The sequence below is a fragment of the Squalius cephalus genome, assembly GCF_949319135.1.
Source record: "Squalius cephalus genome assembly, chromosome: 14".
Lineage (NCBI taxonomy): Eukaryota > Metazoa > Chordata > Actinopteri > Cypriniformes > Leuciscidae > Squalius > Squalius cephalus.
This window is the reverse complement of record NC_137135.1, coordinates 32,580,313-32,724,491: the sequence shown is the minus strand read 5'-3', so window position 1 is coordinate 32,724,491 and position 144,179 is coordinate 32,580,313. Positions and strand designations below refer to the sequence as shown.

The following is a 144,179-nucleotide window of genomic DNA, read 5'->3' as shown; positions in this document are numbered from 1 at the left end:
GAATTTTGACAGACCTTGGTGTAATACTACAACAAATATACCTCTCATCATGAATTATAATCAGATTCAGATTACATAAAACATCATCAGTGAGTGAACAACATCATAACATCAGTTTGAGCTGAAAGTTGACTCACATGAAGCAGTTTGCAGCAGCATCAGTCCAAAGATGAGCATCATTTCTCTCAAGTCCAGAAGAGCTCAATCCTAATAGAAGAGTGTGGATGAAGCTTCAGTCACACGATCACTTCTCATTCTGACAGAAAAGCTCTGCTGACACGCATCTGTGGTCACAATATACTTATAAGAATATTACCCAGTTTCCGTAATAGAAGAGGAAGTTCAGATCATTCAACAGTACTGGATCAGTTGAGGTCTTGCACAAGGTGCAAAAATAACTAGCACATACATTTTCTTTTCTATAATGGTAAGGATTTTCCATTGACTTATGCTTCTGCAATTTTACACTTTTTAAAAGACATTATTTAGTATGTTAATTAGCTTTTTTGTCACCCCTTGGTTGCTTTCACAACCACAGGGTCCAGAATTAACACTCAGCAAGCATCGACCATAAGTAAAAGTTTAAAAACCATCGCTGACTAACTAAAACATCTGTTTTGCACATTTTATATAGGATATCTGGTGGGTTTTTTTCCACGTGGAGACACAAATTAAGAATTTTCATTTTCCTGTCATTAAACCACTGAAACTAAAATATGAGGGACACTTGACACAATGACCTGTGCTGTGAGTCAAATATGGAAAGACAGACAGCTAAATATCAGTTACCAGTTACCATTGCTTCACATATAAATAATTTATATTACCAAATCTTGCCAAATAATTTAAGCAGTTTTATGTAGGCTAATTTACAGTTTTTTACATTCGCTATGACAATTTTTTCAATACTTTTAACAAATTTCCTAAACTCTTAACGCACCAACACACCTACAACACACAATTGGCAAAACAGTTAATTTCATGCTCAAAATCACACATTGTAAACTAAACTCCAACACTAATTTTCAAAATACAATAATACACTAGCAACAATACACTATGTCTACCAAAACACTGCAAACATGTCTCAAAATCAAATACTTTTTCAAAACACTAACATGTGTTCTTGTCCAACAGGAAGATTTAGTCAGTCATAGCACAATGTCATAAAAACACTAACATCAGATGGAATTACAGAAACTGCATTATTTTATATGTGTCAGGTCTGCCCTTATACAACAGACAGTATATTGTATTGATCATAGATTGTGTTTTGCACTGCAGTTTCTTTTGAAGCCTCTCTACATTTTTGTCTTGTTGGGTTTACTGTAGGTCTTTTGCTGCAGAAATTCAAACTAGGAACAGATGGGGAAGTGAAACTGGTGGACCTCAATACCATGAAAAATATTTCCTAAAAGTTTCTTAGAGTTCCACAAAAACTTGCATCACAAGTGTATTGTGATTGTCAAAACATTGGGTAACTAAAAATAATTGTATAGTTTAGTGACAACATGTTAAAATGTTTGCATGGTACAATGACTGGTATGCTACTGTTTGTATTACAGTTTTTTACAATCGCTATGACAGTTTTTTCAATACATTTAACAAGTTTCCTAAACTCTTAACGCACCAACACACCTAAAACACACAATTGGCAAAACGGTTAATTTCATGCTCAAAATCACACATTGTAAACTAAACTCCAAAACTAATTTTCAAAATACAATAATACACTAACACAATACACTATGTCTAACAAAACACTGCAAACATGTCTCAAAATCAAATAATTATTCAAAACACTAACACATGTTCTCTTCCAACAGGAACATTTAGTCAATCATAACACAATGACAAAAAAAAAAAAAAAAACACTAACATCAGATGGAATTACAGAAACTACATTATTTTATATGTGTCAGGTATGCCCTTATACAGACAGTATATTGTATTGATCATAGATTGTGTTTTGCACTGCAGTTTTTTTTTTGAAGTCTCTCTACATTTTTGTTTTGTTTGTAATGTAAATGCATGCATTTTTTTGTTGTTGTTGTTGTTTTTTTTTTTGCAGCAGCAGCAGAAATTAAATACAACAAAATAAATTACCCTTCTTAGCTTTATAGAATGTATGGTTTATGAAAAAAGAAGACAGAGACAGAATTGCTGCAGTAACGGCTTTATTTGCAACAGGACATTTCTGCAAGATAACAAAAATATGCATATAGCTGCCATTTACAGTATTACTGTATGTGAAAATACAAAATATACAAACAGAAAAAGCCATCTTCTAATCTGCACGGTCTTCTACATTTGTCCACGTTCTCATCCACATCACGCCTGATATCTTCCCTGGCAAGGCATCTTGGGAAGAATCTTCTGGCTTGCCTTACTGTATCCTGGCAGTGTTCAGCTGTGATGTCTTGGTATACAGCATCTTTTGCATACAGGAGGGACATTTGGTCCTGTGGACTATGGTCAAAAACCTTTCATCTCCAGGCTGAGAAAACTCCTCAATGGTGTTGAGGAAAGGGAAGTAAGGGGCAAGGAAAATGGACATCATCCTCTGATAGGTGTCAAACCAGGATGTGACTAGACGGGAATGGTGGAATGCCACATTGTCCCATATTTGCATAACTTCAATCAGCTGTTTCTCACTAGCAATGGAATAATGTGAAAATACAAAATATACGAACAGAAAAAGCACCAGAAGAATAAAAAAAGAAATAAAAAAAAAAGAGTCATCTTCTAATTATTTGCATAATTCAATCAGCTGTTTCTCAGTAAGAATAGAATAAAATACAGGGGATATATTTGTGTTTCAATTCACAATATAAACAGCTGTTTACCTTGACTTTAGCCTGTAAGGTTAGGTTTAGAACATGCTGTTATCTGTTCTGACATACAGTGTTAAAGCATTGGTAAATTTGGCAGTAAAAATCCATTGTTTTGGTCTTGTTTGAGCTTGTGTGTAAAAGAAGTTCAAGCATTTTAAATTTGTGTTAATTGTATGCATTTTGTGTTAAAGCAACAAGAAATGTGTTAATAGTATAGCTTACACAGACGGATGTAGTGCTAACTGTGTTAAGAGTTTTGGAAAATTGTTAAATGTATTGAAAAATCTGTCATATAGCAATCATAAAAAACTGTAATATGCTATATCTGAATACATCATCATGACCACTAAAAGATTTTGTGATATTTACTCCCAACTCGCCTGTAATTAAAACCCTTCCTGTACATTGTGGATACTCATGAATCAGTGTAAATATTGTGTGGCGATGAGTATGGTACTTTAAATGGCAACAGACACGTTCTCAAATACTGAGCTATAATGAATCACGACTACGCCACCCCAGCCTTAACCCAGCTGGGGAAATACCCCTAAGAAAAAGGGGCACACAAATTCGTTTCTCCCTCCCACAATCACAAAAACACTAAGACGTGAATATGTATGAAAATATATACAATTCTTTATTTAATGTCATAAATAATTTGAAACAGGGTGTTAGAATCAGTCAAACACCGGGGCTGGACAGCCAGGCCACTACTTTGTATATGAGCAGCACAGTTCAATCAATGAACAGACATGTCACTCTCCTGACGGAGCTGGGGTGCACCATTAGCTGGGCAGGCTGAGCAATAAGCCTCAATTCGGCCTGCAAGGAGTACACCGTGCCCAAACCTTCCACAGCACACGCACACTTGTGAAATCCACTACAAGAAAACCTCTACCGCACACTCAAAGGAGAATCTGTCTTTGATCTGTTCACCATGCACAGGATGGCTAGCCTGCCCGCTTTTGGGTCACCCCTGCTCCTGGAAAAGAAAGAAAAATAATTAACAAAAGAATATAAATAAAGCCTATAAGAAAACAGCATTAATGGTTATTGATGTTGCCAGCCTTAGGCAGTTAATGCCAAATAAACACACAGGATCAATGTACTATTGCTTACCGACAGGAAGGGCTGATAACACAACACAAAATAAATTATATCAAAATCAAACCATAAACCAAATATCACAATCAAAAAAAGAAAGAAAACAAACCAAAACCAAGCAGCCGTACACCGCCCAGCTGTATACTACACAGCTGCCCGCAAGAACAGTTGTAGTTGTCAAAAACAGCTATCACAAAACAAAATAGAAACAAACAAAAGAAAACTAAAATGAAAACGAAACAACTGTACACAAAACGACTAAAAGCAAAACAGCAGCGTCACGGCCAAACCACGTTGCGATCAAACGCCCACTTTAATGGCCTAAAATACACAAGAAACAAGATTAAAACCACGCTTTTACCTTAAAAAGGACATAGAGACATGAGTGGGTTTACATACCAATCAGCAGGACTTCTGTTCAAATATCCGGCAGACCACTCCCTCATCCCATTCACTATACAGAGGAATTCACGCGTCATTTACAAAATAACTACAATCCCGTACCCGCATCCACACAATACAATAGACCTACCGTGCAGGAGAGCAGCAGTCACTCACAGCACGCTGTGTTATACGTGCGATCGACTCTTTTATTAAACTGGAACTACAGCGGCGATGTAGAGAAAAAAACCCGAGCAGTACCTCCAAACAGACACCAGCTGCACAGAAAAGTCAGTAAACACACACACAATCTAGACGCCAAACCATAACTATGGCAGACAAACACATACCTCCCCCACAGAGCAATCGAGCACCGGCAACCAGGACACCGAGATGAATGCAAAGTTGACGCAATTTCCTACTACTCGGGGGATGCCCTTTATATAGTCCAAATAAAGCCGCTAACTAATAATGGGGCGGAGTGAGGCTTAAAGGAGTACTTCACCACAATTGTATAGTTATATATCTTAGATTTTTTTTTTTTATGTTGTTTTACGGGACTGTACACTTGTGTCTTCACTGAGTATGGGGTCTATGGGAACAAAAGTGGGTGTTTCCAAATGTGTGGGTGTTTTCAAACTGGTGTGTGTTTATAAATCATGCAATGAAAATGATGCCCTTCACCTGACCCGATGCCCTTCACTCGTCCTGTTTTCTTTCTAAAAGCATCACATTATCATCATCTCTTAATATTTGCATGTTAAATCCAGAATGATGATGATAAATGTCTCTCACCTGACGTGTGTCTCATGTAGATGTGAAACCCTCCTAACAGACCAAACAAAGCCATCATCTGAAAACACCAGACCAGCACAAACACCACAGACTCTGAACACAGTGAAAACAACAATTAGAAAGAAAATCAATCCATCATGTTTCCTGTAGCGTGTTCTTTTAAACTCGTACCATGTCCTGATGTCTGTGTGCTACTGGTCAGTGTAGAGGTCAAACGAGAGGTCACAGCTGCAGTAGTTGTTCCTGTAATAAAACATCACTGTAATCACTGAAACTGAAAACACTTCAACACAAATTACTGCTGAGATCGGGCTGAAATAAACTCATTTTCAGCCAGAAACGTTGCGAGAATGAACTGTGTCCATTGAAGAGAACTCACTGTTTTGCATCACTGGTGTTGCTGTGTCTGACTAAAATGTGACTGACATGTTCTTGACAGGTTTTGTGAGATTCACTCTTGTTGCTGTAGTTTAGTAAATACATGGAGATTTATGTATGAAAAGCTCACCAGGACATTATTCTACACTAAGGCTCTTCTGTCCGTCACTGACGTGGTTCTTCACACTACAGATGATGTCTCCATGAGTTGTGTCATTCAGCTCAATGCTGGTGTCTCCATCCATCAGTGGATCTCCATTCAGAGTCCAGCTGTAGATGAGCTGATCCCCGTCAGAAGAGCAGGACACTGACTTCACCCCACTGGAGGAGCAGATGATTGACACTTCCACTGAGCCAATAGGAGCTGGAGGGCGGGACACATGACAGTCACATGACAAACATACACATTCAAACAAACATGGCTTGTTTTTTAAATAGACTAAATTAATATCTATGTGACAAATCAAATATCTAAATAAATAGAAAACAAAGTGCTGTTGCTTTTGATGAAATTCTTCCAGATGTTCAAAAATGAAAAACCTTCACAGAGATTCCACTTCAGTTCTGTTACTATAAAGCTCACATTCGTTCTCAGTTTTAATGTCATTCTTCACTCTACAAACTAGATCATATTGGTTGTTGTTTATTCTCTTTATTATCTTCAGTTTATAATTTCTAGCATCCACCATCTGCAGATTGAGTTTGTGATCCAGAGCAGCGTAACAGGGATCTGACTGATTAAACCTGCAGTTAAACTCCATACCTGAAGAACAACACACACACACACACACACACACACACACACACACACACACACACACACACACACACACACACACACACACACACACACACACACAGAGAGAGACACACACACACACAACACACACACACACACACACAGAGAGAAAGAGAGAGAGAGAGAGAGAGAGAGAGAGAGAGAGAGAGAGAGGGATCAACATACATACAGAGAGAGCTACTGCTGATGTAAATATTTCTCTCATCATAATCAGACACAAATTACACAAACATTCACAGAATTAAAGAAGATGAAATGAATCAGACTCTTGATCTGATCTCACTGAGACATCTGAGCTCAGTTCATCTGAAGTGAAGTTCATCTTCATCATAAACACAAATGCTCAAATCTTTTCTTTAAGGAATTACTCTCATGAATTACTGAATATAAACTTATTACTGGAGATTTAACTTGGTTTAGTACGTAAAAAAAAAAAAGTTCAATCCAGTCAAACTATGACATTTCTTTTTAAATAATGTATTGATCTTTGTGACATCAGATGTAATGGAGAAACATGATTTGATGAATCCCCATTATATATATATATTTTTATAAATGAATGATTACATTTACAAAATATTAAACTTTTTTGTACAATGACACTAAGGGCCCTATCTTGCACCCAGCGCAATTGACTTTGTACACTGACTCATGTATCATTGCTATTTTGCACCCGCGCACAGCGGACTTTTCCCTCCACAGACGGACGTCGGTAAACTAGGAAATGCATTTGCGCTCCCGGGGGCGGTTCAGTGCAAAGAGGAGGCGTGTTCCGGCGCAAACGTTCCCTGGTGCTATTTTGCAGGTTTAGAAAACAATTTGCCACACATTTTTAGAAAACCACACATTACAAGGAAAAATATTAACACACGAGGGGAATCATTGTTGTGTCCATGAAGATGTGAAAAAATAGGCATAAATCTAGCTTACACATTTACCCAAATTTTTATACGCCTGTTTAACCGAAGCTAATTTGGGTGGGTTTCTCACATCCCCATACAATGTAACTTCTCTGTGTTTTACGGCCGTGACGAGAACGTCGGTCTCCTCGGCTGTGAACCGCTCCTGGCGTGCGCCTGGCAAATCCGCCGTTATAATAGCAATCCGGAACAAGCGCGCCTGCTCTTAAAGGAAATGTGAGATCACGCTCTGATTGGTTTATTTCACGTTACGCCCATCCACACCTATGAGTAATGAAGCTACTTCAGACCAACACATTTTAGATTTGCGTCGGGCGCAAGAGTCATTTATCCCGCCGGTATAATAGCAACAGCGCTTCGCTGTTATTTGCGTTTCGCGTTTGATACTTGCGTTTCAGATCGTTAAAATAGAGCCCTAAGAAACAAACACACTCACATTTTGTTAATCCTCCACAAATACACACTATGAATAAGACCAGTAACACTAAGTCTATAGATCACTGCAGACTGTTTTGGAAACACTGTTAATGTGATATTATATTACAGTGTTTTTATTTCAGAGATTGATGAGATTGAACAGCATTGTAAAGTTGACTCACATGCAGCAGTTTGCAGCAGCATCAGCATCAGTCCAAAGATGAGCATCATTTCTCTAAAGTCCAGTTTCCAGAAGAGCCCAACGGCAGCAGAAGAGTGTGGATGAAGCTTCAGATGGGGACATGAGTGTCTGGACTTCAGTCTGTCTGTGTTCTGGCTCTCATGAAGCTCCTCACAGAGAGACTCACTCTGGACTGACACATGAGGAAATATCTGACCGCTTCATGAGAAAAGAGGAAGTTTCCTCATATGGGGGAAGGCAGATGATGGGTGCACTGACATAGACCAAGTCTAACTAAAGACAGTGAAACTAGAAAGGTGTAAAAAGACGTAACATTTTCAGGCACACTTCCAAAAATAAGTATAAAAGTGCTAATCATATATTTAAAACAGCAAGTGGGAAGGAGGTGTATAAGAAAAGAAAAAATATATGCTTATGATTATGATTGTTCTTTTATGATTAATCCTAAACATATTATTCTCGTATTAATCCATTTATGAATGATATTTTGGTCTATTATATCTTTTGATATCATATACTCATAGTTCATATACTTATCTTCACATATTCTATTCAAACAGACCTTTGGTTAGCTGTGTCACTGCTAAAAGTTGAGACATGTCCCTGCAAAGTCTGGTATCCGGTGTAATAGCAAAGGTGTCACTTATAGAATTAAGGCACAGAGAGTATTAGCATAAAGTTCAGACATGAAGGCTTATTTGGCTCGTTTTGCTTCTATAGTGTTAAAACTGCAATGTTTAGCTACGCAGAATGTGAAACCAAGAAACCAGAGCTGATTCTTATAAATACATTTTTGACATGATTAACATATTCTATCCTGATCTGAACATAGGAATATTGGCAAGCTCATACATTGCTCTTGCATCTCTGACTGAGGGCTCTTATTCTCTTCCTTTACACATATTTTTGTCGATGTTTTCACTCCGCGACCCGTTGAGAAACACTGGTCTCTAAATAACCCCTGTGGAATAACCCACAGCGACAAATATAATACACAGATGATCACATGGCATCTTGATATAGGCTACACTTTTCTTAGTGTCAGCGGTCTTGATGCAACATGACAGATCCGCTCTGATACTGTGATCATTGTTAACCAGTACGATTCCTCAAACCAGCAGATTCATCAGAACAGAAGAAGCACAACTGACTCAAACTACTCCACACATCACATGCAATTTCATGTTTCACACACAGATGGTGGATGATAGTCTATAGCTCTTTAGTGTAATTTTTAACAAATAAACTTCACTAAAATGAACACTATAATAAAAGTCTATTTATGTTTAACAAATAAGTGTCAAAGACAGACACTTTCCTGGTTATTAGCGACATCTGCAGGAGGAAACTAGAGTTACAGCTGGACTCATTTACTAAAATAAATAGTTTTATATTTGGTATCTATTTAAAGGCACACTATGTAATATTTTTGGATCAAAATATCCAAAAATCACTAGAACAATGTTTTATATTTTGTTGATTTGTGTAGGCTACTTACGTTATCCTAAATTTTACACAGTTAGTCTATTTGTTTTAGGGCTGTAGTCAACCAAAGAAATGCTTAGTCGACCAAAGTCCTGTCCTGCGCAACGATTAGTCAAAAAAAAACAAAACAAACAAAAAAAAAACCCGATGTTTTGCATTTTGATTGAACATTTATTAAACAATTGTCATAGAGCATTTATAAAACAAGAACGAATAAACTTTTTTTTTTTTTTTTTTTTTTTGACACCTGGGATCCCCCACGAAACGGTTCTCATTCGCGCTTGAATAAGGCCGGCGACACACTGGCTGCGTGGCGTGAGCGTCTCAGCTGCGTGGCGTGTCTTTTTTTATTTCGGCTCCCATGTTAACAGGTTGGAGTTTGCACACTGCCTGCGTGAGACACGCGTCTCAGGCGCGGCTCGAGCCACGCGGAAAACGCGTGCATGCTAGAAATAGAACCAACTGAGTGTTCCAGCAACGGGAGTGTTCAGCACAGAACAGCGGAGTTTGTATGGACCGAAGTGCATGTCTGAGCTTGTATTGCTGCTGTTGCTTTGACATTGTGGAAAATAGAATAATAGAAACAAAATGTATTAGACTTTTTACCCGTTATTATAAATCTAAATTAATCTCGTTTTTAATTTAGGCTAACTTAATTTCGTTTTTCTTTATTTAAATTTCGTTTTTTCTTTATTTAAATTTCGTTTTTTTCTTTATTTAAATTTCGTTTTTCTTTATTTAAATTTCATTTTTCTCTATTTAAATCTACCCTTTACTGTGTCAGTAATTTGTTAGTCAGAAAAATATTAGACTACCTTAAAAGTATTGCTTAAGTTAACAGACTGCGTTTTATATCACTAGTGCAGTGTCCGTTCTCGGAGCATAAGCCCTGCTCGCGTGAGGTGCGCCGCTTCCCGCTCGCGCTGTTCTGTAGTTTAGGCTACTATTAATTCTGAACGTGTCGCGTCTCGCGTGTCTGTCTATATTGCACCAAATGCGACACTGCACTCCCTTGTGAAGTCGATTGGATGAACGGTTCTCGAAATAATCAAAATGCAAACGGACAGACAGACACATAGAGATTACTATATTCCTTACTGAGCGCGAAGCAGCAGTGCAGCCTACGAGTGTTCTACGTGGTGCGCTAAACTGTGGCGCTGTTACAAAAAAGCCTAAATTAAAGCATTTAAAGTTGGGGATAAAACATAGGCTAATTATATTTAGAATAAATATCAAGGAGTAAATCAATGAAAATTTCTTTATTGGTGAAAAAAAAAAAAAAAAAAAATATGCCACTGGTCGACCAATGAGAATGTCAGTCGACCAAGACGGCATCGACCGATTAGTCGACTAAACGACTAAAGTTGACAGCCCTAATTTGTTTAAATCTCGCTTTCTTGATTTATGCAAGTACCATATTTATTTACCATGCCTAATATCGATCTAGCTCACTGCAGTGTGCAACAAGTGTCTCATATAGTAGCCGCCAAGCGAACGCACAGACTAGCATTAACAACTTTCAACACACTCAAATCAAATATGATAAAACAGCGCTGCGTTTCCCCACATATACTCTTGACCAGAAGAAGTTGAAGTGTGTGTCATAATAAAAGCTCCTCTGCTCTCGAGACGCGTGTTGTTCTCGTCTCTCATTAGCAATCACTCCAGCGGCCTCGTTCCACTACAACGGCTTTCGTAACGTTAATAAATCTTTAATACATACCGGTCATCCATGAATATAATTTCTGCCCGAGTCCCGTCGTATTCTCCACCGGCTGTAAAGGTGAAGACAACAACTCCCATGATCCCGCAAAATCAAAGTGTCATCAAGCTACACCTCTGTTTAGAAAAAGCGACCTCTAGTGGCGAAAAATTACATAGTGTGCCTTTCATTTTTTATATAGCCTATATTGCAAACTTCTAAATGTTTAAATTTGAATAATGTGCACTTTCTGTTAATTAAAATGAAAATTATATCACCGATGGGAACACAGCAGTACATTCCCACATTCCCTTTTGTTATTCTCTCTGGACATATAACACATAGTCTATCACACATGCTTTATTGTAAAATCGTGAGTTATATGTTAGCCGGGTTGCTGCAGGAATGTGCCGTCAAACACAAGCTCATGTATTCTCTGTCATCATTAATATGCTATATCGGAATACATTGACATGACCACTAAATGATTTTGTGATTTGTGCTCTCAACTCGCCTGTAATTAAAACCCTTCTACTCATGAATCAGTGTAAATATTGTATAGGTATATATCTTTGATTTTACTTTTTTTATTTTTTACGTTGTTTTACGGGACTGTACACTTGTGTCTTCACTGAGTATGGGGTCTATGGGAACAAAAGTGGGTGTTTCTAAATATGTGGGTGTTTTCAAACTGGTGTGTGTTTATAAATCATGCAATGAAAATGACACCCTTCTGCAAATGCAAGCAGAAGTGTAAAAGCACGAATAGCAAAACCCCAGACACCACAAAACCAAGACATGATCAAGAGCAACAGTTTTTTATTTTTTCTAGCACTTTTATAATACAATACAATACATGTTTCAAGGCAGCTTTACAGGAAATGCTTGTTTTAATCTTACAATTTTGGAAATATTCTGTTTGAGTGTGAGTGTGTCACAGTAATATGGCAGTAATATACTGTAATATAGTACATGTTAGTTAGATAACTTAATGTTTTCAGTTAAGCTGACACAGCGTATATGTTAGGCAGCTATTACAACTTGTGCTTAACGTTTACAATATAATGATAATATTCAAATATTGAAGGATAATATCTGAAAGTTTGGCATGTCGATCCAAAGTTGCCATCATCTGAAATCTTCGCAATTGTTGGCGTCGCCTGAAAACATGGTAGAAACATGAAAGCAAAAGGAGGAGATTCTCATAGATGTGCTGAGATCTGCTGCTGGTCTCATGAATCTTCTGCTGTGTGTTCATGTTCTTCTCTAAATCTTCTCATTCTCAGTTTTTGATCGTCCTGTTTTCTTTCTAAAAGCATCACATTATCATCATCTCTTAATATTAGCATGTTAAATCCAGAATGATGATGATAAATGTCTCTCACCTGACGTGTGTCTCATGTAGATGTGAAACCCTCCTAACAGACCAAACAGAACCATCATCTGAAAACTCCAGACCAGCACAAACACCTCAGGCTCTGAACACACTGAAAACAACAATTAGAAAGAAAATCAATCCATCATGTTTCCTGTAGCGTGTTCTTTCAAACTTGTAACATGTTCTGATGTCTGTGTGCTATTGGTCAGTGTAGAGGTCAAACGAGAGGTCACAGCTGCAGTAGTTGTTCCTGTAATAAAACATCACTGTAATCACTGAAACTGAAAACACTTCAACACAAATTACTGCTGAGATCGGGCTGAAATAAACTCATTTTCAGCCAGAAACGTTGCGAGAATGAACTGTGTCCATTGAAGAGAACTCACTGTTTTGCATCACTGGTGTTGCTGTGTCTGACTAAAATGTGACTGACATGTTCTTGACAGGTTTTGTGAGATTCACTCTTGTTGCTTTAGTTTAGTAAATACATGTAGATTCATGTATGAAAAGCTCACCAGGACATTGTTCTACACTAATGTTCTTCTGTCCGTCACTGACGTGGTTCTTCACACTACAGATGATGTCTCCATGAGTTGTGTCATTCAGCTCAATGCTGGTGTCTCCATCCATCAGAGGATCTCCATTCAGAGTCCAGCTGTAGATGAGCTGATCCCCGTCAGAAGAGCAGGACACTGACTTCACCCCACTGGAGGAGCAGATGATTGACACGTTCACTGAGCCAATAGGAGCTGGAGGGCGGGTCACATGACAGTCACATGACAAACAGACACATTCAAACAAACATGGCTTGTTTTTTAAATAGACTAAATAAATATCTATGTGACAAATAAAATATCTAAATAAATAGAAAACAAAGTGAAGTTGCTTTTGATGAACTTCTTCAAGATGTTCAATAATCAAAAACCTTCACAGAGATTCCACTGATTCATTTGCATGAGAGTGAGATCATTGGAGATCATGAGATTGTAATGAGTCTGATGAGAGTTACTGTACCTTCAACTTTCACTTGAAGATGTTCATATGTTACTGTGCCGTCTGAGTGATCGAGTTGTAAAGTGTAATTCCCTGAATCTGCTCTGATCACACGGTTTATTATCAGATTCCCATTAATGACTGTCACTTCAGGTCTGTTACTATAAAGATCACATTCGGTCCCACTTTTACTGTCATTCTTTACTCTACAAAATGGATCATCTCTGTTGTTGTTTATTCTCTTTATTATCTTCAGTCTATAATTTCCAGCATCCACCATCTGCAGACTGAGTTTGTGATCCAGAGCAGCGTAACAGGGATCTTTCTGATCAAACCTGCAGTTAAACTCCATACCTGAAGAACAAACACACGCACGCACGCACGCACGCACACACACACACACACACACACACACACACATTCCCCATGTATTTACTGTAGTTTAGTAAATACATGGAGATTTATGTAAGAAAAGCTCACCAGGACAGTCTAGACTAATGCTCTTCTGTCCGTCACTGACGTGGTTCTTCACACTACAGATGATGTCTCCATGAGTTGTGTCATTCAGCTCAATGCTGGTGTCTCCATCCATCAGTGGATCTCCATTCAGAGTCCAGCTGTAGATGAGCTGATCCCCGTCAGAAGAGCAGGACACTGACTTCACCCCACTGGAGGAGCAGATGATTGACACTTCCACTGAGCCAATAGGAGCTGGAGGGCGGGACACATGACAGTCACATGACAAACAGACACATTCAAACAAACATGGCTTGTTTTTTAAATAGACTAAATAAATATCATTGTGACAAATAAAATATCTAAATACATAGAAAACAAAGTGAAGTTGCTTTTGATGAAATTCTTCCAGATGTTCAATAATGAAAAACCTTCACAGAGATTCCACTGATTCATTTGCATGAGAGTGAGATCATTGGAGATCATGAGATTGTAATGAGTCTGATGAGAGTTACTGTACCTTCAACTTTCACTTGAAGATGTTCATATGTTACTGTGCCGTCTGAGTGATCGAGTAATAAAGTGTAATTCCCTGAATCTTCTCTGATCACACGGTTTATTATCAGATTCCCATTAATGACTGTCACTTCAGGTCTGTTATTATAAAGATCACATTCATTCTCAGTTTTACTGTCATTCTTTACTTTACAAACTGGATCAACTGTGTTGTTGTTGAATATTCTCTTTATTATCTTCAGTCTATAATTTCTAGCATCCACCATCTGCAGATTGAGTTTGTGATCCAGAGCAGCGTAACAGGGATCTGACTGATCAAACCTGCAGTTAAACTCCATACCTGAAGAACAAACACACGCACAGACACACACGCACGCACGCACGCACGCACGCACACACAGACACACACACACATTCCCCATGTATTTACTGTAGTTTAGTAAATACATGGAGATTTATGTAAGAAAAGCTCACCAGGACATTGTTCTACACTAGTGCTCTTCTGTCCGTCACTGACGTGGTTCTTCACACTACAGATGATGTCTCCATGAGTTGTGTCATTCAGCTCAATGCTGGTGTCTCCATCCATCAGTGGATCTCCATTCAGAGTCCAGCTGTAGATGAGCTGATCCCCGTCAGAAGAGCAGGACACTGACTTCACCCCACTGGAGGAGCAGATGATTGACACTTCCACTGAGCCAATAGGAGCTGGAGGGTGGGACACATGACAGTCACATGACAAACAGACACATTCAAACAAACATGGCTTGTTTTTTAAATAGACTAAATTAATATCTGTGACAAATCAAATTTCTAAATACATAGAAAACAAAGTGAAGTTGCTTTTGATGAAATTCTTCCAGATGTTCAAAAATGCATGAGAGTGAGATCATTGTAGATCATGAGATTGTAATAAGTCTGATGAGAGTTACTGTACCTTCTACTTTCACTTGAAGATCTGCAGATGTTACTGAGCCGTCTGAGTGATCGAGTATTAAAGTGTAATTCCCTGAATCTGTTTTGATCACACGGTTTATTATCAGAGTCCCATTAATGACTGTCACTTCAGATCTGTTATTATAAAGACCACATTCTGTCCCACTTTTACTGTCATTCTTTACTTTACAAACTAGATCATATTGGTTGTTGTTTATTCTCTTTATTATCTTCAGTTTATATTTTCCAGCATCCACCATCTGCAGATTGAGTTTGTGATCCAGAGCAGCGTAACAGGGATCTTTCTGATCAAACCTGCAGTTAAACTCCATACCTGAAGAACAAACACACACACACACACACACACACACACACACACACACACACACACACACAGAGAGAGAAATATGAACATCTACAGACAGAGTGAGAGTGTTACAGTATGTAAGGGATACACACGAATAGCTGTGCATTAAACAGATGCACGATGTGGAGTCAAAGGATCGTCCAATGACAAGCGTGCATTAACATATTCTCCGATCTCTGTGTGCGAGTGATGAGGAGGCGTGTGCTTCAGTGACGAAAGCAGTGCATTACAGTTTTTCACAATCGCTAAGGCACTTCTCAATACTTAGGTCATTTTTTCAAAACTCTTCTTCACACTTCTACAAACCAACTTCGGCACGCCAGTTAATTTCACATTCAAAATGCACTCAAACTACCAACACACTTGAATGTCTCAAAAAAAAAAAAAGCCCCTCATTCTTACAGAACAGTAAAAAAGGCTGTGAACCAACAAACTAAATTTTTTTCAATCATAAACACAGACCAAAAAACCCCGCTAACATCAGGCGGCATTAGGCTATATTTTCTTTTGTAATATTTCTTTCCAAAACAATGACACTGTCTTCTGCTCACAATTCACTGCAGTATATGTTACGCCCATCGTCCATGTTTACATTACAGTACTAAATTATTCCTAAGTTTCCCTTTTTGAATGGATGGTAAGGAAACTGAAAGACTAACACATGTGTAGGTCTTCAGTTACATCTATTTTTAAGATTCAGAATATATTTCAATATGGTTTTACTGTAGAAATGGTGCATATTTCTGTCTTATTCATTTTTGTGTTGTGATGGTTTTGAACTTACAGTAAGTTTAACAGTTTTGAAAAGAGAATGTAAAAATGTGCAAATCGGCCTGTAGGACATAACATTTTGATAGTGTTTGTGTCTAATTGAGATAAGAATTAATAATGAAGAATGGTGATTAAACTCACTGCAACTACCTGTGCATTAAACAGTTTTAACACACCTTCTAGCCAATCAGAATCGAGAATTTTGACAGACCTTGGTATACAATAAATATACCTCTCATCATGAATTATAATCAGATTCAGATTACATAAAACATCATCAGTGAGTGAACAACATCATAACATCAGTTTGAGCTGAAAGTTGACTCACATGAAGCAGTTTGCAGCAGCATCAGTCCAAAGATGAGCATCATTTCTCTCAAGTCCAGAAGAGCTCAATCCTAACAGAAGAGTGTGGATGAAGCTTCAGTCACACGATCACTTCTCATTCTGACAGAAAAGCTCTGCTGGCACGCATCTGTGGTCACAATATGCTTATAAGAATATTACCCAGTTTCCGTGAAAGAAGAGGAAGTTCAGATCATTCAACAGTACTGGATCAGTTGAGGTCTTGCACAATAACTAGCACATACATTTTCTTTTTTATAATGGTAAGGATTTTCCATTGACTTATGCTTCTGCAATTTTACACTTTTTAAAAAGACATCATTTAGTATGTTAATTAGCTGATTTTGGTTTGGTTTGGTTAGCTGATTTCACCCCTTGGTTGCTTTCATAACCACAGGATCTAGAATTAACACTCAGCAAGTATCGACCGTAAGTACAATTGGCTGTGGTAAGTTTAAAAACCATCGCTGACTAACTAAAACATCTGTTTTGCACATTTTATATAGGATTTCTGGTGTTTTTTTTCTATGTGGTGACACAAAATAAGAATTTTCCTGTCATTAAACCACTGAAACTAAAATATGAGGGACACATGACACAATGACCTGTGCTGTGAGACAGACAGTTAAATACCAGTTACCAATTACCATTGCTTCACATATAAATAATTTATATTACCAAATCTTGCCAAATAATTTAAGCAGTTTTATGTAATTTAAGTTTGAATGACTTAAACATCCAAGTTTAAAATATTGAAAATTTAAGGCAGCAACTTTTTTACTGTGCATAAGGATATTTATAATGCCTGGATGTATTGCTTAAAAGTGTATAAAAGCTTTTTACAAAAACAGTTTTTTCTTTTTACTTTTTTAAAGAGCCCCAAGTTGTACTGAAAGTCACCTGTCATTACTGAAATGATGATACTGAGATCTCTGTCATTACTCAAGTTCACCACACGAGGTCTCCATCAACACACATCTATCAGTCTGTTGCTATAGTAACTCCAGTCTGTCTCAGGCTTTGGTTCATGTTGTACCTGAATCTCCTGGACCCAGTTGTTCAAAAGTAATCTGACTGGATTTTGGCTATCGGGTTAGATCAAATCTGGAAAATGGTTTGTTAAAAAAAAAAAAAAAAAAAAAAGGATTTTGAAATCTGAGTAAATCACTTGTTTTAGATCTTGATCTAGAAGTAGACATAACCTATTAAGCCTTTCAGTACAGGAAAGTAAAAAAAATACATTTTGGCACCATAAAATAATTCCCCAAACATCTGTCAATATCAAACAAAAATAATACATTTCAATTTAAGTTTTTTTTTATTTTTTTTATAATAGTATATTTTATATATATATAAAATAGTATATTATTAATAGTAACGCCAAGGTCATGGGTTTGATTTTAAGGGTTTGAATTTTTTTCAAGGCAACGGGTTTCCTCAATTTAAGTAGTCAGAACAAAACTTGTTAGTTTTAAGCTATAAGTAGATTGACATTTTTTTAAGAATTGCAATTTAATAAAATTAAGTTAGTCCAACTTAAAATAAAAAGTTATCACAACACACTTTCTTTTGTTTCAATAACTCTTACTTGTCAGAGTAACTTGGAATTGTCAAGTTCCCATACCTTAATTTTTTCAATTACTCATTAAGTTTACTTACTTAATAATTTTAAGGCAACATGTTTCCTCACTTTTTTCAAGTTAAGTCAACTGATCACTATTTACAGTGCAGTCTACCCTCCAAATGACAAAATGCTTAGCATGATTAATGTAGTAAGACAGTTGCTAAAAGACCAAATTCAGTACCTATAAAACTTATTTTCTAATAGCTGTTGATTGAATGTAGATCCTCTTGTTTCCCACAAGGTGTCACCCTAAACACAATTTATTAAGTAGCGGGAATAAGTGGGAAGAAAATCATTACCATGGCAACATAACAGCCCACTCATAGTGAGTAGGTCCCTCTGAATATTGCTTCAGTAAGAAATCAAATGAGAGACGCTTTCCTGGTTCTGATGGCTGACGGCCGCCGGTTGAGATTCATCATTGTCAGGCCTCTCTGTAGGCTTTGTGTTTGCACCTGTCAGTTTCACAACATCAATGCTGCGGATGAAAGTCTTATTTTATTTCATGATCTGATGCCTTTACATATGATATTTATAGAACACTACTCATGTTATGTTATGAAAAGTGTTTGCAGCTGTGAGAGTTATGTGAAATTGCAGTTTGAAGTGTTTAAGTACGTATGCATGTATGAATTAGCCTAATCATGAAGTGTTTAATGTATGTATATATGATTTTATAATTACGTGTTTATTGTGGATGACTGTGTAAGAGAAAGTCTGAGATGCTATAAATTAATCTGCATTTTAGATATACTCTAAAACACTGCTTGATAAAGACGTCTCGTCTTTGTTGAGTTAATAAAATGAGGCTTGCAACATTTCAGCACTGAATTTAAGCAGAGAAACGGTGAGGCCATTTATTTCCCTGATATCTGAGCACTGTATTCATCATGTGTGATTTATTTCTCTTCAGATGTAAAGGTACAAAAGAAAAAGCTGGAAGCAAACGGGATGTGATGGAACCGCATTATACAGGTTTAGTCACCATCATTAGCATGTTTCCTCTTCCCATTGACCTCTCACACTGCCTGATGGATGTTTGCTGTAGGCCTCAGCCCCATAATAATGATGTACGACTGTGTTCAACATCACTTTGATAGCCTGTGATAATCTGTCCCTTCTATAATGGCAGTTAGTAAAGTGTCGCTCATTAAATCCGTGCTCCTCTGCCGTGCTGATCAGATCCTGAAATAAGCCCTGGACCCACGCATTCTCCTTAGTATGATTGTGCCACCCACATCCAGCCCAGCGTTCGCTCCTTTCTCAGAGAAATCAGTGTGTTCTGCTGAGGTTGGTCCACTGAGAGCTAAGCATTTAAATATCACACAGCATTTGACTCAAACATCAAACAGCAGGGTCGCTTATGTCACATGACGGTCACCACGCACAAATTTCAGATGAAAACAATATGCCACGACTTCAAAGTGCACCATTAAAATCAATGCACGAAAACAAAGTTTCTGAGCTCTGAGATTTCTTTTTGAACACTTTAATCTAGATTTTGATCTGTGTCTGAGACACTGATTTAACAGAATAATAGTAAGTCTAAAAACATAGACATGCTTTGACAAGTATAATTAGGTTATAAGCCCAGGCTTCGCACAGTCAATGGCCCTAAAATTAGATGGGTGAATCACTGGCTGTACAACAATTTGCAAATTCTACTAAATACTAAAAGTATGGACCTCATTGGCGATAGTACACACTTGTGAGTTTGTATTAAGACATGCGAATATTAAGACACAGTCCCAGTGTTTGTTATTTTTAACTAAAATAAAAATAAATGTTTTCAGTAACTGAAATAAAGCTAAAATATATCTGATTTAGATGAAAGCCGTAAAGGGGTCCTATTGTGTTTTTTACACATTCAACTTTTAGTGTATTGCTGTTTCAGCATGAAAAAGGTCTGCAAAGTTATAAAGTCACTCTAGCGGGAGTTTTTCTCTAAATCAGTGTCACTGTTTCTGAACTCCCTGAAACGCCTCTATTGAGTTTTCTTCCACGAACGAACACGTCACAATATTCCTCATGCAAATAATTCTCACTCAAGGCATGTGCAAAATAAAGGGGCGGGGCCTGATTGAGTTAGTTAGCAGTGTGTTGAAAGTCATGGGGTGCTTCTCATTTCTTATTTGTGCATCCTCGTTTCCTTTCCTCGCTTCCTTTCCTGGCGTCTCAGCTCCACCCCTGTAGGATGCGAGGGAAGGCTGAAAGGAAAGAAAAGGAGGACGGAGGAGTCGAATGAAAGGTTTTTTTTATACATTGGAATACTTGATCACTCAAGCGTCACTTCACAGCGTCATCAGCAGCGCTCAAAGGATCTTCCCTTATGTTGTTTTAGTTTGGTTATTTAAGAAATTCATAATAAATAATAATAAAGCAAGATACCCTGTTGACATATGTGAGATGTGTGGTTTATCTACACTGTAAAGGTAAATTATAAATTAAAATGATTGTGACAGATGTGAAGGGGGAGGAGAATTTATACATGTGTCTCACGTTTAGTCGATAAAACTCTTCTGCAAAGGAGACACCCGTGTATCCTCGCTCATGACTCCTCGGGAAGCCTCCTAACTCCTCGATCCTCGACTCCTCGCGGTGCATTTAGAGAATCGAGATGTCCTTCAAGATGGCTGAGCTCGATCGTTTTCCGGGTCATAGGTAGGGTGACCTAACTTTGTGTTGTACCGCACAGCATTTTCACCCCTTGTCCCGCACGTCGCATATTGAGAAAATGTCCCGCATTTTCGTCAGTCTGTGATGGTCTTCGTTTAGCAGTCACACTGGGGGCCTTCCCGGTCATAAATGACCGGACACCTAAAAATGAAACTTCCTCCATCCCAGTAAAAACCAATGCAATTTATTTTTGTTCTATAATATTTATTCTTTTTAATTTAGAATTTTGAGACAATTTGATTGAACTTATTAATATTTATGCAATATTTATAGTCCATTTTTTGCCATTGAAAATAATGATTTTTTTTTTTTTTTTTTTTTTTTTTTGATTTAAAAAAAATATATTCTATGCAGTATTTTCGGGTAAAATAGAGACTAGGCTTTCAGAAAAAAAAAAAAAAAAAAAAATTCATCAATTTATTAATCATAAAATTAAATAAAACATGATATTGCATGGGTTTACCACTTGATGCCTGTATAGCTCTAAATGGAGATGTTTGTGAATTCTAGTTGTTTTTGGACCAAATTACTTACTTTTAAGATGTGGATTGAATGTATTTTTTTAGAAATTCTCAAATAATACTTTTTGCCAAGGTTTATAACATTTTATTAATTATTATTTTAATAATTTTAATAATTATTATATTAATTATATATACATATATTAATTATAATTATTAATTATGTTATGTTTTTCACTCTTGATGTTTTAGAGCTTCACCCCTTCATTGCTGAGCATTTTTTTTCTGCATCGTGGCTGATTTGTAGAGAATTTTTGTGTTTTTGTCAATTTCCCATTCATTTCCTATGGGGGTAATTTTGACCGAAGACCAAAATCATAACTGATTTTTTTACGACCACTTAGCATGCTCGGATCATGAACTCAATTTTTTTGTGTGTTCACATGCCAGAAAAGTCGCCAAGTTTCGTAACATTCTGATGAAGCTGTGATTTTTAAAAATTCAAAACAGATTTTTGTAATCTGAATTTATTGGTGTGTATGTGTATAAACGTGTGTTTGTATGTGTGTGTGTGTGGGTGGGTGTGAATTTTTTGCACTCTTGATGTTGTAGAGTGTCACCCCTTTACTGCGGTGTACTTTTTTTTAGAATCGTGTCCGATTTGTAGATTGTACAGACAAAAATTCAGAGAATTCAGAAAAATTCAGAGAAATTCAGAGAATTTTTGTGTTTTTGTAAATTTCCCATTCATTTCCTATGGGTCGGTCATTTTTGACCGAAGACCACGAGTGTGACTCTTTTTGTTTACGACCACTTAGCATGCTCGGATCATGACCTCAATTTTTTTTTGTATTCACATACCTAATGCCAGAAAAGTCACCAAGTTTCATAACCTTCCGATGAAGCTGTGATTTTTAAAATTTCAAAACAGAAAATTATTCGGTCAGAAATGACCGAGGACATTATAATATAAAGAAAACGTGCATGCGTTCCTTTTTGAGGAAAGCATTTTATTTATTCTTTTTGCGGCGTAGTTTTTCATCTTTAACAGCGATTTGTTGTACAAATACAACAGCCATTTTTTAAATCCTATCCAATGGTTGAAAAGAAAGAGTAAACACACTAGTAGGTTGTGATGGCTGTCAATCAAAATTTGAAGCGGTGATTCATTCCATGTGTTCCCTGTCAGAAAACAAATGGATAATTCGGTAAATTAAATTTTTACAAGGCGGCATAATGGCAACAAAAAAGAGAAAATGTTCAAAAATAGTTATCTGCATGATGCCTGCTGCCTTTGGGCTCAGTGATGTTGAATTTAAATGACATGTAAAATAAAGACATGTTATGTTACATTGTGACATAATGGTGTTTTCTGGAAGGGACTAAATAACAAAGTATTTTTATCAGCTGAAAGGCAGAATACTAATGTTTTTATCAAGTTAGACATTATATAACAGTTTCGGGTTATGTTTTAGTGTTGGTAACGTCCCACATTATCCCACACAAACTTAGTAATAGTCCCACATTTGGTTTGTTTGATGGTGGTCACCCTAGTCATAGGACGGAGGAGCGAGGAAACGAGTAGGGGTATTGAGAAGCACCCATGGTTATAGTAAGGGGCGGGACAATTCCCGGTTGACCAATCACAACACACTGGTCCAGTCAACAATCAGAGCACATTGCACTTTTCAGAAGGAGGGGCTTCATAGAGACAGGAACTAATCAGAGCGTTATTGACAGACTGGAAAGAGAGGAGCTGCAACAATGGAGAATATGTACAAAGTAATGCTTTTTTGCATATACAAACATGAAAACCAGGAGCCACTAAAAATGATGTAATTAATAATACTCATGCATAGGAAAATGGACCTGTACAGTGGACATCTGTACTCATCTGGAGAGGTGGTGATCAGGGAATCAGTGACTACGTTTACAAGCTGTCAATATTCGGGTTATGGTCGGGTTAAGGTCACTATTTGGGTTTCTGAAACATTCGTAATAACCCGTTTACATGCGTGAGCAGAGAGAGTTACTGACATGGAATTTGTAATCAATTGGCAATATCCCGATGTAAACGGCGACGCACGGTTAGCGTCTGGACGTACGGACAACCTTAAAACGCAATATGCGTCATTTCCGATTCTTCTTCCTGTATCCAAAGACAACAACAACAGCAGCAGCACGCGGATAATGAATAGTTCGGGGCAGATAGCGATCACCTTTGTTTGCGCTTTCCTCCTCGCTCCAAAAGTGTGGTGCTGTGCTGCGTCTCGCCATGTTTACCTCTACTTCTTGTTTACTTCCGGTATACAGTACCTCCAGAGGCCTTCTGTATGCGCCGTCAAAAGACCAAGATTCCTTGCGAATAGAACATGCGCAGAACACAAATCAATGTTCCTTTTGGTGGGGATATGCCGATACGCGTTTACATGACCAAAATATTCGGGTTAGAAAAGGGGTACCCCAGGGATCATATCCGGGTTTTTAAAAACCGGGATATGAGCATATTCGGGTTTTTGCCGGTGTTTACATGGCCGTGCGCGACCGGGTTATTGCTAATATCCCGGTTTTGAACGGGTTATTGGCTGCATGTAAACGTAGTCATTGAGAGAAATCATAATAATCATTGTGCTAATCTAAATAAGTATTGCACTTAGCAGTGTTTCAATATATCCATGCAGAAATATATACAGTAATAGCTGCAGTAGTTCACATATAATAAAAGAAAGTCTATGTCACAGTGGAGATTGTTTTGGGATCATAATGTCAGGCTATGAACCATAAGCTAAGAAAGAAACCTTTCTAGTCAATTTCACAGGAGAAAACAATTTGTCTTCCTCCGAGGGTCCAAAAAGCATGTATTTTATATTCGGTGCTATTGCAAGTCATTTCGTTGCAATTGTTTTTCTCAGGATGCCAAATGGCCTCATTTGAAATCAACTCCTTGTTTCAATATCACTTCATTTCTGCAGCTTCTGAATACAGACCAGCTTCAGTTTCCATCTGACCGTGCCACACAAAGGTTAAAGAGGAAAAGTGGGATTGTGGTGGTGGAGAGTCATTGTGAAGAAAAAGAGGTCCTGACAATCCTCTCCTTGGCACCGGCACGGAGCCTGGGGAACGACTGAAAGGAACGAGTGGGTGGACAGGAGGCAAAAGCTTTGAAATTACACCACATTTGGCTTCTGTAGAGACAAACATATACTGTAGCTGAACGCCCTGCACCCAATTATGTCATTGTTTTGTAGAGCCAAAATGAAATCATAACACATTTTGTTTGTGACGTGATCATTGGAGAACACTAAATGCATCAGCCAATGAGTGACTTTACATGCTAAGTATACACAGCCTCTTCTTTAAGCCTAAAAATTATTTCATTAAAATGATAAACAGATTATTAAACATTTAACGTTGGGATGAAATGGAAGTTGCAATAGTCTTTTCTTCCCTATTGTGATGTATATCTGAGTGAAGCTTCTTCTCTCAGAACAAATATAGGGCGGGAATTGATTGGATTGGTTGTGGTTTGCTATTGGTGGATCTCATGTGAGTGACAGGTTGCTCCGCCCTCACTCCAGTAAACACATCATCAGAGAAGAGAAGAGATGTCGCAGGAAGAGGGAGGGGAAGTTGTTTTGATTACGGATAAATAAATCATTTATGATAAGTATTGCAATTTTCCATAACGAACAAGAATTATCAATTTTGATTTAAACGGCATTAAAATATTATTTTATTAAACAAATTCATTATGAATCCTTGCACTAGAAGAAAATAGTTCCTCAAATGTAAGCTAAGTTAATTGTTGTCTTTCATGAGCCTTGTTGACAATAGCTGGTAAACAGATGTTTTTGTCGTTACTATTTCAGGAGTTTACATGCACATATAATCAGACAGGGTAAAGAGTAGGCATATTTGGCCCGGACCCGAGGTACTCTCCCTGGATTTCTCTGGCTGGGATAGGACCCAGCAGAGAGTGTGGAGTTGGGGAGGTGGAGGGGTACTGGAAAACTGTTCAGGAACGGAAGTGAGAGATGGCTATTTATAGGCTTCATATGCTGATTGGCTGTATTATCTGAACATGCTCCTCCCAAACTTGTTAAATAAACTTCATATTGTGCATTTTGGCACAGCTGGAATGCTGTATTAGTACGGCACACTAAACCAAACTGAAATCAAAATCTAGTCACACACTCAGTGGGCATGTAAATGGCCCTTTAAACCATTTGCAAAAACATTGCAAACACCAATTAAAGCAGAAATGTGCGATGAGCAACATCCTTGTGTATGAATCACTAACCACTAATCAGCAAACACATATTTTCTATTTATATGGAGACATCTAGATATCAGAAGCTGCAAAAACTTTATTTGCAGCAAAATTGCATTTTAATTTGTGGCAATGTTTGGCAAGAAGTTGCTGATACACTATCCTTGTGTAAGGGCTGCATTGGCACCATTCTTTCAAGAACTATTACTTTGTGGAAAACATGCCATTCATCTGTGACAGTGTTTGCCAAGAGTTTGCTGTAATACTGGATTCTTGTATACCATAGTGAATACCAAACTCCTGTGGCAAACTACTGGCTACACTCATAGAAGAAAAGGTTCCATGTAGAACCTTATAGGTTCTATATAGTTCTTTTGCAGTTCCGTTCCTTTTCAGCGCTGCACTTCTTGTGTTCTGTCTGCCAGTTTGTACTTCCACAGCATGAAGGTAAGATCTTACAGATTTATGAAGGAACCGCTCGTTTTAAAATCTTTTAAACATCTGTTAGTGACATCCGCTTTAAACATTACAATGCTCATGATAACTTTCGTAAACTCTACAATAAGTAAATCCACTTCACCAGATAATTACTCTTCGACAGCGCTGCCATATAAATATGAAAAGCTACCACAAAAAACGGAAGTTCAAACACAAAATTCTAAAGATTGCTGAGCGGGTGGTTGCAGGAAGGCAGACGAAGATGAAGAATAAAGTGCCAATACGAAGTTTAATAAGGATAATACTAGCAATACATAGACAGGAAGGGCAACACACTAAGGCCACATTTACACATAGCCGGGTATTTAGAGAAATGAATATTCCCCTCCCTCCGTTTTCAATAATAACATCGTGCACACAACATCGTTTTCAAAAAAGTTGTCATTTACATCAATCCGCATAAATACGCCGTTGAGTGCCATCAGAACTATGCCAAACCTATGGGCGGCAGTGTAGGGAGAAGGATAAAGCCATGCAAGCCAATCAGAATCCTCAGAATCGACAACAACGAATAACACGAGCGACTTCCTAGGACGCTCACATGACGTTAAGCATTTTCTGGCGCATAATGTGACGTTTGAGAACCTAAAACCCCATTTCTCCCAGTTGACAAGGCAACACATAACCGGTGTTATCAGAAATCTCCACTTTGGCCGGAATTTTCTGTGATAAAAACGGGGTTTCGTGTAAATGAGAGGCCAAACCGCAGGGAATTATCTGCGTCTTCCCTTCGTGTAAACGGGGCTTAAATGCAACGTAGCCCAAAAAAATAACTTAAGTAGTGAACACAAATGAGGATGATTAATTACACACAGCTGACACCGATGACCTAATAATGACAGAGGAGACGGATGAGTAAATCTGAACAAGGAAACACGTGACAATGAACAAACTGAAAGTCCATGATGAAGTCCATAAACATAATGGTGACAGGCGCATAATGTCTGAACTTTTTCTTCCTAAGAGTGTAGGAATGGGAATCATAAAGAATGATTTTGATTAGATTCATTTTAATTTTCGATTTTGGTTCCTTAGCAGTCACATTAACAACATTTTTTAGTACAGAAAAATTCAATCAATTGGCAAAGGATTTTTAATAATAAACACATTCTCAAAAAAGTGTTTACACAAACTTTTAATAACTTCTCAGTCTTTTTAGGCCTGTTTTTAAATAAATAAAACTATAATTGGCACTATCTGTTAAACAGTGCTACAAAGACAAAAGTGTAACATTTCATTAATTTATTTTTTATAAAGTCTACATACTGACAAAATGCATGATATCTTTAACTACATGTTGTCATGAAAAAGCAGTCTACTCAACTCCACTGATGCAAGTCTCATTAGTTGAAAGCTGTTGTTTGTGAGCCTTACATCACTGGTTGAGCTGTAGATTTTTGATTTATTTCAAAAAAATAAAAAGAACCTGAATAAGAACTGGCTCTCAGTTTCTAATCGACTGCCATTTCCACAGTTTTAGCAGCAAGGTTCGCCTGACTCTACACGGGAGAATGGATGGGTTTGTATAAACTGTTTTCTGCTTGATTTGAAACCTTATCCTCCTGCTTAGAGGATTTTAACGATCTAATCGATTTATCTTGTAATTGGTTCTGTAAATAAATGCATCTGCCAAGAGTTTAATTGGAAACGTACATTAATTTACCACGATAAAGTAACTCTCTTGCACAACGTTAGCCAACTAATTATCAAAAAGCGTTTGACAGTTCGTCTTTTTCTACTTTTCACAATGTGCTTCCTTACCGGCATGATGCGTTTCCTGCCAATATGCATCTTTTGCCTAGTTTATTTTGGAAAGTAAAGCTAAAGGTTGGTTATTTTCTGTTGCCTCTCGTCCCTCTTTCTGGAGCAGTTCCCTGGGGCAATTACAAAAGAAGCCAGCAGAGGGGCTTTGTCATATTGAATTTGCAATGAAATCAGTCAATTTAAAAAGGTGCCTGTTGTCTTAAAAAGGCTTTGCTCTTTTCTCTGCTTTTACTCCCAATTACCTGAGCAGCATTCCACAGCATGAGTAATGGGATGCAAAGTGGTCCGTCTGCCTCGGACACATCTCTGGAAAGCACACGCACACACACGCACACACGCACACACACACACACAAAACCATTCATGCCTGAAAAAACAAACAAATAAATACACAGTGCATCATGCTATTCCTCTCTTGCTTTTTTAAAAGTGAATTTCCATGTCTTGATGTAATCAGCCGATGTTGCACAAACACTGCCAAAGCTCTTTGATTACTGCAGTACATTTTGTTTTAGCTGACTGATTAAATGCCCGTATATCCTGACTTCGCTCCACAGCCTCGGGGAGTTTTTCTGGATTAACAGGGTCATTCCTTTTATGCGGCACCTTCAGAACTTTGTAAATAAAAATGCTTGTGTTGTTTTTTTAAGGATGTATAGTATCTGGTCAAGCTCAGACACTTGAACTTTATCAATTAGAACTTGATTTTTCATACATTAGCAATCATGTTTTCGAATGTTTATCTCATCTAATGACTATTCCCTATACTGCCAGATGGAAATACTGCCAGATGGAAACCTCAGGAAGTAGACACGGATACGGATACGGATGTGACCCCCTGGGTCGGTCTTATATCAGACGCACGGAGGTCATTCATCACACCTTGCTCCTCATCATAACGCTTATCATCCGATGCCACCCGCAATGCAATATCCTGCTCTGCTGATATTATCCAGCTCAGTGCTGCATACGTGTATTCATTTCAAGAGAGTTATGCTGTCTTTATGACGGGAACAAGCCATGTGGAGTTTTAATAACAGGCAAGTATGCACATATGCACTCATTACTACTTTTTTCTTTGAATAAAATTTCCATTTCTTCATCTTGGGGAAAAATTAAACTGTTTTCTTTTGTTCTTTTTTCAAAGATCACGTTGCCGTTGACTGTCTTTCCACACAGTGCTGGATATAAATAGACTCTGTAAATGAGGATTGTTTCATAAATTCTTCATGCTTTCCCAGATTCATGTTGGTTCTCCAGTCATTTGGTCCACCAGCTGATTGTCTCCATGTCTCAGATCTTACCTGCTATAATTAGAACAACGCCAGAATGCTCAAATCAACATCTGGCTACAGCTGTCACTGATCTCAGATCAGAGGAACTTCAGACTTTGTGAAATGCTAACTAAACGGAGTCCTGCTAAAGCCTGCAGTAATTTGGCGTCGTGCCTGTGCGTGAAGGATCTATAGCTGCTTTCTGCTGCTCTCTTCTGTCTGGACACAAAGCACAAATTATAAACGTATACTTTTTATTTTATTTTTTATTTATTTTTTTTTATACGGAATAGCACTTGGGAGCACTTCGACTCGGCGCAGTAATATCATCACTCCTGAAAAATCCTGTCCCACTCTCCCTCTCACTTCTGTCATTAGAACCAACGTGACTTTTTACTGCGCCGAGTCGAAGTGCTCCCAGTGCTATTCCGCCATACATTATAGTTATCCTTTTTACCCGCTTAGAAAAGCGCCACGTTTTATTTTGTGTCACCATACTTGGTCGTGTAACTACTCGTGTAACTGTATTTAAATAGGGAAAACGTGGAGGTGTTTGGTCGCTTCTAACTTCATCTCTGTTTGGATCCTAATGAATGAACTGGGTTAAGCTAAGTGCTATCAAAATGTCGCCGCGCGCCAGAGCGATTGAGTGCACGCACTGAGACGAGAGAGGTATGTATCAACTCGTCTTAGTTAAGGGAATAACATAGTTTAATATGAAAAAACGGTGGAGTGTTCCTTTAACACTGGGTGACTGAGGTTATTGCAAGTTACTTCGTTTTGCTCCGTTAACGAAAGTAGTCACAAACAAATCCACAGCAGAACCATGCAAGGAAATAATTACAAATTATATTTAGCATAAAGAAAACAATTTTAAGACCATTAAGAATTATGCATTGTGATATTATTTATGAAAGTTAAAGGTATAGCGGAGGATTTACTTTTTTCCGGGTGGATCATCAAGACTATTGGTCCTCCTAAGTGTCAATCATTCTGGTGATATGTTTACGTAAGGCCGTCGTACGTGCTCGTGCACACGATTCACACGATGGCGTGCGCTCAAAACACAGGTTGGGCTTCGCACTGATGCCTCAGTCGCGAAGTTTCTACTTGACAGGTAAAGTTTGGCATGCTATTTGGAGAAATCCATTTAAAATCACTGCTAGTAAAAGTTAATGTAAGCTATGATTAGCTCGTGCACATGTTTAATAGGCGTTCCCTCTTGGGAGCAGGTAGAGTGTTGCGCATGTGCATTTTTTCAAAAAGTGGAGAGGGTGGTTCTTTTCTAAAATTCAGGAAAATCCTCCTCTATACCTGTAATTGACATCATAATTTTATCCCAACTTGTTTATATACACATACAGTAAACAAAAATAATTTTCATTGCCACAACATGAAAAACCTAATTTTCATCCGTCCATCTGTTAGTTTGTCCAAATATTTTTCTCCCATTTAATGATGTATGACAGAAATGTTGCCATATTGCACTACATGAACCATGAAATACCCCATTAGGTCAGTGTTTTGTAAACTAAAACTGGATTTATTAAATTCTTCATGAATTGTTCTCTAATGACCACAGCAGTGTGATTATCTTCTGGTCTGAAAGGCCACAGGAAGACTAAACGTCCTACTCACCTGCTTGCCTCTCTAAAAGCTGCATGTGGGTTCGATTTGATTCCTGCCAACTGAACCGTGAACTAATCTAACCCTTCCTGACAGGTTCAGTATGGGCAAACACAATCTCATCGGTTAGTAAAGTGTGTGTGCGTGTATTTTTGTGCTTCCACACATTAATGCTTGCATGCATGAATATTTCCAGGGGTGTTCGTCTATGTTTGTCAATTATCTCTAGTTGAATTTTGTTGCCCTTTCATTGCTCCGTAGATGACTTTGTCTCGGATGATTCTACAATTTCTTAAGTGAAAAAGGCAACTGGTGACATAAAGTAAGATTATATGTAGAACTATAAAATGTACACTTATAAAAAATAAATGTTCTTTTTTAGCATTGATGGTTCCATAAAAAAAAGAAAAAAAAAAGTATATATATATATATATATATATATATATATATATATATATATATATATATATATATATTAAAGGGGTGGTTGATTATAATTTAACTTTTCTAACTTTAGTTAGAGTGTAATGTTGCTGTTTGAGCATAAACAACATCTGCAAAGTTACAATGCTCAAAGTTCAAAGCAAAGGGAGAAATTTTCTTTTAAAGACATTTTTAAGGACTTCAACAAACGGCTGGTAGAGATTACACGACATTCCTCCAGGGTTAGTGACATCACCAACCCCAAAATTTACATAAACCCCGCCCTCAGAACACGATTTATAGATGATCAAGATAGAATATGCTAATCAATGACTAGAAGATAACTACAGGTAAGCTACATAAATTCATCAACTAACCATTCAGAAATGTTGTCTACATGTTGTCACTTCTTCTTGAGTCTCTCCATCTTTCTGACTCCGGTTTGAACTAAAAGGCTAAATGTTTTTTTAATTTTCAGTGCATGTCTGTGTGAGTGCAAGCTGTTGAAGCTCCGCCCTCTGTGCCGGGAGCAGCAGCTCATTTGCATTTAAAGGGACAGACACAAAAACGGTGTGTTTTTGCTCACCCTAGAAAATTGACAATTTTAACATGCTATATACAACTATCTGTGGGGTATTTTGAGCTAAAACTTCACATACACACTCTGGGGACATCAGAGATTTATTTTACATCTTGTGAAAAGGGTATTATACCACCCCTGAAAGATTAAATGGAAAATGGTTCTGAGGCATCAATATGAAAACCCCCTTTTGGACCCTTTATTTTTACATTGTGGACTTTTTCTTTATTTTTTAAATGGGCTCACAATCGCAGACACAGAAACAGGGAAATATTTCTGTCAGGTACACGAGCTGTCTGCACGTCTGTGTATCGGTGGTTAATCAGTTTCGGCATGAGAGCAGCAAACAGCGGTTGGTCCCCACGTTTATTTTGACTCAATCAAAACTAATCAGCTTTCATGCTATCTCCTCCAGTTTCATATTCCTCTGCTTTGACAGTTAGGTGATAACTTCCAATAGTTTATGCTGGTGTGTGGGTGTGTTAATCTATTTTTGTTTATTTGGATTCCCCAATAGCTGTCAGAGCTGTGGACGCTTGACTTCTTGCTGTGTGTGTGTGTGTGTGTGTGTGTGTGTGTGTGTGTGTGTGTGTCCCTGTCTGTTTTCATTTTGTATTTTTGCTCATGGGATTCCTTCGGCCATCTTGTCTGGCTCTCGCTGACAGTTCTAAAGAGAGGGAGGCAGGATTCCCTCATCCATGATTTTAACATCTGTTCCTGATTCTGTGCCACCCTGCACAGGTTACACACAAATCTGCTTTCCAGGCTGCAAGGCTTCTCCAATTCCTTCTCAGTTTTACAGCTGACTGTCTCATTAAACATAAAATATTGTTTGGTTTGAGGATTTTGGTTATTAATTATTTTAATTTGGAATAGTAAACTAAAGCTGCAATCCACACGAGGCCACGAGTCTCGGTGACTTCACTATGGTTGAAATCCAAATTGGTTGCATTTACTTTCTTCAAGCATGTTCTTGTGCATGATTAATCAGTGCACATTATTCAGAATAATTAAAATGTGTGTTTGTAATCTTTCATCAAAATGTAGTAATTAGCTTTGCCTCTGAAATGATTTACCTTTTGGCTGTCATCACTAATGCCTTTTTTAATTCCACCCCTCGAGTATATGGAACACTCACTTTTCACAATACAATAATTACAATACAAATTATTATATTTATAAATGTATTATTATAATAATTTATGCAAGTACAGCTTGTTAAAACCCCCCTGTGGTGAAAATCAAGTTTTTAGTTTGTATTTGGTGTTTTTGTTTTTAAAAATATGCTTTAAGACAAAACATGTGCAACATGTACATTATGATAAATGCTTTGATTGTTACATATACGTGCAACATTTCAGACGTTAATTATAAATGTTAGCTAGATTATGTTCAGTAGGCCTACCTGTCTAACAATTTATGTTTATGCTGAAATATAATTAAATACGTTTTTTTTTTTTTTTTCAAAACATCTATCGCGTGTTATGATGTGTATTGAGCTGGCTCACATGATTTATGTTTCGTGCTTCAGAACTTCCGTTGAGGGAACATTGTGAGCATCATTGTTGCCTGGTTTTCACAGTGCAGTCTGGGACTTTTAGTTCACTTGAAGGCTGCGTGTACTTATGTACGTCCCTAAGGACTTCCCCTCAGGGGAACCATCACCGCCATTTTGAAGTGCATTCGACTTCATTAAGTGGGCAAGGGAAACTTTATTTGGACAGACCCTCGACCCCTTGATTCTGACAGAGGGAGCGAGTCTACTCATTATGTACACTTTGGCAGATCCATAGACCACAATGCAACATGATTGTGATGTCACAGCAGATCAAGCTCAATTTACCCCCACACACACAACTTTATATAATAAGAACAAATAATAAATCAGCTCCAATGTGTTCCATTTAAACAAATTGCAAGGGTTACGCCAGTAGTTGACACTCGTGCAGCGTAAGCAATGACGTACATCTGAGTGAACGAGACGGAGGGAAGTTAGCGAGGGTAGGGCATAAAAAATACTTAAACGCAGCCGAAGGATTTTGTGATTAAGACAGCCCAACCCAATCTCACGCCAATGTGTACGTGTTTTACGAGGTGGCTAATTCATATGAATTTGTATGACCTCACTCGATTGCTCGATTGAGCAAAAATCATATGTATTTTATGGGTTGCCCAATTTGAACAAATTGGTCGTGAGATAATGTTGGACAGTCCTTAAAACGTCTGATTCCCTTATCAGTGCCCTAAGTACTGAACTAGGGAGGTGATTGAGAAAATTTAACCAATCCCGTCAACATGGCTTTTCCACAGTGAGCACAAGAACACCTTTAAGAAGGGGCAGGGCAATTTGGGTACACGGGTGAATTGTGTATGTTATGATGAACCATATCTTTCTCCACTGACTTTCTATGATGTTCAAAGTGTTTGTAAGACTGCTGATTTTTAGAAGGCAGCTGTCTGACTCTGAAATGGTGAACAGGAACATGGTTAGCAACATTAGCAACACATTATTATTCGCTTTTTCTCTTCTTCTGAACCAGTTTCTGGTTCAAACATATATGGCCGAATATTTCCATTTCTGTGTAATGTTTACTAAAGTTGACCAAGTGGATCAGGTAGTGGTGTGAGTGTGTGTGAGTAGAGGTGGGAACTAATTTGCATATTCAGGGACTAATTTGCATTTTTCAGCATATATTAAATGAAACAAGAGAGTAACATTCAAGCTATTTTAAGGCATGAAATTATTTTCACAGGAAAAATACACTTAAATATATTATTTTTATTATAATAGATGCGTTTTAAGGGATACAATTATTGTCTGCAGCAGGACTCTAAGGTTATAGGATGGATTTGATTGTTGTAATTTTATTTCCAGTTTGAAATATGTAAATTGTGCTTTTTTAAACTAACTAACTAAAAAAAACAAAAAAACAAGTAACTCAATAAAACCAACCAACAAACAAATAAATAAATATCATGTCATTATACTTTGTATTATTGCATAAAGTTATAGGAATTTGAACAATGCTACGTATGAGCAGTAATAATAGGTATGCATGCCTTAACAAGTCGCCTCTAAACCACTCTTCTACCAAATAATACAGATCATTATTCCAACAATAGACTGTGTTTACATGCAGTTGCCAGGCAACATAGTCACATGTCTTTTCATGTTGGTTATCACATGGCTTGTGCATTCAGATGTTGTTTTATAAATATACTTTCTATGTTTAGAACAATAAATATAGTAATCATATGGCTGGATGAAATCACACTTCATTAATTATATTTACAGATTATATTGGTGAAAAGCCACTGCACTCACTGACCCCGTCACGTTCCTCTCAGATCTGCTGTCTTCCCGCATTGAGATGTGGGCACTTTAGCTCTGGTGTTGGCATGGCAACTGCTAAGCTTGTCAGAATGATAAGCTTTTTATAACCACAAGTTTACCAACTACTGCTCTTTTATCTCTCGAGACCATCGTGAAGAGAATACTTACACACTGGGAAAACAATTCAAGCTCATGTGCTTTTCATGCGAATAGGAACATCCTTGAAGTTTTAGAGCTGCTAAGAAATAAACAATAACTGAAGTGGCAAGTCTAACTTAAAAAAGTTTCATTTATTTATTTGTAAATTGTATATTACTGAGTTTGGTGGTGCATGCTGAGGCATATACATCTTTAATACCTTTTCTCATTCTGTACATACACTTTATGCAGCCTGCCAAGAAAAGGTTAAAAGTGCAGTAAGCGATCTCTGAGAAACACTGTTGATATTTGAAATCAACCCAAACAAACACGCCCCTCCCTTCATTGCTCCGCCCCCAAAGTACATGAACATGCAACGCAAGAGTAGATGTCTCTTTATCATAGCTGAAGCAAAGCAAAATAACACATCGCAAAAAAATAAAGTAGAGATAATGAGCAACTGACAATGAAAACCAAAAATGAACATACAGTACACAAGAGTATATACAAGCGAGAGTTGGCAGCACAGCATATTCCTCTGACCTTTTTTATTTTGTAATGTCTCTCAGCCATCCCTCTTTCTACAGTCTTCAAATCTCCCTATTGCTCACTCACTCTCTCTCCTCCCCCATCATGAGTGGACATGCCCCCTATTGCTGATTGGCACCTTTAAAGGTGCTGTATGTAAGAATGACACCCAGTGGTCGAAATAGGTACTGCAGTCCAAATTCAAAATATCAGAGACCGTTGTTTCCCCCGCCCCCTCCTCCTCAGACCCGACGTTCACACGGGTTGCCAGTATGAGGACACGCAACAGGATTGAGCGCAATTGACGACGAAAACTGAGGAGACTTACTGTACAGACTGTAAGTTAATAAGCTGATTTATCCGCGTTTTAATATGCTCTCGTTCATAGAGATTTTTAGATGCGTACCGATGCTTTTTAGGTTCTGTGGAATCTGCAATTTTTGACCAGTTTGTTTGCTCGTTTCCATGGCTGCGATACGCTGTGTTTCCTGCCAACTGGCATCCCGGGGTGTCAAAATACTATTGGGTGAACTGGCAGTGGGCGAGTTCACACAGACCAAAACAAAACCCGACTGACAACACGGAACGTGTAAAATAATAAGTAAAATAACTGGCTGTAGAAATGATTTTCAGAGAAACGAGTATGTGAACTTAGCATGTTTCCTAAATATCTGCAAACATTTTATGGTATTTTTATGCTTTAGTAGAGTAAAAAGTTACATACAGCACCTTTAAGTGATCAAAATGATCAAATTTTCTTTCTTCTGAAAATATTCATTATACTGAATATAAAATATTGGCATGACATTGAGACTCAAACACTTTTATACCTTGTTTTGCAGTGTGTACTTTGACCTTAACACCTTTAACCTTATTATTTTTTATTAGGTTCTAATCTTCTTGATTGACGTAAGAGTTGTAACTTTCCCAAGATCCTTCTGAAGGCCTTAGGTGCAAGCTGTACGCCAAGCTGCCCTTAAACTCCAGCAAACTCAACCATGACACACACACATTTATGTGTACTGGAAGTACAGTTTCGCTCCTTCTAATGGGTAGGGACACACACATACTATGACAATTAACTACTGTATATCTCTGCCCACACAGTATAAGGCATTTCTTAGAAACAAACAAGAATAAACAACAACATTGTAAGCAATGCATTATATTCAATACAGGGTAGTTGCTTTTTCTTGATATTATACAACAACATATAGCAGCATCCTTAAATGTTTCCAGCCTGAAGTGCTCTTCAAAGCTCACAAAAAGCCTTTATACATCATCTTTCAACAGTGGCATATTTTCTGTGTATGGAGAATGCTGTATGGACACAGGAGCTGGGGGCGTCTGTCCTGCCAGGCCCCGTGATACAGCTCCATATGCCACTGCGCCAGATGCCAAGAACAAAGTCATGGCAGCCCGAGCGCTCTCTAATGCCCTTGTCTGAGGCGGCCTGGTGCCAGAGAGAGGACGAGACAGCTAGAACTAATGAAAAACTAACAAGGACTGAGACTAAACCGTCTAACCGAGAAGCTGAGCTCTGCATGTGTCCAGGAGTCATGTTCCAAAACTGACAGCTCACCCCAGTTTCAGCAGAACGTCACAAACAAGACAATAATCTTTCCCTGCATGTGTAAAAAAGCGAAATAAATAAATAAATAAAAATGAAAACTTTGTTTACATTTGAAGTTGAGATGTAAATCAAACTAAATTCATGACTTCATAATTGTTAATTGCTGTTATTAATAATATCATTTCCCAGCACCTCCAAATCCGAGGCCATGGTTCTCAGTCGGAAAAGGGTGGCTTGCCCACTTCAGGTTGGTGGAGAGTTCCTGCCTCAAGTGAAGGAGTTCAAGTATCTCGAGGTCTTGTTCACGAGTGAGGGAAGGATGGAACGGGAGACTGACAGACGGATCGGTGCAGCTTCTGCAGTAATGCGGTTGATGTATCGGTCTGTCGTGGTGAAGAAGGAGCTGAGCTGTAAGGCGGAGCTCTCGATTTACCGGTAAATCTACGTTCCTAGTCTCACCTATGGTCATGAGCTGTGGGTCATGACCGAAAGGACAAGATCCCGGATACAGGCGGCCAAAATGAGCTTTCTCCGCAGGGTGGCTGGGCGATCCCTTAGAGATAGGGTGAGGAGCTCGGTCACTCAGGAGGAGCTCAGAGAAGAGCCGCTGCTCCTCCACATCGAGAGGGGTCAGCTGAGGTGGCTCAGACCTAGGACACGCTGGAGGGATTATGTGTCCCGGCTGGCCTGGGAATGCCTCGGTGTCCCTCCGGAAGAGCTAAAGGAGAGGGAGAGGGAAGTCTGGGCGTCTCTGCTTAGACTGCTGTCCCCGCGACCCGACCCCGGATAAGCGGAAGATGATGATGCTGATGATGATGTTATTAATAAGCAACAATAACAACAATTATTAAATAAACAATTAGTTATTATTATTAAAAACAACACATCAACAACATATTTTCTGTTATCTTTGAATTTATTTATTTGAACATAATTGTAATAATTTTAATTTTATTTGACTTACTATACTATAATGATATATGTGTGAGAGAAAATAATCTGAATAAACAGCCATGTTTGAATGGCTGGCAAAGGAGAAAGATGCTTTTTAGGATTATTTTCTTTTTATGATTTATAATCGGCTTAATAATAATAATAATAATAATAATTATTATTATTATTATTATTATTAAATGTATTTTGAATTGTCAAAATATATGGGTATTTTTGAAAGGTCGGTGAAAGAGAAATATGCAAAATATGCAAAAGGTGTAGTTACAACATCTGGTAGGATTGCCTATTTGAACAATGCAAGATGGGGACTGAATATAGTGCTGGAAACCTGTTTGGAAACAATCATTAATTGGGTCACACTTTAGATTAGGGGCTAATTATCACTAACTAACTAACTAACTAACTAACTAACTACAACTTTTGCCTCAATAAACTCCTAGTTACTGCTTATAATAGTTAGTAAGGTAGTTGTTAAGTTTAGGTATTGGGTGGATTAAGGGATGTAGAATGTGGCCATGCAGAATAAGCCATTAATATGTGCTTTTATAATTACTAATAAACAGCCAAAATCTTAGTAATATGCATGCTAATAAGCAACTAGTTAATAGTGAGAATTGGGCCCTAAACTAAAGTGTTACCATTAATTCTATTTATTGCCACCACCCACATCATCACTTAGTAAATCAAACATTGTCAGCATCTTCTCTGACTCTCCAGCATCGTACGTGCTTATTCAAGCATTGCTCCCATTGAAAGTGACGCCAATGCACAACCAAAAATAAGACATGACTGAGCCACTTGAACACACCAGGTTTCCTAGCAACAGCAATTAAAGTAGTGCCATTATGTCCGTGGCTAACTTGCTTTGAAAATACCAGCGTTTGCCAAGACTCCCACCGAAATATCAGCCTCACCGTGGTAGATGACGATATGACCCCTGAAGGATAAAAGCAGCATTTAGAGGCGGGTGGCCTTAAAAGCAATGCCCCACTCATGTTGTTGTCATTCTACACTTTGCCCCTGTCACGGGAAGCTTAGCTGCACAAACCAGAAAATCCCCTCTTTCTACCGTTACCAAGGAAACTATTTACTGAGACCCCCCCATCCCCCCATTCATTCTCAGTTTCCGAATCAAGAAAAGTACTTACGTTTCGGCTTCTACTCTGCACATAATAAGTCTATTACAAGCACAATGTGTTATCTTTCCTGAAATGCCAGAGGATCGCAGGGCTGTGAGGACTTACCACAAACTGACGCTTTCTTATTGTGTTCCCCGTCCAACTCTCAATTGATTGTAATTGCTGATGTCTAGGATGTGTATTAGCAAAGTCTGTCATGGTTTGAAAAGGTTTAAAGGATTATTGTGGAAAAGCAGCATGAGCTCTAAATGACTGCATTTATTATTTCACCAACAATGGAGCCGTATAATAGTAGTGAATCAACATTTATGATTAGGCTACACACGACTTGTGAATCTATCTGGGTCAGTGCTCAAATCAAGGAAAATGGGTCAAGAGACATCAGAGAGACACACATAGTATATTTATTTGTGCCATGTCCATCATCAGAATGGTGAGAACTAAAAACACACATACTAAACACAAACATAATTAAGTGTAAAAATGACATAATGATTTTCTGGGAAATCTATTCTCATCTCAATAGGAATGTCTGTAATTGTGGATACTGCATGTTTCATAATGCATCTCATTTATTTTTGTTAAATACCATAACTAAAGCTTCTGTACCGATTGTGCTGTGTTCATTCCAGATGTATGGGTATGTCTGGGTAAAATAACAATTAGTGCTGGAATTCATCTGATGTAAAAATAAATTAAAAACAACATCTCAGAAACCACTCAGAGTGACTTTTGATATTATATAATTATCAACAAATATTATATCACAGATGTGATGGAACCCATCGTGGAGGACAGAAAAAGAATCAAACATGCTGCATCCGAAATTGCATACTTCCCTACTAAAATCTTACAAACCTCAAACTTTAGAAGCACAGTGTGTGTGTGTGTGTAATATACAGTATATATGTATATAAAGATTTACTCTAAAGGGTAATTCATGACACATATCTTTTGAATAGGCATGAAGTGAGAGCTCTACACCAGAAGAATAAAGTGTGCCCACATTTGCCTATATGCTCTGCTCTGCTATCCATAAATAATGTTTTAAATGTGTGCATTCACTCAAGCACCCGCTCGCCTGTGTGTTTGTGTGCAATCTTGCATGATGAGCTGATGTGTATGTGTGACTGTAAGCATGCATGTGCTCACTGCTGCTGCTGTGTGTGTGTTTTATAAACGTATGTGAGGTCAGTGTTATGCACCGAAACTAGACATGGACACAGGAATCCCATGATCCCCTGCAGGGCCCTTGTCACGCTTGGCTAATGCCTGCAATCGACTGAGCAACCTCCAAACAGCATCTAAGCAACATCTGAACAATGTCCCAGCTGATCTCTCCTCAGGGGCTGAAGTCTGCGCTCACCTCTCATGCCACTCTGTTTCACTAAGACGATAAACACACCTCGCACAGTATGCTGAACACAACCAAAGGCAAGAGGAAAAGGTTCTGCCTCTGAGAAACAGGGGACACAATGAGACATCTGCCCGATGGAAGAAGCTGATGAACTTGAGAAAAACTTTATGAATTATGTATTTACATCTTGTACTGCACGTTGATGTGTTGTCATTTTTCTTCTGCATGTTGGAAGCTTGTTCCTCACCTTTAGGTAACTGATTTTATATCTCACTATTTCTTACTTTAAACATTCACAATTTATTTATTTTTTGCTCTGAGGTGGAAACACGCTGAGAAAAACTCCAAACAAAATCAGAAAAAGGTCTTCTTAAAGGTGTCATGAAGACAACACTTATTAAAGATCCTAAATAGAGGCTCAGAATAATGTAAGAAAATAAAACTCCAACTTAGACTACAAGCTTTTATAAGACCAACACACATGACCACTAAACAATTGAACTAAATGCAATACTACACTGATCAATGAATACAGATAATGTACAGCTATACCAGTGAGGCAGAACTGAATGTAGAAGTTCCAACTGTAAAAAGATTTTAATCCTAGAATAAATTCAACATATTGACATGACAGCGTCACACAGTTGTGAATCTCCCGTTCCACCACATCCTAAAGGTGCTCTATTGGATTGAGATCTGGAGACTGTGGAGGCCATTTGAGTGTAGTGAACTCACTGTCATGTTCAAGAAACCAGTTTGAGATGATTTGAGCTTTGTGAAATGGTGCATTATCCTGCTGGAAGAAACCATCATAAGATGGGTACACTGTGGTGGTCATAAAGGGATGGATATGGTCAGCAACAATACTCAGGTTGGCTGTGGCGTTTAAATGATGCTCAGTTGGTCCTAAGAGGCTCAAAGTGTGCCAAGAAAATATCAGCCTGAAATACCCGCTGATACATGGCAGGATCCATGCTTTAGTGTTTAGTGTTGTTTACGCCAAATTCTGCATCAAGCAGAAATCAAGACTCATCAGATCAGGCAACGCTTTTCCAATCTTCTATTGTCTAATGTCGGTGAGCCAGTGTGAATCGCAGCCAATGTTTGCTGTAGCTCTTCTGCTTCAAGCTTCAACATGTTGTGTGTTCAGAGATGCTCTTCTGCAGACTTCGGTTGTAGCAAGTGTTTTTTTGAGTCACTGTTGCCTTTCTATCAGCTGAACCAGTCTGATCATTCTCCTCTGACATTAACAAGTCATTTTCACACAGAACTGCCGCTCACTGGATATTTTCTGTTTTTCTGGCCATTTTCTGTAAACCCTAGAGATGATTGTGTGTGAAAATCCCTGTAGATCAGCAGTTTCTGAAACACTCAGACCAGCCCGTCTGGCACCAACAACCATGTCATGTTCAAAGTCACTTAAATCAACTTTCTTCCCCATTCTGATGCTCAGTTTGAACTTCAGCAGATCATCTTGATCATGTCTATATGCCTAAGTGCATTGAGTTGCTGCAATGTGATTGGCTAATTCGATTTTTGCGTTAATGAGCAGTTGAACAAGATGTACCTAATAAACTGGCCATATTACAAGATGCATATTTATGGACAAAATGGGAGAAAAAACTGTGTAAAATGTAAGTTACTTAATATTAGCTTCTTTATGCCACTCATGATCATGCTTCTGTTCTGAATATGAGTCAGGCTTGTGTGAGAGTCCTACTTTATAAAGCTGCTGAGAGCACAAATGCACTAACGTGGCTTTCAATGCATCCTTGAAAAAACGCCATCACTGCTTCACCTCCACAGTAATGGCAAACAGACGAGTTCTTTAATGTTACCTCTCATCAACTGAGGCTCATTTCTGACCGTCTGACCTCTGGTCTCCTCCTGCACTCCTCTCTGATGAAACCTGTTATGATGTGCAGAGAGATTACAGTTCTCAGTCTCCAGTCAATAAATGAGTCTCTGTTGCTTATAATGTGATGTGATGATTCATTATTGTTCCCTAAGCTCATCTGAAGAAGATGCATCTTCAGATATCAGTTCTAATGATATTGAGAGCAGCGCTTCTTGCTGCCATGATGGGTCACTAATAAAAGCAGCAATGCAAATGAACCAGACGTGGTCCTGACCATCAGCGTGATGGCGATAACACAAAATATTGAAACAAAGAATATGGCTGTTTTCTCGATGCGTGGATGTTTTCTCAGTACCGCAAATTTAGACAAACTAGCTCATTTAAGAGTTTTAGTATTTGAACAGAAATAATCATGTTTCTTAACCGAAAATATTGTTGGTTTAACTTAAAACAGTAAGTTACCTGGTTGCCTTAAAATTTTAAGTTACTTGAAATAAAAAAATTGTGTTAATACAATGAAGGAGATTGGTTTAATCAAAAGAAACTCAAAATATTATGTTACCTTAACCACATAAATTATCTAAGTTGACTTGACAAAAGAAACAATGTTGTGATAATTCATTAAAATGATTGTTTTTTTTACAGTGAGAAAGCAGAGAATCATACAAAAATGATATGTGTGGTTTTACTTTGACCCCAGTGATACTAGTGTTTCTCTTGCCAAATACAGGAGAGAATTGTAAGAGACAAATTGATGGTGTCTTACTATAAAATAGAAATACACTTCCTATAAACAGACCTTCTGAAGCAACTTGATTTCATAACACTGTAAATGTATCATTATTAATTAGTTTTTCATAACTCATTATTTTATATGAATACAACTTTGCTTGGTCATTCAACCACTTGAAGACCTCAATAAACTGAAGGCCATTTAAACTAGCACAGGACCTTCAGTAGGAAATACCGTGCATCAACACAATCAAAATCCTTGCTTAAAAATAATGCAATTGCAGGATCATCAACAATAAACCTTAGGTTTTAGGTCACATTAGATTAAACACAGACTGAGAAGTACATGAACCACAAGAAAAGAGTGTGTGTAAATGAGGAGATTTTGAACGCGATGTTACTCAATGTTAAAGAACATCCTTAGTTTTCCATTAGATCCTCTTCGCAGACCCCATAAAGTTTCCAGTCACGATACATCATACGATTATAAAGTTCACCACTGCTCTTCAGAGAATCAGGCAACTTCAAATCAAACAACTCCTCTAAAGTCAGTCAGGTCCTACAACCTACAATGACTAACGACTAAAGATCGCTCAATAAATCTACCTGTGACGTTAATGTCTTTTCTCCTCATGACTTCTCGCAGAAGATACTTCATCATTGCACTGTAACAGTCTCCCATATGCACTCTGAGCCGTTATAATTGTGAAATTAGCTCTGTGATTATGCCTCAGGTGCACCCGAGGCATGTCGTGGGTTCTGTCGGGAATGTATTACTCCCACAGTGCTCTCAGCTATATGGAAGTTTTATGGTGAAAATTTTATTCAGATTGCATTGTAGCCTATAATGACAAGTGGATTCTAGGGGGATATGAAGTTTAGGAGAACTTTTTTTAAAAAAAATGATGCTCTGAAAATTGTCTTCGCAGGCATTAATACGCTATTTTATTACTAAAAACCACTGGGCTTAGAGCCCAGATTTTTCATTGGACACCAAAGTTGCAATTAAATAGTACCAAAATTGTTTATCAAGATAAGTCTCACCAAGCCTGCATTTATTTAACCAAAAACACAGGAAAAACAGTACAAATTATTACAATTTAAAAGATTTGTTTTCTATTTGAATATATTTTAAATTTATTCCTGTGATCAAAGCTGAATTTTCAGCATCAGTCTTCAGTGTCACATGATCCTTCAGAAATCATTCTAATATGATGATTTGCTGCTCAAGAAACATTTCTGATTATTATCAATGTTGAAAACAGTTGTGCTGCTTATGATTTTGCTGAAACCGCAATACATTTGTTTCAGGATTTGAAATAGAAATCTTTAGTAAAAATTGTAATGTCTTTACTGTCCTTTTTGATCATTTGAATGTGCCCTTGCGAAATAAAAGCATTCATTTTTACTGACCATAAACTTCTGAATGGTATATGTTAATGGTATTGAATGGAATATTTCAAAAAATTCATTTTATATTTTAAAATTTGTTTGTGGGGGAACAAATATAATGTTTTAAGGACCCATATTGATGGTTATGGCTAAAATCAATTTCTGTCAGCCATCTTTTTGCAGAATATGTATCAGATATCAGAAGCTTTGCCAAGGTAAACTACAACAAAACAATGACCCGACCTCCAGAAAGTCAGTTTTCAGTTTCTGTGCAAGACACCCGATCTGTGCCGTCAACGAACATCACGGACTCTGTTTCCTCATAACAGTCAGGCCACTGCCCCAGCAGAAGAGCTCTCAGAAGCGTATTATTTTATGGCTGTCTTGAGGTATGTCAGAGGTTGTGGTATGAGTGAGGAGCTGGCATGTTTGCAGTTGAAGGATTAGTACTATCAAGACAAGTGCAGCACCTACACACACAAACGCATGGCACACACACGAGACCGCAGCTGTACATGTCACACCGCAGAATTATGTCACACCAGTGATGAGGTGGATGAGATGGATAGAATCATTTATCTGTCAAATGAGAAGAGGCAGACGGGGAGGAGAGAGAGGCCAGAGAAAAGACAGATGTCAGATGTGTGTGTGTGTAAAAGAGAAAATAAAATATAGAGTGCAGCAGCGGTTCGGTGACACTGAGGTGAATTTTCTGTCAGTTATGGAGAGCTGTGGAGTCTGGTGTCTCGTCTTCTTTGCATGATGTGTTTAGAGTCCATCAGATCCGATCTGAGCACTGACAGATTACAGCCGGTGAACACTGACTATACAAACTTTCTATTCATTCTGAAGAGGGCTGGATTATGGACTGGACCAGAGGTCTTGGTCTGTCAGGGGCCTCCAAAACCACATGTCCAGGGGTCTGATCCCATACAAATGATATATGTAACCGGGTGCTAACCTTAGTTACATTTGTACTAGCACTGTTTAGAATGTTAAAATACTAACTTTAATTTTAAAAGCTTGTTTTCTATCCAAATCAGTTTACTAATTTATTTCTTCATTTACTTGTATTATTTTGAGGGCTTTCTGTTGTGGCATTTCATCTTTCTGACATCATATTTAAGAAAAAGACATCATAAGACATATTTTTGACCATGTGGTTCACTGTATTATATATGGTCAATGTTTTATATTAAAACATAAATATTCATTTTCTGTTATAAATTTGAAAGTGGAAAATATTATTGTTTTATTATCATACTGATCATGTTTTTACAGAAAATATGAATTTTCTTTTTAAAATATGAAAATCCCCTAAAGGAACATGGTGATGGAAAAATGAATTTCAATGTATGTCAATTATATGTCAATTCTTTTGTGTTCTCTCGCAAAATGTTTGCTTTCTCCAGAATCTTTGCGTTCACTCTCAAACCTTGTGAGTTTTGCAAACAAACGCAAAGTTTCTCGGAGGAATGCAAAAGCATTGACATTTTTTCCACCATCACCATATGCCTTTAGGGGCTCTGTATGAAATTGGGAAAATATTATTGTTAAATTATCAGCAGTGATTCTTCAAATAAAAAATTAAGTAAAACATTTTTTTTAGCAAAAATTGCACCATTACCTGAAAATGACCCACTTACTTTACCCAGAATGCTGCACTCAGCTGTGTTTCTAATGGACAAGTGCAGTGATTTATGTTGCACATCATCTCCATTATCAAACTGCATTATAAACCACACACACATTGTGTTCTGGCCTTCAGTCAGCGCTGAAGGATTAGTTTCCTCTCCAAGCGCTGATTGATTTGTCGAAGCTCAAACAAAACTCTTTTTTTCTGCTATTATGGTAACAGAAACAATTTAGCAACCCAATTGCAGCCTCAATCTGTTGGGGCGTGTTTTATGAAGAGCGCGTTTCAATCATAGCAAAGCACACAACAATCTGGTTTTCTCTACAGAGTCACTGGGTTCTTGTTTTATATTCCTTACAAATGAACATTTTCCTACACCGGCCAACTGGCGAGTAACCTTGTTTTATTTACTTACTAAGGTCAGCTTTTACTCACTGTTTTTTGTTCCGTGGTGAAAGTAATTTTGGACTAGGCATTATCCAGAGAATCTTCGAGAAAGACATTCATGCAGTTGAGTTTAAAGGCCTCTCGTCCTCTGAGATGTGAAAGGTAAAGAATATGTGGAGGGTGTCCCTGTCTTGCATAGGTTTCTGGGCCGAGCAGAACAGAATTATATTGATTTAAAGGGGTGGTATAATGCCCTTTTCACAAGATGTAAAATAAGTCTTTGATGTCCCCAGAGTGTGTATGTGAAGTTTTATCTCAAAATACCCCACAGATATTTTTATATAGCATGTTAAAATTGTACATTTTTGAGGGTGAGCAAAAACGCACCGTCTGTGTCTTGTGTCTGTTCTTGTAAATGCAAATGAGCTGCTGCTCCCGTCACAGGGGGCGGAGCTTCAACAGCTTGCACTCACACAGACATGTGTGTTTTCACAATTCACAATTTCAAAAACTTTTAGCCTTTTATGTTCAAACCGGATTCAGACAATGATGGATACAAGACTCAAGAAGAAGTGACAACATGTAGAAGCAACAGGACGTTTCTGAATTAGTTGATGAATTTATGTAGCTTATGTGTAGTTATCTTCTAGTAAATGATTAGCATATTCTGTCTTGATAATCTATAAATCGTGTTGAGGGGGCGGGGTTTATGTAAATTCTAGGGTTAGTGATGTCACTAACCCGGGAGGAAGCTTGTGTAGTCCCTACCAGCCGTTTGTTGTAGTCCTTAAAAAAAAAATTCTTTAAAAGCAAATATCTCACTTTGCTTTGAACTTTGAGCATTGTAACTTTGCAGATGTTGTTTATGCTCAAACATCAACATTACACACATTATGAAATCATAATCGACCACCCCTTTAAATTTGGCAGCACATTCAAATCCATCATCCCCTGACAATTTAAATCCAATTTTAAGCCTCTACATGTCTGTCACTATTGCTGTCTGTGAAGTTGGACATACAGTATAAACACTGAGAGGTTCTCTACTCACCGGAGAGGTTGTTGTTTCAGCAACAGGGTAAAATAGTTACTGGACTGCTGGGCTGTAGATATAGATCTGGAAAAGATCTTTGAGTGATTGTAAAGACCCTTTTAAAGGGGTCATGAAATGGACTTGTACACGATGGAAAATGGACACATGGGTTACTCTACAACAGTGGTGTAAAGTACTTGAGTAAATGTATCTTTTTGGCTACTTTGTAGTTTTACTGAGTATCAAATATATCTAAGCAACTTTTACTCTTTACTTGGCTACAAAATAAAAGTGATGGCTCTCCTCACAAATCAACTGTTTCTGTTAAAATCAGATACTTTTACTCAAGTCGCATTGGAATTGGTGACTTGCAACTTGTAATGATGGAGTCGTTTTTGCTGAAAGATATCTGTATGGTTTTCAGGTACTCTTTAAACATATGAACACATATGAACAAACATATAGCAAGTTTCATACCTTAAAGCTAACTCCCTAGTTTAAAAAAATACTTTTTTGTTTTCTATCCATCATAAACGGCAGGATTTGAAATCAACCCTTTTGTGATATCACAATTTTCCTCTACATGCCTCTGAAAGAAAGTCACCATGAAATCAATTGTTTTAATGATATATTGCAGTACTTATTATATGTATCTGTGAACATTATTATTCTGTGCACATCATTCACCTCATAATCTTTAATCAAAACATCTTCCTCTCCCTCTTGCAGCTCAACTCTTCTCTAATGTTTACTGGTGTGAGGGTGGGGCAACCTGTCACTCACATGAGATCCACCAATAGCAAACCACAACCATCCAATCAATTTTGTATTGTTCAAAAAGCTGTTTCACTCGAATATACGTGACAATAGGGAAGAAAAGGCTATATGTGCGTTCGACATCCATCCATCCATCCATCCATCCATCCATCCATCCATCCATCCATCCATCCATCCATCCATCCATCCATCCATCCATCCATCCATCCATCCATCCATCCATCCATCCATCCGCAATAACTGGCAGTTATTGTGCAGTTAACAAATAACCTCATTAGATATTATCAGTTGTATATTCCATTAGTGAGATCTGCAGTGGTTTCCAAAACCATCAGAATCATTCAGAGCAAATATATCAGTAAAACTTGCTATTCTGCATCTATGAAAAGCAAAGTTTAACAACACTGGCGTTGTATCCGTCCACGTGCATTTCTCCAACAATGCAGATAAAAGAGTAATTCATGAGTCAGGCCTTCAAACGTCTGTTGGTTTGAAAGGAGATACGCAAACACACACTCTGAAGACGTGACCGTGGAGTGTGTGTGTACTCACTTCACAGATGCTGTTCTGTTCGCTTTCACTCTTCATGGCTGAGCAAATAATTAACGAGAAACAGGATGAGTTTTGCTTTTCGTGACGCGCACAAACACATTCAACTCCTCCCCTCCTAACACGACCTAGATTTGAAAAGCTCATCTGGACAATTTGCATGCAAATGACGCGTCATTTTTCTTTTGATATTTATCACTTACAGTGTCTCTGCATTTGTAAGTCTGTATTAAAAATCTCAGTGTGGAGCGAACAATTATGTGAGGCGAAGCAGGAATGATTATTCTGAGATGCTGTGAAACGGCGTTGTTATTATGTGTGTTCATAGACTTTTCTCTTTGCTGATGAGGATTCGCATAATGCCTGATTGGGAGAGTTGGGAAGCTAAGATGCTGGATAACTTGAGACTTCATAAATCACTACATGGTTTTGCTGGGCTGAACCATTCACTATGGAATCAGGCCTGTTTTCACAAAGTTGCCAAACCACAACTAACTAATAAATCCTCATTTAACTGCAACATGGTAATTTTGCCTTATAGCAGATAGCGCATTAATCCTAATTTACTTATAATTTATAACTAGATACAACCGCACTTACAACTGACCTTTACATTTCATTGTTAAAGATGTTGCTTGCTTATATTTGAATATTTAATCAGATCTCTCAGGTATAAAAATAGACCACCGGTCACATTGGCAATTAAACTGATACTTGAGCTAATCAGCCTAGCCGACGCTACTGGAAAAGCTCAGTTAATTGAGCTTGGGAAATTCTAATCATAGTTTCATTCTAGTGGCGTTAACGCCAAGTAAACTGCCACACATTAATTTGGCTTTATTTTCATTAGCTTGCTTGATAGCGCAGCGGAAACAGTAGCCTTTCCATTTCACTTAGCTTTCCATTAAATCAACAAATTAAAATGGCAGGATGATGATCAGTCAAGCTGTTGGTTTAGCTACAAAGCTGGTTAAATGGAACTTTAATGTGTTCTTTTAAACAAGCAAAACCATTGTAGCACTGATTTGCTCACTGCTAATTGACAAAAAAAAAAACATTCTGTTGATCGGTCATGGAGATCCATCTCACAGTCCCTCAATCCCCAAAAGCATTCGATAACAAATCTAGCCAAGCCAAAGGAAAAAAGACGAAAGAAAAGCAATCATTTATTTGAAGCACAGTGCATTCGCCAAAAAGGCCACAGAGCAGTAGATAGCGTCGACAGCAACACAAAAACATTTGAGCGCCTTTTTAAAGGCAGACGTGTGGATCTGTTATACTGCTGACATCTTAACCGTCAGGCATCCATCACATCCGTGGAAATGGCTCTCCTATTTGCAAGCACCAGCTGACGCACAAAGACAACAATCTGTTTAGTGCGGCTCTCGCGGGGTGTATGGCGGGTCGCTGCTTTGTCTTAGTGACAGTGGTGGATGAAGTACACAAATTGAGCACTTGAGTAAAAGTACAGACACTAGGGCTATGCGATTAATTGCATTCTGATTTCAATTTTTGGCTTCCACATTACGTCTAGCGCACTTTCCTTCCTTCACAGCGCTTTTGTTCCTCCCTAAGCCAAACTTAACATCCAATTCAGCTGAATAAGTGAGTGATGTAAAATACATTCTACTGTTGCTAAACTGCGGATCGTGCCTGATATTAAACAGTGTTATTGAAAGCGCATTAAGCCGCGAATGAGATACTGTTCCCTAGGCGGCATGCCGGGAGAAACGCACATACATTTCATAACACAGTCGGTTATGTCTTAAATGAATGTAAACATTTGAGAAAGTGTGTTTAAAATGCATGTCACAATATATTGAATCCGTGCAGCTGAAAAAAAGTGCATCACGGTTTCCACAAAAATATGAACAGCACAACTGTTTTCAACATTGATAATTGATCTTAAACAGCAAATCTATTTAAATGATTTCTGAAGGATCATGTGACACTGAAGACTGGAGTAATGATGCTGAAAATTCAGCTTTGCATCACTGGAATAAATTACATTTTAAAATGTACTCTAATAGAAAGCAGATATTTTAATTAATTATAATTTTTCACAATATTACTGTTTCAAATAAAACCCATTGTGCCTGAAAAAATGACAAAGAGCTTAACTTGGCATAACTTAAATGATGATTTATGAGCTTTAAGTCCGTAAATTTGGATTTGTGTAGTCTGAAATCTCATCTTTAACTCCCTCTTCGTGGTGACATTTTCAAAAATGTCACAAGTGAGAATCATATGAAGTCCCTAATGTGAGCAAACCAAAGCCACACTGCAATAACAACAGCAGCTTCTGTTCCATCTCAAGGGTGAAGAAAATCTCCACAAGCACAGTTACATAATTGCTTTTTTGGACCTATTTGACCCATTGAAATTCATGACAATCACGTTTCTGTAAAGAAGGACAGAAGATTCACTCTCTTTAAATTCTTAATGCCAGCAGCACTTTTGCTGGTAAGAGTTGTTTTTTATACAGTATGTAATCCATTCCTCACAGGCTTCTAACACATCAGTCTCAGTCAACAAGTTCAAATGCTAGTTTAGCTTTGGTAAGATATTAAGATTCAGTTTCTGGGATTTTTGTAGATGTTGGGACTTTTAAAGATTTAACCAGCCATTGGCAGATCTAGCAGCACTGTGCATGGCCTTTGGCATGATAATTCACAAGGTGTCCTGATGAACTTCATGCTGAAATGTATTTAGTTTAGGCTTAAATAACCTGTTAACATTTTAAAAGTGTGCAGCTAGACAAAGCCAAAACACAAATTCTCTCTATCCTGTCCCTTTCTTGAAATTTCATTCTGTAACGTCAGGCAATTTTGATTTATGCTGTTGAATGATTGATGCTCACGTTTGCTTACTTGTGTGTACAAAACTTCTATCCGCTCCTTTTATATCTGCATTAAGTTCACTTCAAACTTTAATACATTAACTCATCCATGAAAAGGATTGTTTTTTTGCCCGAGTCCAGTCGGATTGCTTTCCATCGGCTCTGGAGGTGAAGACGACAACTCCTATAATTCCACGCTCATTCACGATGTCATCAAGCTTTGTTATTGTTTTGAATAAGCGCCATCTAGCGGCGAAACTTACCTACTGTGCCTTTAAATAAAAATGTCTTAGTGTGAAGAACATTTAAAACAAATCTAAATATTCTTTGCAAATGTTACATGGATGTTAAAGGTTCTTCATAAAACCATACATGCCATTTTTTAAGAGTCTACCCTAAATGAAGTGCCATAATCCTTGGTATTGTTAGACAGGAGCCATCATTCACGGTCATCGGGTCCTTCCTCTACTGACTGATGAAGGATAACGACCTCTTCCTCTTCGCCCATTTTTAGAACTCCATTTAAGGGTTATTCTTTCATCAGTCAGAATGAACCGTCTGGTGCTGTGCGGGAAAACAGCAGCCCTGTCAGAAACTAGACCTCATCTGGATTCCCCTGCCCTCAATTTCATGTGTGACGCAAGGTCACGTATGAAAAAGCCAGGATGCCTTGTTCCACAATCTGGTTTGACAAACAATACAACAGGTTGGGCTTTGAAAATACTTGTTTTAAAATCCCATAAAAGGGATAAACAAAGGCAGAACAAAAGATGAATAACATTTCACCCCAAAATCAAAAGGAAAAAATGAAATAAATGGTGCATAAAGAAAATTAAGCCTTTTCTTCATAATTAAGCATATTTCAGATACACAGTTGCATTATATTAAAGTAAAAAGTACTTATTTAAGAAAAAATAACTAATACTAGGAAGTGGCAATCAAAGAATATTTAGGCCTAAATTTAAATGGTTATTTTATTTTTAAGATTTATTTATTTGAATTTCATATAACATTTCCAACCATTTGCATTGCAGTTTTAACATAAACTAATTTAATGTGATGCATATTTTTCAGTCATACATAATGTCAGCGGGGGTTGCAAACATACAAAAATAAAGAACTGGATCTAAACGCATACAGTGGAAGTTTAATGCTAACAAACTCAAAATACACTTCTCAGGATAACTGGTACAAAGAAACCGTGAACAGAACAACCAAACATCCATCGACGAGATCACACAAAGGACAGAAGAAACACAAGGCATAGACAGACAAAAAAATCAATGAAAACAATCCACAGGTGAAACCGATAATCAAACATGTTACTAACTGAAAACACAGGAAACAGAATTAAACACCCACCTTAAACAGAAACAAACCAATCCCAGTGGAAACAGATACGATTTTTGTAATAGTACTAATAAACTGACTTGTGTTAATAACAAGGTTTATATATTTATCACCAATAACTCCCATTTTTTTTCAATCTCGTATTGCTTGTTCCACACTACTTGCAATGCCAAAAAAAGAAAAAAGATGCATGGTCCTAAACATAGGTTTTACTATGTTATAAAACAAAATATAATTTCTTAAATCTTTCTTTTAATATGACCCAGGCAATGTTCTTGACAGGTTTGCTGTGCAGTTTGGACAAAGACTGTACACTTTATTAACTGAGGTCAAGGCAAAAGGATTAAATAAATAAATAAACTCAGACTCAAACCGTTCTTGACCTAACTGATGCACTGGCTTAGAAATCGTTGGTCATTAACTTCCTGCCCTCAGTGCTAATGGAATTGTCTCATGGATCTGACGGTGGATCTGAGAGCTTCGGAGTGCATGAGAGTTAAGCTGTGGTATGGAGAGATGCATCCTCCGCTAAAATCAATCTGAATGTGGAGTATCACATATCACACTCATTGTATTTAATTCCTCTGACCCCACTGAAAAGTTTTGGAGGGAAATCCCTGTATCTGATGATGTAATTCCATGAGCTCATTTCCTGAGGAGTATGCTCTTGTTTTACACCGTAATGCTGAATGCATATAGTAAGATTTTTCCTAGAACTTTTTTTTAAAACATTTTGAGACTGAAATTCACAGAACTTTTTTCTTAGATAGGGTTTTGTAGGGTTGAGAGTAAAAACATTTAGGGCGTAAAAAAAATCTATTCAACAAAACTATTCACAAAGCAATTCATTAAATAGAACTAACCATATAATAATGCATAGATAGGATAGCATCTTATCAGGTTTTAAAGGAAAGGATAAAACAGTACTTACTGTACATCGTTTGGTATTGATGTGTCAAATCAAACTCTACAGTATTTTAAAATATGTCACAGACTTTGACCAAGATATTATTCTGGTTATCATGCAACTTGGCATGAAATAATGGCAAATTACAGCAAAAGAAATATACAGCAGCATGTGTTTAACAGTACTGAACAATGGAAAACAATATAACGCCTTAATGTATGAATGAATCAGACTCAGAATGAATCATATTTTTGTTCTTGTTGTTTATTTAGCAACAAGCTGTTGAAAGAGTAAGTAGAGTGATGTTTGAAAGAGTGACCAATATTTCGAAAATGAGTCCCAGTTGTTGAAAGACTAAGCGGTTCAGTTGTTCTGGTCATGTGCCCAAATTCACATTTACATTATAGGAAACAACATACTCATTATATAGAAGGGAAACAGACATTAGTGAGAACTTAGCTGGTCTTGGTGATTAATTTGCAAAGATTTACAGCTTGTTGATTCTTCTTCACATTCTCAATTAAAAGGAAACGTTCATCCAAAATGAAAATACTGCTAATTAATTTTCATTTACATGACAACGATTTACTAAAAATGGAAAGTTTTTCCTTTGCGGTTTTGAAAAATTTCACATACAGAAGACAATGTTGTCAAAACGATCGCCATTCACACAGATCCATGAAAACGATTAAAAACGCTGTATTATGTTTCCAGGCCAGTAGTTGGCGATGTCACTTTGTAAAGAAACACTACACACTAGCCCCATTGACTCCCTGTGCCAATGCATTGATGAAGTCAACAGTTGGATGTGCCAAAACTTTCTTCAGTTAAACAAAGACAAAACTTAAGTCATTGCATTTGAAAACAAAGATGAAATTCTCCAGGTGAATACATACCTTGACGCTAGGGGTCCAAAACAAAAAATCAAGTAAGGAATCTTGGTGTGATTTTAGGAGTCTGACCTTAGTTTTAGTAGTCATGTAGATCAAGTCAGTTAGAAATACCAAGGGTTCACTCAAAGCAAGGAGAGTCTGCTTTTAGCTATTATGCGAGCCGCAGCTGGAACCAGCTTCCAGAAGAGATCAGATGTGCTCCAACAGTGGCCACATTCAAATCCAGACTCAAAACACATCTGTTTAGCTATGCATTTACTGAATGAGCACTGTGCCACTGTATGTCAGACTGACTGCACTTTATATCATCTATGCATCATCTTATTCTATTAATTCTTTTAGAACTGTTTTGATTATCCTTGGATTTAATCTGAACTGTTTTAATGTCTGGCGGGAAAGTTTGAAAGGAATTGTGAAAGAGTGATAATTTTGGCCGTGCACTGAGACGTGAGTGAAGAGATTCCAGGACTCTAACTCGTGGATGGTGTAAATACACACTTGTATAAAGCAGGTATATAAGTTTTCACACTCCATTAAGGGGTGAAGAGATACTGGAACTGGTCAAAGACAGACAGCGTAAAGTTTACACACTGCATTAGGGGTGAAGAGACACTGGAACCTGTCAAAGACAGACAGTGTAAAGTTTACACACTGCATTAGGGGTGAAGAGACGCTGGAACTGGTCATAGACAGACAGTGTAAAGTTTACACATTGCATTAGGGATGAAGAGACGCTGGAACTGGTCATAGACAGACAGTGTAAAGTTTACACACTGCATTAGGGGTGAAGAGACACTGGAACTGGTCAAAGACAGACAGTGTAAAGTTTACACATTGCATTAGGGATGAAGAGACGCTGGGACCTGTCAAATACAGACAGTGTAAATTTTACACACTGCATTAGGGGTGAAGAGACACTGGAACCTGTCAAAGACAGACAGTGTAAAGTTTACACACTGCATTAGGGGTGAAGAGACGCTGGAACTGGTCATAGACAGACAGTGTAAAGTTTACACACTGCATTAGGGGTGAAGAGACGCTGGAACTGGTCATAGACAGACAGTGTAAAGTTTACACACTGCATTAGGGGTGAAGAGACACTGGAACTGGTCAAAGACAGACAGCGTAAAGTTTACACACTGCATTAGGGGTGAAGAGACACTGGAACCTGTCAAAGACAGACAGTGTAAAGTTTACACACTGCATTAGGGGTGAAGAGACACTGGAACCTGTCAAAGACAGACAGTGTAAAGTTTACACACTGCATTAGGGGTGAAGAGACGCTGGAACTGGTCATAGACAGAGTGTAAAGTTTACACACTGCATTAGGGGTGAAGAGACACTGGAACTGGTCAAAGACAGACAGTGTAAAGTTTACACACTGCATTAGGGGTGAAGAGACGCTGGAACTGGTCATAGACAGACAGCGTAAAGTTTACACACTGCATTAGGGGTGCAGAGACGCTGGAACTGGTCATAGACAGACAGTGTAAAGTTTACACACTGCATTAGGGGTGAAGAGACACTGGAACTGGTCAAAGACAGAAAGTGTAAAGTTTACACACTGCATTAGGGGTGAAGAGACACTGGAACTGGTCATAGACAGACAGTGTAAAGTTTACACACTCCATTAGGGATGAAGAGACACTGGAACTGGTCAAAGACAGAAAGTGTAAAGTTTACACACTGCATTAGGGGTGAAGAGACACTGGAACTGGTCAAAGACAGACAGCGTAAAGTTTACACACTGCATTAGGGGTGAAGAGACGCTGGAACTGGTCATAGACAGACAGTGTAAAGTTTACACACTGCATTAGGGGTGCAGAGATGCTGGAACTGGTCATAGACAGACAGTGTAAAGTTTATACACTGCATTAGGGGTGAAGAGACGCTGGAACTGGTCAAAGACAGACAGTGTAAAGTTTACACACTGCATTAGGGGTGAAGAGACATTGGAACTGGTCAAAGACAGGCAGTGTAAAGTTTACACACTGCATTAGGGGTGAAGAGACGCTGGAACTGGTCAAAGACAGACAGTGTAAAGTTTACACACTGCATTAGGGGTGAAGAGACACTGGAACTGGTCATAGACAGACAGTGTAAAGTTTACACACTGCATTAGGGGTGAAGAGACACTGGAACTGGTCAAAGACAGACAGTGTAAAGTTTACACACTGCATTAGGGGTGAAGAGACGCTGGAACTGGTCATAGACAGACAGTGTAAAGTTTACACACTGCATTAGGGGTGCAGAGATGCTGGAACTGGTCATAGACAGACAGTGTAAAGTTTACACACTGCATTGAGGTGAAGAGACACTGGAACTGCAAGACAGACAGTGTAAAGTTTACACACTGCATTAGGGGTGCAGAGACGCTGGAACTGGTCATAGACAGACAGTGTAAAGTTTACACACTGCATTAGGGGTGAAGAGACGCTGGAACTGGTCATAGACAGACAGTGTAAAGTTTACACACTGCATTAGGGGTGAAGAGACGCTGGAACTGGTCATAGACAGACAGTGTAAAGTTTACACACTGCATTAGGGGTGCAGAGATGCTGGAACTGGTCATAGACAGACAGTGTAAAGTTTACACACTGCATTGAGGTGAAGAGACACTGGAACTGCAAGACAGACAGTGTAAAGTTTACACACTGCATTAGGGGTGCAGAGACGCTGGAACTGGTCATAGACAGACAGTGTAAAGTTTACACACTGCATTAGGGGTGAAGAGACGCTGGAACTGGTCATAGACAGACAGTGTAAAGTTTACACACTGCATTAGGGGTGAAGAGACGCTGGAACTGGTCATAGACAGACAGTGTAAAGTTTACACACTGCATTAGGGGTGAAGAGACACTGGAACTGGTCATAGACAAACAGTGTAAAGTTTACACACTCCATTAGGGATGAAGAGACACTGGAACTGGTCAAAGACAGACAGTGTAAAGTTTACACACTGCATTGGGGTGAAGAGACGATTTCCATTGTGTGAAGAGTGAATTTCCATTGTGTATGAAATGTTCTATTTAAATAAACTTGCCTTGCCACACCTATAGACTGAATATGACATGCACATGACGTCACCATTTTCACAAATGTATGTTTTTGAGCGTTGTTGTGTAAATAAATGGCCACAACGCATAAAAAGTTTTCCGTTTTAAGTTGAAAACAGTGTCGTGTAAACGCCAGCTTATACTCACCCTCATATTGTTCCAAATGCGTATGCTGGTATTTTTCTGAGAATTTCTGAAAAATCTTCATGCAGCTTCATAGTGACCATGTCTTTAAAGCTCCAAAAAAAAAAAAAAAAAAAAAAAAAACATAAAAATAACAGCATATGTGTTTAGAACATCATGTAAGTGGGTTCAATTAGACAGAATTTTCATTTTTGGATGTAACTTTCCTTTAAATAATAATAGTATCATTAAAAGCTGGTTGACAGACCAGTTGTAACACCTAACAAGAAAAGAAAAAAAAAAAAAAAAAAAAACATTTATAATATTCAAACATTCTGTTCAGAACATCCCATCTGAGAACATGAACCACTGGGGCATGTTTCATATGGGATGAGAGAGTGAGAGAGAATGAAAGAGAGCAAGAGCTATACATTCTGTGTGTGGAAAGCTCTTTTCCATGCCAGGAAGTTTACATTTCACCTCTTTTTTTATTGCTCAAACAGTTTATGCATAACGAAGATGCAACCATCATTCAATACAATCAAAGCAAAGTGAAAATTAAAGCAGAGCTCCAAACGATATTATACCACACAGAAAATAGATTTAATATGACAGCATGTCAAATAATACTCAGAAATAAATTAATATGTATATATTTCAATAAATATATAGTTAAATAAATATTTAGAAACATATTGACACTTTGATATGAACTCTTAAACTTTAGAAAAGTATACATTTTTTATAATGAATAAATTAACAATAATAAATAGTGCTAAATAATCATAACAACAATGAATACCATTCCCGAACAATTGTATCATTTTCTATAGAGCCAATGAGGCTGCAGCATGCTTAAATGAACATCATCTTTCCCTTAGAAATAACTGAAAACTGACTGAAAAAAACAATCAAATAAGAAACTCTGCAATGCTTATTTTTTGTGTGTGTATAAAACTGTACAAACAGTCAACATAAAACATTACACACAAGTGTACAACAACACCAATATGAACATATATTCCTTACATATATACAAAAAAAATAAAATAAATGTTGTCAACTCTGTGACAGGCATTTTGGATTTGCAGAATTCAGTCTGTGACATTTCTACGGTTTTACTGCATCATATTTAGTACGCAAACTTTTAGGAATATTCAGCTTCATTTTGGAGGGTAAACAATTGTAGTAAACATGCAATAGTTGAAGCACTTCGGTCTTTTGGTCCAAAAATAACTTTGTTAGTAAGAGTTCAATAAGAGGAATGCACAGTGGCAAAATGAGGATATTACTGAACATGAAATCATCATGTTTATATATATATGCGTTCACTAATTTCCTTAGATCCAGCACGAAAGATGAAGTGTGCCATTTCTACATCAGTGTCACCAATCAGATTGTTTCCAAACACTCCCCCAGCCTGCCATTGGTTGAAATAGAAATAGCCCCACCCACAGCAGGCTACTTAAAGGGGTCATTGGATGCAAAAATCACTTCTACATGGTGTTTTTCACATAAATGTGTCTTTGCAGTGTGTGGACACAACCACCATACAATGAAAAAAAAAAAATCCATTCACTTTTTTTTTAATCCTCAAAAAGCCTAAACACTCTCAATAATCAAGCCGTTTGGATTTTCTGAGCAATATGATGCCATATTGCTCTTGCTCCGCCCACGACCGCTGACGGACTGTCCCGTATTAGCATATTTCCGCCCTCAGCCATTTCTGCCAAGGCAGCACTTTACGTGTCTTGTGTTGACACGCCCCACGGAAGAGGGGTGGAGTGAGCAGTTGTTCATTATCTTTTAAAGAGACATGCACCGAAACGGGTCACTGTGAACAGAGCTGTTTTTGAGGAGGTAAAAAGGGTGTTGTTTTACACAACCATTGAGGAATTTTAACCAAAGTATGTTACAAACTTTACATGAAGACCCTAAAGAATCATACCAACTTGTGGAAAACGGGCATCCGATGACCCCTTTGAAGTTCTGAAAGTGTCACAAAGCCACAGTGTTCACACTCTTTAAGAAGGCAACCTATAATTATATAGGTTATAAAAAAAGTTTTATAATTGTGTCTGCACATTAAACCTGGACGAGGAGAAAGTACTTAAACTTGAGTGAAAAATATGACACACTTCACCTTTGAAGAAAGAGTGTGAGGAAAGCTCAACCTGCTGTTATTTATTACCATAGACTGTAAAAAAAAAAAAAAGATGGACGACTGGTCTCCAGTTCCTTCCATTGAAGAAAAATGAAGCCAAAATATCCCAGATAAGGTCATTGCCAATTATGTAATTCGAAGCCTGCGCAGAAGTGATCCTGAGGTGGAGCAGAGGCATCAAGGTCCCGCACATACTCCCGCTCCCAAAGACTCAATCACAAGCACAGCTGTCAATCATGACGTTACACCCCCATTTGTAGCATCAAATAACTAACTAAAACCAAACTTTTTTAAAAAACGAATACTTGAACATACATCAGCATGATAAGAACTACCAAAAAATGACAGAAACCATCTTTGAAAAAAACTAAAATTTGGGTTTTTTAGTTTGGCTCGAGTCCCATTCGATAACATGAAGAGGGACCTATACTGTAGTCAGCCACCAGGGGGCAATCGAAATACTCTAGATTCACTTTTCAGAACGTGTGCAGAACACTTGTTTTGCATTTCAAATAATAACTAACAAAACAAAAGTTAATTTTTTAACAATCATGAAGCACCAAATCTAGTTACATTGAAAGCCATTTGGACTGAAAATGGACCCCATTTACTTTCTTAAGACTTATTCCCAATCTTTCACTAAAATATAATGATTTGCTTGACTCTGAAACAAATCTCCTTGTTGGCTAAAACCTTGCTTTTAACAATGCAATAAATTCCTGATGGGTAAAATCAAATCCAAGCTTCCATTTTGTTGTTGTTGAGTAGTTTTACTCATAAATAGGGCATAATATGGTATGCAATTGCAGATTCTTGACTTCAAAGTTCAGGTTGCATGAGCTTCCCACACCACCCTGAATTATGCTGCTGAATTAGAGACCTTTATAAAGGGTTACAGAATCAAAAAATGACAGTAAACGGATTGGAAACCATGTTGACATCATCCAAAATACTGTTAATAGAACATTCCTGGTTTAACAGAAGAAAATAAAATCACATACGGTAAAGATACAGCAATGTGTGTAAACGTTTTTTTTTTGTGTGTATGGGCCCAGCACAAAATATCAGACCATAAGCACTAACGTGCACGGTCTTATAGATAAAAAAGGCTAGTCAAAAACAAGCACCATCACGAAAAATCATAACATTTACACCAAATAAATAAATAAATAAATAAATAAATAAATAAATGGCAGCACTTTATTTTGATGGTTCCCTTAAGACATTGTTAACTACAAGTAATGTTGCACCTACATGTCAAATGACTTACAGTTAGTAGAATGTCAACAGTGGACTATCAAAATAAAGTGAAACCAAATAAATAAATAAATCACTATAATTTGCTAATCTATATCACAGAGAGAGGTCCAAAGTCAGGTTCTCACAGAGCAAAACACGTCAAACCAAACGTAACATCATTTTCACTACGTACATATGTACAAAGGCAAATGTCATTTCAAAAGCACTGCTGAAAAAGCTGTAGAAAAGAGCGGCGAGATATAGAGAGAGATAGAAAGGCATCTTGCAACAATCCACGACACGTCTGTCTGGAGCAGATGGGAAAGAGCGTCGGAGCGTGATTATATTCAGAGTCCCTGGGTGGTATTGGCCTAGTCTTTGGTCCTGCTAAGTGGAACCTGTCGCAGCCCTGGACGCCGTCTAATAAGAGGGCACCATGTCTTTGATCACGGGTTCTCTGTTCAAATACGTCGCCCAGTAAACCAGGTTGAATGTCCCGAAGAGAACTGGGAACATGATACGGGATATGCGGTCGATTTTACTCACGCTGTTGAAGGTTTTCTTCGCCTCGGCTGGTTTTCCGTCGGCTTTGGTCTTTCCCGGTTCGGCTACGTTCCCCTTGGCGATGGTGGGGAGGACCGTGTCCTTGGTGATGTTGGGGGCGTAGTTCGCCACAGCGACGGCGTAGGCGTTGTTCTTCTTGATGACTGAAGCTTTCTCCTTTTTCTGTGGGAAATTGAGAGTTTGCCATTTTTAAGAAGTCATTACTTTGGAATATGCTTGTCAGTCCTGTTTGGAGAGCTAATTGTAATTCTGGTTGGATAGTTTGGTTATGAAAGCGAGTAAGAACAATATTTTATGACCGAAGCTAATGTATCTAAATTCTTATAATTTTTTGTGCTAAAAAATTACAAAAGCATCTAACAAAATTACTAAAACTTAAATAAAAAAATATCTAGTTCAGTCATGAAACTCTAGAGGTTGCAGACTGATATGTTATCTAAATGCAATCTGCAAACAATCACTTCATTACTGCATGGTAGAAGCTGATTGGCCTCTGCTGATCATGCAGCCAGTGAGATTGCTTACTCAACTTTTAAATAGTCTGGTTGATTGTTTGCTGTAAGCTAGTCCTGCAGAGCGCTATCAGAGTTTCTCTGAACCCCTCCACCTCCCCAGCTCCACCTGCCTAGATCTGCTACGGGATTTATACATTCATGAAGCAGCATATTCAATTACATGCTAAAACTATTCCAAGAGTTGTCATGATTGAACTGGAAAAAAATGAAATAAAGGCACAGCTGTGACTCAACTTCCAATGCCAAATCTATTTATACAATTTATACAGATAGTTAACATAAGATGATTGGCCAGTGTCCACGCTGACAGTATTCAATCTGCTCCAGTCTCCAGGACAATTTGAGCCTCAAATATGGATGTCAATCCCAAACATCGTGGGAATGCAGCCTTTGTGTGTTATACATCATCCACTTGCCGGATAAAACCGCACTAGTTGTAAAACATGAGTGGTATTATGATGAGGAGTTGATGGGACAGCTGGAGGTGTCAAGGATGAGCAGACTCATGATGAAGAACAGGGAGGAAGATTCATGATTCAATAAGTTCTTGTCATAACAACAGTGGAAAAATTCCGCTGTGCCGGCACCGCTTGAACACAGAAAAATAACAAGATCCCACACATGACAAACACTCATTAATAACAACTTTCTCTCTCCGTTGGCATGCCCACACACACCAACATCAAGAGATACATGCAATTCACACATATGGACCTGGATAATATAGTTAAAAATGATATGTGTGTTTGTGTGTATGTACATATTGTCGCTGTAAAATATCTCCATATTTTATCATTTCATTTTTTTTGTAAATCATTACTATTGGTCACCCTTTACGTATGTCTGTGAGTTTTGCAAATATTTAACCAATGAAAAGTATTAAAAAGAGCTTGTGACTAAACCTCGTAACTCCACCCGACGGCGATGACATACACAATACACACACACACACATATATATATATATATATATATATGTGTGTGTGTGTGTGTGTGTGTGTGTGTGTGTGTATTGTTGTGTATATCATCGCCGTATATATATATATATATATATATATACAGTATATGTTTTCTCACCAAGCATCCTGTTTCAAATGGAAACACATCACCATAAAAGTAAAATGGGTTGTAAATGCCATTTCATGTTGACTTTAAAGGGAAAGTCCAGCTCTGAGTGATACAAGATGACTCAGCAGTGAAACAGTACTGACTCGCGCAGGTGTTTTGATGGTGAATGCGCCGAGCGTTCAGTCTGTTTCTCCAGCTGGGTTCTCGGCACATGCCCGCAGGCCCTGCTCTCATTCCGGGTGTTTCAAAAGGCCACAGACCTCCACCTCCCCCTCACCCCGAGAGCTGATGAATGCGCCTCGGGAAGCAGCGCTGCGGTAATTAAAGAGAGTGACAGGAACTATAGTAATGCATCACTATAAACGCTGGATGGTTACTAAGAGAAGCCGTTTGCTACAGTGTAAGCTCAAACACCACTGAAATTCAGATGAAGATGAAGAGCAAACCAGGACCGAAACAATGTATGATCACTGGAAATTAGTTTAACTACTTGCTACTCCTTAGAAGTCACTTGGAAGTCTTGAATCAAACCAGTGAAGATCTCCTAAAGGTTCTGAGCATCAGGTCAGAGTGTAATACGAGGTTTGATAGCATCTAAAATCAGCCTGAATACATGCCATGTTTAGCTGTGCATGTTAAAATGAACACTGACAACGTGAGCATATGCTGTCAAACAGCCCTCAGTGAAACAAATGAAATGACAATTTAAAATCCCACAGAGCCTATTTCATGCTTAAATAATTTATTTATATGTTTTTTTTTTGAAAATTTATGTGGCAGACTCTAAATAAACAAATGAGACACAATGCGCATAATGTGTTTTCTGTGCCACTAGGAAATTAATCTCACACAGTCTATGAAGAAAATACAGAAAATTACATTCAAAATTAATTCATACAGAAAATTAAGCCTATTTTTTGTTCATTTAAAATATTTTTGCATGGCAATATTTTATTCACAATTATGCCATGAAATATTAAAAACAAGTCTGTTGGCACTGCAGTAATGAGAGCGAGATTGATTTGCATTATGGCAATGTGAATAAGACTTCACCTTTTTTAATGAAACAAATTAGTTTTTCTTCCTTTTGCTTTTCGGAGTGAAAACAAGACTTGGGCATTATCTTGACAGGTTATGTAAGATTCACTGTAGTTGCACCCTATCTGTTAGATTGATTAGATCTATTTCTGGTGCATCAGACTCCGGAAAACTTTAAACCAAGAAATGTAGGTCTACTTTCTGTGACTGTGACTGAGGAAGACAATGCTAAAATCTGCATAAACATACCAATTCTACAGGCTGTCATTTCTGATTGGCTGACTGACCTTTAGTGGGAAGAATGTGATTTGTGGAGAAGATTCGAAGGCTCATGAATAAGCAATGATCTTGAGTCTGACTAGAGAAGGAAGAGACCCTTATGAAACCGATATTAATCAATCTCAGATAATGAGAATAAGACTCCAGAATTGATGGTGTGGATGTCTGTCAGAGAGACAGGGTGGCGGTAAATTTCAGGGTTGACCTCACTGGATTACAATAATTCTTTGCAGAGTACTAAAATCTCAATAGTCATTAAAATCATTTGACTGGAAAATAGCATATAATGCAATTTTGCTTGGGCTTAATTTTGACCGTGCTGTCATAAGGCTTGTCTGCAAATAAATGTCTCTTGCTGTATATTCTGGTATATAAATCTTGGATCGTCTTTCCATCATTATTGGTTCATACTGTAAATGAGATTTTAAAAAAAATCTCTTAGCCCAAGTATTAAACTTTTGAAATCATATCTGCACCATGAATCATATCTAGACTTTCCTCTGTAATAAATCAGCCCATCTTGTTTGTATGAATAATCTCTAACTGATCTTTTTTTTTTCCTTTTAAATGCTATGCCAGCTTATATGGCTGTTCATGGTGGAAGCCAGGTAAGGTTATTCAAAAATAAAAATAAAGATGTTTAAGATTACACCACCACCACCACCACGCTACACTAGCAAACATTACCGCTTATTCTTATCTTATCTTCCTCTCTGCCGAGAACCGTCTCTTTGGTCTTTTCGCTGGAACATCTGAAGAATGATCCATCGTCGCTTGTTCTTATAGCTAGCCAGCGTGGCTAATCGGTATTGAGGGGGGCGTGTGTGTTAATGTCGAATTGCCGTAAAGCAATTTGTGTTTCTCGCTCGTTCTCACTTCTCACGAGACTTCCTATTTCCAACTTACCGAGATGTTAGTCCCCATTTTGCAAGGTTGGTTTTCCGCCTGGGAACGCTGGGGGAAGTGGGGAATGTCACCATTCTCAACAGAACAGGTTATTTAACCCTCCAAATGATTTCTAAATGGTTTTATTAAGTTGAAATAGTTGCCAAGTTCCCCTTTAAGCACTGATCTCATTCCGATTGCCAGTTATTTTTGGTGTATGCATTTAATGTTGGTCTCAGATCTGTGAAAGGTATTTTACTGGTTCTGTAGATAACGTCTGCTTGCTCATTACCCGAGACTCCTGTGTGGCCAGCACAGCAGAAAATAATTTTAAAATCCTTTGATTCAAGAGATGACAATTTGATTAAAATCTGCAATTTTTATTTGTGATCGTTTTTTTTATAGATTCCAACGCTTCAAGACATGATTTTGAACCAGTTATAAAAAAATCATGTCGATAAGATATCTCAGTGAACTTCATTGCCAATAATAGAGCATTTGTATCTGCAGTGAAAACTAAACTTTGGTCAGGGATGCGTATATCCTGATGCAGTTGATTCGTTGCAAAGGCTACTGCCACTTGATTTCCAGATTAAGATCCATCTGTGTATATTGGGGTATGTTGTGGGAACATTGCTCTCATGTCCAAAAATTGCAGGTGATAATAATTCGGATGAGTTGTAGATTTTTGGTTTCTTGTTAAATCCAGGCTTTTTGAGATGGAAGAATCCTGCAATGTGTCTGTTTCAAAATGTTTAAATCCACTTTCAGATTCTCCAGATGGGTTTAAATGCGTAGACCAGATGGACGGATCTAACTGCTGAATAGGCTGGATTTTCATTATTTGTTTTAAGTTTGATTGCATCCCACATGGAAAGAACCTATATGAGGATATATGCGCATATATGAAACCTACATGCAGATTATATGCACGCACATATATGCTGCATATATACAGCATATATGCACATATATGATAATTTATATGCTGCATATATACGTATATATGCCACATATAGGCAAAATTGAGGTGCATATATGTGCATATACAGGCCATATAGGTCTCCTGTATTGCTTCTTTATATCCACATATAAGCCCTATATGTACATACAAGATATGTCTCCTATATAGCTGGCAGGATGGTCATTTTGTAACTCATATCTCACTCTCACCTAGCTCAGATAGGCACATCTATCAATTCGATATGAATTCGAATTCATCTATCAAAGAAGATAAAAAAAAAATTATTTTTTTTCTGGTCAGTTTTTTGTCTTATATTTGTTCTTGTACTATTTGATTGTTGTTAAGTAAATAAATAATGTAAATTTCTACATTTTGGGCTTGTATTTATGTTGCTTATAGCTATGGATTTTAATAATTTTACTAATATATAGGTAAACAAATAGGTGCATATGTAGGTGAATATATAGGTGCATATATACGTGCATATATGCACACATATATGTACACATATATGTGCATATATGTACATATAATATAGGAAAACGGCCAATTTTATATATGTCACATATATTAAAAACCTATATCAAAACCTATATTAAAACATATATGTTTATATAGGTTCTTTCCATGTGGGATATTTTAAATCCAACTTTATTCGTCTGATTTTCCAAGGACTGTTCACTGGCTTCTACTTATGGACTTTGGATTGATATTCTATAATCTCCCAAAGCTAATCATATGCCTTGGTGGTGTAGAGTATCCAAAAGTCATATAAGTGATTTCCTATAAATTATACTTTCATAGTGAAGCTTTGAGCAAATCAAAGTTCTGTACAAATTCTTCTGAGTTTAACTGTCTGCTCCCCACATGGTTTAGGATTAAACCTTTAAAACGTTCATGGCTTTAAAACATTTCTTTTTAAGTAATTTAATGTGAGGAATAAAAGACAGATTCCTGTCAAAGGTGATACCAAGAAACCTGGTCAACATTAATGGGGACTCCATCCATAAACAACTGTTAAACAACATAATTGTCACTGGTTCATTGTACAATGAATGAACGAAGCTGACAGAAATGCATGAAGAGTTTTTGTTTGTGAGAACTTGAAACCATTCTGCGTTGACTAAGATTGTATTTTATTAATCTTCTTTCCTTGTGTATTGCAATGATTACTGCCCCACATAAAGCTATGGCTATTAAAATCTCCCATTAGAATAAAGGGAGATGGGAGCTGAGCGACAAGGTTATCCAAGTCCATGTGTGTCAAATTTAAATCAGGAGGAATGTAAATACAACAGACTATAATGGTTTTCTGCAGCATCAGTCACCTGTAGATTGCTGATAATATTTATATGACTATGAATCACCTCATTTCTAATTAAAATGGCTGTACCACCGGAAGCCCGATTGTAATTAGGGCAGAATAGTCACATTTTTAAAAGAGAAAGCCCAATCAAATGGTAATTGTATCTTCTGAAGACATACAAAAAGAAGATTAATAACTACAAAATAAAAATACCCCTCACACCACGACAGTTTTCATTGGATGATAACATTTTCCATTACCTATTAGGAAGAATAGGAACCATCCTAATTCTACCTTTAGGAGATGGGCTCCTTCTACTATGGTGTTCACCCTCTTTCATTTCCACATCTTTAATTTGTCTCGTCTTTCAAGTTTCATCTTTTGATTGTGAAGAGCTTGCATTTCTGTTATTTTTATTTGCCTTTCGGTTCTCAGTTGTCGAACTCTGACTGAGATGAATGCCATTTGAAAGAGTTTTGCTCTGAATTCCTGTATTATCCGTCCTTAAGATTAGATATAGTTCTAAACAGTTTGAGGTTTCTCTTTAAGCATCCAGGTGATACCTGTCTGGCAATCTATTGTTCACACAGCTTTATTTTGACAGCAGAAGCAAACGTTTAAACAGGTGCAGCGGCCACCATTTTCTTTGATTCAGGATAACCGATCCTCTTTGTACATCTGAACTTCTGTTTTTCCTATTCTTTGATTACATGGAACACTGTTTTGATGCAGCTTAATGATCACCTGTGCAATTACAAAAATAAGATGTTTTTTTTTCACAACTCTCCTTGCCATGGCCTTCCTCAACACAATTACAACAGATGTGTTTGTTGTTGCAGCCATTAGACCTGTGTTAGTACTTTTGACAATTGAATTAATGGAAGCCAGAGCAAACCACATTTCTCAGAGACCAAGATCTCTTCCTCCTCAGAAAAGGGTTGCAACTCACAGCAAACGAGTCGTCCCTTTTTTTTTGTTTTTTTTATAACAGTATTGGGATAACATGGATCTATGGCCATGTTTACACCTGGTATTAATATAAGTGGACGACACTAAATACAGGTGTAAACGGGGTCTAAAACGTTTGAGCTTATCCACTTTCAATCACATCCAGTGGTAGTTGAAAACACATTCACCCGGATTGATTTCGTACTGTAGACTCTCATGTGGTCGAATGTGTTTGAAAAGCCACAAAAGACGCCTCTCCGGAAGAGCTCTAGCCAGACGGGATTTAAACTGTCGGCTGGAGACCTGTTTGTTTGAAGACGAAAAATGTACCAAGCACAATGTTCTCTCATCATTCCTGATTTCTAACACACACTCACAGTGTTCGGCTGGTCTTGCGGCTGTCAGAGCAGAAAAAAAACTGCTTCTTGACGTGTGTTTTTCCGTCGTCTCCAGTCGCGTTGATATGTTCGGTCCTTGTCTTTTGTGTGTTTTTAAAAGAGCCAAAATTAGATTAAGGGCCGTAACAATATCTAAATTGCGTGAGCTTATTTTGTACATTAAATCGGAAGATCTGAAAAGCCCATACATTTACCCTCCCATAGACCCTCCCCTTGAAAAATCAGGACAGAAGTGTGTAAACAGGAATGTGTCTCCCTCGTCTACTTGTGACCCGATCCACAGAAACACATCTTAATACCAGGTGTAAACAGGGCCTATTATACTCTCACATGACTGAAATATGCAGCGGTCCATGATAAAATCATTATGGATTATTCTGTGGTTATCTCATTCTGACCTGCAGCAGAAATGCAGAGAGCCTCATGTATCATAGACTATCAGCATGGCTTTACAGTCAGGACATCAGTGAACATCAGTTCTGGTTCAGCATTTAAAATGAACGCCTATATATTTTACAGAGGTAAACCGTAATGAGACACATCGCTTTTTCTAAGGTGCACTAACCAGATGGAGAAACATTGGATGTATACAACAATATAAATACAGTATAAAATGTTAAAAGAAAATAATGGATGATTTCCTATAATCATTTAAGATGAATTAAACAAGAAATGTTTGAGTTCATATGTTGAGCACATGTGAGATCATTATGGCCTGTTTCTGAGGAGAAACATCTGAGAAACAGGAAATTTCAGATTTTTTTTTACATGAAACATGGATGTGGCCATTTATATTCAAAATTGTATTCATAGACCCAAACAAAGCAGAAATATGCAATTTTGTGCAGTTACTTCCAGGCTTGAATTTCCTGTCAGTCACTTAATTTGTCAACTGAGACGTCACATTACTCAAAAACTGAACGCACTGTCACCAAGTTAATCAATCCTATCCATACGCCGCCCCACCCGAACAACACAAAGCATGCTGGGAGATGATTAATGATCATTACCTTGTCATTGACCACGCTCTTGCCATCCCAAGCCCAGCCGCGCTTGGTGAAGTAGTTGACGGTAGCAAACTCTATCAGGGCGGAGAAGACAAAGGCGTAACACACGGCGATGAACCAGTCCATGGCTGTGGCGTAGGCGACTTTCGGCAGGGAGTTACGAGCGCTGATACTCAAAGTGGTCATAGTCAGTACAGTGGTCACACCTGAGAAGAATATAAACAATAACAATGCAATGCAAATTACTGTAATAAACCAATGCAGAGCTCAATTCAAACTTAGAACTTCTTGAAGTTAGACTTTCAACTTAAACTCATGCTGAAATACAACTCAAAAGTTTTCGCCAAGATGCAGTTGTATGGCATCTCACGAACGTGGCAGAAATCAATTCCAACATTAAATGAAAAATAACAACGGTTTAGCAACGGTATTGACAAACATAGACACACACAAAAAAATGTATGTATTGCATAGCATTATTTATGGAATAAAACATAATTTAAAACACTTAACAACTGTATTTCAAAATAAAAAGTTATAAATAAAAAGTTATAAATAAATATTTTTAAACAAACTTCAACTGGTCAAAATTGTTCCCAAAAACACATCTTCCATTGGTTGGGCAATATAGATAAATAAATAAAACAAATTAAAGAGTGACAAACAAACAAACAAACAAACAAATAATAAAAACTATACAAACAATACAATAATAAATAAATAAATAGATAAAACAAATTATCAAAACTGCTCCCAAAAACATCTTCCATTGGTTGGACAATACTGATAAATAAATAAAACATTAAGTAAATAAAACAATACATCCATATATAAAGTAATGAATAAAAACTGGTCAGAATTGTTACAAAAAAAATTAAATATACATCCTCCTTTGGTTGAACAATACTGATAAAAATAAATAAATACAATGATAAATAAATATATAAAATAATTAATAAAAACTGGTCAGAATTGTTCCAAAAAGCACTCTACATCTTTCCTTGGTTAGACAATACAGAGGCTGGATGGATGGATGGATGGATGGATAGATGGATGGATGTAATGAAACATAACCCAAGTTCGACCTGAAACAAGGTCTTCATGAGCGCAAGAGCTCTTTATACGTGTGGAGCAACACACCAACATTTGTGTCACAGGAGAAAGTATTTTAACATCACAAGAATGACATACTTCACCTCAATGACCAAACGTCTCTAAAGCTTGAGTCTGTAGGGATGTCCCTGTTGTTATATCTTTGGTATGCCACATTCTTTCCAGTCTTCGGGCTTCTAATCGACCAAAAACACGACAACACTTTCACCTCTAAATGCCTGAATCGCTCTCATTCTTTTGCATTTCTGTCCCTTTCTTAGAACTCTGCCGTGTTTACTCTAAAATGAAAGTATTTTTAGAAAGCGACCTGTGAGTTACAAGGAAGGGCTTGAATAATTCTGTTTTTGAGGGAATAATACAACAAGATGACAGCCTTCTTTGGTCGGGGACCGGAGAGACAATAACCTTAATGAGAATCCTCGGGCACTTTCACGACTTTTAGTGCGCGATGCTCTGAATGCTCCCAGCTGAGACTCAGTGACATCGTAAAGGGATTCTGGAGAGGAACCTGTTCCTGACTCCTGCTTGATCCGGGTCTGCAATGACAGATCCACCTGACAGACGGCAAGCTTGGGGACTCCGACTGCGACCATGCACGTAAACAAATGCCTCCAATTAATTTCCATCGCCGTCAAACTCTTCAGTATTCAATCCCGGGTGGGACGAGCATGACAGAAGCCAGCGGATGTTGGTTTGAAACGGTTTGACAACCAGAGAGCAGCAGATGAGGAGTTTTGGATGGATCACATTACCTGACTATCAGAAATCTTGAGGCAAAATGCAGATATCCATCCACTGATAAAGCAGTGACAACACATCAGTCATAAAAAAAGACACCACAGTGAAAGCGAAGAGTGAAAGAGGTCAGTGACCGCACACAAATGATACTTTTTTAAATGGCCATTTTAAATAATAATCCAAATCATAAGAAGTGTATTTGTTCAATATGCAAACAGCATATAGAACAAGTTTACTCAGGAACTGGAGATATTTACCCATTAATCTCATTAGGCCTTCTACTCAAAAGTATGGCTAAAATAAGTGGTTACTAGACAAGTGCCACAGTTAAATGAATATAATTTTAATAAATGATAAAATAATATTTATATCATACAAATTGACAGTAAAAAACATACCCTTTTTATATTAAACATCACAACAGTCATTAATTATTTAATTTAGGGATTAAATAAATACAAGTTTAAAGTGTGCAAGTTATGTGATTATAATTGTAATAAATAAAAAAAAATTGTCATTTGTTTTTATTAAACATCACAACAGTCATTAATCATTTAATTTAGGCTTTAAATAAATAAATAAATAAATAAATACATACAAGTTTAAAGTGCAATACTTATGTGATTATACTTTTAATAAATAAAACAATGTTTATATAATAGCATTTTACATTTTTGTAATTTGTTTATTAAACATCACAACAGTCATTGATCACTTAATGTATGGTTTCAATAAATAAATACATGTTTACTAGACAAGTGTACTAGTTAAAAGTACGGCAGTTATATGATTATAATTTTAATAAATAATACAATAATATTTATATACTAAAAATGGCAGTAAAAAGACATACCTTTTTATTTTAAACACCACAACAGTCAATAATCATTTAGTTTAGGGTTTAAATAAACAAATAAAAGTGTGCTAGTTACTTGATTTATGTCATTTTAATAAATTAAAAGATAAAAAAGATATTTTTTGTCATTTGTTTATATTAAACATCACAACAGTCATAGATCACTAAATGTAAGGTTTAAATGAATGAATGAATAAATAAATAAATGTGCACTCATTTAAAGTAGAATATAAATGAAGACATGGTAGATTAAAATTGATTTAATATTGACTGTATTATACAGCTGTATAGGGAGCAGTTAAGAAGCGTGGAGAGCCTGATCGCCTAGGTAGCAGGTGATTTGCTTTCTGAAGAGTTCAAATGTTTAATCATCTCATTCGTAGAGACGCTGTCAGACACTAGACTGCATGATGGAAAAGGATCAGTTATGGCATGGAGAGAAATGTAATCGAACACACTTGAACACTTCAGGCAGATGAAAGAAACTCCATACTGCCTGTCTGCCTCCAACGACTTCAAATGCTTCTGTTGTCACTTTTAAAAAAGCAAAACACCATCTGAAAAACCATCATCCTAAATTTAGGTTATAAAATGGAATGGTGACCACCAGAATTCTATGTAATTATTTTTCAGTTTCCATCAAGTATCATTATCGACTGAGCTGCAAACAAACATATAGCTGACCATTCATCACACATGGCGAGACCAGTCCCTTTCTTCTCCGCTGTCAAGTTAAGATGCTTTCATTTTCTGACAAAAATGAACATTTCATTCACTTACACTCTCACTCAAAGCCGTAATACTTTTTTTTTCTTTTGCGGAGCACAAAAGATGTTTTTTCCATTCAACAGAAGTAAATGTGTATGAACGTGCTGTCAATCTAAAAAATAAATAAGAACATACAATGTACCACTGAATTAATCCACATGACTCATGCACTATTCCAAGTCCCCTGAAGTCACATGATGGCTTTGAGTGAGGAGCAGACTAAAATTTAAGTAATTTATTCACAAATAAAATAAAATAAATAAATCGTGCCATTTTGACACCCATTTATTCAAAATTGCCAATCATTCACACCATGTGAAAAACCAAGGGATTTGGCATCACTGTCATCAAACCTGGTGCAATGCGTTTTTAACACACCATATTTGAGCTGAAGATTTGAGAGTTGTCGCCGATGGCAAGATTTTCCACAAACTTTGCCGTGTTCCTCACACAAAGCTATTGCATCACATCAGAAGACTAGAGAATATAATGCATGAGTCATACCGACTGCTTTAATGGTGCTTTTTTTGTTATTTTTGGAGCTCGAAAGCCCCAGTCCCCATTTCGAAAAGCACTCTGGGCGTTCGGCAGTGTAACTGCCTTTGTGTTTCACGGAAGAAAGAAACTCTTCTGGGTTTGCAACAACACGAGGGTGAGCAAATGATAGCATTTTCATTTTTCGGTTGGACTAATCCTTTATTACTTTAGTAATGCAACACATTGAAAAACACAGTATACAGCATACGTACAAGCGTCATAATAAAGTATACATTAGATAACACTCCGTAGCCATTTAGCCCAGAGCAAGTTTTCAATTATGCAGCTCTCGACCGCCGTCATGCACATCTGAGCTCCATTTTTATGCCATTCTCTCTATTTCAACTTTAATATCTCGACACATCATTTAACTCTAATAAGCTATACACAACATGCTAACGATTCATGTGATGCTCTACAATTAACGTGAGGCATTAATATACTGACGTTTTAGCGTTATTGTTTGGCAAAACAATATCTCTTTTGGGAACGCTAGCTCTGAACATGTGCCTTATGGAAGGTTGTTTAAAAGGCTGTATAATAGACGGACAGAGCGAGAAAGATAAGAGACAGAAAGAGGCCGGGACAGCTGAAGAACTGCCAGACAGACTCCAGGGACAGAGAGAGAAACCGACGGTAGAATAAAGACAAAGACATAAAGAGAGACAGACGGAAGGGGCAGAAAGACATCAGAACCTCTGCCAGGAGGGCTCATCTCCTCAACATTACCTGCTTAGCAACACAGAGCTCAGGGAATCTCCACAGTAACCGAATTATTCCGTACCTGAGCTCCATAAATCCTCACAGAAATGCCCAGAAAGGACCGGCTTCCCCGTTAAAGTCTCTAATCTGGGGCAGAAGACTCTGGAGCCAAAGGCTCCCAGGGCTCCTTGTGAATTTTATAGCTTGAAGGTCAATTCAGCTTCTTCAGCTACAGTAGTGTTTCTCACAGTCCTGATCCTGGAGTACACCGGCAATGCACATTTTGGATGATTTCAGTACTTAAGGTTAGAGTAAACCGGTTTTGCTGATTAATCTGCACAGATTACCGATTACTGGAACATTCGGTTATCGGTAAAAATCCATACCGACTGTTTTACAGGGTTTGCGTTTGTGGGCGGCTGAGAAGGGTCCACTGTCATTAAACAGTACGTGAGCGGCCTCTAGAGGTCAAATAAAACCATCACTGACGCCTTGTGGAGTTTGTTTTGACACAGAGCGGACACTTCAGATGCAGATTTAAAACGGACAATGAAACGGTATGTATACAGTACACTACGGTACGTGTTTTCATATCATTATAAAGTAATTCATTTGTTGACTAGATGCTGTATTAGTGGAGAACAGCAGTATGTTTGCCTGAGTAACCAGAGAGGACACTAACTAATACCTCAAGCGGTTAAAACAATGTGACAAAAACACACGCAAGCCCGACCCAAATGTTTAATGTCACGATTGTTACCATTTATTTGCATTAGTTTAAGTCCAGCTGGTCGCTTTTATGCATTCGTTAGCCAGCGAAGTTGCATATTTAAAGCTAGTGACAAGAAAGCAAACTGTATCATCATCCGATAGAAACGCATTCGATTTCAGTTCTTTTTTCATCATCACAGTAATACATATTTTGTTGTTTTTATTAGATAATCATTAATAGTTTTAAAATAGTAACAAATAAAGTGTGAGAGCATACAAATGTGTGTCTAATTTCAATGCTATGGTGTTTGTGTAGATATTTAAAGATGGCCATCTGCAAGCATGACTGTTTGGATTTGTATGAAATTGTAACACTTTACAATAAAGTCAATTTGTAACATCAACTAAAGTTAATAAAAGTATTGTTCATTGTTAATTTTGATATTTAATACATTTTAAAGTTGTGTTTCTTAACATTAGTAAATGCAATTTGAACTAACACAAATTATCAAGATATAATTAATGTAATTATATTTTTTATATTTAAAAAGATTTCGTGGTTCAGTACTGTTTTTTTAATTTTTGTAATAATGTTCATCAGTATTTTATGTGTTATGCTGGTTTCATTCAGTATCCATTTTAAAAAACTTTAATCGGTTATCAGCCAGCATGGTCCAACCTAGTTATCGTTATTGGTAAACATCACAATTGGTCGACCTCTACTTAAAATCACCAATTTAGGTCATAGAGGCTCAACTAATTAACTACAATCAGGTGTATTGGAATAACTATTACATTTATTAACTATTAACTAATAAATATTGGAAAACATGCTCCAGTTTCTAGAATAAAAAAGTCATACTTTTGTATTTCATGGCCATGGCTGTACCCACCATTGAGGTCCGGACCTCAGTATTTTTCTGGGGTTGTGAAATAATTGCCTAATATCAACAGTACATTGGTGCTGCAAAGATATCAGACAATGCCAAGATAACGGACTTTCTCATCTGAGCTGATCATACATAAAGTGTGGGATTCAAACTGTGAAATCTGGTGATTTTTTTATTTATTTATTTTTTATTCTAGAAAAGATCTCTCTAAGATAGTCAAAAAACTGTTGTAAACTTCACTTTAATTTCCTCCTGAATGGGTAACTATGACAACACATACAGTACGTATATCTTGCAAATCTAGACTCAATCACAGCCATGTCAATTTTAATCTAAAATCAAACCTTCATTCAGCTCAGTGTGACCTTAGTCCTCCATTAATCTGTCACAGTAAATTAATTTATGCAGATTTTCTCCATCAGTTCGGCTGGAGGCCAACAGTGCATCATAAACCCAGCAGAAGTCAGAATATCAGTTTGGCAACAGCAAATGTGTGGAAAGATTTGAAATGTAATCAACCATTTCATTGAAACCTCAACATATTACACGATAAAAACACTGATCATTACGTTCCATTTATGATATTAACTCTTTCCCCTCCATTGACGAAAATTTCCGTCATTTATGAGACAATGCTTCCCCGCCATTGATGGAAATTCCCGGCTTTCCATGTTTTCACTGTTATTCGGTAGGGGGCGCTATGACACATCTTCTGAAAGAGTACTGAATCTCCAGATCAAAAGACACGTGAAGATGATGCAGAAACAAGCGATAGCATACGTAAGCAGATGAATATGTAAAATAACGTGATCATCAACATTAAACAGCATGTAAATCAAAACTGCCTAATGTTGCTGAATGAAATGTGGACCCAGGATGAGCAGGATGAGGGTGTTGAAGGACTCGATCTACTCCATCTATGTTTTGATCATCGCTCTGAATCCCATCCAGACATAGTCTTTGACAAAAATGCAAATGTTGCTTTTTGTGAAACATATTCAAGTGTTGATTAAAAAAAGGAATGCATTAAGCTAGAATATTAATTTTTTTTTAAAGCAGAGGGCTCTCTTTTGATATATTGCATATTCAGATATTAATTCAACAACATATTCTAGGGGGCCATGTAAGTTTTGTGAAAATGATCAAAAATGCTGGCAGTGGCTGAGAGAGTTAAAACACCTCACACACCTCGCAAGCATAAAAGTATCCATCAAGGAACCCAAAAAAATGCGTTTGTATTTTCATCCAGATAAAATCAAAGAGGAACTGCATGCTCATTGAGTTTCCTTTCGAGAGCGGTAACTCTACATTGCGTAGATACGCTGTGGGAACTCCTCCCTTCTCCACTTTTGTTGAAATCTTATGGGCTAGCTTGGAACAGCTGGCCAATTGTCTCGAAGTATGCAAATACTGACAGGCTCGCGGGCGGTTTAAAATGCATGGATGCGACAATTGCGTCAGAATCACGACGGAACGTTTGCACAGCTCATCAAACAGCGAACAAGCCGGCTAACGCAATGTCTCGTTCCCACCTCTCAGAGAACCGAGGTTACGATGGTAACCGGCGACGGTCTCTATGAGTTTTTTTTTCTTTGCAATTGTATTATTATAGGGCCATATGTCACATCTCCGAAGTAGCGTCCAAAGTTGGAAATATTCCCAAAAACCCAGAGCAATCTGAAGTTTGTGAGTAAATTGGAGATTCAATCAGAGATTAAACTCACCAAAAACAGTTCGGGCCGGAACAGACTCTCGGTTCAGCCAGAAGGACACCTGGGATAGGATGACGGTCATGATGCACGGCAGGTACGTCTGAATCACAAAATAACCGATCTTCCTCTTCAGGTGGAAGTGGGCTGTCATCACAGTGTACTCACCTGTGGGGGAAAAAGAGAGACTTATGGGAACCAGTCCAAAATAAGATTCAAATAGGCTTTGTTGAGTAAATAAAAAAAACACTGGAGGGTATCAGATTCACAACATAATACAGACATACAAGTGGTTACTTGAAAAAAAAGCTCAGTGACTGTCACATGACATCTAAATCAGTGGAAAATTCATTCATCAAATGTTTATCAGGGGAACCAGAAGTTTTCTACAAAAATAAACTGGATAAATTTACATTCAGATATTTGTTAAAAAAGATATCGTCCTTTTAAATACTATATTTATGTAGTCAAAGGATTGGCAATTATTTAACTCCTATACAGTTTCAAAGCTTCGTAAACAAGGATAAAAGGATTTAAAAAATATGAAGATCAAGATCATGATGGATCTCAATTTTTAGTTTCACAGAGAAACTTGCTAATGCATGATATACTGCAAAGCGCCAAATATGCAAGGGACAAACAAGTTTCATGATCAGTAAGAAATATTTATGGCTGATAAAATTCCCCAATTCAGTCACCATTAGTAAGTGCTACACAATTTGATAGTTCACTTTAGACATTGTATTAACTATAAGTAACTCTGCAACTACATGCCAACTAAATCTCATTGGATAATTAGACTGTTAGGTTCAGGTTAGTATAATAAGTTGACTTATAGTCAGTGTAATGTCTGTTGGGGAGCATCAAAATAAAGAGTTAGCAGATATTAAGCAGACAGTCTACTACTACTCTAATGAGAGTAAGTTGACATGTAGTTGCAAAGTTACTTATAGAATGTCTAAAGTGGACAATCAAAAGAAAGTGTTAGCAAATCTAATTTTGGATCCTGATGGGAAATCATAAGAAAAGATGAAGTAAAAAGGGGCCAGGTGAATAAGCGGCACTCAGTAAATAGGACATCAAAGAACAGATTATGAAACGCATATTACGATGCATATTACATATTCTGAAAGGGCTGATGCAGGGGAGGGAAAGATGCATATTATTATAAGCCGGAAACTATTTGAGGGAAGCCAGAATTACACCTCATTTCATGAAGCTCCGGATCAAACGATCAGGTCAGTCTGAACCGACTCTACGGAGACAGATTGTTACCGAGCAAAATGACATAAAGAAAGAAAATCTCCTCGACATCATCATGAGGTTTTCAACCTCATTATCACAGAGCATTATTCCAACCGCTCGCAGAGACACACAGAAACGTGGCAAACCGCCTGGAAACTGAGAATCTCCGCCGGCAAGTGGCCCACGAGACAGAGAGAGAAAGAGAAAGAGAGGGAAGGCATAACCCAAGGATGGAGGAAGACTTTGGTTGCCCATGGCAACAGAAGAGAGAAATCTATCTGGTGCCTTTGGATGTTGGTGGAGGATGCCGAGCTGGTGCCATTTGGCAGAGGGGGAAACTCCTCGTCCTTTCTGCAGAGGAAGCACTGACGGATTTTAGCCAGCTCTAATCCTGTAAATCTCATTCTTTCCTTTCCTTGTTGAACTGCACACGGCATCCTCTCGGAGACGGTTCCTCCTTTCACCAGCACCGGTTATCTCAGCACGGAGCTGCGCTGGGGAAAATAAGCACGGATGAGGATGAGCTGCGTCTGCTTTCATTTAATTAATAGCAGTCCACTAGAAAAAAACAGCAAGAGGAAATGTAAATGTGCACAGAGAGTTCAGGCGTGTGCGTGTGTGAGAATGTGTCTCCACTGAATAAAAAGATTTAAAAGGGAAATAAGACTGTGGCTCTACTGTGGAGAAAGACGACAGCTCTCTTTCAAAACCTAGCGTGCTGCCTATACCTTGGCTGGATTATAAAGCAGCATCATGTTTGTTCATTGAAATAAAGCTGACATAAAATAAAATATAAATATTAGATGGAAAAACTATTTTAAAGGAAATTCTAAATGTTGCCTTTGCGACTAACTGAAATGAGCTTAAGCTGAAGCACTAAAAATGACTGGAAAATAAATAAAACTGAAATTTACTGGAAATAAATAAAAACTAAAACTAAAACTGAAATTAAAATAAATGAAACCTAAACATATATATTACATACAAAAAAATGACCAAAAGCTAAAATTAAACTAAGATGAAAAGCGTTAAACAAAAATTATAAATGTTTCCTTAAGCCTGGTTCACACGGGACGATTTTAAAATTGTCGGCCGATTTTCCAAACCTGAGAGACCCCACACACGGTGATAAAAAAGCACGGGTCTAACAGTTTTGGTCGTACAGTGTGTGGTGCGCAGCCACACGGCAAAATCAACATCACACACGAACCAATTTGACTCCCGAGCATTCCCAGGTCAGACGGGAAATCTCGCAAAATCCCTCGAGATCAAACGTAATTTAATACTGTGCTTACGAGGATACTCGACAAAGTGAACATTTTGGCATACTTTTGTGTGTTTTTGTCCGTTCAAGCGTGAAAGAGAACTCAATGCGGCTGCGCGCTGTCTGAAGCATTCTGTGCGCATGAGTCCTGTGTGTGTGTGTGTGTGTCACACAGAGAGGAGATTTACAGACAGCGCGCCACCAGTACAGATTTAAGTTCTTATTTTTGCGTTTTATCGCGCTTGAATTGTTTCTTAGCACTTGAATGAATGATAGCGTGATAAAATACTATAGAGCAGCCAATGGATGAAAGAAAAAATCTACACGCCACAGTCCACAGGCTGCAAGCTTGTTTGTCCCCGGGGGACACCACACACGAGGAGAAATCGGGCCAAAACAATCCAACATGTTGGATATCCCCGATTTGAGATCGGAGCGGTCCCGGAGTCCTTCCAAGCAGACGAGAGCAGTCTTAACACACCACACACGGCAGAGATATCTGATCAAATTATTTTACGATAATCGGAGCATCCTTAAGATTGTCGGAAGGGGTGAATCGGGGCTAAAATCGGCCTAATTATCCTGCTGTGTGAACCAGGCGTTAGCAATTAACTCATTTACTGTAAAATTAATCTAAATAGCAATATAAAAACAAACAAAATGACAAAAGTTAAAAAAATAAATTAAAATTAAAATGAAAGCTAAAAATATAAAAACTAAAGCTATAAATAAATAAACAAACAAATAAATAAATAAATAAATAAATAAACAACACATTCTCATCCTAGGGCGTCATATACTGACGCTTTTGACATTTCGTCTACATCCGACGCACATGGCACCCTTTAGCGTCAATATGAGACGCAGATTATGGGTAGGTTTAGGTCTGGGGTAGGGTTAGGGTTAGACCGCTAGGAGGCGCCTTCTGGCCCATATCTATCTGCGTCTCATATTGACGCTAAAGGGTGCCATGTGCGTTCGATGTAGACGAAATGTCAAAAGCCTCAGTATATGACGCCTTGGGATGAGAACGGGCTGAAATAAATGTTAGATAAAAAACTTAAACTAAATGGAAATATGGCCTTGGAAACTAACTGAAATAAGTTGAAGAATTAAAATAACTAACTGGAAATAAATAAATAAATAAATAAAAACTAAAACTAAAATAAAACAAAACAAAACTAAATAGTACTATATATATATATATATATATATATATATATATATATATATATATATATATATATATATATATACATTTAAACAAAATAACTAAAATCTTAACTTAAATCAAATTTTAAAACTGAAAATATAAAAATCAAATCAAATTAAAAAAATAATAAAAACTATAATAATATATAAATAATACTAAAATAACATTCCAGCAAGGAGATATAAATCCCAGAATGCATTGCAACAAGCTCAAAAAAAAAAATCTGATGTGGATGTGTTGAGAGAAATGTTAAATATATTAAGTAACTTGTTATTAAGTAACAATATGATAAAAAAAATGTGTCAGTCTAATTAAAACTATTTGTGCTAGGCATTATGCTTATTAGTGTTTGTTGTTAGCTTAGCAACAAGTTAATGTCAATACCTAAATTGTGAGTTCAAATAAGTAGCACTATTTGTGTTTAACCTTCTAAATCAGTTGTTTATGAAGTTCTATTAGGAATTTGCTTTTAAAGATAGCAGCCTATTCTACAGTAGGCAGTGGACAGCAAGGCAGCTCACACTAGGTTTTGGAACAGAGCTAACGTGTGTGTGTGTGTGTGTGTGTGTGTGTGTGTGTGTGTGTGTGTGTGTTAGTAGCCACTCCGAGCCGCCGCCTGTGCACCGTGAAGATGTTAATTAAAGCGTGAAGATGACGATCGGTCACAGGAGATGCCGTGATTCTCTCTGGAAAGCAGAGATTCCAGAACACACACTGGCTCAATTCCAAACCCCAGTGAGCTGCTGTGCCGTCTACTGTCTACACACACACTTTATAAAGCAGCGTCGTAATCGAAATCAAACCCCAAGAGTGCTGAACTAAACTGCTCTACAAATACAGCAAGTCCATTAATGCTCACACAAATAGAGTGAAGTTGAATAGAATAGAAGAGTTGGGCATGATGTCTAAAAATGTTGTCTAGGAAGGCAGCTCCCTAGGGTTCGGAACGGAGCTGATATATATTACAGCAACACTACACTTGACACAGAGATTCTCATTAAGGAGCCTGACCTCATCCTGACCTGAAGACCAATGCAGGTAATAACAGGAGAAAGACTATCGTTTTTTCACACATCATTTAATGAAGGCAAAGAAATAGCCCTCTGAGACACAACTTTATTTCAGGGTCTTCTGAAAAGAGGCATGATGCAGCAATACAACTTCATTTAAACTGCTGAAAACGGCCTTCAGCCGCGCACAATGCTATCTTCTGAAAAGCCTCTTACAAACTGCATGTAATGAATAAGACATGCACTGTAAAAAAAATAAAAAATAATAATTATAATATGACATAGTATTTTTGTCTGTTTTTACAGATAGCATTTGTGTTGGATATTAATGTTTTCTGAAAAAATATATAAAAATTTTGTGAGTTTGTGCTTAAGTGAGGTTGGGGTTACAAAAAAAAAAAATCTTATTTTATTTGTATTACTTCACTGAGATATATTTTCTTGATTTTAGGCATAAACTCAATTTAGATATTTTTATTTTTCATAGAGCAAGATTTAATGTCTTAAGACATTGTGTTTCTCAAGTAAATTAATCTCGATGTTTTAATGTTTTGATATTTGCACAGTGAAAAACAAGACAAAAATACTGAGATTTACAGTAAACAATTGAAAGCTGAATGAAGACCCGAGTCAATTATTTGCCTGAAAGAATACCGATAATATATGAAGCGCCTGGCAAAGCATATTGTCATCTATATAAAACCTCTTCTTCTAAGAGTGTGGAGTCCAGAGGGTTAAAACAAAATGATCTTTGGTTGGTCACTTTTACCAAGCAATCTCTTCATGTTTAAGTGTGTGTTTATTAGGCCAGAATAAGCTGCAAACGCAATGAGGACTAGACTTTATGCTGATAGTCAAATGTCTGGTTATACCGGTCTACACACATACACACACATCCAAGCTCTGCAAACGATGACAGATCTGCACCGCTAATTACCACCAGCGAGTGTGTATCGCCCTCTCCCACTACAACCGTGATGCTGATCGCCATGGTGATGTTTCAACTTCTAGGCATGATGTCACTGACAGAATGCCAGCATCATTTGATCTTTCCTGTTCTCTCTCTACATGTCTCTCGTTTTCCATCTTTCGCAGTGGAAACCCGGCCTCTATCGTCAACAAGCATGTTCGCCAGTAATGATCTCACAAAAACAGACAGATCTCAGTGTGTCAACGTCATGACGGACAGAAAAGGGGTGAATAGAACTGAGAGAGGGGTAATTTTGTGGTAAAAGCAATAGTTCAACCAAAAATAAGAAGAAAGAAATCTGTCACTTTCTTTCTATCGACCACCATGTCGCTCTAAATCCGTTCCACTTTCTGTGGTGCTTGTGTCATGTTGTACATTCGTCAACATTTTACCATAAAGATTTAAAAGGACATTAGGATGAGTAAAGTAATAAAAGAATTAGCATTATTGGGTGAACTAGTCCTTTAACAATTGCTGTGTGCAGGTGAATCTAATGAATAGGTCATGGTCACATTTAAACCCAAAAATACATTTAAATAAACCAATGAATTAATAAATATTTTAATTATATATATATATATATATAAAACCTCTTCTTATAATATATAATTTATATATTATAAGAAGAATAATATATACTATTATATATTATATAATAATATAATAATATATTATATTATTCTTTAATATAATATAATATTAATTATATTAATATATTAATATAAATTTATATTAAATTTAATTTATATTCATTTATTTATATAATTTATTATATTATCCTCTTCTTAATAATATATAATAATATTATATATTATTATAATATAATAATAATAATAATAATAATAATAATAATAATAATAATAATAATAATAATAATAATATATATATATATATATATATATATATATATATATATATATATATATATATATATATATATATATATATATATATATATATATATATATATATATATATATATAATTATTTAGTTCTTCAGGGGAACATAAAAGAAAAGTAAAATAAAGTCAATGAGGTCCAAAAGATTTAACCCTATCGACTTTTAAAAAAAAAAAAAAAAAATTGTGTGTATGTGAGTGTGTTCCACAGGAGAACTAAAATCATGCATTTTGACATTATTTTCACGATAATTAAGCACATTTCCCCCTCATTATTCTCATTATTGTAATGCGTCCGCACAATGTGTTGTGTTTGTGTGTGTAATTCTCATTCTCAATGGAGCTTCTCATTAGATTCTCATTAATGTAATACACAAAAATCTTAATGGTCCTAAAAATAGGCTTCATGTTCTTTAAGGAAAATACCATTTCAAATTTCTCTTTCTTGTGATTTTTTTGGGGTGATATATGGTCAGGAAAGAAACTTTGCTCACTGATGTACTGACTCTGAGTGTGTATCTGTTATCTTAAAGCCATTATCACAGCACTGATAAGCCAGAATAACACATGGGCGTCACGTACCCCGGCATCGTGTTTAAGTGCTCAGCTGACACTGCGCCTCTCAACTTCACTTGGTTTTTGTAAACACACCCCTTCATTGCACCATTAATCAATGTGAAAACACACACACACACACAGATTGACAAACCTGAAGTGGCTTTACTCTAAGTGGTTTCTGACCCTGCGGCCTCAAGGAAGAAAGGTATTAAAAAATCCTTCAGATATTGCGAACACTCAAGTGTGCAAAATGTAGTGCGCACTCAAGTGTGGCAGATGACCCAATTTTCCCTCAGACGGCATGTTCACGCTGTTGTAATGAATGATTAATATCACTTTACATGATGCAGACTTACAAGAGCCCCAGGAGAAAAGGTCCAAAGGCTCATGCATGTAAGTTTTAATGCACACGTTTGTGTGAGTGAGCCGCCGGTACCAGTTTGAGTACACTTACTAAGGGTGATGCAAACAGCACTTAACAAATGGGTCTGAACAGAAGACACGAATCCCGCAGGACATGGCACAGCAAATTGGGAATTCTGTCTAAGGAAATGAAATGGAAACAATTAACAAGTATATTTCAGGCTACTGAATAGAGAATACTCCTCTCATTACCTTCATGTCCTCACAACTTCAGAAAGGTTGATGATTTGATTAAATTAAATTCCGATTTATATGTGCAACCAGTTTTACAATACAATTCATTCTCGAGCAGCTTTACAGTGAAGGTCCCGAAATATTCAGTCAAGGCAAAGTTCTTTATCGTTCTTCGTTCAGGCGTAAAATAAATTCAGAATAGCTTTTGCAGCGATATATTGTTAGCGGATATCCCGACTGCTGAGAGCTGTGTTTAGATGAATATGTAAATATGTGACCCTGGACCACAAAACCAGTCATAAGTCGCACGGGTATATTTGTGGCAATAGCCAACAATCCATTGTATGGGTCAAAATGATCGATTTTTCTTTTATGCCAAATTATGCCAAATTATTAGGATATTAAGTAAAGATCATGTTCTATGAAGATATCTTGTAAGTTTCCTACATTAAATATGTCAAAAATGTATTTTTGTGAGTGGATGCAGCAAAATCGCGAACATAAATGGAGAACTTTAAAGGAGATTTTCTCAATATTTAGATTTTTTTTCACCCTCAGATTCCAGATTTTCTAATAGCTGTATCTCGGCCAAATATTGTCCTATCCTAACAAACCACACATCAATGCAACGCTTATTTATTCAGCTTTCAGATAATGAATACATCTCAATTTAAAAAAAAAAAAATACCCATAAGACTGGTTTTGTGGTCCAGGGTCAGGAGTGAGAAAACAGCAGTTAAGAAAGCATCTGATCATAATGATGTATGGATGTTTGTCCAAGTCCTGCAATTCACCACTCCAGTCAAGTCACGTCACGTTCATTTAAATAACACTTTATACAAAAGACTGAGTTAAAGCAAGCAGCTTTACAGTATTAAACATGAAACAGTGTGAGTCACTTTTAATAAGAATGAAAACTTCAGTTTTTACTCAAAAGCAGCTCTCCAGTGTGTTCAAGTTTTTATCCGCGTCTGACCTCGACAGACTGAACAGAAGAAATGAACCTGGGAAGATTTCCATGTCAAAGGAGCTGAGCCAAAAAAGCTACAACTACTTATTACGTAATTGCCACAGACCAATGGTAGTTCAAATCTCTTTACCAGCCGAACTTTTACGGGAAGTTCACTTTAACAAGCTGTTCCAAACCCCTGAAACGAACTGCAAACAAACCTTGTAATGCCATGATGTTGTCATGACCGGAAATGTCACACTAGTTCATTCTTCAATTTCACCTTACATAATCAATAAACTGTAAACAAACCTTAGTAATCAATGAAGCGATAGTTTCCTTCGAATGTCTGTGATATTAAACCAGATATGCTATAATTCAGGTGATTATAAACATGTCAATAGTTAAACTAATTTTAACTAACTTAAAGTTAGCTTCTCTACAGCTGTATTATTGATTAATTAAATGCAACCTTAATGAGTAGAAGAGAGTCCTTTCAAAAAATAAGTCTTAATGACCACAAACTTCTGAACAGTAGTGTATATTAGTTATAAACAGTACGTCCCAACTTCCATATTCAGTTATAAGTATCCATTTCATCTTTTAATAAGCCTGTATTGGTTGATGGCTACTGTTGTGCATGAATAAAAGTCCAGAATGTCTTTAATTTCTTTGCAAGCTGTGACCATTTGCAAAGATAAGGTACGCAAATATGACAGTTGTGTGTCTTCTGTGTGTTGTTGTTATTGTACAGTCCCTCTGGTTTCTCTGTGCTCAACTGAAGTGGAATATCTTGCATGCGCTCTGGCCTCGGTCTCACCCCACGTCGAAAATATGTTCGCTTTACTGAGCTACCAAATGCCAACACGCAAGAAATGTCACAGTAACCCAAAGATGTGCATGAGAGAGAGAGAGAGAGAGAGAGAGAGAGAGAGAGAGAGAGAGAGAGAGAGAGAGAGAGAGAGAGAGAGAGAGAGAGAACAATCAGAGGAAGAGACAGACAGGGTTTGTTGAGTCTTGCCGAGAGATTGTGTTAAAGCACATAGAAGATGAAGCAGGACAGAACGAATGTGCACTTGATAAACTATGATAGAATGAAGGAAAAATCTGCCGTGACATCAGACAATACTTCAAAATCATCTGCATATATCCAACATGTGGTTCAGTATAACTTCCGTCATCATTTACTCAATGTCATGTTGTTTCAAATCCATATTATTGACTTTGGAAGAATTAACCTTATAACAGATAAATGATTGACAGCCCAAATAGCCAATCAAATCGCTGCACTGAGAAGCCTTGTTGCCACCCGATTCCTTTGACTAGATGCTGTCATGGCACTTTTAAAACCAATACTAGGTATCCAGAGTGGCTATTTAATGGAGTTTTGCTTGTTCTGGTCCCGAATTCAGCCAGTAATCTCGAAAAATGCAAGCCTGGGATAAGACTTATCATTCTTTATGACACTGAACTTCGTTAATTTTACACTTGCATGATTCTGTGACGTTTCCTCCATTAAATAGAAAGATTATACAGATGAAGCTTGTGAGTTTGGACAGTTTTCATTAACAAGATCCAATTTGGAGTTTTATATGGCAGTGAGCTTCATCGTCAGAAAAACTGAGCAGGAAATTTGGTCCATTTCCTCCATACATTTATATCTACTGTTAAGAGTGAACATCTGTATTCTGAATGCACATAGCCTTCATTCAAGATACATGTGCCTCTGTTGATTTCATCTTATATGTGGATTATTTGGTAAAATGTGAAAAACAGAAGCATGCTGAATGGACTCTGGTGTGTCTCTCCGGTTTCAACAGCTCTGAAATGTAATAAATAATGTGACATGCAGCCCAAATTTAACTACTATTTTAAGAAAAACACACAAAACACATTGCAAAGTGTCCGTAACACATTTCTCTTGTGTTAATGTCAATGTTATGACATGTGGACTGTCTGACTGTAGATTTTCCCTTGTATTTTACTGTTTCCTCTTCTTCTACTGTAATATTTAGTCTCAACATAATCTGATTTTTGGAACGCTATTATGCATCTTCCGAAAGAGTACAGAATCTCTGAATCAAAGGACAGGCAATAAAAGGAGCAGATACAAGCTATAAAAGTTGCTTTTTTTAATGAAACTTACCCACATTCAAGTGTTGATGAAAAATAATGCATGAAGCTAGAATACAACATTTTTTAAAGGCTCTGTTCTTTCTTTTGATATATTGCATGTTCAGATATCCATACAGAAAAATATTGTGGGGGCCATGAAAATTGTGTGAAAATTATCAAAAATGCTGGCAACGTTTTTAAAAAGCTCTTCAACTTCTTGAAGAATCTCTGCTTTTTCCCAAATAACGTAACCATATTGTGACTTGTAAATCTCAATGTCTAAGTTTCGGACTCACCAGTGCTGGATCTGATGGTTTCGTTTCCCACAGTTTGTCCCAGTAGGTCATACTGGTTCAGTCTAGAGCTCTCCTCTTCCACCACCACAGAGTTGGACGCGTTCTTCGTCCAAGTGTACGTCACTTCTGTCGTTGTGTAAGCATCTGTGGGAACAATTTCAGTGGGGCCACAATTAAAACTTTGCAGGTGACTGTTTGAAATGTTAAATCAGTCAGTACAAGAAAGACACTCGATGATGCTTTGGTGAATAAATCCAGCTGTTACTCACAGCTGCCGAATTTAAGCGGACAGGAGTGGAAGTCCATGGGGAAATCTTCAAGATGCATCGGACACTCGGCATGCACCGTCAATCTGTGATTTACATGCACAAACACAACAAAAGGAGAAATTTAATACCATTATCATTACTAGCAGGATTTAGAGGTCTACTTCCAGACCTGATCCCGACGCTACCCGAAGAACTTGCAGGTTTCGAGTCGGATTCAGGTTAATGTTCCATGAATATCTTCGGGTTCGGGTTTGGGTTTGTAATAAAGAAAAACTATATACAGTATATGTAGTCAAGGTTTGTGTGCCGTCTGCTGTGTTGTGGCCAAAAGAGCACACGAGAGCAGGAGCTCATTTGTATAAGCTATAATTTATATATTAACAGAACGTTTTTGCGCTCTTTCAGTCACAGAAAAGCAGACAGCACTCAAATATTAACTGTGAGTGCGATAAGGCAATTAATGGGCCTATACTCGAGATGTACAATAACAAATGCACATAAAAAAAACATTACAATACCAATTTATAATTGTACATTGAGTTTAATTGATTGACATTGAACTTTTAATGTGTTTAATATGATAGTTTCGTCTTTACGTCAGTGAATAAATATGTTGATATATAATATACAGTATCTCTTATTTAACACAAATGAAAAAAAAAAAAAAAATACTATGCTAGTCAACTAGAGATGCCTTCTTTAGATACATCCGTCCTGCGAGATGTTTTAAACAATATCGGCCCAGGCGAAAAGTGGTGGTGACATGTCCCACCCGCAAATTATGCCTATGCTTATCGCTCTCTTACTTCTGAAACTAGAATAATGACACGCTCTTTAGCAAATTTAATGGCCAAATAAAAAGAGCATTGAGACTGTGATATTCAAAATGCTGCTTAATGGTATATTCTCAATATTATTGTGATTATTAAATATGTCAGCCATCCTAATTACTAGTAGTCCTATAAATGTAAGTTCTGGATATCCATTTTCACATTCATTTCTCCTCTATTTCACTGCTTCTTTCTCTTTCTCAGTCTCTCTCTCAGTTTGTCTCCTTTTTTCTTCCTGCGCTTCACGGCTGAGTCAGGCTCTCATTGATTTGGCATCAGAGAGGAGCATTTGTGCTCACAGAAAGTGCTGGGAGCGAGAGAGCGATTTAGAAGAGAGAAAAAGCAAGAGAAAATTGAGAGAGTACATGTTGGAGAGTGTCATGATGTTTTCTGGAGCAGCGTCGGGATGAACAGAGGCGAGAGTCATTATGAAAGGCCATGTTGTTTGGGGTTTGTGTACATGACACACAGCAATATATCACGGCTTCTGCTCTTCCCGTTTCATCTGTAGGTAATTAGGGAGATTGATGATGATGTTTGCGGACTCTTGAATATGTCTATTATAATGACAACCGTGCTTTACTACGAAGTCGTCACTGGTTTTAACAAAATCAGCTCTTACAAAAGTGAGTGTCACATTTCTGAAAAGAGATGAAACATCTTAATTAGTGGCCAAATCGATACAGCCGGCTGCATGAGGACTGTGGGAGTCAGTCAGGGATGAATTATTCTAATTCTCGGGAATACAAGGTGATTCAGGGATTTACATGAGGAATGACTCCATTAGCCACCCACAATATGAGCTAAATGGATCATTCACCAAAAATATCAATTCTGATAACATTATGAGAGAATCAGATCAAAATTAAAGCCATTTTTCACTGGAAATTCACTGGAGGGCAAGATTTCTTCAGTTTGGGGGTGTTTCTTACACAAAACGATCCAAGACTTCAGAAGACTTGGATTATAGTTCACAAGATCATGCTTGATAACCCAGATTTGTTTTTTGACGGTGTGAACAGACAATATGACCAAAAATCTGATATTTTTAAGTGCAATCAATGATTGTCAGACTTAAAAAAGCCAGATTTACAGTCATATTTTTTGTTCACATCATGAAGCATTAAGCTTTTATTGAATTTATTGAAAAAGTTTGTTTTTAATTCAATGAAACTTTTTGCTTTAAGTAAACCTATTTAAATTAATAAAGAAAGAAAGGTCTGCACACAAAAATACTGATGTAAATTTGATCACAATCTGTTCTAGAGCAGTGGTTCTCAACTGGTTTGGCCATGGGACCCACATTTTAATTATTTAAAATACCTTCAAAAATGATTAAAAACTTTTATATTATGGTCAGAAGAAAAAAAAATAAGGTGGAGGAGTCATCTTACCCCATGTCACCCTACTTTTTGGTGATTTCATGATTTACTAATTGACAACATGCTTGTAATTTGACAGGACAGGAAAACAATTTTTCGGAACAAGTTATGAAAATAACGTTAGAATAATGACAATGACATATAGCTAGACAACATCTCATCTGACCACAGAATCAAGACAATGGTTTTTGTCAGGCACTAAACTGCGTCTGACAGACAAGTCAACAGCTTTCACGCACATCTTTCAAAATAAAAGTCTCGCTTCTGAAAAACAGAATTCAATTTGTGGTTGTTTCTTTGACTACTCACTCCGCGACCACTTAAAACGGCCGTGCGACCCACCAATTGAGAAACACTGTTCTAGAGCATTAAACATTTTTAGAGCATTATTTTTGCATGCAGTCCTTTCTTTATTATTAATTTCTAACACACAATCAAAAAGGGTGCACTGTGTTTAAATTCACTTAATCTGTTATTGATTTAATAAGTTACACACAAATTGTGCCTTTTGTCAGAAAAATGTGTAAATTAGCAAACTAGTACATCAGTAAGGAGCCCTTAAAGGGACATGGTGGTGGAAAAAATATGAGATGGAAGGAAAAAATATATTTCAAAACTTTTGCATTGCCCAGAGAAACTGCATTCGCTCGCCAAGAACTCAAAGGTTTTGCGAGCGAACGCAAAGTTTCTCAAAACATCTGCGAGAGAACGCAAGTGCGTTGACATTTAGTTTTTCCTCCTGTCTCATATTCTTTTATGTCCCTTTAGGGGCTCTGTTCATTAGTAGAAATAGCACCTTGTTTACCTCATGGTGTACAGCAGGGTGCCGTCATCTTGGATACGCAGCAGTTTGTTGGGCATGGTCATGTTGTGTGCGACAGATTTCTTCCCGTTGTGAAAGAATGTGTCTGGAGTCCAGATCTTACTGGCCATCAGGTTGTTCAAACGCAGAATGTTCATTGGTCCCTCGAACTTCAGCCGTTCATCCTTCCAGCTCTGCCTGAAGAACACGTCGATGGTGTACTCCTGCCAAAAGATGAAATCACAGCTCAGTTTAGAATATACAAGGTTCTGTTAGATGATTTTTTGTCGCTAAGGGCTTGGATGGTGTTTTGTTTGTGATAATTGGATGCACAATACGCTCTTATACTGATTGACTGGCAGTGAATTCGCTGTATACTCACAATTGTAACAAACCAATCAATCGGATGAGCTTATAAAAGTCTGCATCAGGGTTTGTGTTCCTCTTGAATTGCATGCAATTCAAATTCAAGCATTTTCTTGTCCACAAAAGACTCAGTGTCTGTAGTGTAACATTTTCTTTATCCACTTATTGTCGCAGTGGTGGATAAACACAGTTTGCCAAATGATTTGCAAATGGAGTTTACTGCATTTGAGACTCAAACCCTGCTGAGGAGAGTCAATCGCTCAAACCTTTAACTAGGGCTGAGGATGATCAGATCCCACTCTCGGCTCCAAGAGAGACTTGTGCTGCCCAGAGATATCATTACAAGCTCATCACGGATGGTAAAACAGGGAAAACTTTTAAAATACTTTAAAGAAAGATTAGGAATTGCTTTTGAAAAGGGGAAAAGGTGATGGAGTTCTAACTAACAACCAACAAGTTTCCAGTGACAAGCGGTTTGGCTACAGTAAACATGAAGCTGTGACGTAACAAAATCACAGCCAACCAGAACGTAGTTGATGTTTAATTTATTGCTATGTGGAATTTTGCACCAATAAGATTTCACAGTGGGCGGGGCTACAAAACACTTCAACACTATAAGCTGATCTGGCAGGTAAAACTGTGATTATAGATAACTAAAACCATAAAACATAAATAAGCATTAACTTCAAAATAAATAAAAAAATTTTGCTCATTGCCAATGCAACATTTCTCATTTTAGTTTAACTTGACAATTAACCACGTGAAATTCTTAAAGGCCACGTCTGTAGTACAATACTTAAAACAAACAAAATAAAAACTATATAGACATAAAAAAAAAACACAATAAAACTGAGAAAAACATGCAACAAGACTTTAATTAAAATGAAAACAGAAAAAAAAATATATATATATGAATCAAAACTATAATAGTATCTCAGTGTTAAAATAACACTGTTCTAGACTACAAGCAAATCTTGTCAGAACGCAGATCGAGACCAGAAACAATTCTAAACTGATGGCAGTAATTCAAAACACAATAGACCACAAAACACTTAAGGGACCATTATCACAGAAAGCATTTTTTAACATAAGCAACGTTTTTTAGAATGACATGTCATGTGAGACACGCTGCAAAAGACATGTCCGTCTAGCGCATGTTTGCATAGAAAAACAATGGAAAACCATGAAGATGCAAAAACACGTTCTGTGTGAACAGACTCTGAGACTATAAAGCAGATCTAGCAGTTAAAGCAATTCAAGAATAACAGAAATCGCAGACTGAAAACAGTTCTAAAATCAGTAAATGTAGAGTGGAAGTGGTTCTAGGCCCTGTTTACAACTGGTATTAAGATGCGTTTTGGTCATTTGGATAACAAGTAGACAAGGAAGACACATTCCCGTTCACCTGGTGTCTCTTTTGTCCACTTTAAACCACTTCTGTCCTGATTTCTTTGAGGGGAGGGTCTATGAGCAGGTAAATGTATGGGTTTTTTTCAGATCTTTCAATCTAATGGGCGAAATAAGCTCATGCAATTTACATATGAACGCGACCGGAGACGATGGAAAAACACAATGACAGCAGCAGCTTTAGTTTCTGCTCTGACAGCCACAAGAAATCAGGTGTTAGAAATCAGAAATAAGAGAACATTGTGCTTGGTACATTTTTGTCTTCAAACCAAACTTCAGCCGAGTTCCAAACCAAACTTCAGTTTAAATCCCGTCTGGCTAGAGCTCTTCCCGTAATGTTCACAGGTTAGGTCAGTGAGAGTGTAGGCGTCTTTTGTGGAACGCATTTGACCACATGAGCATTTACACTGTGAAAGCAATCCGGTCGAATGCGTTTTCGACTACCTCGGAAGTGCTCAAAAGTGGACAAGCTCAAAACGTTTTAGACCCTGTATACACCTGTATTTAGCGTCATCCACTTGTGATCCGATCAACCAAAACACATCTTAGGCTAATACCAGGTGTAAACAGGGCAGACTCAAAATAACTCTAGAATAAAAGCAGTTTAAAATGACAGCATTTCAAGAATAAAAGCAGCTTGACTGTAATCAGTTCCTGATTTAAAAGCAGTGCTAGACTAACTTAAATCAATTCTCCACTGAAAGTTCCAGACTGAAGTACCCCACTGCAAGCGATTAGACAGAAGCACTGTGCCAGAAGTTTTATTACTGCTCCAACGGTGACTCCCGCCGCTGCAGATGCTGGTTTTGATGGATGTACAGCTCGTCCTCTGGCACATCTCTCAGATCGGGACGTTTCGTCCAGTCAGCACTCTGAGATGGTTATGACAGTCTAATTTCAGTCAAGAGGCTTGTATTGTCCCGGCTGAGGAGGATTGATATGAACATCCATTAACAAGAGATGAACCACGAAACCCCAGCACCACGCGAACCCTGCACTCGCATTATTACAGATACTCCCACAACATACATGCACGCACACACACATATCACTGAGTAAGGGAAATAAAGATAAGTAGGTGGTGAGGTCAGGAATGAGTGTTTATGAGATTGCCTCACAGGTGCTGAGTATGCATTTGTATTGTATTATTCATAGATGCATCATTTATGAGAGTGCGTGTGTGTACAATACTGTTTATTAGTTTGGGGTCTGTAATATTTTCTAATGTTTTTTGAAAGAAGTCTCTAATGCTCAGCCAGGCTGCATTTATTTGATCAAAAATACAGTAAAAACAGTGATATTGTGAAATATTCTTTCAATTTAGAATAGATGTTTTGTATTTTTATATATTTTAAAAAGCTGAATTTTCAGCATCATTACTCCAGTCTTCAGTGTCACATGATCCTTCAGAAATCATTATAATATGATGACTTGCTGCTCAAGAAACATTAATTATTATTATCAATGTTGAAAACAGATGTGCTGCTTAATATTTTTGTGGTAGCTGTAACATTTTTACATTAACAGGATTCTTTATGAATGGAAAGTTCAAAAGAACAGCATTTAATTGAAATAAAAATCTTTTGTAAAAAAATTTAATTGTGTTTATTACAAAAACCTTACTGACCCCAAACTTTTGAACGGTAATGTGTGTAAGGATTTGAATCATAAGAAATGTAACAATTCTGGTTCTTTAATAGTGATTCTTTAGTGATTTTAAGGAAGCTATTGGTCTTCAGTGTGTAAACACAAAATAAAAACACAAAAACAATGCCATATATTACAACAAAACCTAGATTTCCGTTAAAAAAATAAAAATAAAATCACCAGCCATAAAGGATCAGAACAACATAAGGTTGAGAAAACAATGAGCCAATAACTCTTTCCCTGCCATTGACGGAAATTTCCGACATTTATGAGACAACGCTTCTACACCATTGATGGAATTTTCCGGCTTTCCATGTTTTCACTGTTATATGCTGAGAGGCTGAAAGAGTACTGAATCTCCTGATCAAAACACATGCGAAGAAGATGCAAAAACGAGTGAATTTATCTCATATGAAAAATGACGCGATCATCAACATTAAACAGCATATAAATCAAAACTGCCTAATGTTTCTGAATGAAATGTCCACCCAGGACGATCTACAGGACTGTGAAGCTTTAGGGGTGTCGATGGACTTGATCTACTCCATCTGTGTTTTGATCATCTTTCTGAATCCAGAAATATTCTTTGACAAAAATGCGATTTTCTGAGCATTTTGCTGAAAATAATTTTGTGTGTGTGTGTGTGTTTCTAGCAGTTTAAGAATAACAGGAGTTTTAAAATCACAACACTTGCAGACTGAAGGCAGGCCTAATGAAATCTGTTCTTGACTTAAAAAATATATTAATATAAATATATTTAATAATATATATAAAAATAAAAAAATAAAAAATAAAGCAGCATCACTACAAACCATTCTAGGTTTAAAAAAAAAAAAAAATCAGTGATACACCATCTGGACTAAGAGTTCTAGTGCCAAAGCAATTATAGACAAAAGCACTGCAACACAATCCCGAAGTTTTATTACAGCTCAGACACCATCAGAACACTGCAGTGACTGTAGCCAGATTCATTAAGATGTGTTGTCTATTCATTGTCTTTGTATTATTTAGCAGTGCACAGTCTTCCTCTAAAGTCTAAACCCATTCAATTAAGACTCCAAACACACAGCTCATGGAAAGCATCCATTACTTTGCTGTGGCACTACTGAATCTACCACTGAGTATGTCTGTACGGTCTTCTCTCCGCATCGGGGAAAAATGCAGATGCCCAACATCCCTTAAAGGTGCTGTGTGTAATTTCTTTTGACTGAAGCATAAAAATGCCATAATATGTTTGCAGAGATTTAGGAAACACACTATGTTCAAATACTTGTTTCTCTGAAAAACAATGTGTGATGGATTTTTTAATTAATCCTAACTAACATTTATTTTTCTTGCAGGAACAACATTCATTTGCTTTTGAATCTTAAATGTTTCCAAACCCTTTAGTCTAAAACTCATGACTTTGAGTGTGTGAGTGTATAAATAACAAATACGGGAAATGAAACTAGACAGATGTCTAGGTTTGAAAACTTGTGATTAACAATGAAGAAATCAAGAAAACAGAGTTGGCTTCTACCTAGTAACAGAAGGGTTTGCCTATGAAGAACCAATCAAATTGTAGGGAAATTATGTAATGTATCATGTCATTTTCACCATGCTCCTATTCTATAAAAACTGTTGTATTCCTTTTGCGGGGTGGGATTCTTTCTGAAATATGTCTGAGATCCTACGGCCGTGATTAAAGCATATTTGAAGGCACTGTCTGATGTCTGTTTATTATTGCTGTGCAGCAAGTTAGAGTTACGTCAATGAGGAGACGCGCTAGAGTATAAATATTATAAGAAACTGACGTCGACTGTAGATGAGACCCAGAGAAACTAACGTCGACTGTATACGTTCGGGGACGTCGACTGTAGATGAGACCCAGGCAGACTTAGGTCAGGTGCGATATAAGAAAAATCTACTACAAATGTTACAGCCATGTTTTTCTACTTATCTGCTTTTATCTGAAGCCAGCAATCGAACTGGGTCAGAGATGGCAAGGCTCGTCACTTCCCATTGCGCTCGTTCCTGTTGCGTGTCCTCAATCTGGTGTGTGGGATAGTCTGAGGAGGAGGTGGCAGGGGGAAAAGCTCTCTCCAATATTTAGAATTTGGACTGCAGTACCTATTTCATCCTCTATCTGTCAACATCACATACTGTACCTTTAAGTCAAGTTAAGTCAAATGTATATATGTATAACGCTAACAATACATATAATTTCAATGCAGCTTTACAGAACATTGTACAGAACAATGTTTAGATGATATAAAAAGATGATACAAGAGATCTTAGATATAGCTATATTGTATTAATAGTGTTGTTTAACACATTTATCAGTGCCGCAGAAACTCAGGCACATGTCTGGGTGTTCAAAGACAATTAAGAGATTTTAATATTGGTCAGTTTTGTTCTATTAAGAGATTTAAAAGTTGGTTGGTTTTGTTTTATTAAGCGATTTAAATATCGGTCAGTTTTGTTCTTTCTTTAATGTTGGTTGGTTTCGTTCTGTTAAGATAATTAAATGTTAAACGGTTTCGTTCTATTAAGAAATATTGGTTAGTAAAGAGATTTAAATGTTGGTCGGTTTTGTTCAAAGTGAGAGTAAGTGATTCTCAAAAAGTATTAATGAAAATGAAAATTTGAAAAATCTTTAACGTGATAAAAAAAAGTCTGTCCCAATATATATATATATATATATATATATATATATATATATATATATATATATATATATATATATATATATATATATATATATATATATATATATATATAAAGGTTTCTCAACCTTAAATGTGGGTGCATTTGTAAGGGTAGCATGGCAGCAGATATCAGTTTATCTGAATGTCGACTGTCCTTGTCTCACCCCAGCTGTGTACAGAGGCTCCTGGGGCCGTAGGGCAGCACAGGGGCCCAACAAATACTGCTTCATCTCTAACCCCTATCTCCGCTTTCCTAGTTGTCTTTCCATCTCATTCGCCTCTTATTCCATACCATCTGCTCTGTGGCTCAGAGGCACACTGCATTAATAGACAGGATGACCTTCTGCGCTGTTGTGTATGTGTGTGTGTGTGTGTGTGTGTGTGTATGTTTGTGCATCTTGGCTTTGCTTAGGCCAGATAAAGCAGCACCGGAGGCTCTGTGCAGGGCGGGTTTATCAGGATACAGAACCTCCCGTGTTCACCCTCATCCATCACGGCAGGACATCCCGCATGAGGATGATGTTGGTTTGAGATTCCCAGTGCTACCCACAAGTCATATCTGTCACCGCACCTCCTGACAGAAGCTAATGATTAAGAGAAGGAGGCATGATAGAAAAAGAGAGAGATTATGGATCCCAGAAGAAAGAGAAATCACATATTAAATATCTTAACCCTATAAAGTACTGTATCATATTTGATACTCAAATTTATAAGGCCTCTAAATGATCAACTTAATCAAAACTTTGCTGAAAAACCTGTTGCACACGATCTACAACATGCCTTCTGCTGTCTGAGTTTATACTTTTTTTTAGCAAGTAAGTACTTTTAGTATAAGTGTAAAAACATACCGTTTCAGGTCATGTGTCTTTTTTGTGGTTAGGGTTAGGGTTAGGTTAGATTTTTATAAAGTGAATATTCAAATAACCATAATCTTGTTAATAATATTTCAAGATTCGATATTCAAGATTTTCAACTTAGGTTTACTTGATTATCCATTAGGGGTGTAACGGTACATGTATTCGTCCTGAACCATCACAGTACGGATATCATGGAGTATGGACGGCATACAGTCAGACGATGAAAATAGACAGTCACAGGCGATCCACACTCCAATCCAGAAGGGGGCGTACGCGGTAATGCCACGTTGTTCGCTAACCGCCACAACAGGAAAAAAAGCAGAAGAAGCGACTATCTATGCACCTACTGAGTGCTTCTCATTTCTAATTTGTGCATCCTCGTTTCCTTTCCTCGCTTCCTTTCCTCACGTCTCAACCAAGCGTGCCGCACAAGCCCTGAAAAGTGAAGCCAAACCGTCTCGATCGCCCCCCGGTGACTGGTCCTAGTATAGGACATAAACCCCACCTCCCCGTGTTGTTCAATGGGACTTGAGACCAACTAAACAATTTAATTACACTTCAAATATCTTTTTTCCGAAGGTGGTTCCCGTCATTTACTGTAGTTTTAATCACGCTGATGTAAATCCAAGTGTTTGTATTTAAAATAAGTTTGTTTTTAGTTAGTTATTTGATGCTTTAAAAACGGTGGTGTGACGTCATGATTGACAGCTGTGATTGACAGGTTCTCTGAGCGAAGTAGTCACTGAAGCACCAACAGACTTTTTTTTCAGGATCTTCGGAGGACTGAGGAGATTGGAGCTTTAAATTTAATATCTAAATTTCTATAATTAATTATTTCACACCGAGAGTGAGGGCGGGGCCTTGATTTTGCGGCTTTACTTCCTGCTCACTCCTGCGCAGGTCTGGTCCCGAGATCGCTGCTGCGCAGACTCAAGCCCCAAGATGTCAGCGCCATATCGGGACACTGGCGGCTTCACTTCTCACCAATGGAAGAGAGCGAAGGGGCGTCGTCCATATTTTTTTACAGTCTATGGTCTCAACTCCATTCTTTATTACTTATAAAATAAATGTTAACAGAAATAAAATGAAATAAAAAAATAAATAAAAATTTAGTATAACTTGATCTACTAAAACTGAAATAAAAATGAACTAATAAAAATAACAAAACACAACTTTAACTAAAATTTAAATGTAAAATAATTATATATATATATATTTAATGATACTAACACTGCCAAAGACTCTATGTTGTGTCTATTGAAATATTTAGTAGAAGTACAGTAGATGTAGGAAAAGCATCTCAGACAATGTATACTTGAAAGAAAAATCTATCTAAAAATCAATTAACTCTCCAAAAGCAACCTTTAAACATTTCCATTTTCCTCTGGGAATAGGAGGTTTACTGATGTCACCAGGAAAACCGTGATGTGCAGTTGACTCTGTGAATGCTATTTGTGTCACCCACAATTTAAACAGAATCACCCTGGTACTGCTCCACATATTCTAATAAACCCTGTCTAACCGAAGTCAACCTGACTGCAAACATGCTAATGCTCAGCAGCCACACCTCCCCGACCTCTTCAGCTCATTACCCATGAGTCTCTTCACTCAGCTGTTTACCTGAGTGTCACACGGTTCCCGACAGGGTCAGCTCTAATGATGAGGGTTAGCATGGCCACAGGGCATTGAGAGAGAGAGAGAGAGAGAGAGAGAGAGAGAGAGAGAGAGAGAGAGAGAGAGAGAGAGAGAGAGAGAGAGAGAGAGAGAGAGAGAGAGAGAGAGAGAGAGAGAGAGAGAGAGAGAGAGAGAGAGAGAGAGAGAGAGAGAGAGAGAGAGAGAGAGAGAGAGAGAGAGACATTCATTGTAAACCCACAGTGCAGAAAACTAAATCCACAGGCTTTTCTAAACAGCTCAAAGCTCTTGACAATAAAAATATGACCTCTGACTTTAAGCGAAATTGCAAAACAACAAGCAAATGACATTGTCACTTGTTTACCAGCTATTTACAAACTAAAGAATCAAACTTTTACATGTTTTAGAGTACGCTGCACTCAGGGCCGGCCCTGACCAATTTGCTGCCGTATAAGATTTTACCTGGTGCCCCATGCATCACAGCCCATTTCACCCCGTCATTGTGTTCATGATTATTTAGCATATTATATGGTTGATGGTAGCAATCTTCCACTAAACTATGGCATGTTTCATGTTTTCACCATGAATGAAACTGAGAAATGTCTTCTTTAATGTGAATTTTACATAAAACATTGCTATTTTATTAAACCTGTATATAAATATCATTACTAATTTTGGCAAAAAAACCAAAAAAAAAACAATATCCCCCCCAACACTGTAAACAATTTCTAACCCTCCCAAATCAAAAATTTCAAGTGACCGATAACATCTAAATTTTTCAATTGGCCCAAGTGAAATTCTTGTTGCAATAGTCTATTAACATTGGCTCAATGAGAAATAATACATCAAACTAATTGAAAAATTTAGATGTTATCGGTCACTTGAAATTTTTGACTTGGGGATGTAATTTGTTTTTACAGTGCAAAAAGAGTAAAACTAGGATATATAGGTATATATACACTAGATGTCGCCTTGGCTACGGCAGTTCATTGGAACGAATGCCGTAGGCAAGGCGGAATCTATTCTAGTGTATATATATCTATGCACCAGTCTGCGCACACGTCACACAGCAGGATGCGCGAGCGCCCTCAGATCACTTGGACGTGGCTGTGTACAAGAGTTAAAAAACGACATCTACCTAGCTCTAGCCATAAAAAACGTTCATTTTCTCACACAAACCGCTCGTTTCGTGTCTTAGGCCATCAATGTGTACTTACGATGGGGAATTGTTTTAATTTGGACTCCGTGCATGCTCTTTGAGACAGTGACCACAGACCTGCATTATATGACTGACAGACAAGAACGGTTTGACCTAAAAATATCAAAATTGAAACTACGGCGGAAAAAAAGACACCTACATCTTGGATGCCCTTGAGGTAAGCTAAAACATACCAAAATTTAATTTCAAAGTGAACTATCCCTTTAACTCTCTGACCAGTGGAAGGTGTGGAAAAATGTTTGTTTTAGGCCATGGCAACAACTGTGCATGCCATGATGAAAAATGCATTATTCACATGAAGAAGAAACATTGCAATACTCTAAAGGGGAAATAAATACAATATATTTAATTAAAACTAACAAATTATAATAAAAACTAAAATTCTAATTCAAATACAATGTAACGATAAATTAATTTTATCAATACATTTTTACCATGAATGAAATATACACTATTGTTAAAAGGTTTTTTAATATTTTTGAAAGAAGTCTCTTCTGCTCACCAAAAATGTTTCAAATCATTTAAAATATCAAAAATACAGTAAAAAAACAAAAACAACATAAATTTTTTTTTTAAATTTAAAAGTTATTTTTTTATTTGAGTATGTTTTAAAATGTAATTTATTCCTGTGATCAAAGCTGAATTTTCAGCATCATTATTTCAGTGTCACATGATCCTTCAGAAATCATTCTAATATGCTGATTTGCTGCTTAAGAAAAATGTATGATTATTATTAGTATCAATGTTGAAAAAAGTTCTATATAAGTTCTAAAAAAAAAAAAAAAAAAAATATATATATATATATATATATATATATATATATATATATATATATATATATATATATATATCAAGATTTCTCCTGATTGCCTTCTTGGATGAACTTTTTCACTGAACTTGCAGTGAATTTTGGAATTGCCTTGTCTGGAATGGACTTTGCATTAAAATTCTGTCCAGGTAAGCAGGTCACTAGGTTTTGGAGCAGAGCTGACACTGAAGCTGATATGTGTATTAGCATATTGAATTCACAAAGAAAGAACAGCTATGATTCAGTGAGGCACAATGAGTTCTTTTAAATAATTGATAGTGCAAAGATTTGTGAGCAGAATGAGGAAGGACTGTTAGTACATAGAGAGGGAATCTATTTCAAAAGACGAGGAGAGAAAAAAAATGACCGTCAAATGTCAGAGCACTTGAAAAGAAAAAAGCGAGAAGGATGGTGTGGCAGAGGAGGATGATAAACTCCAGGAAATGTGGAGAGGCAAAGAAATGGAACAATTTGTCTTTGAAAATGAAAAAAAAAAAAATTTATCAAAGACTTCGACATGCTCTCCCTCCTGCGAGACAAGGTCAGCATGCTAATGTGTGAAGGCAGAGTACAGACATCGCTATACAATGGATAATGCCATGCATTGTATGATTCAACACAGAAGAGCACCTACTGTATGGTGGTACATTGACTCTGAACAACTCAAGAGCGGAGGGTGAGGGAAAAGAAGGAAGAGTAGATGAGCAGAAGGAGAAGCAGACAGAAAGTGAGAGATAGAGGAATGGAAAGAGGAACAGCAGTATTCTTTCTTGGGTCTGAGGAGCAGAAGGTGTAGCATCTGGGTGTAATCTCATAGACACAGGAGATTTGAGGGTTGAGACGCTCACACTGAGACACTGGTGAGTGGACACATGGACGAACAGCACACACACAAATGTCCCATGGTTACCATAGTTTCCAACAAAATATCACAGTTACTGCCATCCTTAAAACAAGGAATTCAACAAAATGAGATAGCAAGCAATTTACACAGTTTGGCAGAGAAGACTTCCGAAGAAATGTCTTCGTAAATACATTTAAAAAAATAAATGTAATGATTCTAAAAATGTCAAGAGGTGTAATCATCAAGTAAAAAGTAAAAAAAAAATGATTTTGTACTCTTTATCTTTATCCGTGCACCTGCTCGCGCAGACATCACATCATCAGCGCGTTTCGTGCTATGAGTTAGGCCCCGTTTACATGAAGGGAAGACGCAGATATGTCCCTGCGGCTTGGCATTTCATTTACACGAAAACCCTGTTTTTATCGCAGAAAACGATTATTTCTAAAAAACTCCGGCCAAAGTGGAGATTTCTGATAACGCCGGTTATGTGTTGCACTGTCAACTGGGAGAAACGGGGTTTTAGGTTCTCAAACGTCACATTATGCACCAGAAAATTCTTAAAGTCATGTGAGCGTCCTAGGAAGTCGCTCGTGTTATTCGTTGTTGTCGATTCTGAGGATTCTGATTGGCTTGCATGGCTTTATCCTTCTCCCTACACTGCCGCCGATAGGTTTGGCATAGTTCTGATGGCACTCAACGGCGTATTTATGCGGGTTGATGCAAATGACAACTTTTGTTATTATTGAAAACGGAGGGGGGGAAATATTTGTTTCTCTAAATACCCGGCTATGTGTAAATGTGGCCTTAGACAGACGTCAGTCACTGAGCACCACAACCGAAACATTAGCCACCTTTTACAGTTCCTCCTGAACCAAAACAACCAGCTTATGCTGCGTTCACACCATAACTGTAATTTGGAAGAGACAGAAACCTGTGATATTACATCGTTTGTGACTCGAATTTATGTGTTTCAATGGCAAAACTATCAACGGCGAAATTACCTGCAGCAGTCAGGTGATACAGGTCGGAGCTCTTTATTATTGTAATGTTATGTGCTTTGAGACACAAGGTAGTTTAACGCAGTCTCTCGTCTCGTGACGCTTTGCAGACTCTTCTGTGTGCGTTCATGTGTTTTGGAGGAGTGTGGCTTTGGAGACGCTCTGAAGGGAGGGTGGGATCTCATGCTTTCAAAGCTAACTTGCTATTGCTAGCTGCTCCGAAAATTGCCTAGCCTACCTAATAAAAAAAAAGAGCATTACATCACTGACCTAAACACCACTGTGATATTTTACAGGTACATTTCCGCAATGGACAGCATGAGCAAGCTAAAACATGAAAGCCAAGCCAGTGCAGCTGCATGAGTTGATTGTTAATTTGCTTTGTTAGTTTGTTTGCAGCTGAATCAAAGGTTCATTTAATTTAATGGCTTTCGATTAAAGTTCATTTGAAGCTCCAGGGTGGGCTGTTAAGAATGCGTGTAACGTACAATCACGTGCGAGAACAATCAGAGCGCATTGTTAGCACACAGCTAACGTGCTTCATATTCAATGCAGCTTACATGAGTCATATTTTCTCTTCTCAGAACAAAAACTCCATTAACAAGCTCTGAATCCACTGAGAAGTGTCAGAGCGACGGTGTGAGTCAGCAGAGTCACAGGCACTAATTCAGAGTCACGGATGCATTCAGGTGACAAAGCCTTTCATTTCCTGCCTTGGTTCCGTCGGATATGAAACTCATCCGGGTCACCATGGACCACTGGTTATTGAGCACTGACCGCTTCCCCACATGGATCCAAACAGAGCTTGCTGTCACAGATTGATATGTGTGGACATAAATGCATTAGCAGTGGCACTGTTCAAAAAACAACACCTGTACAGATGGCGCCCATCTGTAGGCAATAGTTAGATAAAAGAACGATCAGCTGTTGTGTTATTCACATTTATGTATTTCGCAGATGCTTTTATGCAACAAGACTTTCATTGCATTCAAGGTGCATTCTCTGGAAATCAAACCCACGACCTGGCCATGCTCTACTACTGTTTGAGCTACATTATGAGTCATCGCTAGACATAAAGTAGGCTAAACCTCAGATGGCTTGCCTATGGATGGTCTGATGCATACAGAAATAGCTCCAATCTCAGTGGCTGGCTTCTAATCATTTTATTAATTTATTATTATTATTTTTTATTCCCAGCCAGACAAAATAATTTACTACATAGCAGAGCTAGTTTATGGTTCTTTCTTTTCACTTTTTTCTAAATGGAAATTTGGATCACACGGTTCTGAGTTTACTCATTTTAACCATTTGAACGGACGATTGAGGTACACTACTTTTTATTAAGCAAGTATGCATTAAAGCTACACTGTGTAACTTTTTTAGTTGATTCTTAGCAAAAAACACTTAGTTCTTTCAAAAATATATGTGCTCATTAATGTATATTTACTTCGTTCAAGTAATAAAGTATTCTCTTAAGTTTATAATCTATATGTACTATAAAGTACATACGGGTGAGGGGTTCGAATGCCGGTCGCCATGTTGCCTCTCCATCTTGAAACTACATTAGCCAAAGAGGGACATGCCTGTAAATTCAAGCTTCGCCTTTTGCGTTTTTCACTCAGTGACGAATGCGAGGGGGAGATTACTCGTGGGCTCGCGAGTGCCGGCAGATTTGAAAGATAGTGTGGTGTGTGTGTGCGTGCGTGCGTGCGTGCGTGCGTGCGTACTCACATTTGAAAGAGAATTAAAACGTCAACGCGACAGACAAATCAGCAAGACCATAGTCAATATTGGAGTAACTTTCCCCAGATGGAAAGAGCTCATGAGGAGAAAAGATTTTAAATCGGACGCAGAGGTTGCCTGCTTTCTTCTCGACGTATTGTTTTTAGACGTATTGTTTATTATTGTCATGGACGAAGTCGATAACTGGAAGCCATGTTAAAGGGGGGGTGAAATGCTATTTCATGCATACTGAGTTTTTTACACTGGTAAAGAGTTGGATTCCCATGCTAAACATGGACAAAGTTTCAAAAACTAAGTTGTACGTTTGAAGGAGTATTTTTGTTCCAAAAATACTCCTTCCGGTTTGTCACAAGTTTCGGAAAGTTTTTTTCGAGTATGGCTCTGTCTTACGTAAGATAGGGCGGAATTTCCTTATATGGGTCCTAAGGGCACTTCTCCGGTAAGATCGCGGCCGCGCGCGCACTCGTAGACTAGAGCAAGAGAGTGAAAGCAGTTCGCCATCAAAGCGCCCTGCCCGGCTTTTGGGAAGTCAATGTCACCAAAGAAGTGTGTTTTTGGTTGCCAGGGCAAGACAACCCTGCACAGATTCCCAAAGAACCCAGCGTTAAGGAACCCGTGGATGGAGTTTGTTTTCCTGAGCATAAACGGAGTTGTGTAACTGTTAGACTGTTTGTTCCCTGCATTTCGACGATGATTGTTTTATAAACAAAGCCCATATCGACGGATTTGCAGATCATCTAATGCTTAAGGATCGAGCAGTCACAATGATAAAGATTCGCGGTCGTGCGTTGGAACCGGACGGTGAGTAAAACTGTTTGTTGAACAAATGTCTCTGTGTGTTGTCACTAGCTCGGCGCGTTAGCACAGCTAAGCTTCGCCCACAGGGCCCGCCCCCAGCCGCTCGGTTTTTTCCGGAAAGACTCGGTACAGTCTATCTTTCTGTTAAAAATTTAATAAAACAAAAGACTTTTTGGAGATATGAAGGATGCAATATTACTCTATAGGTACTCAAGATTAACAGGAGATTGAGTGAAAATGAGCATTTCACCCCCCCTTTAATCTTGGAATAATACGGCCACCGTAGGAGTTAAAACGCCCTCGGAATTGAGAGGAACAGAAACTAATATTCACTGGGTAGTCATATACAATTTCACCACTAGATGGGGGTAAAAATCACACAGTGTAGCTTTAAATTTCTCAAAAGTGACTGAAGACATTTATAATGTTACAAAAGTTTTTTATATATATATATATATATATATATATATATATATATATATATATATTTTTTTTTTTTATATTTTTTTTTTTTTTTTTTAAATAGATATTTTAAATCTGAATAATATTAAACTTTTGTTTACTGTTTTTTTTTTTTTTTTTTTTTTTTTTTTTTATGAAATAAATGCAGCCTTGGTGAGCAGAAGAGACTTTAGACTTTGTCAAAAGCATTACAAAATCTTTTTGACCACAAACATTTGAACGCCAGTGTATGTAGTTGCACTCCAATCTTTTGTTGTACTGTAAATGATTTCAGATTCACAAGCCCCTATACAGGTAAACAATCTGTGGTTGGCCAGATGGTCTCTTTATGTCTAGGTGGTTCTTGGCTCGAAAAACATGCGAAGTGCTGGTCCAAAAGGCTGACAGTGATGCTATTCATGAGCTTCTGACAAACAAATGCAAAATAATGAATTCCACTCACCATATCGGTGTCTGAAACGGGGCCAAAACTGGTGACGTAGATGTCGGTCTTCACTGTGGTAACTCGATCTGGAGAAACATCAATATGACCAGTGTTATTTTCCCAGAATGCAACAGCAACAGCCCTGTCTCATCTACCTTGAAAGGTGCATCTTTATAAAACCGCAGAAATGAATGGTGCATTTCACATTTTCTTTACAGTTTCTCAGCAGAAAGAGTATTTTTCTCTCTCCAGCCCTTTTGAGATGAAAGTGTGCATTAGGCAGGGGGTAAATGTGTTTGCATTTACTGGCCCGGTGTTAGGTTGGCTAGTAATCAAATCTGTCTGTTGCTGCTTCAATATATTCATATTTTGTCCTCCTTTATCTGAGCTATGTTTTTTCTTTTCTCTCTTTATGGCATTCAAAAGAGCTAGTGATATTTCCTCTGCTCGCTGCTTTATACAACACAGGCACACACTGAGTGCATTCAGTCAGATAGTGATGTATTATATACAGAACTACTACACAGACTATTCAAAACATTACACAGCCTTAGAAATACATGAATGCACACAAAAACTATTGCATTTTTCACTGACTCAGATAACTGTTGTTTTACTAAGCAGAGCCCTAATAATTGATTTTGAACAACGATACAACAATAAAAATTCTGCTTTGATCTACAAAAAAAAAAAGCAAGGCAAACAAATGCAGAACTGCACTTTGTCCTATATTCAGATAATATCAGAATGAATGATATATTGCAGATTCTCATAAATGAGCTCAATGCGATCAAAGCGAGAGCCTGGGGTTCTTCAGCGGTTCTTTAGTGCTTAAAAGCAGTGTTCTGTGCTTCGAGATGTGTTATATTAATAGCTGTCTAATGTAGGGGTGGTTTATTCAGCTCTGAGCTGGAGGAAAGATGCTCTGAGATTATTTCTGGGGTTTTTTGTTCACTTATTCTCCTGTTTTCACAAAACACAATACAACCTGAAGAAAATGCAGACTAATCACCCGATGACAACAGCAATCAAACAAACAAGAGGAAATTACTGCTCGTCTTAAAAACAATGTCACTCTCTCGCTCTCTTGTCTGTCTCTCACGTCTCTAAAATTGCCCTAATTATACAATGTTGCATGCTCGTCTGGGCGCCATCCCAACGAGGATTAAAAAAAAGGGAAAATGCATTGATATTCATCTCTGACTAGATTTTGCATGCCATTTTTGCACAGAATCGATAGACTGTTGGAAACGTATAAAAAGATATAGAAAAACAGAATTTTTATGCAAAACTAGAAGTTTTGAGAGTGCTGGTTGTCTGTATAAAACTTGCCCATCACAACAGTGTTGAAGGTGGTTGCAGTGGTGTTGCTATGCAGTTGTCGGGAGTGTTTTTTAATACATTTCTATGCAGAGTAATCAAAATAATATTGGAATACATTATGGCTTTGTCATTGCAAATATCAAACCATAAAGGCTGCGATTTCATTAAATAAACGAGCTGACTGTCTCAGAGTGAAGCGCAAAACTGTGATCATTTACACACAAGCAGCTCATGATTTTTCAGTGTTTCGCCATTTCACCTTTCCTCCATATTTGTAATGAAAAGTGTTTATAAAATTTAAGGGCCTAACATAAAAGCTTGATGGGTTAAGGTTTGAATATGAAGAATTTAAGACATATAAGTATTGTATTATAATTTATAAAAATAAAAATATATTTTACAGTGAAATAGTATTATTACAACAGTAATATTTATTTTCCTCCAGGAAATTTTATTTAATAATAGTAATAATAATAATAAATAATTATAGCATAATAATAGTAATATTAATAATACAATCACACAATTTTTTGACCAAATTGTGCAGTCCTACAAAAAAAGCACAGCAAACCTTGAACTGTAAAAAAAATTTAAAAAATTAAAATAAAATTAAATTAAAAATGTTGCTTACTGCCTCAAAAGCCTTTGAGTCAAAACCCTCAAATCTTTATGATATTCTGGTATTGGTAACTCTCAGTTTAAGTTAAAGAGATTGTCTTCATCCATTGACTAGCTAAAAATTGTAATTTTTTTTAAATAAAAAATTAACTGAGCATTTTTAATAAAATAGAAATTATAAGCAATAATAATATTGCTAGTCCAGTAATGCCACTAACAATTAAGACTACTCATCTTTAAAACAACGACTGTTTCACTCTCTACAATTGCTCTAATTACCCAATGCCACATGGCGCTTTCCCAACAAGGATAAAAAGGGGAAAAATGGAGAAATCTGTGACTGAGTTGAAAGACTGCTGGGAAGGCATACAATAAAGCTTTTATAAACCGCAGCTTCTATTGTGCATGGCTATCAGATGCCATTATTCTGTGAGGTTAGACGGTTGTGTTGTTAGTGGTCTGTGTGTCTGAGTGAATGTAAAGTGGCTCAGCCGGGTCTCAGAGGGACGGGGGAAGGGTCGAGAGTCTGTCTGAAATGAGACTGGGGGAGGTTTATAAAGATGGGCTCTTATATACATGAGATTTTTCACATATGCAGCAGAGCGATTCGTAATGCGGGCAGCATCTGAGGGAATGCCATCTTTGTTTGACTTCACCTCACTCTCTCCTTCCTTCAGCTTTTCATTCATCCTGTGAGGCCAAAACCTAGTGAACTACCTTGGTGTTTACTCTCTACATAGGCAACTGCCTTCTAAGGATGCATTACTAAAAGGAGACCTAACGAATTGATTTAGAACGCTCTACATAGTTGGCACCTCCACACGTCAAATATGGAGTGCACTGGAAACTCGACTCACAATTTATTTCAGTTTGGTGTTAGCATGTCGCTAAGCTAACAGTGTGATACCTTTTAAACACTAAGCTTTTAATCGTCTTGACCACAAATCATTGGTCAGGAAATTAGCTAAATCTAAGCAAATGCACTTGCACTACTTAAAAAGCAATTACTTCAGAGTGGTTCAGCAAAGTTGTGTGCAGTGATGAATCACAATGAAACACGAGTTGGTGATGCTCCAGAGCGGTGTCTAGAAGATCTGGTGATAAATATAATAATAAATGCACCTTTTGGACCAGCATGCTACCACAGTGAAGCACGGAGGAAGAGTGTCATTGTTAGCTGCTGGTATTGGTGAGCTACTTCACTGCGAAAAGTCAATTAATGCTTTGGAGAACAGGAGAATATTGCAGAATGGCTTGCTTCCCACAAAAAGTTATCTTCTATGAATGATCAGATGTTATTTTTCAACAACGCGCTCCTGCCCAAACATCAAGTCCACCAAGCTCATGTTTTGACCTGGTCAGAGTCCAGATTTGAACCATAGTGAATATTTGGTCTCATATTAAACTCAAACTGCGAGACATTTTTCAACTACTAATAAACAGTTTGAAGACATTAACATTGAGTGAACAACACTCCTCCTGTAAAACGATGTCTGTGAGTTTAAACATTTAAAGAAAACAAATGGGAAGGCTAATCCATGCTACTTTATCTACAGTATTTGTGCGATTCTTGATTTCTAAAAGATTCTCATTACAAATTTGTTTAGATGGTTTATGCTTGCATGTAAATGAACACAGTGCAGCGCTTCACTCGTTATCGGTCAACTTGCGAGTATTAGCCTACCGTTTTCATACACTTGGCGAATGTTAATTTTGGACCCTGGCTGCATACATCCACTAGATTACACCACATCCCTGAATATTTCATTTTGGATTTCACTGTTTTACTTTTTTATGATTAACATTTTTTTTTTTTTGTACTGCATTGTGTATAATCAATTGATGACCAATAAAAAAAATCTTGTCACTGAAGTAAAACCACAGTCTTACAAGACAGCATATAATTATGATGCATTTTTGAAAAGTGCTTCTATGATGCCTTAAAATGCTGCCTATGTACAGTATGTAGGCAGCTCACTAGGTTTTGGAACAGAGCGTAATGTCTTCTGTTTACTGACCAGTGAATGATTCAGTTCGATTCATTTTGCATTGCTCTCTGTGATTGTTTGCAGCAGAAAGCGAAAAAGACTACCTATTGCTTTTCAATCTTAAATAGCAAACATTCTAACAACATGTATGAAAACGCTCGCAATGGCAATAACAACACCATAAATTCACCTTGAACTAAATCAATAACCTCTCGAGGACAAAATGATTATCCAAGTTTCGTTTATGCACCTTCTAAATGTTCCATTTATGAGGTCATTATATCCTCATTCCAACAGCGTTAAACACCTCTACACAACGCAAGAGATGCACTTTGATTCGCTCACAAAAGTTAATAAGCCATAAACATGAATGGAATAACAACACATTCAGCCATTCTGAGATAGATTGACTGACTGCCGTGTTGGATGGAGGAACAGGGGGGTTGTGGGAGTTTGGCCTGAGGAATGATTAGTAGCCTATATCGACCGCTCTGACTGTTTTCCCCTGAGTCTTGATGCTGTGAACGGATGGGCGTAGCGGTGAACAAAAAAAAAAGGGTAAAAGAAAAAAAAAACATATACATAAACAAGCACGTTTCAACCGTTGTACACAAAAACAAATCAGGTGATTTAAAAGATGACACACATCAGTGGAGTAATTTAAAAAAAGACCATCACAACATTATATATACACTCACCTAAAGGATTATTAGGAACACCATACTAATACTGTGTTTGACCCCCTTTCGCCTTCAGAACTGCCTTAATTCTACGTGGCATTGATTCAACAAGGTGCTGAAAGCATTCTTTAGAAATGTTGGCCCATATTGATAGGATAGCATCTTGCAGTTGATGGAGATTTGTGGGATGCACATCCAGGGCACGAAGCTCCCGTTCCACCACATCCCAAAGATGCTCTATTGGGTTAAGATCTGGTGACTGTGGGGGCCATTTTAGTACAGTGAACTCATTGTCATGTTCAAGAAACCAATTTGAAATGATTCGAGCTTTGTGACATGGTGCATTATCCTGCTGGAAGTAGCCATCAGAGGATGGGTACATGGTGGTCATAAAGGGATGGACATGGTCAGAAACAATGCTCAGGTAGGCCGTGGCATTTAAACGATGCCCAATTGGCACTAAGGGGCCTAAAGTGTGCCAAGAAAACATCCCCCACACCATTACACCACCACCAGCAGCCTGCACAGTGGTAACAAGGCATGATGGATCCATGTTCTCATTCTGTTTACGGCAAATTCTGACTCTACCATCTGAATGTCTCAACAGAAATTGAGACTCATCAGACCAGGCAACATTTTTCCAGTCTTCAACTGTCCAATTTTGGTGAGCTCGTGCAAATTGTAGCCTCTTTTTCCTATTTGTAGTGGAGATGAGTGGTACCCGGTGGGGTCTTCTGCTGTTGTAGCCCATCCGCCTCAAGGTTGTGCGTGTTATGCTTTGCTGCATACCTCGGTTGTAACGAGTGGTTATTTCAGTCAAAGTTGCTCTTCTATCAGCTTGAATCAGTCGGCCCATTCTCCTCTGACCTCTAGAATTTATTTTATTTTATTATCCATGAACTAATGGAACCTTATTGTAAAGTGTTATATATTCTTTTCTCACATAAAGTAATTCTTTAAAAGTAAGAGAATTTGTTCAAATTATTTATTGAATGAACTGACTCAAACAAACAAATCACAAAATAATATCATATCAATACGTCATGGCAACATGTTTTTCCATTACTTTTAACTCATCAAAATATTTTTACCAATTTCAAATCATTTTAAGCTGTACAATATTCAACTATGCAAGAAAAAAAAAAAAACTTGTACAGACAATTTGATTGCTTAAAATGTTAAGGCAGCAGCTGAACTTAAAGGGATATTTCACAGCTGGAAAGATGAATGTGTATTTAAATTGGGTCATTTATGTAGTAGAAATGTGAAATTATTTTAGAAGTTGGTGCCTTCTAGACTGAGAAAAGCCAGGAAATGTATGTTTGGCTCATGTGGATGAAAAACAACAACTCCCAGAATGCACTTGCTTCGCTGCCCTTCAAGGCCACGCCCAAGCCACGCCTACCGGTTACAGAGGGCAGTATCGCGAGAAATGATACAACTAGGCTACTAGTCGACTCGGAACTGAAAAGACGGCGTTTTATCGTGAGATCCCCCTATGGGCGGGTTGAACACATGCGGAACGAGCTCCTCCTACTGGCTGCAGTCTCTCGCCTCTGGACAAAAAAGCCTCGGATGACGCTAAATGATGATTTTTGCGTCATCAGAGGTTGTTTTCCAGACACACAATGCAGAAATCTCTCGTCTCAAGGGGACATGAGGGAGGGAAGCACGGTCATTCGAAAACACAACCGGGTTTCATACAAAGCCTAATCGGTGAAGTATCCCTTTAAGCATTTATGTTAAATTAGGGTTTTTTTTTTTTTTTACAGTTACTCCAACACCACTATAGTAGAGAGATGCTATCAAAATGTTCTGAGAAACCCTAAGGTTTGCAAAACATGTGAGTAGCTAAAGTAATTTTGAAAAGTCATTGATTCGATTATTGACTTTTTGATGAAATGTTGACAGGATGCTGGTAGAAACCTACACGACCGTGAAAGAATGACCTCTAGCATCGAGCGTCATCTCACTAATGACACAAGACTGTTCACTCGGTTCACATAAACAGACAACCCAGGCCCAGCCTTTGATCCCAGGATTAATGAGCCGGTCTGGCTGAGCCTGGGGTGAAAGTTCATGGGTTAAAAACGAGCCGAGATGTGATAGGGAACGGGGCGGCCACAAGGAAAATCACACCAAGATGTAAACACGGGAGCGGTGTTGGCGTCCAAAAAGGTGTTTATTAAAGCGGATGTGCAAAATGTGCAAATAAATATGGTTAAGAGAAATAAAACAGGTTATAACAACAGTCTAAATGTATTCTTATTAAAGCTACTATTCCATCAAGAACAGTGAGTGATTTCCTGTTTTTTTCTTTAGTTGTTTGATTCATATTAACAGCATATACAGCAATAGGTACAGTATATTACATTGCTATCACTTTAATATACACATGCGATTTCCTTCCCTGCTGTTTACGTTCACAGACATAACCGACTATGTTTATGTGAACTTTGTGTGTTTTTGATATAACCTTTTGTGTATTTGATAGTTTAAGGGCAATAGAGAAATTATTTTAATGTATCGCATGTGCTCAGAAAACCATAAAAGTTTAAACTGATACGGCTTTAAAACGCATGAAAATAATAACTTTAATGATGACAAAGAACTGCAATGTCACATGTGTGTGATTGTGATAGAGATGTTAATCAAAACCAAACAGATGCTTTGTTAGTTTTTGGCAGAGTATCCCAGGCACGGGCTGTAAAGTCTTCTGGAAAGCGGGACGGGACCAGCAGATCATTTGCATTTAAAGACACATGCACGAAAACAGCATGTTTTTCCTTCCACTCAAAACATGGGCATTTACAACATGGTATGATAAATGTGACCCTGGATCACAAAACCAGTCACGAGTCGCACGGATATATTTGTGGCAATAGCCAACAATACATTGTATGGGTCAAAATTATTGATTTTTCTTTTATGCCAAAAATCATTAGGGTATTAAGTAAAGATCATGTTCCATGAAGATATTTTGTAGATTTCCTATCGTAAATATATAAAACATTTATTTTTGTGAGTGAATGCAGCACAATCGCCAACATAAATGGACAACTTTAAAGGAGATTTTATCAATGTTTTGATGTTTTTGCACCCTCAGATTCCAGATTTTCTAATAGTTGTATCTCGGACCAATATTGCCCTATCCTAACAAACCATACATCAATGGAAAGCTTTTCAGATGATGCATAAATCTCAATTGCAAAAAATTGACCCATGCGACTGGTTTTGTGGTCCAGGGTCACAAATGATCTGTAGGGTATTTTGAGCTGAAACTTCACAGACACATTCTGAGGACACCAGAGACTTATATTATATCTTGTCAGAGGTGGACAGTAACAAAGTACATTTACTTGAGTACTGTACTTAAGTACACTTTTTGAGTATCTGTACTTTACTTGGGTATTATTTTTCTAGAAACTTTTTACTTTTTACTCCACTGTCAAGCTCCTTGAGTAGAAAGTAGTAACGTCAGTCAGGGGATGATTTTGGTTGCAGGGGTTGCAGTTTGGTTGGAAATGAAAGTCGGGTTGATGTCAGAACCCGAACGTCAGATTGACGTCACACGACTGATGTTGGTTTCTGACGTTAACCGATTTTCATTTTCAACCACAATACAACGTCTGTCCAACATTGGAGATCAACGTCAATCTGACGTTGGATTGTGACATTAACCTGATTTTCATTTTCAATGTTGTGTTTGGTCTTCTAAATGCGAATTTTATCATTGTTTTGGAGCACACTAGCTTATAGATAACAGTAAAACTAACATATTCATACTAAAAGCCAAAAAACTTTTAATAGGGCACTATTTGAGGGAACAGCCATTTGGGTGTCCGAAACCATTGTGGCCGTTATTGAGTGCACTTTAATCTCACATTCAATCCCACTACTGGAACTGTGTTCTAGAAATACATGTGATATTGATATGAGGGTATAGATTCAGATGCATAAGTATTATAACAATGCAACAATAATAAAACAATGCATTGACATTTACTTTTTACTTTTGATACTTAATTACTTTTAAAAACAAGTACTTTTGTACTTTTACTTTAGTAAAAATCAGTCTTTACAATTATTTACAAATTTAATATTTGACCAGTAGTATCTGTACTTTCAAGTAAGGAAGTTGTGTACTTTGTCCAACTCTGCATCTTGTAAAACAGGCATCACAGGTCCCCTTTAAAAACACATTTTCCTGCTTACTAATTAGAGCATACCATTAATAATAATAATAATAAAAACTTCACCATGATTAATAAATACTGTACAAAAGATGATTAAGAGCAAGAGTTAAAACAAGTCAATAAATACAATATAGGACGGATAAAACCAAATTTCCATAAATAGCTCAAATGAGTGCTCCCATACAGTTTGTGCTTTCTTTACGGCCATGCCCACTCAGCTAAAACAGCGAATATAAAAAAATAGTAAATATTATACAATGCCTAGGAACAGTAAGAACACAGTAAAAACAGTTACGGAGGACAACTTCAAGGTTTCTCCCTCACACGAGAGAGCAGAGCAGAGAAGAGCAGAAGAGAATTGAGATTCAACACGTGTCGAGTATAAACAGCTCATTCGGCCGTGCCGTTAAAAACGGTTCAAAGGATGTGAAGAGATGAAAAGATTCAGTCCTCCACTATCCTGAAAATATGCTCCTTGTCTTTGAGCGGCTGAAATTTTTATTACTTATTCATTCTGCTTTGTCTTTTCAAGCTCTCGTATCATCACTAAAGTGTCCACGGCGGGTAAGTTTTATAGCAGCCGGATCTGTAATATGCTAAGAGCAGCGTGAACTTCCTTTCAGCTCTAATCATAAAACCGAGAAGACCCGTACCTGCCTAGAGGAATACTTTATTGCTCAGAAGTTGCTCTTTCCTAGCTCATGACATTTAATGGCATTCTCAGCTATGCTTCATTTAGGAATCAACAGTGTTGGGGAAGACTAAAATTATTAATGCTACTAAACTATATTTTTCAGTAGTTTGGCAGTAATTGAACACACATTCTCAAAACTGTCTCCTCTCGCCCTGAGAAGTTGTGGCATTCAAAATGTCTAGTTTTATTAGTTGAACAAATCATTTTGGTGAACCAAATCAAATGATTCAAATGAATCAAGTGATTCAATTGAATAAAGTAGGCTCATTTGAGATACCAAATGCCAAAAATAGACGAGTACTAGGCACCTTCAGTCTGGGGAAGAGTGAAATAAATGCAGTCAAGATGGGCAGTGCTTTGTTGTGATATACTGAATATAATTTAAATTCTGTTGCTTTTATATGAAAATAAATATGATTAACAAGACACCCAAAGTAACAGTTATTTAACTTCCCCCTATAAAGACATGTTTTCCATCCATTTTCAGTTTAATAAAGACAAAATAATTTGTTTTAATGTCAGTAATCATCTGTCCCATATAGAGATCACACTGTCTGTGTTTAAATCAAACATTTTAGAAGAGAATAAAACATCACGGTTGATTAAACCAATGAGCATTAAGCTGTGTCGTCAGAAAGTCGTTTCCCATCATGCCTTTTGTCAGCGCAGTGGGGGGAAAGCATATGCGCCCGACTGCGCCATCTGGCTCATTTTATTTTTTGCATACGTCAGTATGACATCAGAGCAAGTTGGACCACACTTGGACGCATTTCTAACCAGCATGCATCTTTTGGTGATCACCAGAATTGGTTTTGAACCGATTTTGCTAATTTCGAATGAGCCTAGTATTCAAATATATCAAATGATTCAAATAAATGAACTGATTTCAATTAACCTAACTACTGGGATGAATCAGAATCCCTACCACTAGTAAATGTATCTGTTCAAGAAGGTGGATAGTATCTCAGATCATTTAGACTTGGAAGAATTTGATGAGAAATGTTTGAGTTCATATTGAGACCTCTGACCTTTGACAGCAGACTTTGGTCACATGCAGTTTGACATCTCTTCTAAAACCCTAGATCAGGCAATAGTGAGATTACTGGGGTGTTTTTCTCAGGGGAAAAAAAACAAGCTTCACTAATTTATATTGATAATTAATATTTAATTTCACTAATGTCTAGGCTAGTGATATTTAAACGGTGGACCGCGGGACATAATTCCACCATTTTACCGTTTTCTACAGTTTAAAGTGAGCAGCGCGTCCAAAGAACGGAGCAGTTCACACCACAAGCACTCCGGGTCATTTATAGTATTTACCCGTGCGCGTTGCTTCTCTCACACTAAGATGTAAAGCGTCACATTAAGAGCTGCAGATGACGTGCTTATTTTAACAACAGTAGCAGAAACACGATGAGCAGCAAAACAGATAATTTTGCTAAAACACTGGGAAAAAAAAGAGAATGCAGCAATTACAATTATTTTTATCTGTCATACAGATGACTCTCGACTGTCCCCCCCCCCCCCCCCCCCCATAACAATGTTACCATTTGGAAAATAATTTAAAGATGGCATGGGAAGACAAAAAACTTTGAAATTACTACTTAACTTTGTTTTGTGCTCAACTCATCTACTCATGAGAGTTTTGATTATTAGATTAACTACGTTGTTTGTTTTTAGTAGTTTATTACTTTGTGCAAAATATTAAAATGGTCCATACTTTTCATAAGAGGTAAACCCTGCACCCCCAGTATGTTTTATCAATGCCAAGGCCTTCTATGTGCCATACACAAGATGTCTAAATGTTAAATAAATAAAAATCCTTATAAAACATCTGATATTACCTTTTTATATGAATATCCAGTTGAGAGAAATATTAGCTTTTTTTGGTAAATATTGGCGAAAATTCTTCGACGTCACTGCTATGGCTCTCGGGGCCCGAGATTCTCATCTTTGATGATTTTGAGTGTTTCAGATTTTTTTTCTTTCACAAAGTACTACGGCTGCCCCGATGGAAATGTAACTGATCCGATAAAAGTACCGTCCGGACATCCGCTGGGAAGGAAATATAGAGACCGGACATCTTTAACTGAATACCCCTGGTCTAGGAGAAACTACTGAGATACTCATTTCTGATTTTTCTTTTCTGTGACACTGCTGTGAGCTGACGGTCCTTCTACGCCTATTAAAGGATGAACAACAGCGACAGACAAATCCATAAGGTTCACTGAAAGCTGCATGCCAATACAGCCTTTGTTAGCTAAACTAATCTGCTAATGGAAAAATGTCAGTGACACTTAAGCAGTGACAAAACATTTGAAAAATGTATTTTATGTCAGCCAATGGAGAGATGCTTCATAATAGCACAGTGTACGTTACCACACAAATCAATAAAAACAGGGCTAATGTATTTCTGTTGTCACCGTGAGCACCATAATGTGCTCCTGGCTTCATCATCATAACTTCAGACAAAAACTAACTACACTGATGAAGCTGCTAGAGATAGACTAGATGCAAATGCACTTAAGGGTAAAGAGTTAGTGCCAAGCTTTGTTCAAATCCATTACTCTACAGACATAGCGATGCTTGTGGAAAGATAAACTCGACTCTGGAGAAAGGATAATTTCAGCCTTCATATCAGGTGCTTATGGCATCTTTCATCTTTAACTGGATATCAAAAGCAAGCCGTTTAATTCAGACACTGTAGCTCACCTCCGAGTCCGGGTCTCAGCCGGTTGTCGTAGCCGTCCAGCAGGCGGTCCAGGATGCGTGTGAAGAGTGTGATGTTGTTTTTGAAGGCATCTGTTGTGGCATCTGCAGACACTGACCTACACGACAAAAGCGGAAACGTCAAGAGTACGTGGGGAACTTGATGGTCTCATCATGAACAGGACGGGAAAGACTTTAAAGATATGGAAAAATGAAGGCAATGAAACTAGTGGCTGGCTGATCTGAGGAATTGCCTGGTCTTCAAAATGCTCCTGACGTCTTAGGACTGTAATTATCCTAGTTTCACTTGCTGCAAGTTACAGCTAAGATGTTCTGAGAATCATTGTACTGGATTCAAATTAAATTTTAAATCATAGATGCAGACTTGGGAAAGCTATTTGAAGACAGCATTATGCTTGAGCTAGACTTTAAAAAGTAGTAAGCTGCAGTACAATTTATTTAAAGAAGCAATATAGATAACAATCAGGTTGTATAATGAAACATGATTTTTCTCTCTCTCTCTCTCTCTCTCTATATATATATATATATATATATATAGGATATCAATTTATGCCAGCCACCTATTTACACAGTACATTTACACTATGGTGTAATTACACTAAATAGAGCTACTAAAACACTGAATCAAAAGCATAATGAAAGACAACATTAACAAATAATTATTTTACTAACAAATGAACTAAATAAATAAATAAACAAACAAACAACATGCAGGCAATTTTATTGTTTTATAAGTAATTATTTTGAACCACTTCATACACTGAATCAAAAGCTTATATAAACTATTTCCTTTAACAGAATATTTATTTGAATGAATGAATGAATGAATGACATGTAATTTTGACTTTAAGTAATGTTTTTCAACCACTTAATAATTAAACAATCAAAGTTATACTGTTAAACAACATCATTAAAAATATGTATATATTTATGTTACAAAATAATATATAAATATTAAATATTATGTCAGCAATTTGACATGTTTCATTTGATTTATTAATAAAAAATATGTATATATTTTTTTTATAAATAAATCAAATGAAATATGTCAAATTGACATAAATTTTGGCCAGGCTGTCTTACAAAGAAATTATGCATGCAAAAACAAGAGAAAACCTTCTCTTATATATTCTTCTTATATGATCTCTTATATAAACCTTCTTAATATAAAAAAATAAATAAATAAATAAAACTATATATATATATATATATATATATATATATATATATATATATATATATATATATATATATATATATATATATAGTTTAATCAAACTTGTAGGGTCATTAAAAACAAATATTCCCTCCAGACAACAATTTTGGTCACTACTGTACGTACTGTTTACATAAAATGACAGTGCCCGGTTGCATAAAGCACCTAAAGTACATAAAGCACATAAAGCATGCAGGCAATCTTGTATGTGATGACAATATTCTTATACAACTTTTTTGAACTGACACATCTAAACAAACAGTATTGCTGAAATGAATAGGTCTTTTAAATGCATGACAGAAAGCGAACTATTCTAGGAGATTGCTTTGAATACTGCCTTGGTTTGCTCGCACAATACAATGAAACATAAAAAAGCAAGTGTTCTGTCAGACAACATTGCTACTTTCTGGAAAAGGTAGTGTTGTAACACCCCATTACCGCTCTGATGCGTTTAGATCTTTCACTCTGTTCCACATGTTCTACTTACAGGAAAGTTTATGTGAAACGCAGCCCGGGAATATAATTAACATACTTAAGCATAATTGGCTTAATTAGCATAAGCAATCATGCATGCATTATGAGCGGCAACTTGATCTGTTTTCTAGCTGACGGTTAAACCCCTATAAATGTAAGAACACACTCTCTCTGTTCCAAAGCCTATAGGTATATGTAGGTAGTGAGTATTACTTGCCATTTTTTGTGAAATTCACTAGCTATTTCTACACCATTTCTACACTTTCCAAGTATATAACGCTGCGTTCAAGCCATGTCGTGATTACCGTTCATTCGATATGACAACACGTCACTTTCTACTCGGGGCTGTTCACATCCTCAGACTATGCGCTTCTATGGCAACACTATTAACACCTAAATGAATATGCAGTGGTCAGGTGGTACATTGGTCACGTGATGCAAGTCGGAGCTCTCAGTAAATTCCCAGTTTACAAGTTGTAATTACGAGGACGTGAATGCTTTTTACAAGTTGAAATCTCGTTATTACAGTAATTATGACATGGCAACGCCTCCACGCTTCCACGCCATTGACAGAATTTTTTGGCTTTCCATGTTTTCACTGTTATTCGGTAGGTGGCGCTATTAGGCATCTTCTGAAAGAGTACAACATCTCCTGATCAAAGAAACAGATGCAGAAACAAGTGATATCATATGCATATGTAAAATAATGCAATCATCAACATTAAACAGCACATAAATCAAAACTGCCTGATGCTACTGAATGAAATGTCGACCCAGGACGAGCTACGGGACTGTGAAGCTTTAGGAGTGTTGATGGACTCGATCTACTCCATCTGTGTTTTGATCATCAGTCTGAAACTGATCTGGATGTAGTCGTTAACAAAAACTCGTTTTTTTCTCCATTTTGCTCAAAATGTTGTTTTTATTTATTAAACTTACCCACATTCAAGTGTTGATCAAAAAATAATACATGAAGCTAGAATAAAACTTTTTTTTTTTTAAGCAAAGGGTCTGTTCTTTCTTTTAATATATTGCATTTGGCCGTGAAATTTTTGTGAAAATGATCAAAAATGCAGGCAGTGGCTGGCAACTTAAAAAAAAAAAAATGCTGGTGGGGAAAGAGTTAAAATTGACATTTGTGTACGCTATGCATTTTACGCTTTTTAGAGTATCTCATCTTTAGATTAAAAACATCCTAATGTCAAACTCTACTGGAATCAACCATGACTCGTGGGTCGAGCTGTCGAGCTAATGAAGTTGTTGTCTATGTAGGCAGCAGCGAGGAAGCTCACTAGGTTTTGGAACAGAGCCATAGATTGTAAACCGACATGACTGTGCAAGTTGCTCTAAACGTGATTTCCGTCCAAACCGCTCCAAAGTAGTTCAGCTGGCAAATCACCATATGTATAATTCTGTTCTCCGCCACGGGGTGATACCTCGGCTCATTATAGGGCACATTTGTTGCTAATTCCTATACAGGCCTGACATACATCAAAAGTATTTAAAATGAGCTAATTACATGGCTTTGAAGCCGGTCATAATGTTAGCATTTGAGTGAGCGTAAAGCACAAGAAGCCTGAAGGGATTTCAATATAATACCAACTCTTAAGGTTCCTCATCGGTTGGAGGACAAACTTCCCCTTTGTGCTCCTTTTGCAGGGCACATCAGGCGTGACCCAGATTAGGGGGAGGTTTATCTGATCCCGTCCCGATTCCACAGTTATTCACTGCTCGTGGAACCCAGTGAAGCATATTTCATGGATCGACTTTATGACACAAGCAGGAGGATGGGGTTGCTTATCACATACATTATCTAGATTTATATGATATTGGCTTATTGATTGGTATGGCATGATGTGACCGTGTTCACTCCCAGGAGAGGGGTCTGTTTCAATGTTTTAATATGAATAAAAAGATAACAGGACATCATAATAAGTTCAAATTAAACTGCTAATGAACCTGAGCTGAATGTGTACAGAATGATCAGAGTAATTATAATCCATGTGGTCCCCATTTAAATATGGGTTTGCAACAAAATCAAGGTTAATTATTGTTTGATTAGTAGGATCAAAACAAGCAACATTTAGACCAAAAACACTCACTGGCGGCCCCAAAACACACACTTGCTGCTTTTATACACTCAAAGGGAGATACTACAGGTGTAAATGACCATTCTGGTTGGATTTTACCATATTGATTTTCCATTTTTGATTTTGAACTATGTCAAAATTTCCAAAACATCGGGAATGTCAGACAATGTATAACATTTCCAATGTTTTAGCATCCGAAAAGGCAATTTTCTTGCTGTAAGAGATCCCTAATTTATGAAATTGCATGTTTGACATTATCCATTATTATGAAAAGGCCAGAAATGAGGGATCAGAGATTCATGATTAGTCTATTAAGTGTAATTCACAAACAAAACACATTAATATACAATATTAGGAAATAACTCTTTCTTTTTTAATATAAAATATTACAAAAGATTCCTAGACAAAAACATGTTCATACGCAAGTATATAAATGTATTTTAATTAAATATTTTGTTGAATAAACAACCTTTTGACAAATGGATATGGAAATTACCAACCACTGGGATCACGATTACAAAATCAAGTGTCGTTTGATATGTTTAATAAGATGTTTAATATTAATATGATTAGGCATAATTAGAATGTAAATGTTTACATGGGTAAATGTTTTTATCTTTTAAAGCTAATTAAAAAAACAAAAATAAATCAGCCTATGCACCTGTAGTTCGTCCCCAGAATGGGAAAGCGCTCCTCGCGGTTCCACACACGCTGTTTTGCACCACCTAGAGGATTCATCCACGATCATGTACACAATTCGATGATTTCACGAAGGCTTTCCAACAACCAAACCTGGCTGCATGAATTAAACTAGCATTAATTAATGTCTCATCAAACAAACATGTCTTTGTAAGTCTTTGTTAGAGGAGCGCTTTCTTTTGGTGACCACCGGAGTCGTGCGCTGCGTAAAAGTCTCCAATTACGCACGGACACAAGAGGCTTCGAGTCAATCCCATTTACCAGAAACGCGATCAGCCGAAGGATATATATATTATTTTGATGTATTATAAAGCACAACATCCCCGAACCCATTTACAGAGCGAAACCTAGACTGCCAATCCTACCTGGTGTGCCAAAACAGCGTCAACACGAAGATGAGAAGATGAAGCGCGAACCTCTCCCTCATTTCTGCCACTCAAACCTGTGTATAAGAAGACAAAGACTGAATCCATAAATCAGTGAAGAAACTGAGGTTTGTTTCAGTAAAATACTGCCGATCACACAAACTAAAATGACGGGTTAAGTTGGTCCATAAGCGCACACAGGTCCATACGATCCACCTGCTGAGCTTAGATGATGGATCCCAGACATTTCATTAATATTTACAGCGTGTAACAATTCATGATATGAATATCAATATCTCTTACAAACATTTCAATTCACAAGATGAGAAAACCACGACCAAGTGACCACGACTCGCGCTGTGGTGATGACCTCCATGTAAATGGCAACATATGGTTAATCATTTCCACACATGGCCAGAAACACAAAATCCAGAACGGTGAAGTACTCTATGGAAAGGACACCCACCTGTGATCCACCAGATCTGCTCTTTCCTTATGAATAAACGCTGATAAATAAAAACCGAGAAGTGAAAGTTTATTGCCAGCCGATGAAACCGGATCACGAGTGTTATTTAAAAGCGCGCACGTGGATCGGGAACGAGCCTTAATGAATTCCCATAATAATTCACTATAATATCAAATGCGAAAGAGGGGTCTCTGATCCTCCACCGCGCCTCTCTCTCTCTTTCTCCCTCTCTATCTCACTCACTCACTCTCTCTTTAACTAACGCACCGACGCGCCTCGACGCCCCGTGATCTCAGATCTTCTTTACTGAATCTCATACTGCTCACTATTTTTTTTTTCTCTTGAAAGAAAGAAAAGGGGGGATAACTAAAGAAAGAGACAGACAAAGAACTGGGTCCTAAAGACAGTAACATTAGGGTGCTGATTGCTGCGCTCGCTCTCGTGCACATACATCACAAAGCCCAAATATCACACATGTTGTGTAATGGTGTATATTTATTTGTAGTATTAAGTTTTTGCATAATACAAATGCTGTAATTATTTACTCGCACTCATGTTGCTCCAAACCTTTAAACCGGTAGCCTATTTTTGTCTGTGAAAAAGAAGAAATTGTAAAGAATCTTTACACAGTTGTAAGAAAAAAGGGTTCATTAGGGTTCTGTATAGAGCTCTAGGGTTCTTGACTCAATTTGTAAAGAACACTTTATGCCAAAAAAGTTCTATATAAAGAGAAATGTCTCAAATGATTGCATAAAACTTTCACGTTAAACAGGTTATTTCTTTTTTTATATATATAGTGATAAAGTATGCGCATGAGCAGTTTATATATATATATATATATATATATATATATATAAATCTAGATTTTAATTTTAAATTCATCAGCACTGCAAGATGTGGTTGGATTCTAAAAACATTTAGTCACTTTCCATCTCTCTGTTAAACAGGGGTCTAAGATCAGGTCTTTTAGTTATGCATTATTAATGGTGAATAAAATGATTTCCACATGAAAAATCAAGCTCTCTCTCCCTAGGAATATTTGATGTCCCACTGTGATATCAATAGCAGGGGGTATCGCAGTAAAAATGTGTGTGTGTGGACGCATGCTGAATCACATAACCAGACACAAACTTTATCTTAATCTAGCAAATATGTATTAAACACCATGCCGTTCAATAATATTTTATGACCCTATCTGCCTCGCAATATTTATTTATGCCGGGGTGGCATTCATATATAAACCAACAGACACAATGAGATCCTGCAATGCTAATATAAAAATAGGAGACAGCCAATAACTTTTCCCAGAATCTTCTAGACGTCTATAGCATATTTTGTATAAAAAACAAATGAACAAATCTCACTATTATACCAGTCCAAATATTCAGTCAATTTAATTGCAAATGACTGTATTCTGCACTAATTGAGTCTGTCTGATGACTCTGAACAGGCAAGTAACTTATCTTAAAATAATTTTATTTAGTAACCTGTATTAGCTATTGATTAGGTCCAGATGATGAATTTATAATTGCCCCTTGTCCCCTCCAGATTCTGCATAAATATTTAAAGCAAAAAGGCAGCCGTGTTGGCCAGCGGCCCCAAGAAGACAGATGAGAGTGCAATGCTGCACGCCAAAGCAATTGCCAATGCAAATACACATTCTGCGGTAGCGTTTGATGCAACATTGTGTTGCTATGAAAAATGGTGTTTCTAAGCATTTCAGATGCTTTGTGAAAGGCATGGATTTTATTTCAGCCCAAATTTTGAAATTTCCTATTTTTTTATTCAACCAGGCTGGTGAGAGTTAAAGACATGTTCACACAAAATTGGATCAGAAAGGCAAAATAATCATTTTTATTGTGGAGATAATTAATCAATCATGAATGTGTCCACAATATAGCATGCTAATGTTTCAAATATTCGTCACTGCATATTGCAAACTGTTTTTGCATATTAAAGGCAGGGTAGGTGATTTGCTCCAGAAACATTTTTGTTATGCTGGTTGAAAATCTCTTCACATCCTGATAGCAATCATTAAGATAAGTGGTCTAAATGTATGTACTGTATATATGTGTGTGTGTGTGTGTGTGTGTGTGACGTTATACTTGGAGCAGTTCGTGACTCGAATTTATGTGTTTCAATGGCAAAACTATCAACGCCGAAATGAATCTGCAGCAGTCAGAAGGTACAGGTCGGAGCTCTTTAAGTTGTTTATGTTCATTATTGTAATGTTACTGTATGTGCTTTGAGACACGAGGTAGTTTAACGCCGTCTCTCGTGCCGCTTTTGTTTGCTCCCTGCTGTGTGCGTTCATATGTTTAATGTGTTAACATTACTGGAATAAAGTTTGTTCATAACATATCTGGTATTTAATAATGTTCTCAAAACATTTTGTACATGGTAAGTTTTTATATGTTACTCTGTTCAGCAAACATTCAAAACGAATTATAAAATTGAATGTTACCCTTAACGTTCTCACAAAATAAAAGTGTTTTTGAAACATGAAATAAAATGGAGAACATTCAAAATAACTTTTTCATAACTTAATGTGAATGTTAGCTATAAATGTTCTTAGAAAATATTATAAGCTTGGTTCACTGTGCAAGGCTTCCGTTGTCGTTCGCTTCCAGTTATTTTAGCTGTACAAAAACACTCTGTTATGCTGCCGATATGCTTGATTTGTTACCATAGTACTTTAATCTGATATCATATTCATGACCATAAACACATTTTTAGTGCCAATTGTCTCACCGTTTACTGCACTTATTTATTCTTCTAGGCATTTCCCAATAGCGTGGCAAATGAAGTATCACACATTCACAAAAAATAAATGTGATCTGCCCCTCCTGTGAGCGCGCGTCCCATCAGGCCTGGCACGAGCTCTCAGGTGTTCAGTTTCACACAGTTATGCACATGTCATCGCTGGCACCGAGTGTCCGACACACAGAGTCAGACTGACTCCAGCAGAGCCGCTCACGGGCCGCACTCTTCCGATGAGATGGAGGTGTCTGGAACACAAGAACAGTTTCATTATTTGGATCCTTTACTTTTGCAGAACAACTTAGGTTGGAAGGAGACGTTTTGTCTTAGCGCACACAGAGACACATTAGGCTTTATAAAAAAGTGCAATGAGTCACAGTTAGTAGCCTAACAACCAGTCTGAGATCCATGACTTCAATAGGAACAACTCCATTAAAAAAAAAAAATTATCATAATTTAATCAGCCTCATGTCCTTCAAAACTCAATATGGATCTTTTTTCTTTTGTGGAAAACAAAGTTTTGCAGAATGTTGTTATTCTCTCCAAATTGTAAATTGACAACATACTGTCGAGCTCCTAATTAGATAAAAACACAATTAAAAGTATTCTAAAAAATTGTCCATTTGATTCATGCTCTGTATTCTAAGATCATCTGAAACCATACAATAGTTACAATAGTATATGATTGTTCAAACTTTATATATTGTGTTCATTTACAAGATGCAAGTGTGTGGCGTCACTCAACAGCAAATCTTGTCGTGCAAAATGTTATTATGTGCATCATGTGAGAACGAGACACGAGAGCTAACGTTTCTCAGAGAATAATTACTTAAATTTAGTTTTTCCCCCACATGAAGCAATCATATGACTTCATAAGACTACACTGCATGTGTCTATATGTTCACAAGTTTTGTGGTGCTTTATAGGGGCTTGATTGCTTGTTGTCATTATATGCTTCCATTGTAGGAAAGAACTGCATGAACATCTTTAAAATATCCTTTTAAAAGTAATACAATTTTGGAATGACTTGAGCATGAGTAGCCTACATTTGGGTGAACTACTCCTAGCATCAAAATATTTGTTCCAAGATACACTACCATGCTTTTTAAAATAAATTAATTATTTTTCAATGAGAATGCAACAAACTGTTCAAAAGTGACAGTAAAGAAAGATTTCAAAAAATATATTTTTAAATAAGTGCTGCTCTCTAGAACTTTCTATTCATCAAAGAATCCTGAAAATGTATCATGGTTTCCACAGAAATATGAATTGTTTTTATCACTGATAATAAGAAATGTTTCTTGAGCATCAACTCATCATATTAGAATGATTTCTGAAGGATCATGTGACACTGAAGACTGCAGTAATGATGCTGAAAATTCAGCTTTGATCACAGGAATAAATTACATTTTAAAAGATATTAAAATAGAAAACATTTATTTTAAATTGTAATAATATCTCACAACATTCCTGTTTTTACTGTATTTTTGATCAAATAAATGCAGCCTTGGTGAGCATTACCGACCCTAAGTGTCTGAACAAATACCTCGGAAATGACAGACACTAGCTGGAAATCCACGTTCCATGTGGGTGAACAATATCTGTTAAATCTTGTCATGTTTAAAATGCATTAGCTCTGAGCACTGCACATCTAGCACACTTTTCTGCTGTTGTGAGCAGTGATATTTAAATGGAGTAAGGACACATGCCATCGTAAACCAGGAACCTCAGAGGAATATTTCATGCTATCTTGACAATACTAAGTACATATGTCAGTTTTTAAATCTGATATTCCTTTATGACCATATGGACACATTTGTTCAGCTTTTAACATGCCTCATAAGATTTGTTTGAGATGATTTACTGCAACCCAGCTGAGAGCGTGTATGTCTTCATCTTATTCCGGCGTCTATATTTCAGCTTAAATCCCACAGGAGGTGTTTCTCTGTGCGACTCGATGTGAACATAGGTCTGCCTCTGAAGTACGATAACACACGTGCTCCTTGGTTCCTGCGAGGAACGTGGGCGTCCAAACATAATTTCCTGGGCTAATAAATAAGGTTTTCCTTTCTTCAAGCTCAGCTGCAATTTTGATCTTTCTCTAATTGCATTTTCAGATTTCCCCCCATCTCTCCCTAAGCAATACCTCTTATCAGCAAAATCTGGAGACTATAAGAAATCTTTTATTGGTTTCTGTCTCACGTAACGGTTTGAAATCACAAATTTTCAATGCCGGCACAGTTTTGGACTGATAAGATATAGATAATAAGATGAGTCACATGCAAGCACAGGTCAAAGGGTTCTTTGTGTTGTTGCTGTGTTGATGTGGAGCTCATACGCATGCAGGCGGGTGAGTTAATTTTAGAGGTTAAAAGAAAAGCTTGACAAATGGCAAACAAATCCTAACACTAATGATTTACTAGTATCACTATTGCTATTGCTCATGTTAAAGGTTAAAGACAAACAAACCAATTAAATTCTAAGTATTAAACTTCAGCACGCAGTGTTCTTTTAGTATTATTTATTTAATATTTATTTAATATATTTATTTTATAGTATATATTAGCTTTTATTTTGTCATTTTGTTATGTGCTTTTGTCATTAGTATTATTTTTGTTTTTGTTAATGGCACATACACTGTAAAAAGTTATTGTTGGATTAACTTAAGTTAACACAATGAAGGAGATTGGTTTAATCAATAGAAACTCAAAATATTATCTAAGTTGATTTGACAAAAGAAAACCAAAATTGTGATTTTTTTTTTTTTACAGTGTAGTGAACTATATAGGGGATTGGGAACGAATGAAGGGGCATGCATAGCAATGGGCTAAAACCCTTCAGAACACCTGGGCAAACACCCAAGCATTGAACTAAAAAATCTATATTAATGTTAGTTCTCTGAAAAAAAAAATCTGATTACTTATTCTTTTAGAGCAAAAGTAATTTAAGGATTCTTAAGAACAGTACAGATTAATCCTGCAGCCACTCTGAAGGGGGAAAATCCATTTGGTCCCTTAAAAATATGAAGCATTTAGCATATGCAAGGGCACAATCAATTAAATGTGTTTTTCAATAAGTGGACAGGGAGAGATAGAAATCGAAGCAGGGGAAAAGAAATGGTGTCTTGTAGGAGCCAGGATTAACCCAGAACTCCTTCAGTCCAATCAATGAATGAACGGCCCTGTTTACACACGTTATTAAAATGTGTTTTGGTTGATTGGATCACAAGTGGATGACACTAAATACAGGTGTAAAAGGGGTCCAAAACATTTTGAGTTGGTCCACTTTCGACCACTTCCAGATGTAGTCACCCGTAGTCGAGAACACATTCGCCTGGATTGATTTCGTAGTGTAGACGCTCATGTGGTCGAATGTGTTCGAACAGCCACAAAAGACGCCTAGTCTCCGCCTACTGACCTAACACATGAACATTATGGGAAGAGCTCTAGCCAGACGGGATTTAAACTGTCGGCTGGAGACCCAAGGTTTGGTTTGAAGAGGAAAAACATACCAAGCACAATGTTCTCTCACCATTCCTGATTTCTAACACACACTCACAGCGTTCGGCTGGTCTTGCGGCTGTCAAAGTGGAAATTAAATCTCTGCTTAAGTTCTGTGTGTTTTTCAGTAGTCTTCGGTGCGTTCATATGTAAATTGCGTGAGCTTATTTCGTCCATTAGATCGAAAAATCTGAAAAAGCCGATACATTTCCCCTCCCATAGATCCTCCCCTCGAAGAAATGATGACAGAAGTGGTTAAACCTGGACTAAAGAGACGGATTAAAACACCAGGTGTAAACAGGGTCAATAACGGCCAGGACACACACACTGCAGTCATTCCTCAGGACTTTTGAAGACTAAAGTGTCACACTTTTTAACTGTATATCTATTTATCTGTCTGTTTTTATCATTTTAACCAATCAAACTTCTTGCTTTGTGAAATGTTTGGCTTAAAAAGTGTTGCACACGGTTTGAGTGACATTCAAAACACTATTGGGGCCACTGCACTGATTATCCTGGTCCGGGTTATGTAGTGTGTGTGTGTGTGTGTGTGTTGCTTTACCTGAAGGCTGTCTGTACCCTCAGGATGGGCCGCACCGACCCCAGGAACCTTCATTCCAAATGCTGTCAGTCACGATTCAATCAGTTCTCATGCTCCACTTCATCAGTTCTGAGTTCAGCCTGACCACTAAATCTCACAATTACACCCTCTTTCATATGAGTAGATGCCCTGTGTGACATGAGCAGTAAAACATCAAACAAATAAATAAAACATGGACCCATAGCAAATGGGAATGTTATTCTTGCATTCTTGTCAGCTGAATGTCAAGAAACCTGTCAAGAACAGTCTGAGTCATAAGAAAAAAAAAAAAAAAAAAAAAAAGAACAAATAAATTAAATATAGCATAAAAACTATTTTAGAGCAATTACGATTTTGTTGTATTTGGACAATGTCTTCAACAGCCAATTCTATATATATATATATATATATATATATATATATATATATATATATATATATATATATATATATATATATATATATAAAGTAAATAAATAAATAAATGTAAAAATGAAAAAAGGTCTTTAATTTCTCTTTAATTTTTACTGTTTTATATGTGTCATATTCCCTCTGTTTTGCACAAATGTCAATAGACTGCACAAGCAAACAATGAACATGAAATGATCAATTATGTATGAAATGTTCTAATCTATCCAATTACCTTGGTGAGACAGGCTGTTTGACATTACTCAAGCTTTTTGCTGCTGTAAACGGGAACACCGGTGTTTTCGGGTCTAAACCCCCCACCTGAGAGCCAAGGGCCCCTGCTGAGCGCATACGCCACCTGAATGCAAACTCTTCGTTTGTGATCATAACAGTTCAGCGCTTTACGCTGAGCCAAATTACATCACCATCTGCACCACTAAACACACCTGTTTGGAATGATAATGTAGAGACTATAAATACTTTGTTACAGTTTAGCACATCACAGCAGTATGGCGACGAGGGTCACCTCTGAGATAATGGCACACATTTCTCATTTGAGTTTCATGCACTGAACCATTTCATGCAAATGACTAAATCACACAGCAAGTTCCTCTGCCGGTGCAACTACCAGCTATTAGGAGACAGTGACCTCTAGTGGTTGCATTAATAAGTACACATTACAAACAGGCAGGCCAGAACACTAGAACACCAGAACAGAGGCAATTGATAAGGTACATTACTATTGCACAAATACTTATTTTTACCTGATGGCTAATAAAATAGGTGCCACATACAGTATAGTATACATGCACAGAGATTGATGGACTACATTATCGACTTTATTTGATCTGTGTCCTGAGCAGCAACAGTATAAAACACTGAAAACCAAGCTAACATGTAATAGAGACCTTTTGTAGTCCCGCTCCTTTTCATGAGATGGTCCTCACTGCAGAACACAAAATCCAGGGGGAGGAGTTGGATCCAGATCCAATTCCTCCCACCTTACATATACCTAAACCTACCCATCTCCACCCCCTGATCCCTAAACCCACCCCTAAACCTACCAATCTCCACCCCTTAGATCTGGATCCAACTTCGCCCCCTGGATATCGTGTACTGCAGTGAGGTGCTACTGCTTTTTATCGCTGCACTCGATGTGTTCGGTCTTCTGGTTTGTATTTCCTCAGAAGGAAGGTAAGATCTTACGGGTTTATGAATGAACCGCTCGTTTTAAAATCTTCCCGGTCTACTGACAATTGTTAATGACATCCACTTCAAACATTACAATGCTCATGATAACTTTCATAAACTCTACAATAAGTAAATCCATGTCACCAGCTCATAGAGAGCAACAGTCGGGTTGAAAAATTTAAATTGATTTTTAACAATAACTTATAAACTTTCAAAGAGAGACCTCTTTGAGCAATGAAGCCGTCAGCCCACATTATATCAACTTAGTTTTAAAGTAATCGTGTTTATAGGAGAATTGGTAGTGAAAAACTACATTACCTATGATGCTATACAGAAAATTCCACCAATCAGAAAGTCGAAACGAGCAAAACGCGCCAAAATAGCTGTTTATCTCCGCCCACTCCCATGAAGTACTGCGAATGACGTAGGGTCAATCTCCGTACACTCTCAAAATAATTAAATATTTCAATATATATAAAATGTATTGTTTATATTTTTAATTTGAATGCTGTTTGCAATGATTCATGGGATTGTAGTTCTTTCCCTCACTAAAGCCATTAACTACACAGTCTTGTACCTTTGTATATTTGTCCAGTTTTCAAATACTTTTTTGCTTCAAATCAAAGTTTGTAATGTTGTGATTCACATCGTAGCTGGTTGGCTTGGTTCATGGCTTGTAATACTTTAATGAAGACTTAAAAAATCCCCATGGGAAAATATGAAAGGAAAAAATACTTCCGGAACCAGCACCGCTGAAAATGTTGTTGGGCACTGTTGCACTCCATTTCTCTTGCACTTGTTTACACTTGTTGCGCACTTGCTTATCTGGCGCATAAGGTTTAAAGACATGTTTTGCATTTAAAAAAAAAAAGAACTGCAACATCATAGACCCTTCTGTGTCAACAAAAGTGTATTTATCATTTTATGAAGGATACAGTGTGTCCTGGTTTTCAAACACTCATCACATGCTCATGTGAACAGCATGGCAATCAGCTGATCTCTGGTACTGATGCTGCTGTTTCCAGCTCTGTTGCCTGGGTAACAGCATCACTCACTCAGAGTGACGGAGGAGGGGAGCACAGAGAGAGAGAGAGAGAGAGAGAGAGAGAGAGAGAGAGAGGGAATCACTCATCCATAATCTCCCATTAAACTACAACATTAGATAAACTATACTACCATCAAATAACCATAAATGTCCTTCTGCTCAGACCCGAGCACTTAACAAAACTATAAATCATCATTATTCAAGATACATGTGTACTTGGTCATTTTTAATACATTACATAAAGGAACAAAAGGTATTGATCAAATGGAGCAGAGCATCTTGGTTAGTTGCTGTAGAGATAAAGGAAGTTAGGAGGAGACTGGGGCTGGTTGTCACAAGGACATTTTGCGTCAAATGACAATAACAACAAATGCTTTCTAGTTCAATTAGTTCATTCCATTCCATTACTTTACTTTTTTATTTATTTACTTATTGTTCTTTTTAATGATTTGCTTTACTAAGAATCCCTCTCCAGACCATTGCACTAATTTACACTTAACAAACTCACTATAACACACACACGCACGCACGCACGCACACATACACACTAACTTGACACTAAAATCACTTTCTTTACTTAAATCAACAACAAGCATCTTAAAATTAGTACTCTGATAAGCTTCAGTGGTCTCTTTGACCATAATATTTCCAAAAAAGACGCTTTGCTGTGATTTTAATACACACATAACCCTAATATTAAACTACAGATCAACTCATCCTGAAGCACTTGTGGCCAACATGAATGATCCGTCAGATTCTTTCTAAGCAATCAGAATTATGATTTTTGCACGTTGGATGATAAAGTGGGTAAAAAAAAAAAAAAAAGAAATCTGATTTCTAAAAGCAATTTCTGAGTGAAAATTGTTTCAAAGTAAATCCTACACCAGTTTTTTTCATCAGTGTTATCTTCATATACAACATTTTGACATACATATAATAAGAACATTACATACAACCTGGTATAACAAATAAAAACAAGGGAAACATAAAATTATTCCTACATCAAGAACAATGGTGGTTCGTTGTTCCGAATGACAGAACAAATCCTCTTTGTTTGCTAATAAAAGCCACATCCAACCACACACACAATACGCAGACAGTCCTATTCACCAGCTTCACCGACGGGGGTTTCTCAGCACTTTTAATTGCAAATTCACTTCAAAATGTAGTTTCCAGGGGAACAGTTACTATGGACTGTCTGTGACTGTCAGAGTTTATCAAGCTTTGCCACGTGTTGCATCACACGATAGCAACAGACCGTCAGAAAGCAACATGCTCACATACAGTAGTACAACATTAGAGTATCGCGCAAATGACACTTTCAGACAGATCTTCTGTTGTATTACATATCTTACTGAAATATGCAATATATTATGGATGAATGTGGTTTCATGCATATGCATAAGCGTTGTCATGGAGATGCAATTCAACTAAATGAGTAGAAACGAGATATATGAGTCTTCTGTGTGGGTAGTTCTGATGACTGTGTGTGTGTGTGTGTGTGTGTGTGAGTGGGGTTATCCTGAAATCCACAAGAAAATGAGTGTATGTGGGGGCAGAATGTGATGTGAGAATGTGAGAACATGTGCTCGAACGTGTGTGTGCGTGTTATTCATGCACTTGTGCAAGAAGGCACGGCAAACATTTCCCTCATAGAGCATAATTACCGTAAGTGAGTTGAGATTCAGACACAATCTGAAGTGCGGCCAACCTGCGCCTACTCTTGACAGCTCAGCATATGATCTAACAGAGGCAAACGCCCACCGCTCTCCTCTCCCTCAGATGCCTGAACCAAGAGCATTTAAAGTACAAAAATAACCTTCACAGCTGTATGCCAGGAGCCCTTTAACTTCCAAATGTACAGCTTGATTGCTGTCATGGCCAATAGGAATACATGGTTTTAACTTTAGCCTGTACTGTCATGTTTATATATATGAATATGGTGTTTTATTTTTATTGTAATATAGGTCTGAGGTCTGAATTTATATATCATCTGAAAGGATACCGTAGTTGTCCTGGATGGCAGCTGATCCAAACACGTACAACACTGTATGCTACTGTATGACCGCAGACGCACTCAACTCTAACACTTAATTCATATGTCAGGCACTTTATCGTATAGCCATAGAGTAGATTTTATAATAAAAGCAGAAAAGGCAATACTTCTTATTATAAAAGCACAGAACAAGTACAGTAATGTAATGCTAAATTTATGCTGGTAAGAAATCATGGTAAACATCATAATTTCAACTTTTAACATCACAATTATCATAATTATGATTATTATGATTTACCAAAGCATTATTGTTTTTCTATTGTGGAAGAAATAGGCTTCCATAGTTTGGTTTACTATTGTAGGGCCCAGTCGGCCAAATGACGGTTTCCAATAAAGCGGGTGAAGGTTTACTGCACGCTCGTCTTTTTAGCGTCACATTTGAATCCAATTAAACTTTTATCTGACTCCATTTTATCAAGTCCTAGCCTGGAAATCCAGACCCAAATCTGAAAGATTAATGGTCTGGCATCGACTAATGAAAATCGGCCAGCTGGAGGGGCGGCACCAAGCATGCATTTGAAAATCTCACTGCACGCAATTGGATAACACTACGACCAATCACAACAAGCCCCATATGCCTAGCTACCAGCGGAACTAACTAGATTAGACTCTTGCCGTATCTGGTCGGCAAAACAGCAAAAATGTCCTTCTTGCAAAGGAAGGATTCGAGTGGCGTCTTCTGTTCCTGTTTTAGATAAAAAGCCAAGTCTAACTCAATCATTGCAGTGGCCAAAGCCGTTTCAAACAACTGGTGTTCATCCATCGCCATCTTGCAATGTTTACTAATGACTTCGACGTCACAGCGCTGTCGTCATCTGTTTAGCTTGCCTCTGGCCCGTCTATATCAGATAACCCGATGTGATTGGTGCAGCTCAGATCGAGGGGCATATTTAATGAGCATCATTACTCGACGCCAGAGTAACTCGCTGAGCAAATTCAACTTGTGCTCTCGCGAGAACTCTGGATTACCAGGGTAATCACGTCCTAGAATTTAGGTTAGAATGCCAAATGATTATTGGTCATGTGTATTAGCTACGCATTCGATTATTCTATTTAACACTTTATTGAAATTACTCTCATTCATCCGGATTCCTACCATGGAAATCCAGAGCTCTCGCGAGAGCACAATTTGAATCTGCTCAGTGAGTTTACTCTGGCATTGAGTAATGATGCTCATTAACTATGTCCTTGTAGCCGAGCTGCACCAATCACATCGGGTTATCTGAAATAGGCAGGCCAGAGGCGAGCTAAACAGATGACGACAGCGCTAGTGACAGCGCAATCACGACAGTGATTGGTCGTAGTGTTATCCAATTGCGTGCAGTGAGATTTTCAAATGCATGCTTGGTGCCGCCCCTCGAGTTGGGCGATTTTCATTACTTGATGCCAGACCCTTAATCTTTCAGATTTGGGTCTGGATTTCCAGGCTACCGGATTCCTATAACACTTGGAGTCTTGCATCAGCCGGGTATACAATCTCATAATCACAAACTCGTCAGTCTTGCTCTTTAGACAGAGGCGATTGACTAATATCCTAGATGGCCATAGCCTACTTACTCATTCTAGAATATATTATTAGTCCCTATAGATCTGTACACACTTAATTAAGGTAAGATTATATATCTAACCAGAGGTCATGGTCATTACCACAAAACCAAGCTGACCAACTTAACTTCTTCTAATGGTAACTTTGTATAATCATGCCATGGTTTCCCAACGTACACTTAGTTAGAATAATATTACAATAATCAGAGGTTGAGGCTCACCCCTATTTAGATTGGTCTAACAACACACTGTTGCTCTAAACGGAAAACCCATTATTAGCCTCTACAGTCTAAACATGACTAATGCCAATGTGTTAGTCGGAGTGGAGTGCTCCTCTGCTTCACCTAAACTGTATTTTAGTCCGTTACTAACCTGAGCGTAAATCTGTGGTGCTATGGATTTAACGTAATCTACTAAAGTTAATAATTTCAGAGTAAATCAGAATAAATCCAAATGTAACCATTTATTAATAGTCAAATGTATCATGCCAATTATATAATCAATTCAAAGATAACCAGTACAAAACATCAAATGCTCTGGAATAAAGAATAAAAGATGCATTCCTGACATTAGAAAAAATACATGATGCTGAGTGTCTGAGGATTCTTCAGATTGAAACATCAATTGACAATGGGGATTTGCATTCATCAAGTCTCCAGACAAGAGACAAAAAGAGAGATAGTGTGTGTGTGTGTGTGTGTGTGTGTGTGTGTGTGTGTGTGTGTGTGTGTGTGTGTGTGTGTGTGTGTGTGTGTGTGTGTGTCAAGTAGCAACAGAGTTTCTCAAAAATTGCTTACTGTACCTTTAAACAAGCCCTTTAGTGTTTTTTATTCACAACCCTCTTTTATCTTATTGCTTAAGTCATGCATAGCCTAGTTTGTGTCAGTTTAGTTAGTACATACAAATCAATAGATAATAAGATTTTTCAATGATCTTTTCTTTTGATTGTCTATCTTGGGATAATTATTGTTGTTGCAGTACCAACTTTAACCAGTAGAGCTCTCACTTCTGTGATGTCAATTGTAAAGCAATGTGGTCCGATCTCTATAGGGCTGGTTGCAACATCAAACATAATATTCTCCTAGGTAACACATTCATTAAACAGAAAAAAAGTTAAAAATTAAAACAGTAAAACTCACAAAGTATACAGCCAATACTCAAGTGCATTGACGTGTAGCGCTGATGTTGAGCTGTTGTTGCATTTAGTTCATTATTAAAGAGAGAGAGAGAGAGAGAGAGAGAGAGAGAGAGAGAGAGAGAGAGAGAGAGAGAGAGCACTGAACACAAGAAGTACCCTGCAGTGCGTGTATGTGTGTGTCCAGTCCTCCGCTGGCCAAATCTGAGGCCAAATCTTATTATCAGAGAATAATTGCTTGGCTTAAAATTGCCTCCCGCAAACTACCCATTCAAAACAGTCACAATAAAAGCTATTTACTGTTATTACTTTGAAGCAGCTGTTGCCATGGCAGCAGCGGTTATTTTTGGAGGGAGGCTGACTGTAATAAAGAGGCCAGATTTGCCTGAGAATATTTTTTAATGTGATAATGCTTCTTGTGGAATCATGATAGATGCTGAATGTTTGATTAACGTCTCTTTATGGAGGTGAGGCGGCTTCTGTCGAAAGCTTGATGCTGTGAACGTGCACGTCTGGTTTTATCAGATAAAATGGTTCGCCTCTCTACATGAACTTTAATTTGTCAAGTTCCTGTCTTATTTCCTTGTCATAACTCCCCAGGGGCACGGTTTTGTTGCTCAGAGGTCGCTCTTTCATGTCTCAGTAGGCTTAATGGAGTTCATAGTTAAGTTTCCGTGAAGTTGCAAGATGTTGTTTCTTCTAAAACTCCTTTGGATGAATAAAAATAGTCTCAAACCAGACAATTAGGTTTAGGGTAGGTCTACTTCATGCGGACAGCAGCTTAGATCATGGATGAATTTAATGAGAAACTCTTTCTTCTGACTGTGGTAAAGTTGAGACTTTGCTGAGATTCTCTAGAGAAGATATAGTGGCCAAAAGTGATGTCTGGAGGGGAAATTTGTTTTAAATGACCCTACAAGTTTGATTAAACAAATCAAAATATGAGGAAAAAATTGTAGGCTTATATTTCTTAAATGTTTTAAATAAAGACTTGGTTAAAGGGTTAGTTCACCTAAAAATGAAAAATTTGTCATTAATTAGGCCTACTCACTTTCATGTCGTTCAAAACTGGTAAGACTTTTGTTCATCTTCAGAACACAAATAATGACCTTGTCCCTCCATTGACAGCTACCAAACTACCACTTTGACGCTTCAAAAAGTTCATAAAGAGATCATAAAACGAATCCATATAACTGACCAGGGGTGCGTTTCCCAAAAGCATTGTTTGCCAACTATTTTCGCAAGTTCTGTCGTTATCAGCATAGTTCAACGAGTCTGTCGTTCTAACGAACATTCGCAAACAGCATCGCAAAGTTGTGTGGTTGGAACGACAGCTCTCGACCTGTAGTTAGAATAGTTTCTAGTTTGCATGACATGTGGACTTAGTAAATCCTTATCTTGAGCAAAATAATCAAGCTGACATTCTTCTTCTTCTTGTTCTTGTTTAATGGCGATTAACTCTTAAGGAGCATTATCGCCACCTACTGTGCTGGATGGCAAATTAACCTTGGGTGATAAGTCTGAAGTTTAAAACTGTTTCCTCTTCCTTCTCACAAATGGACCATTGACTATCTATCTATATTTCCTTGTTGAACCTTACTCTATCATACCACATACATCATCATTATTCATCATACCTGCAATAGAGGTTTCAATGAGCTTCATCCGGCGCTGCGTGTTCAGCTAAGCTGACATTCAGCACAACCTGTGTCTTTTATTTAGAATACAAATGTCATTTACGTCTTTTAGTTTGTCAAGAGATTTAAAGCACAGTTTTTGAAGAGTGCGCATGTGCGAACGTGCTCTACTATGTAAGAACGAGCCTATGATTGAATCTGGAAATAAAGCAAAATAACTGAGAAATAGGCTAGTCCTCAGATGTCATGTCTGTAATTTATAGCAAAACATCTAGCGTTAATTCGATCTCAAACAGATTCATTAAAAGAAGGTACTCCACCACGTGCGTGAGTGACGTCATAAACCAACGTGGTTGAACGACCACTTTGCGACAATACAGTTTCGGGAAACAGTCGTGACTAGCGATGCATCGTACTTTTAAGCAGCGAGTTACATCGTTGTTCGGGAAACGCACCCCAGTTTAGTCCAAATTTCCTGAAGACTCGATCGCTTTATACGATGAACTGATTGAACAACATAATTCGTTTTTTTATATTTTGTTGGTTCTCTCTTGTTTTTGCATGTGTTCATAATTTCTTTCTATGACAGCCTGGCCAAAATGTTGCCTGCACAATTTGGCATGTTTCAACACACTGAAGCATATGCTTAAAACATATTTAGCAGATACTGTTAATGTGAGATTACTGGGATCTAAAAACAGCTGAAGTCTCAGTTTTCTTGCATATACTCTTATTGCAGTCTAGCTAGGAGAAACTACTGAGACATTAAAGAGATCTCACTTTTTTTGATTTTGCTGTCTTCACAAATCTTCACAAGTCTATCACAAATCTATTAGGAGAATAAAACTTCACATACAGAAAATAAAGAAATAAGATAATTTAAAGACACAAAACGTTTTCTTTATATATGACAGATGTATGTTTATTTTTTTCTCTTCCCTCATTGGACCGTGAGCAATGACCTCATCAATGCGAGACCTCAGGCACCTGTTCGTCAGTTCTGAAGTAGTTCTCTTGCATAGGGCAGTAAGTAAAGAATAATAATAATAATATATACACTACAAAACACTGATTGTATATTTTCTTCATTTTTATAAACAGACATTCAGTTTATATGAGTTATATACAGTGGAAGTGGTGTGATTTTTATTTTATTTTTCCCCTAGGTTGGAGCCTGACAAATGAATCCAAACGAAATCCATTTCCCACTCAATAGCTGTTAGTCCGTGTTTTCTTCCCTCTCTTTGTGTTACGTCTCTCTTCTTTTTGGGCTCCATCCAGAGGAAAATTATGGATATTTGTTCTTATCACTGCCAACATGATAAACTCTGTAGGGCATGATGAACACAATCTCTCTGTCTTTCTGTCTCCTGCTATACATGATGTTCTCTAGTTTATCAGTCGAGACAGCTACTGGCCCCGAGACACTCTCCTCCGCTCCGTGCAGGCTTTAGAGTGGCAAAAACTAATGACTTCTTCTCTTTCTGTGTAAAAAAAAAGTCTTATACAACAACATTTTCAATGTGTTAATAAGCAATAATTAGAAAATGACTGATCACATTCA

The 144,179-nt window shown here is 37.4% G+C and overlaps 3 protein-coding genes and 2 long non-coding RNA genes across 10 annotated transcripts in view; all 5 read right to left on the bottom strand.

The window, feature by feature from the left end:
• Positions 1-8,056, bottom strand: part of LOC307171705 (uncharacterized protein) — a 41,538-nt gene extending 33,482 nt beyond the window's left edge. Inside the window, exon 1 of one of the 4 annotated variants that reach the window (XM_079893494.1) lies at positions 7,811-8,056. In XM_079893494.1, coding sequence (XP_079749620.1) covers positions 7,811-7,859 — 49 coding nt within the window. In that variant the 5' untranslated portion in view covers positions 7,860-8,056. Of the gene's footprint in view, positions 1-137; positions 259-7,810 lie in introns of those variants that run through there. The other 3 variants (XM_079893491.1, XM_079893495.1, XM_079893493.1) reach the window with 3 other exon arrangements.
• LOC307171707 lies at positions 3,448-4,731 on the bottom strand. The gene is made up of 4 exons (XR_013823586.1): positions 4,670-4,731; positions 4,471-4,597; positions 4,338-4,392; positions 3,448-4,259 (listed from the first exon to the last, which is right to left on the bottom strand). It is a non-coding gene; the product is annotated as an uncharacterized lncRNA (long non-coding RNA).
• Positions 8,057-11,820: 3,764 nt separating the features above from the next.
• Positions 11,821-16,950, bottom strand: LOC307171703 (uncharacterized protein). 2 transcript variants are annotated; one of them, XM_079893488.1, is made up of 9 exons: positions 16,763-16,950; positions 15,298-15,630; positions 14,835-15,068; positions 14,365-14,700; positions 13,869-14,099; positions 13,410-13,742; positions 12,911-13,144; positions 12,403-12,504; positions 11,821-12,326 (listed from the first exon to the last, which is right to left on the bottom strand). In XM_079893488.1, exons 1-9 carry the CDS (start codon positions 16,803-16,805, stop codon positions 12,250-12,252), a joined length of 1,923 nt encoding a protein of 640 aa, XP_079749614.1. In that variant the 5' UTR covers positions 16,806-16,950; the 3' UTR covers positions 11,821-12,249. The 2 variants fall into 2 exon arrangements, with proteins under 2 accessions (XP_079749614.1, XP_079749615.1); XM_079893489.1 differs by having other exon boundaries at positions 12,403-12,495.
• Positions 16,951-61,898: 44,948 nt separating this feature from the next.
• Positions 61,899-127,082, bottom strand: gabra2b (gamma-aminobutyric acid type A receptor subunit alpha2b). 2 transcript variants are annotated; one of them, XM_079893204.1, is made up of 10 exons: positions 126,759-127,082; positions 126,293-126,369; positions 121,431-121,546; positions 109,238-109,305; positions 93,331-93,551; positions 90,314-90,396; positions 90,045-90,188; positions 78,944-79,096; positions 70,908-71,110; positions 61,899-62,659 (listed from the first exon to the last, which is right to left on the bottom strand). In XM_079893204.1, exons 2-10 carry the CDS (start codon positions 126,352-126,354, stop codon positions 62,354-62,356), a joined length of 1,356 nt encoding a protein of 451 aa, XP_079749330.1. In that variant the 5' UTR covers positions 126,355-126,369; positions 126,759-127,082; the 3' UTR covers positions 61,899-62,353. The 2 variants fall into 2 exon arrangements, with proteins under 2 accessions (XP_079749330.1, XP_079749331.1); XM_079893205.1 differs by lacking the exon at positions 126,759-127,082 and adding an exon at positions 126,596-126,669.
• Positions 127,083-129,539: 2,457 nt separating this feature from the next.
• On the bottom strand, positions 129,540-133,744 carry LOC307171527. Its single transcript, XR_013823559.1, has 3 exons — positions 133,581-133,744; positions 133,225-133,279; positions 129,540-129,766 (listed from the first exon to the last, which is right to left on the bottom strand). It is a non-coding gene; the product is annotated as an uncharacterized lncRNA (long non-coding RNA).
• Positions 133,745-144,179: the final 10,435 nt, after the last annotated feature.

What these genes read in the sequence shown, in the direction of transcription:
- LOC307171703 (XM_079893488.1), bottom strand. Translation starts at nt 16,805, where the DNA reads ATGATGCTCATCTTTGGACTGATGCTGCTGCAAACTGCTTCAT. An exon ending in TAGTGTAGAACAATGTCCTG is followed by an intron (nt 12,505 to 12,910) that starts GTGAGCTTTTCA and finishes TGTTGTTTTCAG; the next exon opens with TGTGTTCAGAGCCTGAGGTG. An exon ending in CTACATGAGACACACGTCAG is followed by an intron (nt 12,327 to 12,402) that starts GTGAGAGACATT and finishes TGATGCTTTTAG; the next exon opens with AAAGAAAACAGGACGATCAA.
- gabra2b (XM_079893204.1), bottom strand. Translation starts at nt 126,354, where the DNA reads ATGAGGGAGAGGTTCGCGCTTCATCTTCTCATCTTCGTGTTGACGCTG. An exon ending in CCGTTTCAGACACCGATATG is followed by an intron (nt 93,552 to 109,237) that starts GTGAGTGGAATT and finishes ATCTTTTGGCAG; the next exon opens with GAGTACACCATCGACGTGTT. An exon ending in TCCGCTTAAATTCGGCAGCT is followed by an intron (nt 90,189 to 90,313) that starts GTGAGTAACAGC and finishes TTGTTCCCACAG; the next exon opens with ATGCTTACACAACGACAGAA.